Source organism: Euprymna scolopes, chromosome 4 (genome assembly GCF_053919585.1).
Source record: "Euprymna scolopes isolate OS-2025 chromosome 4, ASM5391958v1, whole genome shotgun sequence".
NCBI classification, from domain to species: domain Eukaryota; kingdom Metazoa; phylum Mollusca; class Cephalopoda; order Sepiida; family Sepiolidae; genus Euprymna; species Euprymna scolopes.
The window spans coordinates 156,281,725-156,425,903 of NC_136485.1; the positions used below are offsets into that span (position 1 = coordinate 156,281,725).

Sequence of the window (144,179 nt, forward strand, 5' to 3'; positions counted from 1 at the left end):
ATTGACTTTGTTGTTGTTCTTTCTTATGAAACATATTTTTAATTTTGAATTCTAATTTGAATTTTAAATTATCAATCACATTACTATATATATATATATATATATATATATATATATATATATATATATATATATATATATATATATCATGGCAGTATAGCTTAGTTTCCTAGAAGTACATCCACTGAAACAACATGTGTTTACCAAAAAAGTGCTTAATGAATTAACAGAGCAGATACATTTAGTTTATTTATGCAAACATTGATGGCTACATATGTGCACACATTTTTCTGCAATCACCTGTTATTGGGGAGATTACGTCTTCAGGCCAAGAATTTCCCTCGAAAACCCAAAATACAAAAAAATTTACTAAGACAAGATATAAGAAAATGTTTTTGTATCTTGAGTTTGAGTTTATGAGGGAAACTTTTGGCCTGACGACGTAATCTCCCCAGTAACGGGTGATTACAGAAACATGTATGCACATATGTAGCCTCAATGTCTGTCTAAATAAATAATATATACACACACACACATATATATATATATATATATATATATATATATATATATATATATATATATATATATATATATATATATATACAAAATCCGATCCCGCATTTTGCTAATTCTTACTCTCTGATGAGAAGGAAAGTATTTCTTCGAAACTCCACGGATTAAGGACTATCCACTTAACAAGTATTTCCTTTTCAGATTAAATATGTTTTTAACTCTTTTTCAAAGTGTTTTTTAACACGTTTTATTAACTGTTTGCTCATATATATATATATATATATATATATATATATATATATATATATATATATATATATATATATATATATATATATATACGAGAGTAGTTCGAAAAGTAGAGCCTCATTTTTTTAACTCAAAAAGTTAAAGACTACAGAAAAAGCACTATGTATGTGTGTGTATATATGTATATATAGGTTTAAAATTTTTTTTTAACTTTTTAATTTTCAATTTTTAATTTATTTATTTTCATTTTTTTTCTTTTTTTTTAAAATATAATAGACGCTCCATTTCATAAACTTAGCCATTTATTTGTTTCTCTGACTCGTGTTTCTTAATTTCATTCTGGGACTTTCACGTGCATATTTAAGTTGACCTAATTATTAACGCTAACTTTCGCGCTTTTTGTCTGGGTCAGTTTGACCTTGCTTTTCAAATTTAAACTTTCACCGTTTTTCCGTTTTTTTTTTTTTTTTTTTTTTTTAAACTTTAATTTACTTGATTCCTCCGGTCTTGGCAGACGTGTTTTAAATATTCTTTCCAGTGCTTTTTCTGTGCACATTTGAACTTTTCTTTTAATGATTTTGAACTCATTCCATTTGTGATTTTTTCCAAGGAATTCTGCCTTTTGGATTATTTTGGACCATTTGGAACTTACCTGTTGGATTGGAAATGTTTAATTCGACCATGTTTTGATTTTACCATTCTTGGATTTTTTACCCTTCACCGGACTATCCATTCATGTGAAATCTTTTTATCATTTTTCTTTTACCTCCTATTCCCCTTACATCACCCTTTTTTAAACCAAGTAAGATCTGTGACTTACTTGTAGTTTCATTAAATACTTTTACATGCAAAATCCGATCCCGCATTTTGCTAATTCCTGCCCTCTGATGAGAAGGAGAGTATTTCTTCGAAACTCCGCGGATTAAGGACTATCCACTTATCTCGTGCTTGCTTTTTAAAATTAAATATGTTTTTAACTCTTTTTCAAGATGTCTTTTAACATGTTTTATTAATCATTTGTTCATATTATAAGCTCTATTTCCTTTTCGGTTTTATTGAGCTTTTACATCTGGTTGAGATTACTTTACTTGTAAATATTAACTCTTTAATATTTATAATATATTTTAAGTTTACCATTTTGATTACCTTTGTAAACTTATTGTAATTTTTATTTCTTTATAAGCTCCCGTCTGGTTGAGCTTTTTATTCTCTCCAGATATGTTTGCAAAGGAACACATTCCCCTGTCTGCCAAGAATATCCCTATCCCTACCCAACAAGAATATATCCACAAATTTGTTCTAGCTTTGAACACTTTCCTAAAAAATATAAGGTGGAAAGCTTATCACCATGACTTAAACATTAATAATAAGCTTACGGCGCCTTTTTCGTCTAAAGACATTCTTCACACAGAAACCTTAACAAATGGACTCCTTATAAACTTTCAAAGAGAACAAAAGAAAATTGAAAGATTGGCTACCAAATTTTACGGACTAAAAACCACTGCCAACCCTAAATATAATCCTTACCTTGAGGAGTTCGAAAATTCCATGTTAAACTCAGTCAAAAAAATTAGATTTAAGAAACAAAAACACTGCTACAACCCGGTTACCCGAAAAATAAATAATTTTGCCAAGAAAGTAAAAAAGAATAAACATATATTTGTCCCTGCAGACAAGACTAAAAATTACTATAAACTTGACTATCCTACGTATAAAAGACTTATATATAAAGAGCTTAATAAATCTCATAAAATAGTCCCCCGCAACACTTTGGATTCTATTAATTCTGAAGCTAAATCTTTACTGACTTCTATGAACATTCATAACTCCACTGAAATACTTTCTCCGGGTACCCCTAGATTCACCCTCAAAGACCATAAACCTAATTTTTATGATAACCCTTCCATTAGATTGATCTACCCATCTAGCTCTGACTTGGGTGCGGTAAGCAAAAACATCTTAGATAGAATTATCCCCTCTATTAAAGAAAAAGTTAGCTTCCCCCTTTGGCAAAATTCGAATTCTGTAATTAATTGGTTTGTTTCCCTTAAAAATAAACACCTCCTTAACTTCATAACCTTTGACATCAACAATTATTATCAATCAATTTCACCGATCCTCTTAAATATGGCTCTAATCTTTGCTAAAAGAAATTCTGACTTAACTCATTTGGAAATTAAATTAATTCTCCTAGCCAGAAAATCCCTTATACAATTTAACAATAAGTTTTGGACTAGAAAAGATACCCCCAATAATTTTGACATCTTAATGGGTGCTTCTAACTCTGCTGAGGTTACAGATTTAGTGGAACTCTTCTTACTGAAAGAACTTAAATACCACTTTAAACATATCCAAGGGGGCCTTTATAGAGACGATGCTCTATTTACAACAACAGCCAGGCCAAGAGAGTACAATAATACAATTAAAAAATTACATAACTTTTAAATAATTTTGGCCTCTCTATAATTATTGAACCAAATAAAAAAACTTCAGATTTTCTAGACATTACACTTAATCTTAATACTGAAACTTACAGCCCCTATCATAAACCCAACCTTACGCTTTTATACATCCATAAATCTTCTAACCACCCCAATTCAATTATAAAATCTATAGTACGATCCGTCTCTAGAAGAATTTCTACGCTCTCAGCCGATAAAAAAAACCTTTAATCAAAATGCTACTTTCTTCAATAATGCCTTAAGAAATTCAGGATATAATGAAAAGATTCAATATAACCATTATGCTCCACCTGTATGCCATCTTAAATCTGTAATCACACACAATATGACTCGCAAGAAACCAGTTCAAATAACAAGATCTGCTGCTATCAATAGCAATGGTCCACTCCACAAATATAATCCGAACCAACATGCTAACCGTAATACTTCTAACCCACTCTGTTGCACTAGGAGAAAGAAAAATATTTGGTTTAATCCTCCATTTAGCATAAATGTTAAAACCAATATACCTAAAGAATTCTTCAATATTGTAGAAAACTCTTTCAAATACCCACACAGATATAGTTCAATTTTTAATAAAAACTCAATAAAAATTTCTTATTCTACTATGCCTAATTTAGCACAAAGAATCTTAGCATCTAATAACAAAAAAATTAAATCAGCCCCCAAAATCACTTTCCCAATCCAACCAAAAAGCAACTGCAATTGTATTAACAAACATCTTTGCCCACTCAATAATGATTGCATCCATAAAGATGTAATATATTCATGCACAATTACAGAGCTCCCACGCAATTCTCCCATAATAGACAATAACATTTTGCCACCAAATTATCCTTCCTCCGACCTTCCCTCTGCTATAATTATTAATCCAACAAACGAATCAACCAGACCCTCTATTTTCAATCATACAAACAGCTATAATAATAATAATAATAATAATAATAATAACAATAATAATAATAATAATAATAATAATAATAATAATAATAATATTTTTCATAGCAGCCATCCTAACACTGACAACACTAATCATCCCCTCCAAACCAATCCTGCTACAATCATTGTCTTACCCTCTGTTCATCAAAATGAACAAAATTTAAATTCTCTTCCCATTCAGCAAATTAATATTAATTCTCGACCCCGAGCTATTAATAAAACATATACTTATATTGGTGCTACTTCAACTTTAATAAAGAAAAGAATTTGAAACCACACTTCTTTCAATAACCAAAATTCAAATAATAACCAGGGAACTTCTCTAACTACACTGGTTAAAAAGCTTAATTCTACCAATACCCACTTTTCAATTAAATGGACCATCCTAAAAAAAGTTAAGTCTTATACTCCAGAATCTAAGTCTTGTCACCTCTGTACATCTGAAGCTATAACTATTATCACCTCCCCTCAAAGTAGTAATATAATAAACTCTAAAAATGAACTGATGTCCTATTACAAACATATGTCCAAATTTAAATATGGTAAATTTGAAATTACATAGCTATTAAGTTAACCTTTCAAATATATATCTTTTCCCATAATTTTTTTTTTATCTTACCTTCTAAGCTTTTTATATTTTCAATTTTATTTGTTTATTTGATCAAGTAAGATCTGTGACTTACTTGTAGTTTCATTAAATACTTTTACATGCAAAATCCGATCCCGCATTTTGCTAATTCCTGCCCTCTGATGAGAAGGAGAGTATTTCTTCGAAACTCCGCGGATTAAGGACTATCCACTTATCTTGTGCTTCCTTTTTAAAATTAAATATGTTTTTAACTCTTTTTCAAGATGTCTTTTAACATGTTTTATTAATCATTTGTTCATATATATATATATATATATATATATATATATATATATATATATATATATATATACATATATTTCTGGAGAAATATATTTTATTATTATATATCACTCCTTATATAAGAAGCTCAATGTGATTACAGAGCAATATCTAGAATAAATGACAAAAATTTATATTCCAAAATTCATGATGTTGACAATCTTATAGTTTACTCCTTTAAATCAGTTGATTTATACAATTCTTGACAGTATCTGTTTCGTATTTTGTGAAAACATTTTGTTTAACAATTTTTATGCCTTGGATGAAATGCTTTTCTAACTTGCATATATATATATATATATATATATATATATATATATATATATATATATATATATATATATATATATATATATATATATATATATATTATATATACATATATATCTGTATCTATCTATTTATCTATCTATCTATCTATCTATCTATCTTTATATATATATATATATATATATATATATATATATATATATATATATATATATATATAAAATAAAGTTTTACATTTGGATTTTACCGTCACTGGATTTTTTTATCTTCCACCAGACTATCCATTAATGTGTAATCACCTTTTTCTTTATCATATTTCCTCTGCTTAACTCATTTTGTTTTCAAGTAAGATCTTTGACTTATTTGTTGTTTCATCAAATACTTCTGCATGCAAAATCCGATTCTGCATTTTGCTAATTCCTACCCTCTGATGAGAAGGAGAGTATTTCTTCGAAACTCCGCGGATTAAGGACTATCCATTTATCTAGTGTTTCCTTTTCAGATTAAATATGTTTTTAACTCATTTCAAAGTGTTTTTTAACATATTTCATTAACTGTTTGCTCATATATATATATATATATATATATATATATATATATATATATATATATATATATATATATATATATATATATTTCACCCTTTATTCATACCAATCCTTTTATTTGTGAAGCTCAATGTATGTTAAATATAACTACAGAGCATATGCAAATGTTAAAATGTTCAATTCTTGATAGAAATTGTTTTGGCAAAATGAACAACATTTTGGAATTTGAAGTATAGACTTTTAGCCATTTATATATATATATATATATATATATATATATATATATATATATATATATATATATATATATATATATATATATAAACTGCATCAATCGCTTTATTGCAGATTAGTAAAACATCAATATTTCACTAAATATACGTCACAACAAAATTAAAATTATATCATCAAATGACTGCTCCAAGGTAAGTTATTTCCAAAAATTTTATTCAAATTCATCCGATATTTACGAAGTTATGACATTTTATTCGTTATCAAGGAATTTCCACTCTCCATAGCTTTATTGCAGGTCTCTTAAAATGTTGTATTAGGGCAAAAATCCAATGTCTTATCATGCAAACTTTATTTTTTATTATATTTTTCTGTCAAAGAATAATGAAAAAAAAAACACATCCTAGGTGCTAAACCTCAAATAAATTAATTATTTATCAACATATCCATCATTTTTTAAATAACTTTAAACAACCTTTTGTCCCCCAGGGAAGTCAATTGTTTGATCTCAAAATGGGGTTATGGCCCTAGCAATATCAACTATGTTCTTCACAAGGCATCTTTTGAAGTAAATTGCTCTCCTCCCTTATAAACTCCTCTTTTTAATATTGACCAGAGATATTCAATGAGGCTAAGGTCCGGAGAACACAGTGGTCAGGTCATGACAGTTTCTCCAAAAAAGCCCATAGATTCAAGGAAGGTTGCAGTCGCCCTAGCAGAATGGGATGGTGCATTGTCATGCATAAAAATCATCTGAAAGCGACATGACAATGGTAGGTCATTTAGCCATGGTGACAAATGTTTATCCAAAAAGGCTGTGTACGCATTGCTGGTAAGTTTTGCACCCTCTGGAACCCGGAATGGTCGAACCAACTTATCCCTAATGATTCCCGCCCAAAACATGATGACTCCACCTCCTTGTTGGTGATGAACTCTGTAAGGGGTTGGAGTTCCATTCGAGTTCCAAACTTTGGCCCATCCATCTGGACCATCAAGAGTAGCATGGGTCTCATCTGTAAATAGAACACGTTGGAAATCCATTTTCGTGTAATTCTGTGCCCAAGCCTTTCGTTTTTCCCTATGTCGTTTCCTCAATGGAGACCTCGGAAAAGTTTTGATATTCCTTGCCCTCTCATTCAACACATTACATTGGGCCGGTCTGGATCTTGGAGCGATTCTAGCTCTTGCAAAAATGGAAGCACTGGTTCTGTTTGGGTTTCAGATGACTTCCCTACGAATTTTTCCGAATATAACAATGTGAAAGGTTTCTTCTAGTGCCCTTATCCTTTCTGGAGTTGGTGTTGGTGTTGGTGTTGGTGTTGGGGTTATTCACGAATGAAGCCAAAGTTCTTGGATCCCTTTCCAGCTCCATAGCTCAATCATTGATGAACAATCCTTTTACTAGTCCAGCAACAATCCTTTCCTTTTCGTCCGATTCGCCCCTTTTTTGGCATTTTAAAAGACCTGCAATAAAGCGATGGACAGTATAAATTACTTGATAATAAATAAAATGATAACTTCGTGATTATCGCATGGATATGAATAAAATTTTTGGAAATAACTAACCTTAAAACAGTCATTCGATGATACAATTTTTATTTTTGTGTGACGTATATTTAGTGAAATATTGATATTTTACTAATCTGCAATAAAGAGATTGACACATTTATATATATATATATATATATATCATCATCATCGGCGGTCACTCGTGTCCGAGTAAGACTGTCCTCCGTTGTGGCTTCTGTGCGTCCTCAGGTGAGCATAGAGCCCAATCCTAGACCCAATTTGTCTTGTGCAATTTGGGCAGATAAAGGTAGTGGTGGTGGGGTGGGGTTGGGTGTGTCTGGTTGATAATCTGTCCTTTCTGTGCTTGCGTTTATCCTCAGCAGCTTGATTTAGGTCACTACTATAAAGCGCAGCACCTTCGTAGACAGCGCTCCTCCATGCCAACCTGCTCCCAGCCATGTCCTCCCATGTCTCAAGGTCCATGTGAAACTGCTTTAGATTTGCTTTGATGTTGTCCTTATACCTCATCTTTTGGCCACCCTGGGCACGCTTTCCCTCAACAAGCTGAGAGTAGAAAATCTGTTTTGGGAGGCCGAGATCCGGCATTCGGACAACATGACCAGTCCATCTGAGCTGGCGTTGAGCAACAGTAGCGGTGATAGTGGGAATGTCAGCCTCACTCAGGATGCTGGTGTTGGTGCGTCGGTCCTTCCAACTAATTCTGAGGATTTTTCGGAGGCATCTTTGGTGGTACGTCTCCAGGGTTTTTACGTGCCTCCTGTATGTGGTCCAGGTCTCCGATCCATAGAGAAGAGTGGGCAGCAAGACAGCTTTATATACCATGATTTTGGTCTTTGCCAGAAGGTCACGGTTCTCAAATACTCTCTTCCTTAGCCTTGAGAAAGCCCCACTGGCACAGCTGAGACGGTGTTGTATTTCATCATCTATGTTGGCTTTTGATGATAGGATGCTGCCTAGGTATGGGAAGTGGTCCACATTTTCCAGTCTAGCGTTGTCGATGGAGATGCTTGGGGGTGAGACTGGAGTAAAAAAAAAAAAAAAAAAAAATATATATATATATATATATATATATATATATATATATATATATATATATATGGGAAAAATATGCTTATTCAATTATATTTGACCTTTTAGTTATACAAATTCTTTAATTTATGAAGCTCGATGTGACTACACAGCATATGCAAATAAATGACACAAAGTCTATATTCCAAATTTCAAGGTCTTGTTCATATTACTGTTTATTTCTTTCATGTTAAAATGTTTCAGCAGAATTAAACATTTTTACATGCTGGAAGCAAGAAACGCTAAGATGGACAACATTAAGTTATGAAAATATATATGGCAATTAAGCTACACAGAATATTCCGCGTTTTATTCTTGTGAAATTCGTCAAGCTTATGCGAAAAGTTGTGGTTGTCACGTGTTGATATATGCTATTGAGTTTTTTGTTAGCTAATCAGCTTTCTAATTGTCACTGCGCCTATCCTAATCAGCCAAAGGGCAGGCACTTACAGGACAAAGGCACAGTTGACCTCCGGTTCAACCCTTCTGTTTGTGTGTCTATGGGAAGGATAGATATCCTTTCGTTTAATATCCACATTGTTGGAATATTTTGGGAGAGTAATGGGGTATGATCCCACACAGTCGGACGATTCTATTTATAAACGATGCTGCTAAGAACTGACGAATCAAATAAATTCACGTGCTGCTACCAACCAATCAGAAACCAGAATTGCTTCATAAATATTAAACCTTTTCTGGTGCAATTTCACATGTTCTTTCCCGGGTTTCGACACGGTAAGAATATTTTGTTCTGAGGAACTGTCTACTACAAACAAGTCACCTACCAGGACTTGTGTGTAACAGCGAACCATGAGAGGATTCAAAATGGCTTACACTTCTACACACATCGATATATGTTTCACCTTAACCAAAACACACTAGTGTGACTATATATAATTGTACTGCCAGTCACAGGATTCAAACACCAGATTAAACTCACCTATGACCTCTCATCTGCCGCCCTAACCTTCACAATTGTTGAGACAACCATGCGAAAGAGAACGGTAATAATGATATTCATTTAATGAACATAGTGAACTTCTTTCCTGTTGTTACATACATGCAGACATATTTATTAGCGTTGGGACGATTAATAGGAATCGGAATCAGGAATTGGGAAAATCAGAACTTCTTTGTGTATCGGAAAAATTTGCGCCTATTTTCCAATGTCAAAAACGATTCCTTTAACTATATATTTTGGTTGAAAACAAAGTCTTTCATTCTTGATGGTAATAATAAAATAATAAATATTTTTTTATTTGAATTTATACAAATTTATGCAAAATTAAAATCTGTAGATCATCCCTCACATATGTATTTTTACAATTGAAAAAATATATGTACATTTGATATGTGTTTTTTGGAAAAAAAAAACAAAAACAATTTCATAGTTAAATATTTAGAGATTTATAAAGCATTGTAATCAGAATCGATAATTGTATTGGAATCGAGAATTTAGTACAGAATCGGTAATTTTATTGGAATCGGGAATTTAGCACAGAATCGGTAATTGTATTGGAATCGGGAATTTAGCACAGAATCGGTAATTGTATTGGAATCGCGAATTTAGCACAGTATCGGTAATTGTTATTGGAATTGGGAATTTAGCACAGAATCGGTAATTGTATTGGAATCGCGAATTTAGCACAGAATCGGTAATTGTATTGGAATCGCGAATTTAGCACAGTATCGGTAATTGTATTGGAATCGAGAATTTAGTACAGAATCGGTAATTTTATTGGAATCGGGAATTTAGCACAGAATCGGTAATTGTATTGGAATCGGGAATTTAGCACAGAATCGGTAATTGTATTGGAATCGCGAATTTAGCACAGTATCGGTAATTATTTTGGAATCGGGAATTTAGCACAGAATCGGTAATTGTATTGGAATCGGGAATTTAGCACAGAATCGGTAATTGTATTGGAATCGGGAATTTAGCACAGAATCGGTAATTGTATTGGAATCGCGAATTTAGCACAGTATCGGTAATTGTTATTGGAATCGGGAATTTAGCACAGAATCGGTAATTGTATTGGAATCGGGAATTTAGCACAGAATCGGTAATTGTATTGGAATCGCGAATTTAGCACAGTATCGGTAATTGTTATTGGAATCGCGAATTTAGCACAGTATCGGTAATTGTTATTGGAATTGAAAAAAATTCTGGAATCGTCCCTTCACTAATATTTATATATGTCATCAAATAGGAAAGCAACATTTCAGAATCATTAAAAGTACTTTATTGGATCATATAACAGACATGTCGGTCAATGAAATTCTTTTCAGAGTTTAATGAAAGCATTTAATTCAATAAAAGTCATTGTATTTCTCTTCTTGCGTTCAGTCTTCTCCGTGCAAAAGCTTCGAACATATATTTCGCTGATTCATTAAAATATTTATCCTGCTGCCCGACTTTTTAACTTAGCATCCAACCGTTGCTCCATCTCACATATGTTGTAAGCAAGTATGTCTCTACAATATGAACCCTCGCACCTCCACTTGAAAATACCCAAAGTACAATAGCTACATGTAATTTCGCAAGGTGATATTTTTCTGAACATGGTACCACCCATGCTGCCATATCCCCGACGAATGTTAGTGTTTAGTTTATAGTATGGATATCGTTGTGATCGATCTTCTCTATATAAATTTGATTCAATATATCCGTCCGAGAGACTCCAACACTTGGTCCATGGAAGTGAGACAAGGCCGAGCAATGCAAACCAGATCACCCGTAGCATCCTGTCAAAATAAAAGAAAAATAACACATATAGACAATTGTATATAAACAATAAATATATTGTTTCGTTTACTAGATAAATTATATAGAATAAAGTGTGTTTCCCTAATTTCATCGATGACTATACCTAACGTTGCAGTTACAAACAAACAAAGGAAATAAAAATCCGAGTCAGTATTTTTTCTTTTTTAACACAAGCATTTATTACTGTTACTCTCTTTCGTTTTTCCTTCCTCCGACCGCATGCCGGCCACAGCTGGCCCATTCTTGTCCTCGACTTTGATGCGCACTTTACTTCTCCCTACCACATGATTCATTTTTTCTCCTTTTCAGCTACTAATGCTGCTAATCTTTTTGCAAGCCAGCTATCCTTTGCTGCTGCTGATATTTTCCCATGCGCTTATATGCACTATGTTACATCTAACTTTCTTTTGAATATGCTTTTGTAGCAATTTAGACGAATGTTCTTGAACCTCTGAGAGGCTCCAACACTTGGTTCATGGGAGTGAGACAAGGCCAAGCAATGCAAACCAGATCACCCATAGCGTCTTGTCAAAAAAAAAAAAAAAAGAAAGAAAAAAAGAAAAAAAGAAAAAAGAAAAAAACGTAAGATATATAGACTATAGTATAAAAAATGACGATAAATATTATATTTATTACATTAACTAAATATAAATTAAAGTGGTTTCCCCTTATTCTATTGTTGAGTATAGCGTTCTATTGAAAAGCTGCTGATGCGAATATGCTTTGACAGTGGTTTAGGTAAATCCTTTAACCATGTTTTCGGAATGTGCTCGTTTCGTTTGCTTTTAAGTATTTTTACATTCTATCTGGCTCCAGATCCTCTAAGATAATCATTCATGCACAAAGTCAAATGAAATTTCACTATCACACTCAGAGTTACGGCCACTACATTCATTGGGAAGTATACGCATATCTTCATAGCACTGTTATTATTTTATATTTTTTTTATCTTACTATTTTCTGTTAATTATTCTACACTAGCGGGACCTGTGGAAATTCCATAGTGGACTCCTTCATATGTAATATATTGATGTTGGCATTCTATGATTGTTTAGCATAAATGGAGATGCCCTGTATTATTGTAGCTGTTTTGTTAAAACTGCAAAGTATTTATCTAAGCTAGCAGGGACACCCGGCGTAGTCTGGTCGTAAATTACGCTTAAATATGACATTTTAATTTATGCAGATTTTGTATATATTATTATAGAGTAAATGTTCTATCGATTCTTATATATTATAAAGTTGTGATTTCAAACATAAAACCAAATATCCAAATGACTTGGGTGCATCAGCTTGAATCGAAATCGAAACCAAAACTTATGAAGAAAAAAAAAAAAAAAAAAAAAAAAAATATATATATATATATATATATATATATATATATGTTGAATTCCTTCGGCTATAATCGAAATCAAAACCTAAACTTGTGAATAATTCTTAGTAAAATTATTTATAAAAAAAAAATAGATGATTTGAGTGCCAACAGCTATAATCGAAACCGAAATCAAAACTTATGAAGAATTTATGGTGAAATTATTTATAACAAGACATGGAAAGTCATAACAATTAAACTACAGTCACTTGGAAGAAAAAAACATGTAAGCTTTACACACAAAATGACACACATACTATCATATTAATCTATAGATATTCCACCATAATATGGAGTGCCCCATTTTAACATACACTTCCACATTTTCGCAAGAATTTTTACATTCTATCTGGATCTTCTAAGACAGTCATTCATACATGAAGTCAAGTGAAATTTCACTTTTACTGCCACTACATTCACCGGGAAGTTTTCTTCATATATAGTATATGCATATCTTCGTAGCACTGCTATTACAAAGTGAAACAATAAAATTGTCGCCCTAGAAAAGACGACATGATTCCATTTCCGTTTGATAAAAACCGTTTTTTTCTTACAGACCATCTACTAGTTGACCAGTTGTGTCCAAATTCCAAGAGCGATAGGAGCCTTTTATCATGTCTGAAAGTTATACTATGTTCAACAAGTGAGATTGGAGATGCATTGCTGTACAACTCCTGCTCTCTACTGATCCACATGAGGAATAACATGGTTGGGCACATTTCTGACGTCACAAAGAAAGATAGATTTCAATATATTCAGTAAAGAGGGTTCGAGATCAGTTCGGTCAGATCAGAGAGATCAGTAGAGACAGATCAGTCAGCATCGAGTCGTGAAGGAGGAGAGTTAGCTAATCCCCTTTCGGAAGTGAAAGAAAGGGAAGGAAGACAATTAAATTTTTGATCATTATTTCATCTGAATGGAATAAAAATCATCATATTTATAAGCCTTCATCGTCATTTGTCATCTTTCAACTTGAAAGGTAATGTGATTTTGTCTGTCGTATTTGTGAAAGAACTTCCAAAGTGTAACTGAGTTCCCCTCCTCAAAAGTGTTAAAGAATTCTCATGCTCTCATCACAGTCATTGTCGTCCCCGTTATATGAAGGGCTTGTCCCCACTACGCAACACAAACAATTATCTTGCAGAATTTTAGCTTAATAAGACAATTCATGCGAGGGCTTATCACCACCATGGCATATAAGAGAAGAAAAAAAAGTAAAAAGAAAAACAAAAACAAAAACAAAAGAACAACTGTTCAATTTCCTGAAGATAAATATTTTATTCGAAAATTTGAAAAAAAAACAAAAAAACAAAAAACATTCAATTTTATTTTAAATAAAGAAGAAGAAGAAGAAGAAGAAGAAGAAGAAGAAGAAGAAGGAAAAACCCCAAAAGAACAACTGTCCAATTTCTTGGGGATGAATATTTTATTTTTCGAAAATTTAAAAAGAAAAAAAACTTGCAATTTAATTTTTAATGAATAACGATAATTATTAAAAACAATTTCACAGTCGTCTGGTTTTCCTAACCATTAAATCTATTTGTTAAGTATTCAAATTTCATTTTCATATTCATTTGAAACTATTGTTTCCATTTCGAAATGTACACCGACAACGTTTCTTTAGTTCAAGAACGGTTTATTGTAAAATCATTTCATTTTCAGATTTCTATTTCAATATCTATTTAAAATATCAATTTATAACAAAAATGTGATTTAATGGCGTCAGGCAAAATTTTGATCCAAATCCATTACATGATTTTGATCCCAGAAAACGTCTAAAATATAAGGCTTAAGATTAAGAGGTCTTCAGAAAAAAATTGAAATTCAGAGAATCTTACTTAATTGGTGCATAAAGACTATGGATCAAATTTAATTTAAATCTGAAATATCTGAATTTTCAAATGGGAATTTATACCCCTATTATACTCCATAAAATCATCGAAGATACTGCACGGAAACTAAAACTAAGAAATATTTATTAATTGACACCTCAAACAAATTGTTAAAGTTTCACAAATGATTTTTTTTACGAATTCCTACTACTCATTATTGTTTCTTAATATAAAACTAAATTAAGCTAAATATATTTCACATCTTTCATTTTTACGCCGAACAACGGCGTTTCAAAATTCATAATGATCGGTTAATTAGTTTAGGAGTGAATCCTGTACATACAACTGTAAAAGAATATACGCATGCCTAACTTTGTATAAATAAAAAAAAAACATGACTTGGTCGTTGCATAAATTGTAAGATAAATCCTGTCAAAAAGCCTACAATCACAGTAAAGTGTTTTTAGAAGAAAACATACGACAAAAGGAAAAAGTAACGGATGTACACCGCGTTCTAATCTTCTAAATATTAATGTACTTGTCCGTACGTCCAGAGTAACATAAAACATCATCATCGCAAACATTGATTAATGAGAAACGAATTACCTCCGTTTATATATATAGTTTATATATCATGAAAACCATTTCCTCTCCAAAAATTAAAAACAAACAAACAAACAAACAAAAAACAAACAAACAAAAATCAAACAAACAAAAAACACGGCTATTTGTTTACGGTTTCAAAGTGGCTATTTCATTTTACGATAAAAAAAGTCATGAGAGGAGACTAAGATTTTTTTTTATTATAGTTTCTGTTTAAAATTAAAAAAAAATGCGCAAATGAAGTGATATCTGTTCCTTTATAATTTATATAAAAATATTCAGAAAAACAAAACAAAACAAAACAAAACAAAATGTGTTGTGTGTTGCATTTTCACTGAAAAAAAAATCAAAAATTTCTAAATTAATTCTTTTTAGTTTTTTTTGGTTAAAAAAAAAATTGCTAAAAAATTGTTTTAAATTCGTCATTAATGTTTTATTTTATTTATAAGGTGTTCAAAATATTTTCAACTACCGTGGAATTTCCATGGGTTCTAATCATATTTTTATTATTATTTTAGTGATTTGCACACACAGAACAGTGTGTTATTCTAATAATGAACAATATTGTTTAGTCCGCCTTTCGGCAAATTAAGATATTATTACATTGGTTATTTTTTGTTCATTCGTTGTTGCCCGATTACAAGTATTTGTTCAAGTATTCTCCAGCAACAACAAGACGAGACATACTGCAATCTAAAATATGAATTCAACAAATATTTGTTCAAGAGTGGTCGATAGACTTACGTCAATTTCATTCTTATTTGGCTTAGGCTGTAGCCACGTTTTAATAAATGCTTCAAAATAATAATAAAAAAAAACGGGCACCGATAGTTGACGTTACCCGTTACATATGTCTTAATAATAATATGTAACGGACGTTACCCGTTACATATGTCTTAATAATAAATAGAAATTTAAAATTTCCAAAGCTGTGAACAAAATAACTTAACAATTTAACTATCAATAATTTAAATTATTCATGGATAGCTTCAATGTATTTGGTAACATTTTTGTTTGGAATTTGCATAAAGATGGGTGTTGCTTCGTGGGATTTACATAAACGTGAGTGTTACTACATGGAATTTAAATAAAAGTGGTGTTGCTTCGTGGAATTTATATAAAGATGGGCGTTGCTTCGTGGAATTTACATAAAGATGGGTGTTGCTTTGTGGAATTTACATAAACATTGGTGTTGCTTTGTGGAATTTATATAAAGATGAGTGTTGCTTTGTGGAATTTACATAAAGATGAGTGTTGCTTTGTGGAATTTACATAAAGATGGGTGTTGCTTCCTGGAATTTGCATTAAGATGGCAAAATCAGTATAATCATGGCTTCTTTAGGTTGGGATCAACAACTTTAAGTGGTTGTCCCTCTGACAATAATCGCCATTTTCAATCACAAAGAGGATAGAAACCGTTTTAATTTTTATCGTACATCTGCTGGTATGAGGAGCATTCTTTGAAGATATTTTATTGATTTAGTGATTATTGTAGTTTCAAGAATGAGTTGTTTCATTTTTTAGATATATAGAGATTCCAGATTTTTCCTGAATAAGTTTGAAGATCCCTTTTTCAGAATGAGATAGCAAAAGGACATATTCAGATTTTCGAGACAATTAAGTAATTAAGTATTTATGTTGGAAATTAAACGGTTCTTATTTAGAATTCAGCTCAATTAAAAAAACGGAAACAACAAGAAGAATATGGAAAGATCTTTATGATGTGTGTATTCATCATTGAACAAAGATGTCATATTCCAAAAATTACGTACATTGATCAAGTAGTTTGTTTTTAAACTAGGAAAATCAAAATTTACAATTTTTGCGATTCATAACTTTTAATAAATTACTACATAAACAAAATCTCGATAGTCGAACTGAGTTGTAACCATTGAATATTAACACATTCTAAAACACTGAAACACAGGTGGCATGATGTGATCCTCACTTGAAATCACACCAAAGATCATAACCATGGCCGGAAATTTTTTTCATCACTATGGGCACGTTTCTGTTATTTGTGGTAATCCAGCAATGGATTTTTAGAGTGCTGGCAATGGTCCTGTTGTCATAACTTGGACCTGTAAAGAGCATGAGTTGTACAGTGGCGAATCTCCGATCTTGTTCGTTGAACATTGTGTCACTTTCAGACATGAGAGAAGGCTCATATCATTCTTGGGATTTGTACACGACTGACCAAGTAGTAGATGGTCTGCAACCAAAAAAAAAAAAAAAAAAAAAAAAACGTTTTTCACTAAACGGAAATGGAATCATGTTTTTTCGAGCATTCCACCCTTATGTTCTTTTGTGGAACAAATCATAGCCGGACTTTTAAACCTTTTATTTTTTTTCGTTTTGTTTATTGTTCTCACAAATAGATGTATGGTCAACACTTTTTTCATCAAGGTCTGATGGCTGACATGGTTGTCCTGGTTGGAGTGCAACTGCCAGAGATAGAAATGTTTGCACCATTCTTTATCTCTTCCCATCTAGCATATAAGCGGATTGACGGATCCTTTTTTTTTTTAATCCTGGGTGCCGACTTGACGATATTTCTTTTTGTTTTTATCATTTTTTTAATTTTTTTTTTTTTATTCAATTTTCACCCCAAACAAGGCACAGTGCCACTTTGAAGCAGGGGGCTACTATTAGGGAATTAATTAGCGGGGTTATTATGAAGGGAGAAGAGTAGAAAGATGTTTGTTATATTTTATATAAGTTATTATATATATATGTGTGTGTGTGTATGTGTGTGTATTTTTTGTCTACCGTCTTATGTTTTTTTTAATTATTTTTTTTAATTAAAAGCTGCCCATTTTTAATAGAAGGCCGTCTGCAACCTAGAGGACGTGCTGGATGGCTAGGGGAGACAACGCACCATCTTGCAAATATCTGGTCAGGGTTTACTTCAAATGAGAAGGATCCTCATGCCAGAGTCTTTGACGGACTCCTATACAGAGAAACCAAAGACACCCGAGGATGGCATCTATTAGGTATTTAAGCTCACTCGTTATAAGCACGAATATTCTTATGTTGAGCCAATTTAGTCTGCACGATTCAAACATAAACATACGTTCGACAGACAAAGCCCCTTATGAAAATGCTTAGACGCATCTACAAATTGCAAAAGGAAGTAAAAGTTCCCTTTCAAACAAATTATTAATTAATAGTTTTTTCTATGAATTGTTTTATAAAACCGATTTAATTCAATGGGTTGTGCCCAATAAAATATTAAAATCCTTGTTGAAATTTAATTAACTCACTTTTGAATTAGTTGCTCAGATTGTGATTAAGATGAAACACTCCATTAGGTATTTTATTTGAAGTAGTCACATTAAAACTGTCAGATAATGCCCAAAGGAAGCGAAATTGAAAATGCTATCAAAGTGTCTGCTTTCGGCCATTGAATGTATTTTCATACAGTTAGTTTTGTAACTAATTTTAGGTAAATAATCGTCAAAGGATTTCACATGGGTTAGGCTAGTTGTAATTAGGATTACAGTACCTGTGATAGTGGAATCGCTGTTACTTTGAAAAAAAAAAAAAGAAAAAGAAAAGATGTAATAAAACATCTTGGGTAAAGAAAATTATTAGAAAAGTATGTAGCAATGTTAATACAATTACAGTCTCACCAACAGAGGGAGTTTCCAGACCAGTTATTCTTCCTTTGACATTGGGCGGCGTGACTTATAGCGACTAAAAAAAGAGCTTCACAGGCAAAATTCAATTTCACTTCCTTTTTTTCTGCTGGGCTTCGGCATACGCAACTTGTCGACCGTCCTGATCGGACGGCAACTTTGATGAACACACACACACACACACACACACACACACACACACACACACACACACACACACACACACACACACACACACACGCACGCACGCACGCACGCACGCACGCACGCACGCACGTTTCTACCCAGACTTTGTTGAGCATATTCTCATGAACTCAATTTTATAGCAAACACTATGCGTGTGCTAATGCATACATAAATTCAGTGAATAAAGTTTTTCTATATGAACGCACAAATACATACATATCATTCTATTCACATTTTTCACGAGCACAAGTTTATAGCAAACCCTGTTGGATCCACAAACAATAAAAGCTTTATTGAATTATATATTTTTTTGTTGTTACTTTGATTTTATTGGCATGCTTATATATTGGAGACATAAATATATACGAGAGTAGTGCCACTGCCAAGTGCCGCACTGGTACTGCTCACCCCCCCATTTCTTTAGAAAGTGACACTGTCCTACAAACCGGAAAACAGTGATCGGTCTATTACATAGAAAGAGTTGGAACCGTTTTATTTGTTTTTTTTTTGTTGTCACACTTCCCACTAGGAATCAATTTATAAAAATTATGAATAGAATTTATTTTTTCTAAAACATTTTGGGAATGTTTTAAAACAAAGCAGAATGACCCCTTAAGTAAATGTAGTATTGTTTTCATTGTGATGATTCTAGGGATTTACTTTTCTCTCCCACTGCAAGAACTGTGACACCGGGGTCGGAAAGTGGGATTGAAAAGTCAGCGCCCCAGAGGAGGGGCACTCTGACCTGCAAAAAGTTGGGATTCACCGGTGAGGGTGCCTTGTGATGTGACCGTCCCAGGGAGCGATTAGGCTCCCCACTGGTGGGAGGCTGAGACTCCCGAAACACTGGAAAATGCCAGGCAGATATGATTGTTTTATTCTTTAAGTATCGTTGTGTGCCCGGGCGACGGTAACCAACCCTGCTGAGAGAAAGATTGGATTTATAAATTTCATTGTTTTAGAAAGCGACAACTTAATGCCACTTTGAGAGACGTAACGAAAACATAATTTCATTTCTGATGCCAACGATTGATGGCTCAGGGTTGTTTGGCTTTTGAGTGCAGTTACTAGACCGGCGAGGTCACAAGCTTAACTTTTCGATCATGAGAACGGCGCTTGCAATCCACAGGTGCCATAGGGGAAGATAGGACCTCCCCTGAGGTGATGTAACTTGTTGCGATTGGCAGAATCGAGCTGAGTCTTAAAGAGATTCAAGCACAATCGAAAAGTCGCCACCCCTCTCTTCTCGCATCATTCCACCGCCATACCGAGAGAGAAATTAATCTATTGTTAATTTTTTGGCTCAGTGGAGTCAGTCAAAATCAACATTGAACTACGGACAATTGTATATAAGTATATATATATTGCATATGTTATTGTGAATTTAATTAGTAGAATAGCGAATTGAGTTTGTCTTTTTTTGTGTGTGCATGAGATTGATTCCCTTCCAGCACAACAGATCGGCGAAGCAGCAGCATATCAACCCGATCATGAAATTAAAACCAACCAAATTGATTGACAAATCCTGCCACACTGGGATACCTTGCGAGGGGTCCCATTTGGTGACCTGCGACGAGGATAGGGTCACACCTCAGGTGATTAACAATAAACTAACCCCTTTTCAAAGAGAAAAGGCAAAGCCTGGGAGGGTGGACCTCCTAGAACTGCACAGTCTTGACCAAAGATGACCAACCATCCTCATTTGTCCACACATTTGATGACCTTATGCCTAATTTATTACATTGCATATGTTTTATCTTATAGCAAATAATTCAACGTCTTGTATCTGTTCTGATAATACACATCATATGTTTTGTCTTCAGTTTGTGAAGAAATTTTTCTAGACGGGGGTAATTTTAATATTTTCCCAATCCAAAGTGTCTTTTCTTTGAGAGCTGGCTTTACCCTCATTCAAAACCTATCTAGTACCTAACTCTATCCTTGTAGTGCGGCAAGCAGATAGAGGCACAGAATAGATTTTATTAAATGTGTACATTTAATCTGTGCGTTTAATGATGAGTTAAATTTAAAACTTTAGCATGATAGACAAACATGTTGTTTCAGATTTGTCTTACGGAATGACTTTTATAAAAAGTGTCTTGGACGTATGTCAGATAAAATATTTCCATTCAATTTGTGCATCTGCAATCAATAGACTTTTTGTCTGTTAAAACGGGCAAAAGTTATAGCCCGTTGACTTCGAATGAGTGCTTTATGCCAAATTGATGGTTGAATATGATTAAATTTGTGCTAATTTTTGAATTAATAACTAATCCCCATAAATCTCTATTACTCTCTAACCGTGTACTAAATGGGTAACATAATACTTAATTCGATGCACTTTATTATAATAAAGGTCCATAAAAATTAGCCAGGTCGATCCATTTATTTCCAAGTAACAGTGGAATGGGCAAACAGACAGACATACAAACTAAGAGAAATATAATATATAGATAAATTTTTTTAAAACTTGAATGTAACAAACGAATTAATACGATACTAGCAGAACCTGTGGAAATTCCACGGTAGTTGAAAAATTTTAAAACATATTATAAATAAAATGAATAAAAAAATAAAATAAAATCAATTGATTTCATTACGTAAAAAAAAAAACAAAATGGCTGCATGAAGGCGCGCCGGCACTTTGCAAACAGTGTTTTTTAAAAAAATAATATTTCTATTAATTTTTAAACAACTTTAATAGTTTATTTTGGAAGTATATTCCATAAATAAAATAAACAACCCACCTTTAAATGAGAAATTACGAGTTATTTTTATATTTTATTCGCAGTTTTGTGTGAGGGGTGTCACAAATTCCCCCAAAATTCTGATACACCTAGCGCATCGATGTTCTGTGCGTACATCGAACGAAGCAGCAGCAGCAGCAACACCAATGTACGCCGATATTAAAATATCAGCGCCAGATGTGTAGTGCATCACTGCATAAATGATAACTGGATGTATATGTTTATTTTATATATATACATCTGTAGAAACTATAAGACGTTAAATTATCAGAAACAGTGCACCGTGACATTGATACATTTATAGAAGTATACATTGTTGTTTTGTGTCTTTTCGCCCCAAACAAGGCATGCGACATTTGGAACGTAAGCGGCCATGATTTGGGATCATGCCTAACAGAGAACTGAGGGGAGTTGAGCAGTGAAATGACTGTTCACATAACATTTAAACTTTTTCATGCAAGCAGAGACAGGAAAGCAGGAAGCGGTGAGGGAATTCCAAAGTTTACCATTTTGAGGGGAGTAAACTGTTAGAGTAGAGGGCTTTCTGGCATCTAGGGACCTCTTCAGTAAAGGAGTGGGATTTTTCTGCATGTCAGGTTAGCCGGGAATATGCACGCCGGGGGGGGGCACAAGTACTATGAGTTCATCAGAGCACATTCAATCAAAGTACTTGCAAAATAGTCACAGAGATGTGACACTGCTACGATGGGAAAAGGGTTGGAGCCGGGCCGATAGTGCGGAACCCATATATATATATATATATATAAATGTATATTGCATACGTTTATATATATATATATATATATATATATATATATATATATATATATATATATATATAAACGTATGTAATTCGCCCTTATATATATATATATGTATGTATATATATATATATGTATATAAACGTATGTAATTCGCCCTTATATATATATATATATATATATATATATTTATATATATATACATACATACATATATATATGTATGCATATATATATATATATATATATATATATATATATATATATATATATATATGTTTGTTATTTGCTAATGGAGATGGCTTCATGGCCGGATTCAAATCTCCTGACCTCGTGTGTGTGTGTGTGTGTGTGTGTGTGTGTGTGTGTGTGTGTGTGTGTGTGTGTGTGTGTGTGTGTGTGTGTGTAAGCTTTTAAGTTTATCGTTTGAATAATCAGTAGCAACGCCTGATCTTCGTTTTTTCTTTTTTTGCACTAACGTCGTCTCATTTTAAGCTTCGGCAAATAAATGCCTCCCTCATCTCCACACGTGTATTATATTTTTCCTTCGCTAGATTTTAAAATCCGAATCTTACTTCCACAAAGTATTCTACCACGAATCACCGTACAACATCTGGGCACAGTAAATACAACACGTTATAAGCTCAGTAATTTGTTATGTTATCGACCCGGCATTCACACAGGTTCTGCGACAAAGGACGTTCACATCACCTTTCATAAAATTAATCTTAAGACCGCATACATTCACGAACGTGATTTGTGGAAATAGTACAAATAAACGCTCCTTTTCTGCCACTGACGATCCAAAATTAAATAATACCCGTCGTTGGTTGTTGACGAGATAACGTTACGTGATAGTTGAACTGATGGAGATTTGTTGACTGTAGGAGATGGATATAACCAGCAAATGTAAAATATCCAAGATTAATTATCCCTTGAGTTAGCAACGCGCCCAGTTTCCTGGAGTGACAAGTATATTGTTTCCGTATTATGCTATTGCGTGGGCGAGACGACTAAACCGTTTTTTTTTTCACCTCCTTTTTCCCTTAGCGTTACAGGTTCGAACCTGGCTACTGCAGCTAATTTCTTTTTCGCTGCTATTTTTTTAGGGCTGGGTTCCTCAATACCCTTATGATAAAATTTCTCCACACCCGGACAACGCCGGATACCCCCGCTAGTTAAATATAATTATCAATGTTATTTTGCACCATCTACCTTCTAACATCGTTAGTTTCATGGAACGTTTATACACCCAAATACAAAAATGTTTATAGTGTTATTATTTTGTAAAATATAGCTATCCTACAGTTTTTGTTGAATAGTTTGAATCACTTGTAGATTGTTGATATAATATATAAAAATATACAATAAAATAAACTAAGAAAAAATTAAAGAATATTAGATTTAGATCACATTTATTTAAAAATATCCGTAAGATACACCAGTTTGTGTTAGTTTTTACTATATATGATCAACACAAAATGTTTCCATAAATTGAAATAGCAAGAAAAACGAATATGCGTTCATTACATAAATGTTACCTTTAAATCTGATTTACGAAGGAAAACTGAGATACAACTGCGCCATAGCACGTATGCTATACCTTCACTGAGTCAGGAGAGTACTGGAGCGGAGGAAAAGAAATAAGTTGCGAACTAGGAGCACTTAAACAAAATTGGGGTAACAAAACACCCCATGGGACTAACGCAGGGTTAAAAATATTCTGATATTTGACCAAGAATATCCATCCATCCAGCGTGGCTGCAGCCGAGATTGAACTCACTACACGAGTTTGTAGAGTAATTCAAATCTTGTCAGTAGCTGAATACTTGATGCTTCGCCAAGGGCTATCAAAGGTATTTTTTGTATCGTGACGCCATTACTAGATGGGGTGCATACCACGGCTTAAGAGAGTCCGATCTACCCTCAAGAGAAGGATAAACCGCGCCAGTTTCTCAACCTAGTATTTTACCTCGAGGTACATACAGCGTGGTATTAGCCAGGCTCAACTTCGGTGATCTGGCGAGAACCGGTGTGTCAACGTGATTGTGCCGTATAAAAACATACAGATTGGAAATGTTTATAAAAAGTAGGAGAAAATAAATATTTCCGATTTTAATGGGATCCATTAAAGGTTAGAAATTATTGTTAAGTCAGCAAAGAATTTCCGTTTTAAACGTACAATCGAACTTTGAGTCAAGATCAGAATTTTACATTTGGACCATTTCACACAGACACAGAAAATACTCGACGCTCGAGTCAATCCTCGACAAAGTCAGATATGTCTTAAGATATAGTACAGCTCTTGAATTTAAGGAAGTGCTGCTCAGTGTATTCTTCTTTTTTCCGCGACAGACAACAAAATCGACTTTGCAATCTAGCAAAAAATGATCTGTTTTATACTGCTACATATTGACAGAAGAGCCGTTGCCAGACTTTTTCTATTCGATCGTTTTTTTCTCCCTTGAAAGGTGTTTGACTACGATATCATCCCTGGTTCCATCTTGTATTCACAAGAACTCTTCGTATTATTTGGAATCATCGGGCTACTGCTCTTATATTGAGTGCCATTTTCACAACGTTTCGGTCGGTGTAACCCACGACATTCTTCTTGTTAAATTCGAACCATGTTACGCCCGTGAAGTAAATAAAGGGTTCCGTTCGAAATTCCGTCAAAATTCCCGAGTTTGATAGGATACACCTGAAGAAGGTCGGATGTTACATCGACCGAAACGTTGTGAAAATCACACTCAAGACGTGAACAGTAATCCGATGAATCCAAATAATACGAATAACCAATGCTCATATAAAAAATTCATTAATATAAGAACTCGTCTTCTACCACAACTGCAAGAACTTTTTTTCTTTTTTCCTATGCCTGAAATCAAACGAAATTTCCCAAAAGTTCCCATCTGTGAAACACATTACTACGGCACTGCTTTCCTGCACATAGTCCATTTCGAACATAGTCCAATCCAGTGTCAGCAAATAATTGTCATCATACAATAAACCACGCCATAAGTAATCACATTTACTTGAAAATAGTTGAGAGAATGGTGCAAACTTTATTTTATAAGTGGTCATCATTATAAGCTTGCGTTAAAAAAGATGTAAGTGATTATAGTTTAGTTCGTGTCACGATTAGCAGTGCTAATTAATTCATTTTTTTTATCTACCCTAACACACAGTCAAAAGGAACACAAGAACGAAGATATTCAACAACTGAATTTTATCGGGTCTTTTCCTTGTTTTTAGATGCACAATCTAATTGTGACATAGCGCAGACGGCTATATGCAAAAGCATGCGAAATGACGAAACGTTGTGAAAATAAAATTCAAAGTGAGAACACCAGTTCGGATAATCTAAATAATACTTGTTATATTGTCTTCAGCATTCTGTCTGGTGCTACCAGATCAGGCTGTCTGAAGATATTGGCTTCCTGAGACGAAATGCACCTAACATCGATACTTTTTCTTTTTTACTTCCTTTTGGTAAAATTTAATTACCCTCTGCAAAACCGAAAACAGCAACCCACCTTTTCCTTCTTCCCATTTCCCCTTTCCATTTCTATCTCCCTCACTTCCTGACTGGTTTCCTAACTAAAAATGTACCAAACATTAATACTGTAACCCCCCCCGTTGCAAAACTCATTCATGTTCTGCAAGGCAGGGAACAAAAACGATAAAATCCACTATAAAACAACTAAACCAAACACAACAAAGTAGCGATTGAAGATACAAAAAGATACTATTGAAGAATAAAAACCTTCTACAAAAAACAAAAAAACAAAAACGGGTTGAAACATAAATACTATTTCCAAAATAACTGGATTCGGCATTAAATAACATGAAAAGGGTTGATATGCCATAAAACAAAACAACTAAACCAACCATCAGCATTCTGTAGGCGTAAATTTGGGTTGTTTGATAAAAACTAACTCGTTCTTCATTTCATCCAGTGTTCCGTAGTAGTGTCAGCGGTAGGAACACCTAATTACGTTACACGAGCTGTTGCTTTTTATGTTACTTTAGAGATTAAATTTATATATACAGTGATGATCATATTTATTGGCACGGTAAAATAAAAGTTAAATTTTGTCTAATAAATTCTAAAAAAGGGATTAAATTAAAGAAAATAACAAAGTATATTATGTATTTTTAACTGGCCTTTCCGATGCAGCAATCCGATTTTAGAAAAAATAAATAACAAAGGAACAACAAACATAATTGCAAAAAAACCTTGTTCAAAATTATTGGCACGGCTTTGTTTTTCTTTTAGTATCAGTATAATATCAATCAATTTCCGGTTTACGTGCTTTCTGAACTTGTTTATAGCCATATTATGCTTGTTTAACGCTAATTCAGTGAATAATTTTTTTCAGATAATTTTTAGATAGCGATTTATTTAAACTATTATAAGTGACTAAATTATAATTTTCAATCGCCATGGTTAAAACTAAGGAACACAGCGAAGACGTCAGGAAGCTTGTTGTAGCATGCCATACCAATGGGGAGGGCTATGATAAGATTTCAAAGAAGCTAAACCTTCCCAAATCCACTGTTAGAGCCATAATAAACAAGTTCAAATCGCAAGGCCACGTTATGAGTTTAGAGGGTAGAGGGAGAAAAAGGATTCTTTCCCCAAGAGATGAACGGAAAATTGTTCGACAAGTAAAACAAAACCCAAGGATCTCTGTTGGGGAGATTGTTGATGAACAGAGCACCTCTGGAGTGAATGTATCTCGACATACAGTTGGTAGAGTTTTGAAGAGAGCTGGTTTAAAAGCATGTCGTCCGAGAAAGACTCCCTTATTGAAGCCTATGCACCTGAAAGCAAGGCTAGCCTTTGCAAAACGTCATATTGATAAAGATGTTGCATTCTGGAAACGTGTTCTATGGACTGACGAAACGAAAATAGAGTTATTTGGCCATAATAAAGTGTCTTATATTTACAGAAAATCTGGCGAAGCTTTCCTGCCTAAGAACACCATACCCACAGTGAAGCACGGTGGAGGCAGTTTGATGTTTTGGGGATCCTTTGCTGCCTTTGGACCAGGGCGACTTATTATAGTCACAGGTAGCATAAAAAAGGAAGATTATGTTAAAATATTGGATGAAAACCTGAAAGACTCTGCTAAAGAGCTCTCACTTGGTCGTCGTTGGTGGTTCATGCAAGATAATGACCCAAAGCATTCGGCTAAACTGACTAAGAAATGGCTTGAGGACAATCATATTAATGTTTTGGAGTGGCCATCACAAAGCCCAGACCTTAATCCAATTGAAAATTTATGGAGAACATTAAAATTGAGGGTAATGCAAAGGAAGCCTAAGAATCTTATTCAATTGGAGGATTATTGTCAGGAAGAGTGGGCTAAAATTACTACTGAAGAGTGCAACAACTTGGTTGTAAACTATGAAAAGCGACTGAGGAAGGTAATCAAGGCCAAAGGCTATACAATTGATTATTAAATAAATCGTGCCAATAATTTTGAACAAGGGTTTTTTGTCAATTATGTTTGTTGTTCCTTTGTTATTTATTTTTTTCTAAAATCGGATTGCTGCATCGGAAAGGCCAGTTAAAAATACATAATATACTTTGTTATTTTCTTTAATTTAATCCCTTTTTTAGAATTTATTAGACAAAATTTAACTTTTATTTTACCGTGCCAATAAATATGATCATCACTATATATATATATATATATATATATATATATATATATATATAGTTTTTGTTGTTGATTTTTTCAACGATATTAAGGTTAACGTTTCCACCTTGGAAATCCGGTGTTTTTTAGAAAGTCGCCCATTTTTTATTGGGACGTATTATTTATTTATTTATTATTTATTATTTTTTTAAAAGAGTAATCTATGTACACGCGTGCTTCGGGGCGTAGCTTGACTGTTGTTAGGATTCGAACCTTATGCATTGCAATCCAGCGTCTTAATCCATTACGCTATGATGCCATAGACAATTTACTGCTTAATTTTATCGTTTATGTACTTACGTAGTTTTTGTTGTTGATTTTTAAACGATATAAGGTTAACGTCTCCACCTTGGAGATTCGGTGTTTTTTTAAAAGAAAGTCGCCCATTTTTTATTTGGACGTATTTACTTATTTATTATTTTTTAAAAACAATAATCTACGTACACGCGTGTTTCGGAGCCTTACCCCTCTTCAGCGTAGCTTGACTGTATATATATATATATCTACAATATAAAGCTGAACGTCTGTGTGTGTGTCACGAATAGGCTCCTACATGGTTCGCTATTTTAAAAAAACTGATTACATATAATGATAGAAGATGTATCGAGGATCAGGAATGGGTATGTTTGATCTGGCAGAACGGTGGTTCATAAAAATTGTGGGGTCGTCGTTCGCGCCTGGCCCACAAAGTATGGAAATAAAAATTGAAAAAAAACAAAAAAACGTTTACAAGTGTTTTTGATATAGATGTACATAAGAATACTTTGATAAGTATGTTTCAACTTAAATAGGGATGGTATAATAAAATTGTGGGGTCTGCGTTCGCGCCTGTACCCCATGGAAATATGGCACAAACTTTAACAAAGACTTTTCATATTTATTTACGTAAGTATACTTTGATAATTATGATTCAGTTTGAAGAAATATGGTATAATAAAATTATTGGGCGTTCGTTCGCGCCTGACCTCCATAGAATTTAAATATGTCACAAAGTTTAACAAGGTTTTTTTAAAAGGGGCGAGGTTCCATAATAACACCTTAACTCACGTTAGCTTTTGTTTATTTTTTGAATCATATTGGGTCGAATAAATTCACCTAATAAATTCACGTTCTTATTAAAGTGAAAGCAAAAAAGTCGGAACTTTAGACAATTCTCGACACAAATTTTACATAACCCCTGATTTTTTCCTTCTCCACTTGCACGTGGCACTCTTTTGAAAATAGATAAATAATAAAAAAATAAGAACGTTACTTGTTATCGTGTCAAAAGAAGGAAAAAATCCTGCTCACGTGATAACGTGTTTTTTAAAAAAATTACATAACCTTTTTATTTTTATTTATATATCTGTTTAAGCTCTTTGTTTGTCAGTGTACTAGAAGGAATTCAGTTAATTACAACCCTTTCTGCGTGTTCTTTACATTACAATAGTACAACCCTGAATCCGACGGCGCAATACTATACCGTTCAATACTGTAAAACTGAAACGAAGCTGTTCTGCTTGAAAAGGGCGCCATTTTCTTCTTATTCATATTCATATCGATTCTTTGCGTTAAAAAACTAAAGTAATTACGTGTTTACTTTTTTAATATCCCATTTTACTGTTTCAGATTATTTTACTAAAGTAAGTAAAGCTTCATTATTTTTCAAAACTGTTTTTGTTTCTTTGTTTTTCGATATTTCGTCGATATTATTTAGTAAAAGTGTTTAGAAGAAAAGCCAACAAACGACTACCTGAAAAATAAATATACAAGAAATAAATATTACCGTAGTCAATAAAAGTTCAGTTCATGTTTTTTTTGTTTTGAAATAGTTTTTAATGATCTTTACTTGAAATAATTTCAGCAAACCGAAATTAAAACGAAATTTGAGGCGATAACTACTTAAATGGATTTTTATATAAACTACACATGCCATAATCGAATATTCCTCAAGCACAAAATAACGGAAAACATTAAAATATGTTTATAAATATTCCTTACGTTGACGGAATTCTCTTAAATTGTTAACACAGAATGCTCAGGTGCCCCTCCTTCAAATTGAAAACGGGGCTCTCCATTTCAAAGTCGCTGCGATTTTGATTTTTTTTAAAACCGGTTCGTGAATTAAAAAATTTTTTTTTTTATAAACTACTTAAAAATATAAACCAATGAACTTTTCTACCATAAAAGTAACTTTTATTGACTATGGTAGCATTTATTTCTTGTATATTTATATTATTATATATATAACATGTTCTCTTTGTGAGGAAACATCATTTTGTTGGTCACTCTTGGCTACGAATGGAAACAAAGTTGATATAAAAATATATTTTCGCGAAAATTATCTTTACTTTCATCATATTTTGCTTATGGAAAGTCAGGCAAGGAGGAACAATAGATTGGACCTCAGACGATCATTTGCCATGAAAATAACGATAAAGCAGAGACAGGTTCGTAACGTCTCTTCTGTGGGGAAAACGTTGCAGAAAATAGAAACGGGTATTCCCCCACTAGATTACGAAGTCTATTTTGAACTCTGTCAAGGCATGATAAGATGTTTCTAGCAGCTCCTACGTAGATGTGGCAGCAGTACTCCATCCTTGAACGTAATTAACTCTTATAGAATTAGAGAATTGCATCAATAGTAAGATATCTACTGGAGCGGTAGAATAATCCCACCATTTTTCCAGCAGCCTTGGCAACGGAATTACTAGGTCTAAGTAAAACAAATATTTGTATTTCATTCATTAAATATCATCGTCAGATTTCTAGTACAATCTTGGCCTAGAAAGGTTGTGTTTAATTTTGTTACATGATTTTATAAAGTGTCCTTGTTTAACGGGAATAATACTTTGAATTACTCCACACCAGTTAATAGCAGCATTCATCAGGTATTCAATTGAAGGTAAAGATATTATTAGAGTTAATTGTGATATTAGTGTTTGCATGCCCACGCAGTTTTGATCTCCCCTTGCGAAAGAGCATACCATGAACACTTAGCATACGCACACATACATACACACGCACACGTATATTATATGCTTCTGTGTGCAATTTTGAGATGACATGGCTACTCGAACGTTTATGTACATATTTCATTACGTATTTATCGAATACGTCTTCGATTACATATTAGTATACATATGTCCATTAGTATTAAGGTTTGTCTAAATTATTCTTCGTATAAGTGTGGCCAAGTTCTGATACATAATTACGAGATTATAGATGTGGATCGCAGTGCAATTGTTTGGATATATAATAATAATAATAATAATAATAATAATAATAATAATAATAATAATAATAATAATAATAATGTAGAAACAATTCTATTATTTATCTCTTTTTTTCCCTTGCTACGGTTTCATGATTTAACGCTTTCTCCTTGTCACGTGAAAACAAAATATTGCTGTTAGCCTTTCTCTTTGTTTCATGTTTCGAAATATTTTCAATGTTATAGAAAAATATAATTTCTAGAGATAGAATATTAACAGATGTCGGTTTTGTTTCAAAGCAATGAGTTAACAATTATGTTACAGAGTGGTCGAGCAATAGCAGTAAATTATCGGTTTATGTATGCATGTATATGTATGTATGTATGTATGAATCTATCTATCTATCTATCTATCTATCTATCTATCTGGTTATCTATCTAGCTAGTGATGAGTGGACAATGGAGATTGGAATTGTCATATTGTGACAGGTCGTCTATGACGTGATCGTCTAAAGGAGCTATATTGCTCCTCATTGGGGAGATTAAGATCCCCTAAAACCCTGAGTAAGGCCGGGAATATATGCTGAGGTTGTCTGTTAAACATTGATTGAATCCCGGACAGCGGCGAGTGACCTATCAAAAGGGATGGATTCATTGTGCTTTGTAAAAACAGACAAATATTTTATTGTTTAAAAATATGACCGGAAACGTCAGAATAATGTAGAATGAAATCATACATTCGTTAGCCTGATAAATAACGGCTCAGACTTTTTGGGTTTCTAAGTGACAATGTTGACCTTTTGGGGTGTGTGGGTGGAAATTGAGTTTTAATCCCAGATATGCAGGCTATCGCAGGCCTGGCAGGGGTGCAGACATGCAAAAGAGTTGGGAATTCCCCGTTTGACGTGTTGAATTCTGGTTGGTCTGGCAGATTACCCTGACCAACCCCTTTACCTTAGTATTTAAGCAAATGCCCAGGCCGATTTAGCAGATTGAAGCCAGATCTCGAGAAAAACACACGTTCCCAAGAATGCCACACCCCCTCCATTCATCCTAACCGTGGAGAACGAAAAATAAGATTTTGGAAAATCTTGATGGTTCTGATGTAATCGAACTTCATGATATACACATGTAAAAGCTTGTAATTTTCGTGAAATTAACTTTTTCGTAGTTAGAACTCTCCGAGTCTGTTTTCTTTATTTGGCGTGCATGCAAAACTATTTGATTTTCAGCTGAAATTGACACGAAGCCTGAGATGCTAAGAATTTATGTTGAGTCCTCTCGGAAGATAGACGATCAATGGCCAGACCAGTTCAGCAGGATCAAAAGTCATCTGCTGGCCTGGGCGGGAGGACCACATTCAAACATGTCAAACTTCATCAAACTCGGTTACCGGTCAAGTTTGCACCGGAAAGTATCTGAACAATTAATCATTCATTTAATGTTGATCTAACTCTTGGGAGTTTACGCTGAAATCTCCCTAACTCTTTAAGACTACATATAGTCTTCATGAATTTAACCAATTGTCTATTTATTTATGTACTAGCAGGAAGGCTCAACGTTGCCTGGGGTTGAATGAAGGTCAACGAAGGTTGCACACTCCCATATTTTTATTGTCATCGAAATCGATTAAATCGTCCATTTTTCAATCAAATTGATTGATTGCCAGCTCTGATTGTGAACCCATCACGGTTCACCGGGAGTAATCTTTACATGACTCCCTGCAGTAATTTACATTGTAGTTTACATTACACTGTAGAGAACCTACTCTGGATTTTATAAAATTATTTTTATGTATAATGAATTGAATTAGAGTTTCAAATACAAAAGTCAAGTATCATGGTTCAATTGTGCTCTAAACAGAAACGTTCATTTCTAAGGCGCCCCTGTCATATCAAAGAACCTACTGTTGATTTTATATGCCAGGCCTTTCTGCTTGTTTGGTAATAAAACTTCTCAAATGCATTTGTGATGATAGGCTGTATAAGATTAGTTCAAATCACATGTTCATTCTTTCATCGGATTTTATCGATTATCGATTATGGAAACTTATCGAAGAAATTCCGTCAAAACCTATCTAAGAACACTACCAGATACATAAAGTACACTTTTATGAAATTTTATAAAAATCGGCCCAACTATTTCGGAGTCCATAGGGAACGAACTCTACACACAAAGTTCCTTTTATATAATAGATATATTGTGTATTTGTTGATAGACAACACATTAATGGCGAATCTGACCTTTGCCACCAAACAAGTCTGTTATCTAAGGCCTTAGGGACTTCTCCGTGTTTAATGGTTACGGTCAGGGAAGAACGCAAGAAAAATATTCTGCATAGGCATACAAAGGGTTCTATGTTGTTGTTTTGTTACATATTACTAAATGTGGAATCATTTCCATTTACAATCTAATTAGCATTATGCATGTAAAATTGAGAAAAGCACGCTTGAAACGTATGCACATTGTGTGAATAAGCTAAATCAAAAGAAAATGTTCATCGAATTTGATATGATGGATTTATCTAAAAACAAAACTCAAATGCTCACTCGAAACGATTTTTCATTTATTAATATTTATTAATAATTTGAATAAATAATAGTTAGCCAAAACGACAACATAAAACGATTTTTAATGCCGGTATTGATTTTTTTTCGCGTTTTTCTTTAAAAAAAATATTATTTCGAAGTTTTCTTTCTCATCTCTATCTCTATCTTTACTATTTTATAAAAAAATCACTTTTTGTGTGCGTGCGAATTCCTTCTTCATAGGTTCCGAAACGGCTGAGCCCATCTTTTGCAAATTTCAAGCAAATCTAATTTATATGCCTGGCAGTGTTCTTAGATATATTTTGTACAGAAGTTCATCCGATAAGTATCGAAAATCGAAAAAACTCGATCCTAAAAATAGCTTTTCTCAAACAAACAAAGAATAATTTTTGCAGGGGGAATATTTTACGCTACACAGGCCAAGGGAAATAATAAAATCTCAGCAAATCATTTCTTCTTAAAAACAGATGGCAGAGCATTCGATTACAGATCAAATGATCCCCCTTTCAAGCCCGGATCTATCTCACCATCTTATTTTAATGTTTTCTTATTGATGAGTTCAATTAACGATAAATGAAGAGGTGGCCATTTAAAATTGGCGCAAATCATTTCTTCGTTTGCATATTTTAAAACTAAACATGAACCAGAAGTGACTTTTCAAGAGCATTCATCGCCAAGCCCAAATATCAGCTGACGTGATATTGTAAACAAACACAGACGGAATTTGATGAACGGCATTATTATTATTATTATTATTATTATTATTATTATTATTATTAATTTTAATTTTTTTTTGCGAATTAGTACACTGGGCAAATTATTCTTCGTAATGTATAATAATTAACAGAGGACTGATTATAAATGGATGCCAAATATACTATTAAAGTGTCTATGATTTCTGTTTCTGATAATATATACTGGTGTTTGCATCTGATCAGTGTCAAGTACTAGCTGCAATACCTGTCTACGATGTCCAATAGATTAATCATTTCACGTGAACCCTTACATTGCTTACACAACTTTACTAATCAAACAATGTAAGAAAGAAAAGGCATTAAAAGTAACACTATGCTTTAAGCAAATTTTACTTCGCTTTAATTATCTCTACTTATATATAAAAATCACTTTGTGTGTGTGTGTGTGTGTGTGTGTGTGTGTGTGAGTTCCTTTCCTATGAAATCCTAAACGGCAGAGCCGATTAAAGAAAGAAATTCACACAAATGTACTTCATGTGTCTGGGAGTGTTTTTAGATGCTTCTGATAAGTATGGAAAATTGATAATCGAAAAAAAAATCGATTAAAGAAGAAAAAGTCTGGTTTTGACCCAAATTAACACCCTTATACAGCCTAACATCACAAGTGCATTTGAGAAGTTTTATTACCGCGCAAACAGAAGAGCCCGGCGTATAAAATCGACAGTGAGTTCTTTGAAAAGACAGCGGTACGTTCGGAATGAATGAGCACAACTGAACCATGATACTTTACTTTTGCATTTTAAACTTTAATTCAAACCATTATATAAAAATAATTTTATAAAATCAAGAGTTGGTTCTCTACAGTGCAATGTAGACTACAATGTATTGTGGACTATGTTAATGCGGGGAGGCAAGTCAAGCTTCCTCCCAATACAACTAGAGCAGGCAATCAATCAATTTGATTGAAAAATGGACGATTTCACCGATTGCGATGACAATACAAGTATTGGAAGTGTTGGACATTTGTTGGTCCCCACTCAATCGCGGGCAACGTTGGGTCTCCCTGCTAATTTATTATACATCTTTTCATCTCAACGAATTAATGCGAAAGTTTTACTGTCATTTAAATCAATAATACAACGTAGCAGTTCGAAATATTCAATACATAATACAAACTATGCAAATACGCTTATTTGAATTCCTAATTTTTATACCTATTTTGAAACAGTTCAGATTTAATTAGTGTTTGATGTTATTCATTTGTAATTTTATTGTATGATTGTGTCTAAATATATACACTAGTTTCGTCGGCATTAACAATAATCATTTAAAGTTACTTAATAAGAAAAATGAATAACTTACTAAAAATGTTTTTGAAAAAGTAAAACTAACACCACCCACTAGAATTCTTACCGATGGGCATAAGTAAGCAAAGAAAATGAGGAAAAAAAATAGACTTGACCAAAACTATATTAAAATGATGACGTCACTAATTAATGTGTATAAGGATGACGTTCTACACAACGGTTTGGATATGCCTAGCGAGCAGAGAAAATAAGGGGAAAAATTAACTTGCTCATTTATCTACATGTTTTTCATCCTTTCTCTCATTTATAACGCCGTTCCGTGTATCAAAGTTCGTTTCTAGTCTTTAGAAAGACTGGGGTTTGTTTTACTATACACATAGATTCGAAAAAGCTGTCCAAAAACAAATATATAACAAATAAATATTATCAAAGGCAAGATAAGTTACTTTTCTACCTAACTGGATAAGCTTTTAGTGTTTGTATTTCATGTAAAATGTTTACTCGGTTCGAAAAACGAGTAATAGTTAAGGCTGACGGCGAACAAAAAATATGGCCACGATGGTTTTGAAGACTCAATATTCACTTCAAAATAAGAAATAAAACAAAATGGGTGTTAGAAATCCACCCAATAAATGTCACTGTAACAGTAGCATCTAAATTACAAATGAACTATTGCTTTTGTTTATAAAGAAAAGAATGAGAAAATAAGCTACTTACTAAAAGAATAAGAGTTATTGCCCTTTGATGGTTTTCCTTTAGGTGTTCATTTAAAAATATATTCAACTTAAAAAACTGCCTGACATGCGTAAGTATTTTACAAATTTATTTTTTTTATAAATTGTAGCGAAGTAAATTAGTTAATGACAAATAGAGGCAACAATACATTGCTTGCTTTCTTGCATATTGTCTTTGACAATCGGGCGATTCGATCTTTTAAAAGTCGGGATGACAGGCGAATATATATATATATATATATATATATATATATATATATATACTTCATTTACTCTCATAAAATTAATATACGAAAGTATAAATTTATGCGTAAACTTTAAGTATTTACTTCAAAAGTGCTCAATACGTAGGTAGAGCTAGTTAGTAAGTTATAAAATATATATGGCGATTAAGCTACACTGAATATTCTGCGTTTCAATCACTCTAGGCTTATGCGCATAAGCCTGAAGAGTCATAGAGTGGATGAAACGCAGAATATTCAGTGTAGCTTAATCGCCATATATATTTTATAACTTACTATATATATATATATATATATATATATATATATATATATATATATATATATATATTGCAAGGTTCTTTTGGGGGATGGCTGCTACACAGCGAGACATGATGGAGTATGTAAGTACCTCCACTGGACCATCTGTAAAAAATCAAATATCCAATGTAGCAGCACATCCTGGGAACATCAATCTGAAAGAACAGTTGGAAATAACTTATATATGATACATTACGACCATGTAATCCCTACAACCACCTACCTTGAAAATGCTGCTGTGAAATTTGACATAGTCATATGGAATAAGTCACAGAGAGAGTTGCAATCTTGGTTAAAGTGAATATCCCTAATAATGGAGGTTTGAACAGAGCTGAAAGGGAGAAGCAGACCAAATATCAAGGTCTCATGTATATGAAAAGAAACTAGAATCTTCGGGAGATATCAATCATACCAGTTATTATAGGTGCCACAGGGCTTATGAGGAAGAACCTGAAGTCCTACCTAACTAATATTCATGGTGAATCAAGTGCAAAAGAGATCCAGACAATTGAACCTAAGGGAACAATGAGGATACTAAAAAGAGCTCTCGGTTGGTTTCAATAAAAAGCAGGGCAATGTTGGCAGCTGGTTTGGCTGCCCCATACTCAGCGTTACAATCTTAAAAGGAAGAAAATTAAAAAAAAAAATTAAAAATATAAACACACACACACACACACACACACACACACACACACACACACACACACACACACACACACACACACACACACACACACACACACACAACGAAACTTAATACTTGATAATTGGTGACCCGTTCATAACATTAATCTTTTTTATTCGCCAAATTAGCTATATTTCTATTAATTGTTAGTGCTGTTCTTGGCACTTTTCAAAGACGTAACTGTGATCAAAATAATCCCGGAGCTGCGCCACAAACTGTCATGGATTTTTCTTTTTTCGAAAAATGTTATTCTCAAATATACGACTGACAGATCGTCTGTCCAATCAAAAAACAGACTCTAGTAGGGAAGCTTGGGCTCATTTAATCAAGATCCGCCTATTCAATCGACGAGTTCCACGATGAGAATAGGATTTTAGGCAAGAGAATTCATCGACTGATCAATCGACAGCACAGCTTCATTCAGAGATGCTTCGGCACATGTATCAAATAAAATCACCGGAAATGATAAACTGAATCGGAATGCTCAATAACGCGTTCGTTACATAAAAGAAAGACAAAGTAGTTTTGTTGCCGTAAATTCGAAGATCTGTGGAATTAGTTTTGTTTTAGTTTGTTTCCTTTTTTGTTCAGAACAGTATAACATTTTATAAATGCCTTTGTATTTTCGCGGACTAACGGATTCACTTTGTTGGCACAGGAGAACGAAAATAGCAGCGATATTTGCTACAAACGAATGACGTCGAGATTTATTTAATTTCGTTACTGTTGTTTAGTTCATTTGAATAAAGCTGTTTAGGTGCAAATAAATTTATCCCATAGATGTTATCTGAGTTATATCTTTTTCAGATCACTATTCTGATTTGGGTTGGGAGGGGTTTGCTGGAAGAAGTAGCCCCTTTGTAGCTCGGCTGCTGCACTCGTAATGGTGTACAAGTGTCATTGGTTCTCGACTATCTAATCTCTCATACGTGGCCCCACGTTGCCATAACCCGGTTGCTTACTCTAGCAGGCAAGCTAAACCATATGAGGGGGCGCCACTGCCGTGTGGTTAGCTGTTGGCTCAGCGAAGGCCAGGGGAAACGACTCCTATAGAAAATTCGGAGTGTAGCCCCGCAGGAAAGTCAGTGTGGCACTTCTCACCGTCTCTGGTAGCTATCGCAGTCAAGCTGGTTCCAGACGTACAGGTCCCACCATTCATATATACACCAGTGAGTTTAGAGAGGAGGATATGTATGCTTGGAGAAAAAAAAACAAAAAAATTTCTCCATACCAATGCCCTGGCTTGCGCCCTGGAGAGACAACTCCAGTTACACATCGTAGAACCAACCATACGAAAGATAGTTATCGGTTATATTTATAAAAAGATTCGATTTTATTAATAAAACAAATGTTTGTATTTTTTATATGCAATGTCGTAAATATTGGGCCTGAAGTAATAATAAAAATCGTTTCGTCTCTAAATTGATTTTCCTCCTAAATATTTAAATCACGCAAAAATACGTGTTAAAATATTCGTTCGTTTTGAATTAATTCACACTATTATTTCAATCGTTCTAAATTTGCAATTTCCTTACCAATCCAATCATCTCTTAATGAGTTTCTGTCTATTACTCTCACCCTCTAATATTCTATGCTGTTTGACCTTATGCTTAATTTAAAGTGTCCATCCACTCGCGCTTTAGTCACTTTCTATCTGTTTATCACGGATTAAATGATAATAAAGCTAACTTTAAAACTTTAGATTCCAACATTCTATTATAAACAGTAAGACATATTACCACAAGTATTAATACTATTTAACTCATGGCTGGAGAGAAAAGTAAATTATCAAAGTATAATTCCAGACAATAGATTCGTTTCATGTGTGTGTTTTACGTCACATTGTTCCTTCTGTTGGTTATTTTATGCCGTTTGAAAACATTCTTAAAATTCGCCGCAGACATTTCTTTTTGGTACGTGAAAGTCACTGTATATTTATATTTTACCATAATATTATAGAATACTATTCATATTTATGTATTATTACATACACACGCGCACAAAGAGACGCGCGCACACACACACACGTTTATATTAAACATGTTTACGAGTTGCAAAATAAACATCAAATAAATATCCTATAGAAAAATGAAGAATCCTCGAAAATATTTGAACGTGTGCCCAATATATATATATATATATATATATATATATATATATATATATAAAGCTGAATGTCTTTCTCTCTCTCTCTCTCTCTCTCTCTCTCTCTCTCTCTGTGTGTGTGTGTGTGTGTGTGGTCACGAATAGGCTCCTATATGGTTGACTATTTTTAAAAACTGATTACATATAATGATAGAAGATGTATCGAGACACAGGAATGGGTATGTTTGATCTAGCAAAACGGTGGTTCATTAAAATTGTGGATTCTACGTTCGCACCTGGTCCACAAAGTATGGAAATAAAAAATTAAAAAAAAAAAAAAAAACGTTTACAAGTGTTTTTGATATAGGTGTACATAATAATATTTTGATAAGTATGTTTTAACTTAAATAGGGATGGTATAATAAAATTGTGGGGTATGTGTTTGCGCCTGGCCTCCACAGAATGGAAATAGGCACACACTTTAATAAAGACTTTTCATATCTATCTGCGTAAATATACTTTGATAATTATGTTTCAGTTTGAAGAAATATGGTATAATAAAATTATGGGGTGTTCGTTCGCGCCTGACCTCCATAGAATGGAAATATGTCAACAAGGGTTTTTAATAATAGATCCACAGAATATTGTGATAAGTGTTTCAGTGTGAACAGGTATGGTATAATAAATTATGGGGTATATCTATTTTATTTTTACTTTCATCATATTTTGCTTTGGTTTTGATACCCCCACATTCAACCTTAATTTACAACCCTTCCTTTTCATAACCTATCATACTTTCATAAATCAGAGTCCATTTTCTGTAGGCTGTTTTTGAACCTAGTCAACGACGGGTACTTTTGCTAGTATATATATATATATATATATATATATATATATATATATATATATATATATATATATATATAATAACTAGACTTTTTTAACCACTTAAAAACGGGCAAACGTTATAGCCTGTTGACTTAGAATAAGCACTTTATGCCAAATTGATGGTTGATTTGGTTAAATTTGCACTCATTTTGCATTAAACACTAATCCATATTAATTAATCCCTAACTGTGCATCGAACGGATACCAGAATACTTAGTTCGATGCACCTTATCATATCAAAGGTCCATACAAAATTTCAGCGAGATCCGACCAGTGATTTCCGAAAAGAGTGGAACAGACAGACAGACAGACAGACAGACAGACAAAGCGAAATATGATATAGCTTAGGCTTTTTAACCCGTTATAAACGGGCAAAAGTTATAGCCCGTTGACTTTTCAATACTAACCTATATTCATCCGTATTAATCCCGAACCGTGTATTTAACGGATGCCGTAATACGTAGTTTGCTGCACCTTATAATAAAAGATCATACAAAATAAAAAATCAATTCAGGTAACTTGAGTATGTAGTAGAGCTGAAATATATACAATATAGCAGCCTTACTCCTCAATCACCGCCTCGATACGGGTCTGGAACTGGGAGCATGCGTTTTCCACAAGTGCCGCCGGGAGCTCGGCGAATACTCTGCGGATGGCGGCAGATCAGCCTATTGGTTTCCGAGAAAAAGTGTGACAGACAGATAGACATAAAGACAGACAAACAAACAGACTTAGATAAATATAATATAGATTATTTACTTATTTTGTCAACACAGTAACAATCTTAAGATTATTTTTTAGAACCCATAGGTGTTTGGTGTATACGACCCTTCATGTCTTTTTTCTAATAAAGCTACACACACATAACCATTTGCTGATAAGTGTACATAAATAAATAGAAAAAAAAAACTATGCAGCTAAAATAAACACGCTACTTGATCTATTGTTGGATACAATGATCACCAACCCCAAATCAAAAACTACAACAATATTCGAATGCACTTAAGTGACTTCCACGCTGTTGGCAACATTGTTTACTAAGAATAGGTAGGAAGTGAAGAGAAATTCATATGTCCATCATGTGGAAAAAATGGGTATTCCTTCGCTGCCGTAAACACGTAATTCCTTACAATGCAAATATCCGCGGCCATTTACAAACGCAACGACGTTTAATTCTATTTCTAATTTCGTACACAACTCAAGTATATAAAGTGAAACAATTCACAGAACATAAAATTCCTCCCCAACATGCCATGTAAAACAAACAGCAAAGATGATTCGTATCATTTGGATTATTCAGACTATAACTCTCACCTTGTGTTATTTTCACGTTCCGATCGAGGTAACCTCCGGCATTCTTTAGGTGGATCTTATCGAACTCAAAAATCTTTGTCAAATTCGAGAATCTACACGGAATTTTTATTTAATCTACACCCTCGTTTTGTTGCGAAAAGACCCGCGGCGTAGTGGATAAAATACGTGGTAAAATTCAGGTGTAAGTTACTCTTTTGGAAGTTGAAAGTTCGATCTCCAGTGCGGCCGACACTCAAAATAGAATTGTGAATTACTTAAGACTTCTACCTTGTCATGGCTGACGGAACGAGAGCATGATACTCTCCCTTAGATTAAACAAAGAATTCCGTTCAAAATTCCGTGCAGATTCCAAAGTTTCACAGAACGATTCCAGAAAAATGCACCTGAAGAAAGTTGAGGTTATATCGACCGAAACTTTGTGAAAATAATACTTAAGATGAGAACAGTAGTCCAAATAATCCAAATTATACGAATTATCAATCCTCATCTCAAAAGTTTAAAGATAAAAGTTTAGAAACATAACAGAGATAATCCCGAACAATATCCATATGAACAGTTAATTGATGAAAATAACCTTATTGCTTGTATGAACCCGTCTCTACCTTTAGACACTAGACTCAAATACACTCTAAAATAACATCCATCCTTCTCTAGTCATCTCACTTAAGGCCGAAATAGATGAGAATTGATGTCAGTTACAGGGTGGGACGATAAAATTATTGCAATAGAAAAGACAACATGATTCCATTTCCATTTGATGAAAACCCGTTTTCTTATTTTGTTGCAGACCATCTACTAGTTAGACAGTTGTGTACAAATCACAAGAGCAATAGGAGCCTTCTATCATCTCTGAAAGTGACACGATGTTCAACGAGCGAGATCGGATATGCACCACTGTTCAACTTTTTCTCTCTACCCATCCAAGTTATGACAACGGGACCATTGCCAGCACCCTTAAAATACAAATCTGGACAGCTCAACGCTTGAGGACACAGCGCAATGAAGTTTCTGGCCACTATTATTGTTTTTGGTGTTATTTCAAGTGAGGCCCACATCATGTCATCTCACATCTTCGAAGTCGGCTTGAAAGTTAACACCAAAGTGTACCTGAATGTGCTGAAGAGTGTGGTGATCCCCTAGTACAATCAGGTAGCCGCTGGCAGACCCAGGATGTAGCAGAAGAACTCAGCGCCAGCCCACAAGTCCAAAGAGACCCAGGCTTCGCTTCAGAAGAAATGCCACGACTTTGTACCTTTCTCTCACTGGCCCCTCTCCACCCCCGACCTGCATCTGATTGACTACTTCGTTTGGTCATACGTCGAGAACATCATCAATATCATCTCCCACAACACTAAAGCCAGCCTGATCGTCGCCATACGCAGAGTATTCTCCGAACTTCAGGCGGTACTTGTGCAAAAGGCATGATCCCAGTTCTAGACCCATATCCAGGCGGTTATTGAGGTTGAAGGCGGCTATATTGCATATATGTCAGCTCTACTACATAATCAATTTACCTGAATTGATTTTTTTAATAAAAAAAATTTCAAACAAAGCTGTAGTGTTTTTTTATTTAGGGCGACAAATGTATCGTTCAATCATGTACATATAATTGCAAGTAAGCTACAAAAGATCGCATTAACTTGCAAACCACGTGGCCTCATTTAATGCTGGATTAAATAATTTTGGTAAAAGTTTTATGCTTGAAGTTTTTAATATTTTAATCGAACATTTTAAAAGTCGTAAGTAAATCGCTTTTAAACTTGCATATAAAACTTTGATTCTGACTAGCTCATTTTGATTTTGTTAATGCAGTAACAGTGTTTTAGATTTTATCTTATTTATTAAGATAGGATTTTTCTAATAAAAGTTACCTTGACTATTGTATACATATTTTATAATTACTACGTATAAGCTAAAATGAGATTTCTCCCTATTTGCTTGACCGGTATAACATCATAAACAGAATCGATATATAGAATTCCCCTTCGCATATGCTTTAGTATGATTATTGGTACGTGCCTACCACTAATCGAACAAAGCCTTTCACTCGGTCCCAAAATAGTTTCGTTAGAATTTGCCGACTTTTTATATTTTATCCACTCAGCAGTTTTCTCTTTGCTTATTAATTTCAGCTTATGGATAAGAGTGACTCCCCCATACTGCTATAAGTCCTCATTCTTTGACTCAGCACACCGTAAAAATAATGAAGTTTAAATTTAATAAGGCTGACTTGTTCAATCCGCTTACATCATATTATTTAATACGTCTATCAATACTCATATCATATGGCTAATAAAAAGGACTTTTCCAAAGGTACGTTTTCCGGTTACAAATAATAAACAAACATCCACAATCTTCTTTTCTTTGATGGTCTGAAAAAAAAAACATTATTTTGTTTAGGCGCGTACTTAATACTTGGTTCACTCACAGAGAAAAGAGGAAGATTGTAGTAGCAATTATTCGTTTTACGTGCAAGCGTTACCCTCGTGCTTTTCCAAACTAACGAATTCTAGTCCTCATCAATCTGTTACCATGGATATTAACGTAGTCATCACTTTTCGCAAGAAAGTAACTGGGGCAATTAACGTAGAAATGTACGTCGACCAGAGGGTGCCAGTTCTAAGTTATAATATGATACGAACGTTTTAATGCTTACTTTTATTTATTGTTATGTCGTAACACAATAGTAAAAGAAGAAAATCAAGTCGAAGTTGGTTTAACAAACGAAGTGTATTAACATCACAGGTACAAAGGTAGGAATACGGGTATAACTGACTAGCGCTCGCCAGGCAGTGAAGTACAGTCGCTCCTTCTCATGGGTGTAGACATTACTGGCACTATATATATATATATATATATATATATATATATATATATATATATATATATATATATATATATATATATATATATATATATATATATAGTGAGAACCGGTGTAATTTCCCTTATGCATAGTAAGGCCGGTATAACATTAATGCATTTAATTTCTATATATTTTTGATTATAATTAAAATTTAATGTATTTCTTATTATTATTCAAACTCGGACTAGTTTATTTGCACAACATATGAGCTTACCTTTTTTTTATTAAACACTAATCATCTAATATAAATTAATAAACTAATATCGATAAAATTTACTTTATTTGTAAATATTTGTATTTCTATAAAATAGTACCTACCTTCCAGTGTTTATGCGTAGAAACTATTATCTACGAATATCCAATTTCTTTTAAAAACACAGTATTACTTAAGTACGTTGCTACAATAGTGTACTTTCTTTGGTAGGAAATAATAAGGACGTTTAAATGTTAATTATTATTTATAAATATAATGATTAAAGAAGACTAAAATTAATATTTATTGACAGTTAAAATAAATCGAGTAAAAATATTAATATAGCGTTCAAAGGTGAGAAAGGGAATAACTTAAGTCTTTTTTAATTTTTCCGGACAACGCCCATGTATGACTCTCGCTAGCAAAAGCATATTGCACGCCCACGGAATATCTCAACGATTTAATATGGTGCGAGCTGCTTCGATATTAGCTTTGTTGCGGAAGTACTCTCTTTCTCTCTTCATGAATATGTTTGATTCTTCTCCCTCTAACTTGGTAGTACATTCACTTACGAACGCCTGCTCTCACTTTATTTTTTTGTCATTTATCTAAATGTCACTTAGTCATCAAATTATCGTGATCGAATTGCAAAGCAAATGCATCATCCGAAGTCGAATTAATAGATAAAACGCACTGATATATTAAAGATACGTCCATCCAATCTGAGCGTTTAACAATTGCAGCCTTAAACAGTCCGACGCATCGATCGACGGGTAAATTCTTTAATAGAGTTTCGAAATCTGGTGAGAAATGTCCCTCTCTCTCCTCCCCACAACCTCTCTCACAGAAGAGGTTGCTAATCTTTATCTCTTCTATCGGTATTTTCATCAAAAGATACTCCAATATATAGCTCAAAATTCAGAATAAAAACTCGTCTCGCTACAACCGCTGAAAATAATTTTCCATATCTAAAAGTGGACGGAGCTTCTATGAGCAAATTTTCTTTCCAGGAAGTACCCGTTTGTGGAAAACAATACATCGAGGCAGCTTCAAGGGTGTTTTCAAATCTAGTGTTAACAAATTCTTGTTGAGCCATCCTCTTAAATAATCGAATTCTGTTATGTTGCCATCACATTTAATAAACCTCACTATGGTTTCTTCTTTTATTCACTCCCTTTCCATGAGGTTAGACACAAGGCAAAGTGTGAGTTTGAAAGTATTTCTGTGGATATAGCACATCATTATTTTGAAAACTAAAATTCCCAAGTTTGTTTCCAACATTCCACATGACCAAGTAAAATTCCTAATACATAATTTTGTTTGTCATTCCATTTTCCCAAACTCCAAAACCTATCAAAATATCTTGCTTCCATCAACACTATTTTTCTATTGCACCTTTACCATTCCAATATTTAGATTTCGAATAACAAAAACCATAATAATAATCTTTAGGTCATCCGGCAACGCCCGGTCGTTCATAATATAACATAAAAAACAAGATTCGAACTTGGCACACCCCGGTTTTCAGCCTATGTCGTTAAACACTCAGCAATCCTCTATCTATCTAACAAACTTCTTAATCCTTATCTTTGAATGGTATTTGGACCTTGATAAGTGGTGACTCGTTAGTACATACAAAATGTGCGATGGACCAACGAAAATGCAGTTTAAGGATCGATTATTCATATTATTTGGATTATTCAAACTAATGGTCACATCTTGAGTGTTATTTTCACAACGTTTCGGTCAATGTAATCGCCATTCTTCTGTTAGTGTATCTTGTCGAATTCAGGAATCTTTCTATCGAACTCAGGATTCTGCACGAAAACCTTTATTTAATCCACTTCTGTCAGCCATGATCAGGTAGAAATCCTAAATCGCAATTGTATTTTGAGTGTCGTCCACACTGAGGGTTGAACCTTCAACCCCCAGAAGAGCGAAAACTTACAACTATTTTTACCAAATACTTTATCCATTACGCCATGTGTCGTCGTGAAAAGAACACTCAAGCTGAGAACAGTAATTCGCATAATCCAAAATAATAGGAAATATCAATCCTTATTTAAAGTAATCAGAAATATAACAGTGTCGCTTTCAAATCCAATATTATTGTTGCATATATGACGGACAACACCGAAAAATATCGGAGCCGGGCAAAACCAGTTGTAAATCGGATTGCTGAACGATGACGTCAACCCTACATTTCGATCTAAAAATCGAAATCATGAAACAATGAGAGAAAATATTTTAACTGGATTGAAATTGCTAAAAGTATTTCAGATCGAAGATCAAAATAAGAGGACAAATTAAATTTCGATCAAGGAATGTGGTACGATTTAAATATAAAAACAAAGTCAAACCAAAGACAATAAGACAGAGAGAAGGAGCGAAGCAGCGACACACTTCTGCCGTTATACACCACTCGACTGACCAGAACTCTCTCGCCTATCGCATTAGCATTTTGTAAAATAAATAAAACTTTGTTGATTTAACAAGTTCTTGCTGATTACAAAAACCACGGTCGTCAGAGTGTATAGGTTTTGTAAAAGTGCGCTTATAAAATATATAGACCAAATATAACATTATCTTTTTCAGCCGGTCTCTTAAATAGTCGAATTCTACCAATTTCAACCATCATTAACAATCATCATAGATTTGTCTCAGCATCAACCTAACAATTCATCAACCTGATAAACTCTTTAAGCCTTGATGAGCAGTGACTCGTTAGTGCATAAAGAAGTGTGGTAGACCGACGAAAATGCCATTTCAAACTTATGTGTCACAGATTGACCGATGGACAAAGCCTTTATAAATATGGATGTATCTTAAATAAGAGGCGTCCATTCAGTTTGCCCGTTTAGCGATGGCAATATTATCCCAACTTAAAGTGCCACATGCCAACGGATTGACCGACAGGCATAGCCTCTTATAGAAATATGTGGAGACACATCTAAAAATTGTCCAGTTTAGAAACAACAAGAAAAACGTGTAAAAATAAAACGTAAGAGGGAAAGAAAACAATAAAATAAAAATAAAGAAAAAGAAGCAAATTAGAGAAGGAAAAAACAAATCGAGCAAGAAATAAAGCGTTTCTTGCCTGCTGAACTATAAACGTTGAAGACGTCCATTGAACAACAAAAAATAAATAAATAAATAAAAAAAAAAAACTTGATTGGACGGAAATGCCGTTGGGGCCGGTTTAATCAAGTAACAGTGATTGACACTTACAAATTGTTTATTGGTTCTAGCATACACAACCCAGGACAAGTAAAACAGATATAGCTGTACTTATGTACGAATTGCTCACATATAAGACTGATATTGATATAAGAACACTCATATGTATATAACACGATTAATCTATAATTTATTCATGAAGATAAAAATTTTATAACGTGAAAAAAAAAAAACGATGGATGATACTTACGTCTTGTGAGCTCAGCTCAGAGGGAGATTATGATCAACGTGAGTAAAGATGCGAAACAGAGGTAGAAGGATGGTAGGAGGTGATTACAGCGTATTTATTCAGTTCTCTTGTTGTTGTTCATAATTTTGTTATCAAAGAGACCACACTTTTGGTTCTTTTGTTATCGAATTGGATCTTTGTTGTTACCAGACCTGGTTGGGTGGGACTCTTGAAGAGTATCTTTTTTTTTTTTTATAATCATGACTATTTTTTTTACTCACCTTCAACCCGTCACATCGCCACTTGGACGTAGGAGGTTACTACGTGGGACCATGCCTCAGAAAGATTAATAAGTTTTGCTGTTTAGTGAAACTGGTTCTCCCAAAACCTCATTCTTTTAATCATTTCCTGAATAATAAGAAAAACCACCAAACCCTTTTTCCTATAATAGTTACATATGCTCCAAATAATCTACAGTTATGTTTCAAACTCTTTAAATAATGATTGATGATTTTTATTATTTTGGTAATTAAAACTACTATTCTCACCCTGGATGTTATTTTCACAAGCGTGTATTCTCTAATCTTTTTCAGTTGTTGAACTCTGGAACATTTCTCTCGAACTCTGGAATCAAGGCGAAATTTCGAACTAAACACTTTATTTATGACTTCTACCTCATCATGGTTGACGGAACGAGAACAATCTTCCTCTGCGGATTAAATTCGAAATTCCCCTTCTATTTCAAAATTCCATATATATCCCAGTTCGAAATTTCATATAAATTCTCGAATTTGACCAAATGCACCTGACGAACAACTGGCACGTTGTAACAATAATAGTACAAATAATCTAAACCAGGGTTATCCAAACTGACACCGCGGGCCGGGTCTGGCCCACCACCGGAGCTGTTATGGAAAATGTAAAAATACCCGGGAAATTTTTTTAAAAATGAAAATGTATGTAAAATAGTGTGGTGTTTTTTTTTTTTTTAATTCTTTTATATTTTTATTACATTTTCATCCCAAACAAGGCACATTGCCACTTTGCTGCAGGGGGCTGGGGCTACTATCAGGGACATAGGCATCAAAGATACTGTGTATGGAGTTGGGCAGCAAGATGTCGGTCCACGTTGCACTTGAACTTCTGCATGTCAGTACAGTTGGGGAAGCAGGGACCCGGAAGGGAATTCCAAAGTTTAGCTGTTCTGGGGAAGAAACTACTGGAGTAGAAGGCTCTCTTACATCTAGGGACCTCTACTGTGAAGGGGTGGGATTTAGCTGCTTGTCGGGTTTGTCGGGGGTATTTACGTCGAGGAGGTATAAGTGCTTGCAGTTTGTCAGAGCATTCAATGTTAAAGTACTTGTAGAACAGGCAGAGGGATGCAACATTTCGTCGATGGGACAGAGGCTGAACTTTAGATGACAGTTCAGGACCTATCAGATTGGCGACTCTCTTTTGAACGTTGTCTAGGAGCGAGAGATTACTGGAGTAGAAGGCTCTCTTACATTTAGGGACCTCTACTGTGAAGGGGTGGGATTTAGCTGCTTGTCGGGTTTGTCGGGGATATTTACGTCGAGGAGGTATAAGTGCTTGCAGTTTGTCAGAGCATTCAATGTTAAAGTACTTGTAGAACAGGCAGAGGGATGCAACATTTCGTCGATGGGACAGAGGCTGAACTTTAGATGACAGTTCAGGACCTATCAGATTGGCGACTCTCTTTTGAACGTTGTCTAGGAGTGAGAGACTAGTGGCAGATGCACCAGCCCAAATATGACAACAATACTCCATACATGGGTGAATGGTGGCCTTATAGAGGTATATGATACTTTCGAGCGTTAGTAGCTTTCTAGCACGGTAGAGAGAACCTACCTTCTTCACAGCAGTCCTGGCGATACTCTCAATGTAATTGTTCCAACCCATGTTTTCTGTGATCGTTAGGCCGAGGAGTTTAAAAGATGTACTTTCAGATAAAGAGTCATTGGCCATTGCAATTGGTGGTAGAAAGGTTGTAATTATTGAAGGAAACGAGTTTAGTCTTGGCAGCATTGAAGGTGACCATCCATTTATGTCCCCATTCCACTACAGATCGGTCACCCTCTAGTGTTTCTGCCATTTCTTTAGATATGTGTCTATTTGTTTTCCTGTCGTGTCTGTTATAGAGCGTGGTGTCATCACCATATATACCCATCTCACAGGCAATTTTGCCAGGGAGGTCATTTATGAATATTAGGAATAACAGAGGTCCTAGGATAGACCCCTGAGGCACTCCCGCATTTATATCGTATTGTTTGGATGTACGACCGTTGAGGACAACCTGGATTTTTCTCTTATCTAAGAAGGATTTAATTGTGTCATGTATTCTCCCAGTGATACCATATGATCTGATTTTCCTGAGAAGACCTTCATGCCATACCCTGTCAAAAGCCTTAGATATATCTAGAGCTACCGCTCTACCCTCCCCCGCTTTGTCCAGTGACTGGTATATATGTTCTGAGATTACAGTTAGGATGTCTGCTGTGGAACGGGCTTGCCTAAATCCATATTGTTGGTCAGTCAGAAGTTTAGCATCTGTAAGGTGATGAACTAAAGCTTGGTTAATTATGGTCTCAAATATTTTGGCGAAAAGTGGGAGGAGGCTAATGGGGCGATAATTTACTGGGTCAGTTCTTTCGCCAGAATTCTTGAAAACTGGTACTACAGAAGCAGTTTTTCAGCAGGCAGGAAAGCAAGATTCATTAAGGCATTTGTTGTGCAGTTTGGAGAGAACTGGAGCTACTTCGGCGGAGCACTTTTTTAATAGCACAGGTCCACATGCTTTTGCAGTGTCAAGATTTCTAATAATAGCATGCACCTGAGAAGGGGTGATTTTCAAATCGTCTAGTGTGGCGTCTGTCCGCAAAGGAAAGTCAGGAAAAGGGTGGTTGGAAGAGTCCAGTGTGGAGTTGGAGGCAAACTGACTGGCAAGTATGTTAGCCTTCTCAGTTGCAGAGCAACTACCTCATGATTGTTGGATAGTGGGGGAATGGTTGATTGCCCATTATTTACTACACTGTTGTAGAATTTCCAGAAGTCGCGGGTTTGTTTAGAAAACATAGCACAAAACTTTTGAGTAAGGTCGAATTTCATAAGATGTTGGGGTAATCTGTTGTCTGCCAAAGGAACTATTATAAGTATTAGTGGCAGGTCCAAAACAATATATATAAAAGAAGAATTCTGGAACGAATGGACGTAACATCCATGTACTAGTGTCGTAAAACACTTCTAAATACCAATTGGTATTAGGGACACGTATTTTCAGTAAATCCAAACACGTAGAAATATCTTTAAAGATTACGTCTGTTTCCTGCTATTCTACGAATTAACGTCAGTTAATCCAAATACGGGCACAACAAGAGAAGAATGGTACCACGAGGTCTGCTGGGATGTTACCTGTTCCTTTAATAAATAATGTAAATATCTAAGGTCTGATTGTAATAAATAATCTAAATGTCTGCTTTAATGTCTGGCTGTAATAAATAATCTAAATGTCTGATTTAAGGTCTGAGTTCGACTGGAATGCACCCACCAAGAGTTTGTGATTAATGATTATGCAGAAACACGTGTTAAAAATGGTGGACGTCGGAATATATCGCAGCGGACTTATGTCCAAAAGAGTTGTATCTAGTCTGACGAGAGTTTCGTTAAAAAGAAAGAAACTGATTTCGAATTATGGTTAATATTTCATCATTCTTATGTAAAGAGAAATGGCGTTGATTGCCGCAAAATGTTCTTTACCTGAAACAGCACGTGACAACTTCATGGACAATAAAGAGTTTTTTAAAACATTATTCATCACTATGTATAATGAAATGATAACACTTTTCCCTGACAATTTCAACATTATAGGATTATAAGTAAACACTTCTGCTGCACACCTTCTACTTTCACCATTTACAGTTACTACAAAAATGTGTTCCTAACCCGCATACACGCATTTTGCCTCTGATTTACAACTATTTATTTTTCCTGTTGGACGTACTTTCTCAAATATGTAATCCCAACTGAGAGAGTAGCAAATTACCATGCAAACCACTCTTCTTCCGTAACCCCAACTTATCGCTTCATTTTATTTTCGATTGCTTTTTCGTATGTAACCGGTTTAGTATTTACTTTTCTACATATTACTATTTTATACATAATACGTTACGTTTACAGTTTCGATTATTAATTGCTCTCTTATTCTTAATCGTTTATTGGAATTACAGTTTAACCAGAATATGCAATCCCACTATACATATTACGATTCACTTTCAAAAATAGCAGATCGTAAAAAAACGGACACCTGAACTTGCACCAACATGGTCGGCTTCGCATACAACTAGCATGGAAACAAACCGTTGCATTACTTATTTTGCCGTATTTATATTTGTTACGTTTTCCGCTTTATGTACACCTTATGTTCATAGAGATAATGGCCCATGTTACTTTTTTTTCCGTTTATAGGAGATTAACCGATGAGAACACAGTAGTGCGAGTAGGTATGTGAAAAAAAAAAAAAACGCTTGCAACTAATTGCTACTGTGATGAATGAACACCGCTCTCTTCCAGTAAGCATACAAAAAGCATAAACATTCATGCATTACAAACGAAAATGGAAAAATATCCATAACGTTTCAGTTTGAGTCGAAGACAAATAAGTGTAGGGGATCGTTTGTTATATATACTATAACTAGCCTGGGTGCCCGGCATTGCGCGGGTGTTTGGAGGTGCGTGTTGAGCAAAAAAAAAAAAAAAAAAAAAAAAAAATTGGGAGTAGGCAGGCAGGCTCGAACTCGTACGGCGAAGGAGGAAAATAACATAAAAAAACGTGACGTTTTTGCTGTTGCGCCCATCGCCAAACCAGAAGTAACGTAGGTTTAAATTTAGGCTAGATAATCGAAAAGAGGGGTTGACTTTCGAAAATATCGACGGAAAAAGCGACACCTCCCTGTAGAAAAGTGCCCAGTTGAGGGTGAAGGAATTAATGTTTTGGACCATTTTTTTTTTTTTTAGATATTTGTCGTCCGAATGGTCGAGCTTCAAAAGGATACCGATCTCGTGAAAATTCGTCGCCTCTGTCGAAAGTTTTAGGCAAACATACAAACATACATGCATACGTACATACATTTAAACAGACGGGTGAGATTTATATAGATAACGTCATTGGAAAGAAGATTGTGGATGTTTGTGTCATAAAACTAAAGTTTATAAAGTTCTTTATATAAGCCGTGTAATTGCTGATAGACATAGTGATTAATACAAAGTGATGGTGTAATAAAAAAACGGATAGAAAGATGAGTACTTATTATTGTGCGTGTGTGTCACTATCACTATATGGGAATTTTGAGAAGAGTCGTCGGGAAGATAGCGGTTGTGAATGGATGTTAAAAATATAACAGAACGCAATTTTAGCGAAACGAAATTAACAAGTTGACTGTATAGCCTAGTAACAACAAAAAAAAACCCTCGATTGCTGATAACACAATTTTGTGTTTTAATGTTTGACTACTCTCTACTTGTTATATGTTAATAACGAAATTATATATATATATATATATATATATATATATATATATATATATATATATATATATATATATATATATATAATCAATACGAAAACTATATAAATGTCTATATCTTTTCTGTATTTATGTTTTATTTGTTGACGTGTAGGAATACAAAAATAGTTCGGACAAAAATAAAAACGTTTTTTTTTCCAAAACACAAAATTTTCAACCGATCCTTCGGCCCTCTTTGGTGCAGGAGAAGAAGTGATATAGCCAATGAAGTTATATATATATATATATATATATATATATATATATATATATATATATATATATATATATATATATATATGTCTGATTTGCATGTTAAATGAAATAAAAAATTTTTTTTTTTCTTCTTCTAACTAAACTTTACTTTACACTCAAAATTTAAATAATTAATTCTACTGTATTATTTAAGTTTAATCCTCTGCTGAAAACTAACAATCTGCCCTACTCCCCAAGCTGCCACTAACACGCATACATTACACATGACTTGGATGGGGGTCCTCAGTTTTCAGACCTTAACCATCGCATGCTGACCGATTGGAAGTCATGATCACTAAACATCCATTCATTTCTACCCCTAAGGCATGCACTAGTTTGTTCTTAACCAGGTAGATACTTACTAATTACGGTCTGTACTTAGATTTACAGCTATCTATATTACATAGCAATAGCTGTCTCTTCCTTAGCCTTACAATGCTAAATGCAAAAACTGTACCGATACTCTGTAACACAAAATACAATTTCCTGATTTATAAACGTAAGCTGAAGATATCCTCATTAGAAATGGAAACCTACTTAATACCCATAACCCCCCACACATTCGCATCTACTGGAAATCTCACCATATATCTATTTACTGTATTATACATAATGTAGACGCCATAGCGTATAACTTACTTCGACATGTACTGTATTGTACTTATTAAAAATGACGCTAACCACCCTCGCGGGGTCGCAGAAATACGTGGATTAGGACCCAGGCGCGGGGCACACCCTCTCTGTACTGATGGACTTGTAGATCTTCCCAGGTCATCCGTCTAGGAGAAGAAAAACTCTGAAGCTAAACCTAGGGGGGGGGGAAGGCCTTCCTAGAGCCGGTGACTCAAACAAATTACCGGTCTGCAAACCTAAACTGCTTAAGGAGTAGATAGGCACTGTCTATCGCCCGGCTTCCATACTCCTTCTTTGTCTATTAGCCAGGCGTAGAAGTCGAACCACTGGATGTCGACAGAAACACTCTGTGGTCGATCTTGTTTCCTGACTAGGGCAATGAACGCCGTTTTTCCCCACTCCCGACACATCCCAACCCTTAAACTGGGCACTTGGGAGTGCTTGAATATTGTAATGCCAGTGCATGCAGATTGGGTTGACCATCATCTGATGGGTTGAGGGTACCGGATAGACAGTTCCTGGCTGCTGTTCCCGACTGGTAGTACAGGACCCCTAACTCTTTGGTAGCGTTTAAAGCGGCTGCTCCATCAACAGTTGTATAATATCGGGATGTTTGTAGTGCCATGTTGCGCATGGAAAGGGACCCTGCACTCATCCCCGGTGGGCTATCCTGAGGCCACAACCCTGGTAGATGGAGGGACAGCTGATGATCTGCCTGTGTTGCATGTCTTGTATTCTGCATAACCACTTGCTCAGCACCCCTTACCTAAACTGAAATTCTTAAAAATGAAAATGACAGCACATTAAAAAATTACGCTAAAACCAGACCAAAACTCAAACAAAAACTACCTGCCTTCTCCCTTGAGGCTTGCATTTACGAACATCCGTGGGCTTAGAACTAATTTAAATGATGTTGAAGCAGTTCTCCTAACAAACACCCCGGATATCTTAGCATATCTTAGACATATGCATGGGCTTGAAGTCTACAGTCGAAACACCCTCCCCTAGAGAAACTAAACTAGAATCGGACGATCAAGCCTTTATGTGCTTTAGACTTAACATGCAACATAACATTAGCTACTTTTATTTTCTCTACCGCTCTCCCTCAGGACTGTGCCCTAATAAACAAAGTCTCTGACAACATAGATACAGAACTTTCCCTCGACACTAGAGCACAAGTGAATGTGTTTGGTGACTTCAATATCCACCAGAGCAACTGGCTTGAATTTTCTACTTACACAGACGCAGCTGGTACCACAACACGTAATTTCTCTATATCTCATTACCTATCACAAATGGTTACGTTTCCAACCCGTTTCACAGACCAGCAAGAACAACATACATTACTTCTAGACCTGTTTCTGACCACAGTTCCCGATGACTGTGTAACGAATGCCCAGAGCCCTCTTGGGAACGCCGATCATGAAGTGGTAATGGTTGAAATCGCCCTAAACTCTAGAGCCAAAACTTAAGAGCCACTACTCAAAACAACAGGATATCATAAAAAGGCTGACTGGGAAGCCATCAGGGACCTCATCAGGGATGCTCCATGGCAAAATATCTTTTCACTTCCTGCTGAACATTGCGCTAATGAGACCACTGAATGGTTCAAAACAGCAATTGAAGCACATGTTCCTACGCGCAAATTCTATAGCAAACCCAACTCTCCCCAATGGTTTACTTCAACTTGTGCAGCTGCCATAGTGCAAAGACAGCATGCATACCACAGATTTAATCGACATAAGTCCAGTTCAAACAGACAGAAGTACATAGAAGCCAGAAATAACTGTAAGAAAGAAATAGCGACAGCTAAGAGGGAATTTACTAAAACCACCCAAAAACGCATCGAAGCACAGAAATTAGGATCCCGAGACTTCTGGAAAATCTACAACAGCGTAGTAAATAATGGGCAATCAACAATTCCCCCACTATCCAACAATCATGAGGTTGTTTGCTCAGTAACTGAGAAGGCTAACTTGCTTGCCAGACGGTTTGCCTCCAACTCCACACTGGACTCTGCTAACCATCCCCTCCCTGACTTTCTTTTTCAGACAGACGCCACACTAGATGATCTGAAAATCACTGCTGCTTAGGTGCATGCTATTATAAGAAAGCTTGACACTGCAAAAGCATGTGGACCTGATCTCATCCCGGCTTGCTATTAAAAAAGTGTGCCGCCGAAGTAGCTCCAGTTCTCTCCAAACTTTACAACAAATGCCTTAATGAATCTTGCTTTTCTGCCTGCTGGAAAACTGCTTCTGTTGTACCAGTTTTCAAGAATCCAGGCGAAAGAACTGACCCAGTAAATTATCGCCCCATTAGCCTCTTCCCCCTTTTCGCCAAAATATTTGAGACCATAACTAACCAAGCTTTAGTTCATCACCTTACAGATGCTAAACTTCTGACTGACCAACAATATGGATTTAGGCAAGCCTGTTCCACAGCAGACATCCTAACTGTAATCTCTGAAAATATAGACCAGTCACTGGACAAAGCGGGGGAGGGTAGAGCGGTAGCTCTAGATATATCTATGGCTTCTGACAGGGTATGGCATGAAGATCTTCTCAAGAAAATTAGATCATACGCCATCATTGGAAGAATACATAATATAATTAGATCCTTCTTGGAAAAGAGAAAAATCCTGGTTGTCTTTGACGGTCGTACATCTAAACAATATGATATAAATGCGGCAGTGCCTCAGGGGTCTATCCTAGGACCTCTGCTTATCTTAATATTCATAAATGACCTCCCTGACAAAATTGTCTTTGAGATGGGTATGTATGCTGACGGCACCACGCTCTATAACGGACACGACAGGAAAACAAATGGACACATATCTAAAGAAATGGCAGAAACACTAGAGGGTGACCTCCGATCCATAGTGGAATGGGGACAAAAATGGATGGTCACCTTCAATGCTGCCAAGACTAAACTCGTTTCCTTCAATAATTACAAGAAACCTTCCCTACCGCCAATAGCAATGGCCAATGCCTCTTTATCTGAAAGTACATCTTTTAAACTCCTTGGCCTAACGTTCACAGGAAACATGACTTGGAAAAATTACATTGAGAACATTGCCAGGGCCGCTGCGCAGAAGGTGGGTTCTCTCTACCGTGCTAGAAAGCTACTAATGCCTCAAAGTATCCTATATCTCTATAAGGCCACCATTCGCCCATATATGGAGTATTGTTGTCATATTTGGGCTGGTGCATCTGCCACAAGTCTCTCGCTCCTAGACAACGATCAAAAGTGAGTCGCCAATCTGATAGGTCCTGAACTGTCATCTAAACTTCAGCCTCTGTCCCATCGACGAAATGTTGCATCCCTCTGCCTGTTCTACAAGTACTTTAACATTGAATGCTCTGACGAACTGCAAGCACTTGTGACCCCACGACGTAAATACCTTCGACAAACCCGACAAGCAGCTAAATCTCACTCCTTCACAGTAGAAATCCTCAGATGTAAGAGAGCCTTCTACTCCAGTAGTTTCTTCCCCAGAACAGCTAGACTTTGGAATTCCCTTCCGGATTCCTGCTTTCCCGACTGCACTGATATGCAGAAGTTCAAGTGCAACGTGAACCAACATCTTGCTGCCCAGCTCCTTACACAGTATCCCTGATGCTTATGTCCCCGATAGTAGCCCCTTACACTAAAGTGGCAATGTGCCTTGTTTGGGGTGAAAATGTAATTAATATATATATATATATATATATATATATATATATATATATATATATATATATATATATATATATATATATATATATATATAGTAAAACTTATATAAAAAAACAACCACATAACAAAGAAGAGGGAAAGAAAGAAAAAAAGAAAAAAATGAATAATAGAAATGATGGTAATGATGAGGAGAAATGAGAATCACTCAAAGTTCTTGGTTATAGGACGAAATGTCGAGACACAAGGTTCTTATGACTGCGAAAAGAAATACGCATCACCACGTGGTGCACGCCAATTGTAAAATCATTCAAAGTTCAAATTATAATTTTAGAAGAAAAAAACAGCCCAACAAGTTTTTTTTTAACAACCGATAACCTTTTTCCCTGGTTGTACATCTAGATGGATAAATTCCTCAGATGTCCGATTCTGAAATACATAACAACATGATGTCTTCCTTAAATGTGTTGAATTCACGATGCTCGAATAATATGGCAATATGCCTTCCTTAAATATCTCGAGTTTACGATGATCGTATAATATATCGAATCCACTCTCCTCAATGGATAATCTTATGTTGCATTCTGTTCTCCTGGAGAGATAAGATAGGTTCCGAGTTCGAGTCGGCTTTTAAGCTCTTATGACGAAACGACTCATTTCACGTCGTATTGGGACAATTATTAATAGAAAAGTCGGTTGCTTTCCTTCTCCTTTATTTTAAGAGTGTTTCTATAGAAATAAATAATTCTCAGTTTTATTTTCGTTCGCCCTTTTTTTCGGCAGGTTGACCGGAATCGATACAATCCTTTCCTGGCGTAGGTTGACTCAAGACATTTTTAATTTTTTCTATCTTTCGCTCACACGTTACATCCGCCCTCAGGTGCACGCCTACGCACTCAAAATGAAAGGGTTATTTGATTGGACGTCGGGTTGTTGCCAGGCTGAGATTCTAAAAATACTTCGGACGCGCGTGCCGCGAGTCTATACACTAGTGGTGACACCTGATCATTATGTGATTCGGCGACGCTCGGGACAGGAATGTCACATTTATGCAATAAAATTTAACAGAATCGGTGTGCATTTGCGTAAGCATCAGTAATATGTGTATGTGAGGTAAACTATCATTATGAATTATTGGATACGTATTCTAGGCAACACTGTGAGTTACATAGGTACATCATATTTTTGTAAACTTTATCATTTGAAAGAAACTGCACTCTATCCGAGCCAAAAAAAAAAAATCTAATCTGATATATAACTGTCTGTCTGTCTCCATATTTTCCAACTCTATCTTCTCCGAAACTAAAAGTTGCAGGGGGCGCTAGGGGCCTCAAATAATTGGATTTTTTACAGAACATTCTTTTAATGGTCTTTAGCCGGTTAAAATAGTATATAAGGGGTAAAAAAATGGGTCAAAATTGAAAAAATCGCTAAGCATTTTATATATCCATCTTAGTTTATTTTTAATTTTTAATCAGTTCACATTCGTGTCACGTTTGTAGTGGTAACGCCATCAGCTTCGAATGCTACACTTTTGCTTTCGGTTTCGATTCTCACCGATGACATCCAAATAATTTTTTTTTTTACTTTTGAAATCACGACTCTATAATAATATATACGAAATCCGGACAAATTAAAACATCATATTTAAGCGTATTTATTATAAAAATAAACTAAGGTGAATGTACAAAATGTATAACAATTTTTTCAATTTTGACCCCCTTTAACCGACTAAAGACCCATAAAAGTACGGTCCATAAAAAATCCAATCATTTGAGGCTTCTTGCGCCGATCTACGACTTTTAGTTTCGGAGGAGATAGAATTTGAAAATATGGAGACGGTCAGACAGATAGACAGGCAAATAGACAGACATAGTGAGTTTTATAAAGATTTCCATCACAACTACTGCCCCAATGGCTACAATACACGCATTAACCCTTATCTTCGAGTGACCACCGGGCCTTGATATGTGGTAACCCTTTTGTACCCCCCCCCTCAAAAAAAAAAATAAGTGTTATTGATTCAGTAGGATTTTAACTCGATATGGCCGATTCTATAAACATTCACCTAGATACAACCGCTGTCAACAGTTTCCCCTATACTCTATTGAAACACAATACCATGGGCTGCTTACCAGCTGACTATAACATGGTTGTTTTCAAGTCTAACGTAAACACGTTCTTGTTGAACGGTCCTCGTTAATAGTCAATCGCTATCCAATTTCCACCATTACCGATTATCACGATCGTCAATTATTAACCCTTATCCTCGAGTGGCCTCTGGTCTTTGATAAGCAGTGATTCCCTTGATAAAAAAAAATGAAACTGAGAGAAAAGACTAAACGTAATGTCATGAGTTCACATGTTGCTGAAATACAATGTCGGAACGAAGAAAAGATAATGTATTTTCTTTTCGTCAGTTTTTTGTATTTCATAAAAATCACCACTCACCTCTGTTCTTTTTGTTTAATTAATAACTGCTTCAAAATCTTCACGTATCCTGTTGATGTATATGTTCCCGTGCTGTGGATATCGAAAATTGAAAACAGACATCATAAATCAAATTCCTGTTCTTTCTTTCTAGATTTTTTATATTGCATCAAAGTTATGTTCTTTAATGTTACTAGGGGGGGGGCTTTGTCCGGGCGTAAAATACGCTTAATTAGGATATTTTAATTTTTCTAGATTTCGTATATTATTATAGAGACGTGATTTCAAAAGTAAAAAAAAGTATTTAGATGCTATCAGTTAGAATCGAAACCGAAGCATCCAAAGCTGGCGACGTTACCACTGTACCAACATGACATTCATATACACCGATTAAAAATTCAAAATTCAAGATAAACTAAGATAAATGTACAAAATTTTTAACGAGTTTTTCAATGTTTATCCATTTTTAACCCATTAAAACCCATTTTAACCGGTTATAGACCATTAAAAAACAGCCCGTAAAAAAATCTAATCTGCGACTTTTAGTTTTGGATTAGATAGAGTTTACAAATATGGAGACAGATAAACTGACAGACATATAGCCGTTTACATACTAGATTTAGCTAACAAAATGCTTCTGCTATAATGTTGCATAAACATTTTTCACAACGTTTATGTAAAGTGCTCACAATATACATGCAACCGTATTTTCGTAATTTTACAATCACACTGCCTGGATCATTCCCTGTTTTATCCTGCCTAAAATTGATGGGAAACACACTCATATAGGCCCCACTCGGAACCTTCAATACTCCTGACACATAATTTAACCACATCCACATTTAGACTACTCTTACATTATTTTTTTTTCCTATCAGAAACTGTTTCTCTTTTCAGCAAGGGGACATTTTTCTTTTCATCAAAAACATTTTCATCTTTTCAGCAAAAGAAGTTACACTTTTACCTCTTAAATATAAAATAATTATTTCAGATCGAAATGAACATTTATCCTGATATTTTTTTATGTATCCGTTTAATTTGATCCTCATTTGCTGTTACAGACAAGAAATAATCTCTTGTTTTCATCGGCTAAAGTCTTAAACAATGACAGAGATATACTATTTGCAAGCAATCCCTTGCATAGTAACTAGTAGGTACGGGCAAAAAAAAAAAAAAAAAAAAAAAAAAGTGGCGAAAAAATATAGCGACATAGTTTTGAAAGTCAGTTTGTTATTTTTTTTTTTTTGTAGGTTTCTGACAACTTTTTTTTTTATTTTATTTGAAAGAGTAAAGCTTAAAGTTAGTTTCCAAAAGGAAAAAAAAAAATTGTACACGTGAAAAAAAAAAGAAAAAAAGAAAAGAAGATATATTCGCGGCGACATTCGGAAGCTGACAAATTCAGCTAAATTTTGAAGTTAAATAAATTCATTGTAAAAATCCTTTGAAGGGTAAATATTAGCTTTCTGGGTCTATTTCAAAGATAATTAGTAAAGTCCTAAGATATTGAATTAAATAAGGAAATACCTTGTTTCTACAAAAAATAGCTTACTTAGACCCCAAAAGCGAGAGATTCTGGTTTTGCTCAATCACAACAAGCAAAAAATCGTCAAAGTGTGGATTCTACGGAATCCCAAAATGTCAGAAAGTCCAAAGTTATAATATTTTTGCATTCTTCCAAAAAACTTTTTTTTTTTTTTTTTAAACTATTTATATACGTTTTTGTGCAAAACAAAAAACGCCAATTGTTAACTTTTGGGGAAAATTTAACATTTAAAATTTAATTAAAAATAGTAGAAAAAGTTTTACATTATTCTGCTTTCTATATGATAAAATTCAGGGTTTTATCTTTCTGGAAAAAAAAAGTTACTCAGAAATAATGGATTTTAATAAATGTAATTTCGTTTTAAAAAACAACAACTTGATTTTTCGGCCATTTTTGGCGGTGCCTACTTAAAACCATAACTTTGGTAAAGGTGATTTTTGTTTAAACAAAATAATAATTTCCGCTAAGATTAAAATAAAAATAATGGGCTCATTATATGCAGTAATTATTATTTGATAAATACTGAAAATTTAATTAAAATTGGTTAATTTTCTGATTTTTGGTGAATTTTTAAGTAAAGGGAGGGGTCAAAATGTTTATACATTTTGAGTCTCGGCTATTCATTTTGCATATACCTAGTAACTAGTTTGTGGCACCATTGGTGGTATTCATACATCTTTGAACCCGAATTTCCGAGAAGTTGGCACAGGCTCGACCGACAGTTGACAAGAACCGCCGGAAAAAGCCGAGTCTGATCAAATATTAAAACGATAGGGGGGGGGGAACAAAAGCAAAAAAAAACTAGTCGGTTTATTTTGTAAAATTAATTAATTTTTTTTAAGTATTTAAGTAATTTTTTAGAGTGATGAAGGAAAGAAGCTATTTTTATTTTCCGAATCATTTGGCTAAGCAATTGATAAGGCAACGAAAATTGCAAGTTTGAAATTGAAGCAGACGACTTTCTAAATAGACTTGAGAAATTGATCCAGACGCCTAAAGGAATATTAAGTTATTGTCAAGACAGGTATCTAATAACTCGGAATAATATCCTGTTCTTTTCCCCACGAAGAAAAAAAAAAAAAAAAAAAAAAGCAAACAAACAGACAAAAATGGAAATATATTTCAACTTATCTTAGAAAAAAAATCTATCAACTGTATTCAGAAAACAACAACAAAAAAGTTTTGCACAAAAAAAGGAAAAAAGCTTATTGTAACTTTACTTAAAGAAAAAATAACTACATGGAAATTAAAACTACAAAAAAATATTGAAACTTTTATTGCAAAAATGTATATGAAAATAACCTACAAAAACAAACAAACAATATTTTAATTTTTCTGGAAAAAATGTAAAAAAACAAAACAATATAAACTTCCACAAAAACCACGTGACGAAGGCCAGAGGAATAGTTGTTCGAAACGCCGAGAAACAACAGCTATAAAAGATGAGAATAACAGTCAACAAATAAATAAATAAATAAATAAATTCCATAAAAACATTCCCATGTTTTTACAAATGCTTCTTCTAAAGTTAAAAAAAAACTATTAAAAATATTTATTAAAATTAAGGTAGTGTTTTCTGGTTAATTTTTGCTAATTTTTGTCTTTTCTTTTAATAAATCTTCTAGGTATGTTTAGCCAATCAGATTACTTGCTTTGCTAGCACAAACTTTGACTAAGAGCAGACGACATTCGTTTAGAAACAAACGATGTTGTTGGATACTTTTTGTTAAAGGAAATATATTTTTCTCTACGAGAAATAATGATTGAAAAAGGTTACGGAGAAGGTAGGGAACATTTATTTTTGGACATGTAAAATATTTCAATTATGAAATAAATAGTTAAAGAAAGGAACGATGACGTTAATAGCTCTGAATAAAAAAGGGTACGTCCATAGTTTATTGCTATTGTTATTATTGATAAAAAGATAAAAGTTACTGGTTCTTTGATATGACAAGATCACTCGTGAAAAATTCACGTTTAATTTTGGTTTCATTTTAAAAGTGATTTAAATTCCAATATTTATCATATCGATCCCAAGTCACTTAAGTCTCCAGTTCTTATTGTTTATAAAAGGTGTCATTTTGCCAAGTACATTCAACTATTAAAAACGTGGTTTTTCTTTTTCTTTTTAGCAAATATTAAAAAAATAAATATTTATGAAGTTTACAGACCGTGTTATATAAGATTTTCAAGTAAAATTGAATTTCAACGGTATCTTTTGTTTATTAAATTGTTAGGTGAAAGTACAGAAAAGTTAACAAGTCTCTTCCCCATGTTAATAATGGCTTTTTAAATGAAGGCGTTATTATTTAAGCACGGTCCGTAAATTAAACAAGTACTAAATTATTGTGCGAAATTTGGTCATTGCTAAGTTTAAAAGACCATTTTTTACTTAAAGGTGACAAATTATCATATCACGAGGGAAAATTTATCTTAACTTATTTTAGAAGGCAATGCCGAAACCCATATCATTTGAAATAATGTGCGTGACTAAAATAATAAATTAACCAATAAATTTTCCAAATAAATATGGAAAACACACATTTCTTATGTAAAGAACATACACGAAATCTGAAGAAGCAGAATAACCATTATAATAAGATAAATATTGCTTATTAGTGTCGTAAAATCACACATAATCGGCTAAAAATCCATTCGGACTTAGGGTTAGTGATAAAAAATTGGTTATCATTGATACATATTTATCAGTTAAGATAAGCTTTCTTGATAAACAATTTGCCACTCTAAAGCAAAATGGGGGGGGGGGCCTTGCAACACAAATAAGCAATAACACTTGATTTTTCTCTTTGAAACTTTAATTCAAGTCAAAATTATTTTCAAATCGAGTTTAAAGATTGGTAAAATTGATTTTTAACACATAAGATGGTGGCAGAATATGACGTCAATGTGTCGTATGAACTTTGTCACCTGTCCCATAATTTAGTGTTTCCCAAAGTGGGCTCCCACGCTGAGGGGTTCCAGAAGTCCTTCCTTAAAGAGGGCCAAATACTTTATATGGAAAAATTAAACGGTTGCAGACATTTAATTATTAATCTTTTTTTTTTTTACTGGAAAGAGATATGAATATGTAAAGAATTTCAGGATGGTTCATGAAAAATAAAATAAAAAATAAATTAACAAAAAATGCAACAATTATTGATTAATCAAAGACAAAAAAAAAATCAAGGGACCCAAAAATCATTAATTAGCGTTAAAATTTGAAACTAATGTTTTTCATATTTACTTTGGAAATTATCATGTTAGTGCTCCGTGAAAAAACCTTTGCCCTACTCAGGGGCTCTATGGTATCCTAAAATTTTGGAAACCCTGCCATAGTTTACAGAAAACAAATTACTATTCCTCGGTCTATTCAGTAATTTCTTTAAAAAACGACTTTGTAGGAACAGACAAATAGTTCTTTATTTTATTAACTTACTGGATTAAGTTGACTTTTGATTCTGTGAATGATGAAGCTTTGACGGGTTTTTTGTTAAACTCCAGAACAAAAAATTAAGCTAAAAATTCGTCAAATTAAAACAATTCCACGCGGTTGTATTATGAATAAGTGATAAAAAGACATCATAAAAAGTTATTTTCAGCCTTTTTAAAACCAATTTTATTCCATAACTACGTTTTTGATATTTTTTTTACATGGAAGTCACCACTTATCAAGGCCCGGAAGCCACTCAGGGATAAGGGTTATGCGTGTACAGTAATCAATGGGATAGTATCGCAGTAATCGTTAGTATTGGAGATTTGATAAAGTGTCTTACTTAAGGGGGCGGTTCATCAGAAATCTGTTTATGTTGGACTTGAAGACATCCAAGTTGTAGTCAGGTGGGAAACAGGCAAATGGAAGAGAGTTCCACTGGCGTGCACTTCTAAGAAAGAAGCTTTGTTTGTGGAATCTACGTTTTGGTTTTGACACAGTTAAAGAGTGGGGGAACATTTTTGGCAGTGGTTTCAACTAGACGGGTGTTTATCGTGAAAGATTGGCGAGTGGGGACCAGGGATTGGAATTCAGACGAGCATTTGCCATGGAAGTAACGAAAAAGATAAAAAAAACTCGTCATGTGTCATTTGTTACGTAAGAATGAAATTAAGCAAAAATTCAAATTTTTTCACACAAAAAAGTAAATAATTACTCGATGTTATTCATTTTTTCTTAAACATTTCGATTCCTGGCATTTGTAATTTTGTCGGAAAGACGATATGCAGTAGCTCAAAAATTATATTTTTGAGACTATAACATGCTGAACATAGCGGCGTTAAAATCAATTTAGTATTAACCCTTTTTAAACTAGTAGATTAGTCGACACACTGGCATAGATGGAAACTAGTCGATATAAAACTTGGACGTAAGAGAGGTCAAACGAAAAGAAGTAAAATATTTTAGCAACTTACTAGCCGAAATACCCGGCGTTGCCAGGTTGTATATAATATATTTGAATATTTGGTTCTCGTACATTATAATTTATTTTTTTATTTATTACATTTTCACCCCAAACAAGGCATATTGCCACTTTGTTGTAGGGGGCTACTATCAGGCACATGGGCATCAGGAGTACTGTGTAGAGAGTTGAGCAGCAAGATGTCGGTTCACGTTGCACTTGAACTTCTGCATGTCAGTACAGTTGGGGAAGCAGGGACCCGGAAGGGAATTCTAAAATCTAGCTGTCCTGGGAAAGAAACTACTGGATGGAGTAGAAGGCTCTCTTAAATGTGAATTGGTGGGATTTAGCTGCTTGTCGAGTTTGTCGGGGGTATTTAGGTCGAGGAGGAACAAGTGCTTGCAGTTCGTTAGAGCATTCACCGTTAAAGTACTTGTAGAAAAGGCAGAGGGATGCAACATTTCGTCGATGGGACAGGGGCTGAAGTTTAGATGACAGTTCAGGACCTATAAGATTGGCGATTTTTTTTAACCTTGTCTAGGAGCGAGAGCATAGTGGTAGATGTGTTGCATAAGGGGGTTTCATTAAAAGAGTCTTATTAGAAGTGATGCTGTATCTTAGTGAGTGTTCTTGTCTTATTATAGAGAGGAATGTTGTAAGACTCAGAGAGAGAGAGAGAGAGAGAGAGAGAGAGAGAGAGAGAGAGAGAGAGAGAGAGAGAGAGAGAGAAGTTGTATAAGTTGTTGTACGAGACTTAGAGAGATAGTTCATATTATAATTCTTATATATTAAAATGTTCTTTCTTAGATCTTGCTGATGGAAGAAGGAGAAAGGTCTTAGAGTGAAGGGATATAGTGTTCAGACAGTTCGGACATTGTGTAGACACACACACATATATATATTCGTAAATGTAATGTAAATCTGAAAAAAAAAACAACGCACGCATTCCGAACGTTAGAATATTTGGTACTTGTGCAGTGTAGGAATTATACTGAAAGAATAACGTTATTGTTTAGAAAGCCATTCTTAACATGAGGAGGGAGGCTTTTTAACTGTTATGCACTTCCACCTAACAATTTAATAGAAAGAAAGATACCGTATACATTTAATTTAACTTTGTAATCTATTCTGAAATGTAACACGGTGCGTACACTGAAAAAACACCGAATTTTTATTTGAAATTAATAATTGTGAATCTAATCGGCCAAAGAATAATAATTAAAATGATATATAGGTATATCTTCGTATATTTGAATTAATGTATGGCATGCTTATTTTTATAAAAATGAAGAAACGCATTCGGAAGCGTTAGAATTTTTGATTTGAAAGTAATATTTGTTTGTCTAAACGATAAATCAATAATAAAACAAGGATATAAGGGGTTTCTTCGTGTTTACAAATTCAAAACCGCAAGTAAAATTCATATATTATTTTATTTTTTATTTATTAATACAAAGACATGAAAAAATGAGTTTGCGTCATCAGCCAGAAATAAAATCAAAACTTCTAGCGGTTCAGCCTGATGTTGTTTTCTAAACAACTTGAATGAATGAAGCGAATATGCGCATGCGCTTAAAAACAAAAATGTCCGCTAGTGGGAATGGACATTTTGTATGTAAATTTGTTTATATCTGTACACGATATACATGTGTGCAAATAAAGATATTACTCGCTATAAACCATCCTTGGTGCATGAATGTTATTTCCTGAGAATTTCAGTGTTATGTGACAAGTAGTTTAAAAGTTTACCTGTTAGATATTCACACACACACACACACACACACACACACACACACACACACACACACACACACACACACACACATATACTGTTTTATTTATATTGATATAAAAATATAGAGCATGAGATGTACAGCGGCGCATCTCTGATCTCGCTCATTGAACATTGTGTCACTTTCAGACATGATAGAAGGTTCCTATCGCTCTTGGGATTTGTACACAGCTGATCGAGTAGATGATCTGCAATAAGAAAGAACACCGATTTTTATTAAATGGAAATGGAATCATGTCGTATTTTCTAGTGCGACAGTTTTATCTTTCCATCCTGTAGTAATTACATGAAGCAACGCATAAGATTTAATCATTTCAATCGGTTGTCGACGAGAGCAAATTCATTAACAGTTTCAATAAAGTATTTACTGTTCATATTCGAGCAGAGTTGGGGTGGTGGATGTTTACCCCAAGTCAGCAAAAGGATTCTTGAAAAAAGTGAAGCAGTTACTAAATAAATAGATTTTTCAACAAATGCTGGACTCATCACATTACGCATCTTCAATTGGTCAACTAAAGGGGACTACTTGTTGACACACGGTAGCTATGTCGAATACTCCATGTTTCAAGAGGCCCTGTCGACTGCCCCCTGCAGAGGGTAAAAGTCCCTCAATGGGGGTCCTAGATATGACCTTAAACTATATCCAGTGGTGAGGCCCCAGCTTGTGGGCTTTGGGGAGTGTGGAGCCACCCTTTAATTACCATTGCTCCCAGGTCCACTCTGACCCGGAGTGGTAGTACCTGTTAGGGTCCCAACTATGGGTTAAATAGAAACCAACATGAAAACAACAAATATATTCTATTAAAAAAATTTTCTTCAAAATCTTTGGATTTGGCATTAAATAACCCGAAAAGGGTTGATATGCCGTAAAACAAGCAACCAACCAACCAACCAACCATGTTTCAAGAACCTCCAGCTCCACGAAAGTAAACTGACATCTTTCACAGTTAGTAAACAGGAGTAGAGGAGTGTAATCCATATTAACGACAAATGTAACGATGCAGTTACAAACAAGCAAAGGAAATAAATAAATCCGGTCTGCATTTTTTCTTTTTTAACAAAACGTTACTTTCCCGTCTCAACACCATTTACAAGTCTCTCACCATCGTCAATCTCGCTCGGTATACACTTTTCTTCTTCCTCCGACCGCACACCGGCCACAGCCGGTCCATTCTTATCCTCGACTTTACATGTCCATTTTTTTTTTGACATGCACTTTCTTTCACGAGCACATGTTTTATTTTTCTCTCCTTTTTCTTCTTCTCTCACACACTTCCTAATTTGTATATGCGCGTTTTTTGACTACTGCTGCTGTTGCTAATCTCCCCACAAACCAGCCATCCTGGGCTGCCGCTGATATCTTCCCACACACTCATATTCACTGTGTTACACAAATTTGTTAAAGAAAAATTGAAATGTCAGCGGGCAAAGTTTTCTCACTAATGGCCGTTAAGTCGTTTAGCTAGAAAGTAAACATTTCGGCATCGAATACATTTGAATACATTTGAATACATTTGAATACATTCCCACCTGTAGTGAAAATGATGGATGGTTACTACGCCACCAGAGTCATAATGAACAATGTTCAGAAATACTTAGAAGCATATTCTTCTGTTGGTAAGCATAATTCTCACAAAGATTTTGTAATGACCAAGATCTCTTTGATCTTGGGCACGTGGTGCAATGTGGAAAAAGGTGGCTGGTTAATTTTAATGCATCTAAAACCAAGCTTCTTTCTTTCCATCATCAACGCTCTGACCCCCATCTGGTCCCAATTTAAATGAATGCTCTTGTCTCAGGGAAACATCATGTTTAGACAAACTTCTAATGATGTATAGTTTATTGGTTGCACTTTTATCAAACGCGTACCAAATTATACACTGTTATTCTTTAGCCGTAGGTTTTGAAATCAAACAGACAACGTTTTAAGTCAGCAATACAAGTTTTATTTAAAATTCAACTGAGAGCAAATGACAAGAGAGAAATCAGTTGGTATGTAGATTTAGTGATGTGGTGTTGGTGCGGCTGGTCGAGGCGACGGTAAAAAAGTCATTCACTGCCCAAGTCACTGTTTTCTTATGTCTTATATTGAAATTCCATACATCGGAATTTGATTGTTTACTTATTTTGACATTCTTATTAATTAGAATGTTTTTATGCTTTGCCTTTTTAGCAATTCCAACCCAGGTTAAAATCTATGTCGTCCAATTGTTTTTGTTTTCAGGTCATTTTTCATGTCCCCAACTCTTTAATCAGAATGTAGGGTGACCTCATCGCTTAGCAATCGGATTTAATATTTGGCTTTGCCTGGATCCAGAATTTATGTGTGTGCAATACATCCGATATTTTCTGGCATCGTCCGTCATCTATGTAAGACTAAGGCTGACCGTCACCCCTGAGCTGAAATGGAACACATACATTAAATCCATTGCCAAGACTGATGGAAAGTTAGATCATTCTATCGCCCCAGTAGATATGTAATGTTGCTATTACTTTTTAAACTGTGCTGTTGCATTCCTGCACGCCGTCTTGCAAGTCACAAAGGAGCAAACAAATAAAAAAGGAAAGAAATAAAAATCCGACTTGGCATCTGAATGAAATGTATTGATTCGTGGTTATTCCAAAACAACACATTTCACTATTTTTCAAAAGTCTTTCCGCACACACATGTTTTTTAAAAGTCTTTCTCCTCACCACCTCATGCTGGCTGTAAGCCTGCCCTTTCTCGCCCTCGACTTTACACTGCCATCTTTCCCTGCATGCAACTTGCTTCTCTCCTTGATCGTGTGGTGTATTTTTTCTTTCCTTTTCTTGTGACACAAGCTTGTGCACATTTGCTAATTTGCATATGTACTTTAATGACCAGCTATCCTTTGGTTGCTGGTGATTTTCTCACACACGTCTATACGCGGTATGTTACTGATATCTCACGGCCGATGCAACCCTCTACCTGAATAAGAGCCAAGTACATCCTAAGATGGAATACTGTTGCCACATCTGGGCCGTAGCCACTCGGGCACCTATACCGCCTTGTCAAAATTCATAACCGGCTTCAAAACCTAGTAGGTGATCCTCTTTTCACTTCCTTGCAACCTCTTTCCTACAGAAGAAGAGATGTTGTGAGCCTGGCTCTGCTCTATCGCTATTTTCATGGCAAGTGCTCGTCTGAGCTCCAATCTATGGTCCCCACTTGCCAATTTTTCACACACAACATTCAACGTTTCTAACTGTGCCTAAATCTAAACTCTGTTCCGCTGGCCTGCTTTCCATATCATAGTGCCATGGTTTTGGTAGTTGCTTACACACCCTCTCATTTCTGTCTCTCCGTAAATGAGGGGGGGGGACCTTCCATCAACCCTAATTAGGGTAGGTTGGTTAGTTTTGAAGAGCCTATTGTCTAGTTTTAATTGTAAAAATTAATTATAATTTGTATATTGTATTGTAATATATATTTTTGTAAAATAAATAGTTAAGATTATATAATATATATTACAATTGTGTCGTGTGTCGTTTTTTTGTGTCTACCTTAAATGTCTTAAGTCGAATAAGGCAGCCTTGAAGACGAAGGAAGAAGATTCCAGCCAGAATTACACCAGTGATCTTGGGAGAATGAAGGAGCCACACACTTACTGCCTACATCTCAGGTATGTTTTTCCTCTTGATACTCAGGCCCTAATGACTGGCCCATCTTCACATCATCATGGGACCGTTTCTAAGACATTTAGTGTAACACGTGTGTCGGTCACACACCAGTGACCGGCTGATCGTGTTATACAACAAGGTCATTTTCAAATCTAATGTTAATAAGTTCTTGTTGAACCCTTAAATAATCAAATCATAACCCAATTTTCACCACTAACAATTGCTACACTACTGTATCGGTTACCATCACCCTCACTTTAACCCTTATCCTTGAGTGGCCTTTGGACCTTGATAAGTGGTGTAAAAAATTCTCCTGGAACTGGTACAGAAGCCGAATCCCAAACACAAATGAAACAATAAGTTCAGGTAATCTAGAGCTGAGTAAAAAACTCAAATCGTTCAAATGACACGTGAACCAAATACACAAATAAATGTTGATATCAACAGCTATACTCAACAAATTAGCAACACATCACGAGAACTTGAATGAATAACAGCAAACGATAGCAACTTCACATCTCATAGTACCGTATCGAACGAGGAGCACATATCTATATGTTTATAGGCTCATGACTATATTAACCATTTTGGAATATGGTGCATGTGCAACCTCTTAAAATACTTCTGGTGAGAATATAAGAACAGTGACATACAGACATATATAAACACATGTACGATCCGCATGAAGTGAAAAGGAAATTATGGATGGCGGAATTACACTTCTTATAAAGGAGGCAAACGTCTATTTGAAGTAATACATGCAGATTTTGAAGAAAAACCTATATCAAAAGGCAAACTTGATAAAATTTGGCTACACTGACTGAAATCTGTATTATTTGAATAATGAAATGAAACAATTCCTTTTTGCTTGTACAAAATGACAAAAGAGTGGGTCTAGGTCGGATCGTTTGACGCTCTAATCATCTAACTTATAATCAAACACTATATATACGGTAAAACGATAAAAGTGCCATCGCAAATAAAGCAACACTACAGTTATATTTTAAAACTTTTATTGAAAAAGATCACTTTCAGTAACTTGATTATGTAGTAGAGCGAACATCTATTCAATGTAACCGCCTTCAGCCTCAATCATTGCTTCAATATGCATTCAGGCTGGCTTTGGTGTTGTGGGAGGTCATGTTGATGATATTCTCGATCTATGACCAAACGAAGTAGCCCAGTGAGTTCAGGTCGTAGGAGGAGGGGGCTAATGAGATAAGAGTACAAAGTCGTAGCACTCCTTCTGAAGCCAAGCCTGGGTCTCTTTGGATTTGTGGACCAGCACCGAGTCCTGCTCACACCCAGGGTCTGCCAGTAGCCACCTGATTGCACCAGGGGATCGCCACATTCTTCAGTACATCCAGATATACTTTGGTGTTGATTTTCAAGCCAATTCGAAGATGTGAGGTGACATGATGTGGCCCTCACTTGAAACCTCACCAAAGATCATAACTGTAGTCAGAAACGTCATTGAGCTATGTCCTCAAGCATTGAACCATCCAGATTTGCATTTTGAGGGTGCAGGCAATGGTTCTGTTGTCATAACTTGGATCGGTAGAGAGCATGAGTTGTACAGTGGCGCATCTCCAATTTCACTCGTTAAACATTGTGTCACTTTCAAACATGATAGAAGGCTCCTATCACTCTTGGGATTTGTAGACAGCTGGCCAACTAGTAGATGGTCTGCAACAAAAAAAGAAAACCGATTTTCATCAAACGGAAATTGAATCATGTTGTTTTTTCTATGGAGACAATTTTATCGTCCTACCCTTTACATAGCAGATATCCACGTTGTCAGTAAAAAATCCAGCTAAAGAAGTAACCATGACCAATCAACAGCACATTCAATTAATCAGGTCAGATTTCTGAAAAGATGAGGATATTACCAACATATTCTACATGACGATAAATTTCATCTCGTTTTCAGAATTTCTTAATGCCATGTCACTATAAGAAACTATTCCAACCACTGATTGTCATAGACGATAGCACCCTTCCCAAGACTCCAACTTTTAAACTTCTTGGCCTGACATTTTTAGGAAACATGAAGTGGAATAAGTACATAAAAGATGCTGCCAAGTCAGCTGCAAAGAAGGTAGGCTCTCTTTACCAGGCTAGAAAACGTCTTACATGTGCTACTATCTAATATCACTATAAGCTAGTGTACCAACCACTAGCATCTCCTTCTTGAACACTATAAGAATTAGTGTATAAAAGAATTTCTCACCTAATAGGTCCTACACTATCTGCCAAGCTCACATTGCATCGCCATTGCCAGTGTTGCACCCACTCATGTAAATATTTTCAATCCATTCGGCTATCAGCAAAATTCCACCTCTTCACCATAGATCCCTAAATGACAGAAAATTTCATACTCTAATGGCTTCTTTTCTTATATCGCTTGTCTTTAGAAATCTCTTTTGTTTTCCACTTCCCCGACTGTACCAACATACAAAAATTTAAATGTATTTAAATCTTGCTGTCTATCTCTCCACCCAGGTTGCCCTTATATATCTGTCCAGAGTCAAGCCTTGTTTGAAGGAAACAAAAGTTAAAAAAAAAAAATAATTAAAAAAAACAAACTCAACTTCATAAACTCTGTCCCGTAAATTTTTCACAATGTTCACTTGAATTTCAAGAACTTTGTGTAAATATTATTTTGGATCTGATGTAAACGCCTAACAGAGGCTGAATTTCTCAGCCTTAGGTTTCCAACAAAGAAAAAGTGGAAATTGATCATTGTATTTTCAGTGTTCACTATTTTTTTTATTTTTTATTTTGTTAGCATGTAACTGCTTTATTCTTATATCATTAGATAAAAAACTGACAGAGAAGTTTGGTAGGCAAAATTTTTTAAACAAATATATATGTATACGCATACATAAATATACATAGAAAGAGGTTTGTGTTTACTATAAACGTTTTACACAAATATTACGCAAGTATAAATCATGCAGAATATCTGCATGGATATAATTACACGTAATAGTTAACTAAAGATGATCATCCCATAAGAAAACCGAAAAATCTAATAGGGAATTAATTAAAATGAATGTTTAAAAAAATATGCAAATTAACTAGATCTTTTGCTACTGAATGCAATTCCATAACCCATATATAACAAAGTTGTATTTTCTTTTTAAATAAATAAAAAAGGGTTTTTATATGAGTATCAATACACAAAAAACTTATATATATATATATTCCAGGTAAAAACATATCCAAAAACTAAGAATAATTGAATTTCAACAAGGTTTGTTGATAGTGCTCAATAAAAGAGAGCAAATTATATTCCTTTTTTTTTTTTTATTATTCTTTATATAAATACGGTCATATCTTGCTACAATGTGCAGACCGTTTAAATTATAATTGATCTCATTAGGCAAGAAGATTTAAAAATCCAAAATTTGAAAAGGGGTTCAAGACCATTTTCAATATAAGAGGAGAGAAAATATATTTCGTCATAATTGGCATGAAGCAAGGTTAATGATCTTAAAAATGATGAAAATAGTCTTGAACCCCTTTTCAATTTTTGGATTTTTAAATCTTCTTGCTTGATGAGCAAGTGCTCGACTGAGCTTCAATCTATGGTCCCCTCCTCACCAAACGTTCACAAGAAACACTCGTCTAGCTGAAAACTATCAATAATTTCCCCCCACTCTTTATCTGTATCTAAACCTAAACGTAGATTCCACGAACAAAGCTTCTTTCTTAGAACTGCACGCCTGTGGAATTGTCTTCCGTTTTCCTGCTTTCCAGCTGACTACAATATGGTCGTCTTCAAGTCGAATGTAAACAAGTTCTTGATGAGCTATCCATATAAGTTAACAAATTTACCGAATTTCCATTACTAACGATTACTTTATTGTTTAATTGACTACTGTACACACTTAAACCTTATCCTCGAGTGGTCTCTGGCCTTGATAAGTAGTTATGCCTATGTAAAAAAAACGGTCTGTACAGATATGATATTTACATAAAAAATAATACAAAGGAATATATATATATATATATATATATATATATATATATATATATATATATATATATATATATATAGCTTAAATTTAAAAGGAAAAGAGAAAGTTCAATTCCACAAAGGAGACTTATCCGGATAATGTCAAGCTCAACAATAATTATTGGAGCTTATGCAATAGGACAACAAGAGTATGAAATGAAGACACAAAACTATATATTGGTAGATATAGAATGGATCATTTATTTGATAATGGAATACAAGCAAAATTTGGGGGATAGAAGGGTCTCTTTATGCCAGGGTATTTCGAAGCCTAATGCTTCTCATCAGAAGAGTAGAGAAGGTTCTAGGTAGCATGGGGAAGATGCGGCGTCTAGCATAAGGTTCATTAGAGACGAAAGAGATTAAGAGGAATTATAGAATGTTGGGGGAAGCTTTATTGAATTCTAAATAAATAAGGAAAAGCTTATTATAGTAAAAGCTGTATTATAGTATGATATATAAGATTATATATGGCCTTTAACATAGTATTGAGATTCAAGGGTATATGTATTATGGCTAAATAGGGGTGTATTGTTGCTGCGTGGTAATTAATTTTAAAGGTTTGTGGGGTGTCTATTTTCTATGGAGTGGGTAATTTTGATTTTGATTGATGTCACCTAAACGGCAAATGGCGGCTATAAATTCGCTTCTAATTGGGCGGGGGGGAGTTTAAAACTGAAATGTAATATGTGGCAATATATTTATAAGTTTCTACTGTTATGATATAGGGAGTATGATCATAAGAGGACGGTTGGAGATTAGGGTGGCAATGACTATGAGTGCGTTTAACTTGATGCAAAAGGTTAATTATCTCTATTGATGTCAAAGTGGGGGAGTAAGAAAACCATTACTACTTATGAGAGTGATAAAATATACCAAATAATAGTAAGGCAATTATAATAGTACGAAAGATAATAGTAATGAAAATTATAATAATAGTAGTAATAATAAAGCTGAAAATAAAATAGAAGTAAAATTGAAGATAAAAATAATTATGAAGTAAAGACAAAATTAAAGGTAAGCATTAAAAATAAACATTAAAGATAATATTACCAGTAGTTGTGATAGAAGTAAATTCAAAATTAATGTTGTAGCGATTATGGTAGCAATGACAGGGATAATAACGGGGATAATAATAATAACAACAATTATAATGATGATTATAATAAAAATAATGATAAAAGTAATAATAATAAGAAGAATAGTAAAAGCGTTAAAAAACAAAGCAGTAATAATAATTATTAAAATAAAAGTAGTAGCAACAATACTTCTACTACTAACCCTAACCTCCAACATCACCACCATTACTACCAATAATAATGATAATGAAAATACTGTTAATACTAATTATTAGGGGTGCGTAAAAGAAATGGATACAGACAAGTGATGGGGGGGGGGTCAGAGTAGCAGGAAAACTATTTTTTATTTTTATTTTTCTTTATTTTGTACGGGACAACTTACTCCTCACTCCTCAACCCCTTTTCCTGCTACTCTGACACCCCTACTTGTCTGTATCCATTTCTGTGAAAATTTTACCATCTGAGAAAATCATAACACGCTTAAGATGTCGATAGCACTCGTAACATTGCTTTTGCATGGGAACAGTTAGCAAGGATCTTTACATACGCTTTCAGCTCTTTTCCGCTTCATTCTTTGCGTCCACAGTAATGTTTATTTTATTTGTGCAAGATCAATCATTCAAGTATACATGGACCATGCCGCCATTTTGTGCTGATGATACTCATCTACATAAGAGCAATTTTAGCTTACTGTCAAAAGAATTATTTGTAGAGTTGAAGTTTATCAAACGGATTTCAAAATGAAGTATAACAGGATTACCGTATATATATATATATATATATATATATATATATATATATATATATATATATATATATATATATATATATATGGCGATTAAGCTACACTGAATATTTGGCGTTTCATCCACTCTAGGATTCCTCAGTGTAGCTTAATCGCCATATATATTTGATAAATTACTAACTAGCTCTACCTATATATTTCATAAATTACTAACTAGCTCTACCTACGTATTGAGCATTTTTGAAGTAAATACTTAAAGTTTACGCATAAATCTATACTTTCGTATATTAATTTTATGTGAGTAAATGAAGTAGGTATATATATAAACATATATATATATATAGTAGTATATATATATGAAGTAGTTATATATATATATATATATATAGATAAATTTAATATACGAAAGTATAGATTTATGCGTAAACTTTAAGTATTTACTTCAAAAGTGCTCAATACGTAGGTAGAGCTAGTTAGTAATTTATAAAATATATATGCCGATTAAGCTACACTGAATATTCTGCGTTTCATCCGCTATAGGATTCGTCTGGCTTATGCGCGAATTCTGTGGTTGTTTCTTGTTTTTATATATATCGATCCAAGTTCTGACAACAGGACCATTGCCAGCATCCTCAAAATGCAAATTCAACACTTTAGGGCACAGCTCAATGAAGTTTCCGGCCACAGTTAAGGTCTTTGGTGTCGTTTCAAGCGAGTGCCACATGATGACACCTTACATCTTCAAAGTCGGCTGAAAAGTATACCTGGATGTGCTGAAGAATGTGGTGATCTTCTGGTGCTGAAAAGGCCATACATCAAGAACATCACCAACATGACCTCCTCCAATACCAATACCAAAGCCAGCCTGATTGCCGCCAACCGTCAAGTATTCGCTGAGTTCCCACTGGTGCTTTGGGGAAAAGGCTCCCAATTCCAGACCAGTATCAAGCCAGTAACTGAGGCTGAAGGTGGCTACGTTGGATATATGTCGGCTCTTCTACACAATCAAGTTACTTGAATTGATTTTTTCAATAAAAGTTCTTAAATAAATCTGTAGTGTTGTTTTCTTTAGGGCGACAAATTTATCGTATTTAATGTTTTTAGTAGATTATGCCCTTATAGTATACTTAGAGATTCTGATAATTTCCGACAGTCAATAGGAATAAATAATAAATAAACTTCCCTTTTGAAGTTTTACTTCATACCTTTTTCGTTTAAGGTCAATATTAAAAGTTGGTTGTCTTTGAATAATCTATTTTTTTTTCTGATTTATTTCTCAACTAGCTGTACCTTGGCACGCGTTGTTGTGGCTCTAGTTGGTGTACTGGAAGAATCCCCATCCCCGCTCTTTTAGCACCCCGAAATCTACCCAGCAAATATGCTGTTATATACAAACATGAGACGGATGTTTCCAACCCCCCCAAAAAGAAGGAAAAAAGGAAGAAGAATGAAAAAATGGGTTCCTAGTGCCGCCTCTAAGGGAACCCTTGAAAAAAAAAAAGAAATAAATTAAAAAAAGAAATAAACGATGAAAATCGGGAGAAAGACATTGAACAAAGCTAAATGTAATGGAAATGCTGTATGATATGTTTTTTAAAAAAAGAGAAAAACAAGAGTGCAAATAAACGGAAGAAGAAGGAATGAATCCATGTAATTTATTTATTTATTTTTTTAATGTTAAAAAAATCTGGCTGTATTACAAAGAAAGAAACGATGTTAAACTTGCCGAAGGAAGAGGAAAAACGGAAAGAGAGAAGAACTAAATGAACAAAATGTTGTTCGTAGAAACAGAAACAGGGGAAAGTTTATAAAAATAAAAATAAATAAATAAATAAATAAAAATGAAAAGAAACGATGGTGAACTTGCCGAAAAAAAGTGGGAACACGGAAAGAGAGAAGAAATAAATTTGAGAATGGGAAAGATCGGGGAAACGAAAACCAGAGGGAACATACATGAAACAGCTTTCCAAAAAAAGCAAAGAAAATGATATTGTAATTGCCGAAGAATGCGAAATAAAACGGGAATGAAGTATCATAAGTTTTAATGCACTGTAAGAAAATGTAAAGTTTTTTGATTTGTGTTTGTTTTTATTTTTAACCAACGTAAAAGTTAACGTGGTGCGTTTCACCTAAATTGCAGTCCAGTTTTTTATGAAAACCTAAACCGGCGTTTGTCCTTATTTGTCTCCTGTGAATGATCACGGACGGTGTAAATGAGTGACTGTGGAAGTATGAATTTTTTAGAGAGAGATGACTTTACTACTTCCATTGATCGTAACCGGTTTTGGCAGTGAACTCTCACCAGATAGAATATAGGAAGCTCCGATCTGCGAGTTAGTGGATAGCTAATATGCCTATAACACACATCAGATATCGTAATGCAGTTTGTGCATAGTACATCTGCATAAAATGTCTAGATTCTTAATCCTATTAGGGTCAAAGTCAGCCGGAAAAAATGAGTTAATTTTATTTATATAGAGATAATGCCTTTTTAGTAAAGTTTTCTATTTTATTACATTTAAATTAGACTTTTGCACATTGCTTAAAAATTTTGCTGCTTCAGCATTATATATTTTTTAGAACTCTTGGGCTTTATTAGGTTTTGATTTATCAAATACCAATAAAATCTTTAGTACGAATATAAGTTCAGCTAGTGACAATCTTGAGTTTCTACTCACGTTTTGAGCTATTCGATACTCTGAAAAATTGTAAGAATTCATCTTCAGTTCGCCATTATCTGATTTTTTTTAACGTATCTATGAGACGTTCTGCTTGGCTATTAGATCGTGGATGCCAGAGAGCGATTATCACATGAGTAATTGGAAATCATATGCAGAAATATCCAAATTCTTTTGCTATAAAAATTTCATTATAATACACAACTGTACCAGGGATACTAAATCTTGCAAATACTTTATGTAAAAAAATATTATGCTTTTGTATGTTAGTTTCCTATATTCCATAAATTTCATAACTGAACGAAACTATCGTAAAAAGTGTTGTAGACCCATGCTAGTGGTTACAAATGAAAGAAACCACAAGTAGTGTAAAGTGCATGAAATATAATTCATGTACGAGCGTGACACTTGTGACGTAAAAAAAGTAGTTTTTTTTTGACATATCATATCATAAAAAATACAGGAGCCATTAAAGTGGTATGAGAGGAACGTGTCCGTAGCATGCGGTTAAACATGGTATTTGTTTCTGAAACCAGTGTTGTTCATAGGATTGGTTGATTCCACTTAGTACTCAAATAGGGGTGATATGTCTCCACAACAATAAGGTAATAAATTACATCATTGGTCCTACATAGGAAATATAAAGCATTGGCTAGGATCTTTACGGTTTTTGGCACAAGGTTAATTTTTACTGGTGGTGCTTTCGCTGCTATTTCACAGCATCTACTGGGTGGAATGATAAAATACGACATGATTGTAGTTTTCTGTATATATATATATATATATATATATATATATATATATATATATATATATATATATATATATATATATATATATATATATATATATATGTCACCTCACTCCTTCACCAGTCGGTTGAGGACGATCGTCGACCTCCGAACCCTTCCACTGCCGGTGATAATTCTTGGCCGTCTAAAGTTACTGGTATGGGGAAGTGACCGAATTATCGGTTGACAGTCTAGATATATATCCTGGACCAATTCGTTGTGTACCCTCTTAACGACGAACGTCATCGAAAGAGAACCGTGGATTTTTAGTGTAGTAAAAGAAAACAAGATAAAACGATTCTGCACACAAATATATATTAAAAAAAAGTACAGTTCTTATAATTCTTTCAGAGTCCTGAAGGAAGCGATGTGTTATTATTCTAAGAATATGGTCGAAGGCGTCAGCTTTTTACCTTGTGGAGTGTCGGTCTCTGGGTATCTGAAGAAATGCGTTTTAAGTCAAAAGCCCGCTCTGCTCTGACTTTCTGTTTTCTCTATCTGTCCATCTGAGAGTCTGTCTTCTGCGCATTCCCCCGTATCTCTTTAACTTGTTGATATATATATATATATATATATATATATATATATATATATATATATATATATATATAAACATTCATGTTCGCCCTCTCAACATCACGCAGATATTATTTCTCTTTGTTTAGAAATTCCGCTCTCAGTCCATAATCTGAATCATCATTTCTAAAAATAAAACAATCGCTCGCTTCAAAGATCTGATCAAACTCAAATAAACAGTTAGTAAATACAGTTTCTCTTTTAACATTTAACACACAGAGTTCTCGTGATTCTTAAATAAACAACTTGACACCAAGTGGTTTTGTCTTTCTTTCTAACGGGGGCATCAACCTCCCCACACTCTTACTTCGTTACGCACACACACACACACACACACACACACACACACACACACACACACACACACACACACACACACACACACACACATATATATGTAGTAGAGATTTAGAAGGCTATCACAATGCGAGGAATGAGATATATTCGGTGTTGGTGAGAGAAGACAAGTGGCGATTTACAAATCAATAAGTACATACATATATGTCTATATATACCTATATTTATTCAGTTGTATTAAATACAAATGTCTTACTTGTTATGTCTGTGACAATATCTATAATATATTTCGGGAAAAATTTCCCCATTACAAATGGTGGACGTGATAGACCGATTCAAAACATGCTAAATAATGAAGCTGTAACGTAATCCCCCATTGAGGAGCGTTTGAACTACGCTGAAGTAGCTTATCATTCCCGGGTGACGCCAGATAAACCAAGGATTTAAGATAGAGAAGATAAATATATATATTTTATTTCATGTCAAAATAGATATTGTTTGAAACCAGATAAATATATTTTTGCAGCTAAAAGTTGATGACAGGAAATTTCATGTATAACATTGTCTGACCTTAGTGATCTCAAGGTTTTTGAACCGGCTAAAGTCGCATAAAAGAACGGCAAGTAAAAAATCCAGTCATTTGAGGCCCCTAATGCCGCTCTGCGACTTTTAGTTTCGGACGAGACAGAGTTTAAAAATATGGAGACAAACAGACATTTAGTTTTTATATATTAGACATGCAGTAATATAAAGTTGTATTATTTTGATTCATTAGATTACTGTTCTCATCCTGAGTGCGATCTTCACAACGTTTCGGTCGATGTAACCTCCGATCATCTTCAGCTGTATCTTGTTGAACTTGAGAATGTTTCTGTCGAACTCGGGAATTAAGACGGAATTTCGAGCGGAACCCTTTATTTACATCACGGGGGTAGCGTGCTCTTGTTCCATCAGCCATGACTGGATAGAGATCCTCAGTAATTCGAAAATGTACAATGTGTAAGGACCCGTGGCGCAGTGGTTAGATTACTGGGAAAAATCAATTGTAAAAGTGATATTTTCTTGAAGGTTCAATCCTCAGTGTGGGCGACCTAAAAAATACATTTGCGAATTACTTAGGACCTCTATCCATTCATAGCTGATGAAAGCTATAACTTCGAGTCTTATGTATATATTATTTCTTGTGTACGGGGCGTTTGCTCAGTTGGCAGAGTGCTTGCCTTGCAGATAAGAGGCTCAGGTTTCGAATCCTGAGTTCGGATGCGTCTAACTGACGAGCCCAAATGAGGGCAAAACTCGAGTCTTGGACTTTCTGTTAGTTGACTGTCATAGCTATTTTTCTCACTAAATATTTAGTCTTACCACCGCTAGCAGGTATCACCAGAAGGTATTCTACACGTTCCACAGATTCTGTTACTACAGCGGCCTTAACTGACCCACTATAATCTTGCTTATTTACGATTCATAAATAATAAAGACTCCTTCACCAAAATTCGTCTTTTCTGATTGACTGAGTTCCGACAATTCTCATACTTCGGAATACAATTCTCCGCTTCATAAATATTACAATTAGGCATCATATTAAGACGTCTTCGCCAAACGCATTTCATATCTATTTTTATATAGAGGATTTTAGCTCCTAAATATTTCCAGAAAAAAAAACAACAAATAAAAAACAAAACAAAAAAACAAATAAAAACCCAATTAAAAATTTACAGAAGTTTATTTGTTAATTTTTTTTTGTTTTTAAATCTTTTCCATGCGATTTGATGACATTTACAAGTAAGAAATACGGAAATTTATTGAACGAGATATACCGACTTTATTTTTTGCCAACTATTTTATTTCAACAACGTATTTCTTTTAATAACATTCCGTAATTTTTTTCCTCGAAGCAAATCGTATAAAAAATGCGATTATTTGAAAGCTAAACTCTTCAATCTGTAAATATATATGAAATGCGTCCGTTTAAAACATCACAAACTTACACAAGCACACAAAATATAACTATAATGACGTGTAATTAACTCTTTTCCTCGTGACGCAATGTTGACACGTTGAAGAGGTTCGCTCCCATATATTTGTGTTTTTTTATTATTATGACGAAAAAACAAAACAAAAAAACAAAACAAAACGAAGTTTATTGAACGGAAAAATCACAACTTTTTATGTTCCAGAATATTTGCGTCTTTTGCAATAAGATTTCTAAAAAAAACAAACAAACAAAAAAGACATACAAAACAAATTCCAAATATACAGAAGTTTATTTGGAAATGATTTTATCTTTTCAATGTGATTTGATGATATTTATAAGTAAAAAATACGGAAGTTTATTGAACGAAATAAAACGAAATTCTTTTAGGCCAACTAACTTTTTAAATTGTTATGCCGAAAATAAAAGTTTGGAAGTTCATTGGACGAAATTAAATGAACTTATTTTTTGCCAAAAAATTTACTTCCGCAACATATATCTTTTATTATATTTCCTGGGTTAAATTGAAGAGATTAGCCCCCAAATATTTGTGTTTTATTATTATTATGACTAACAAAAAATACGTAAGTTCATTGAACGAAATAAAACGAACTTATTTTTTAGCAACTATTGTTTTTCAGCACCTTCTTTCTTAATGTTTTTTCGAAACAAACCGTAATAAAAAAAAAACATGCTATTATTTGGAAGCGAAGATCTTCAAGATATAAATACATATGAAATGCATCGGTTAAAAACATCACCAATCTACACAAGAACACAAAACATAACTATAATGACATATAAAATATATAAATGTTTATATATTAACGCACACACTATTTGTTTTTCCACTTAGGCTTTTTTGTTTGTACAAATCTGACCATATTTATCGATTTGGCCTTTTTTGGCCTTTTTTCTGAAAGATTTAGCTTCATATATTTAATAGAGTATGGCAACCCAATTAGGGTTAGCTATTTGACACGTTTATCCTCATAAATACTATGGGAATCATTGTTCATGTTCGCAGCAGTGTTTTTGGTTGTTTCTTTTCCTCGTGACACAATGTTGACCCGTTAGGATAAAGCACAGAAAAATCACCGCATATAATCAAATACCCATGTAAAGCATGGGCTCATACACACTACTGTTGTTACTTCGGTACGGTACATTCATTTGGCCCACGGGCGTCAGTGCTCGCTATTTTACTGGGCCGGCACTGGCTCCAACTAACAACCGTAGTTTAATTGTTTTTTTTTTCAGGCGGTGTGCGAGGCATTCTTCCATCGGGTAACGCCGGTACACGGGTCTTGCTATTATATATATATATATATATATATATATATATATATATATATATATATATATATATATATATATATGTGTGTGTGTGTGTTATTCCCCCCACATATATATTATATATACATTATATGTATATATTATTCATTCATATATATATATATATTTATGATTATATATATATATTTATTTATATAAATATATATAAATATTTACATAAATATTTATATAAATATCTATATATTTATATGAATATTTATATATATTTATATAAATATCTGTATATATATATTTACATATATATATATATTTATATATATGTATATATATTGATATATATATGTATTTATATATATGTATATTTATATATATGTGTATATATAGGAATTTATATATACGTATATTTATATATATTTTTATATATGTAATTTTATATATATATGTATGTATTTATTTATATTTATTTATACATATTTATTCATATTTATTTATATTTGTATATATATATATAGAGATTTATATATATATTTATATATATATATATTTATATAGTTATATAATCGCTTAAATGTGATATTTTAATTAATTCAGATTTCGTAATTATTATATTATATTAGCCCCAACATATAGAAATGATTTAAAAAGTTTTAAAAATTACTTTTGTGCCACTACCGGAAACCGAAACGTTTGACGTTAATGCCTAAGCTATGAAGACATGCTTGCCATAAGATTAAAAATTAAAACATGAATCAATAGCTATTATGTCACGCATGCGTATCCGTAATACGTCGTTTGACCTTTTCCTAGCATATTCCATTTTTTAAAAGATTTTCACACTTTTACACAGATTTTACCATGCTAAAACCGAAATATAAAGTTTTGCAATGGTTCGGATACCTTATATATAAAGTTTCATGTCTGTAGACCAGAAACTGACAAAGGAGTTTGGTAGTCAACATTTTTAAAACAGATATCTATACGCATACATAAATATATATATAGAAAGAGGTGTATGTTTACTTACGCAAGTGTAAATAATGTAGAATATTTACATGAATATATATATATATATATATATATATAGTAATGTGATTGATAATTTAAAATTCAAATTAGAATTAAAAATTACAAATCTGTTTCATAAGAAGGAACAACAACATAAAAGTTTATATATACATATATATATATATATATATATATATAAAAGTTTATATATATATATTCATTTGTATATATATTTATATTTATACGTATATATTTTATATACATATTTATATTTATATATATATATTTATATACATATTCATATATATTTATATGTATTAATGTATATATATATATATGTATATATATATTTATATATATATATTTATATACATATTTAAAATATATTTTGCTATATTTATTTATATATATATCTAAACACAATTTTAGTGTTAACTAAAAGAGAACAGATATGTGTATGTATGTGTGTTTGTGTATATATAAATGTATGTATATATATATACATATGTACATACATACGTGTATAAATATGCATATATATGTATATTCGTGTATATACTTGTATATATGTATTACGAGGTATAATTTGCCCCGTGGACTAAGTCGCAAAATAAATAAATAAATAAATAAATAAATAATAATGATAATGTCGTTCATCAATTTTCGTCTCTGTTCGTTTACAATATCACACCAGCTGATATTTGGGCTTGACGATGAATGCTCTGGAAAAGCCACTACTGATTAATATTTATTTTTTTATTTTTATTTTTTTTTTACACAGGCATCACCACTTATCAAGGCCCAGGAGCCACTCGGGGATAAGGATGAAAGAGTGTACAGTAGTTGATTGGACAGTAATGGAAATTCAATAAATTCGTTAACTTAAGGGGAACGGCTTATCAAGAACTTGTTTACATTGAACTTGAAGACAAGCATATTGTAGTCAGCTGGAAAGCAGGAAAACGGAAGACAGTTCAATAGGCATGCAGTTTTAAGAAAGAAGCTTTATTGTATTTATTTGCTTCCCCACCAAAGCAAATTAGGCACAAGGCCGTTTTTAATGCATCTGCAGAACAGATAATACACTTTGATCCCAGGCCAAGCTTTATATATATATATATATATATATATATATATATATATATATATATATATATATATATATATATATATATATATGAGAATAACTTAAATAGTATTCCGATGAAATATAGAAATAAAAATGGGAACAAACAAAGTCATGTGTTCATCAACATTTCGTCTTTATGTCGAGACGTTTTCATTCATTCAGAGAAAGTCTTGAAATAAAGACGAAATGTTGATTAAGATATGACCTGGTTTGTTCCTTTTATCAGGTCTCTCTCTCTCTCTCTTTCTTTCTTTCTTTATATATATATATATATACGAAAAACATATTAATGTTAATATCATTTCTGTATTTATTTCCTATGTGTTGACGTGTAGGAATGCAAAAAAAACAAGAATGTTTCTTTCAGAAGCACATAATTTTCGACCGATATATATATATATATATATGTATATATATATATATATATATATATATATATACACACATACATACATATATATATATATATATATATATATATATATATATATATATACATATATATATATATAACGAAGAGAAAATTTTGCACAAATTTTACATTAAGGAAGATTATGTGTGATTTTATTTTGAAATGGAGAAAAGAGGACAATTGTCCCTACTTGAAAATAAATGCAAACGAAGAAATGATTTGCGGCGTTTTTAAATGGTCCCGTTTCTCTTATCGTAAATTGAACTCATTGATAAGAAAAAAAAAATAAAATGGTGAGGTACACCCGTCGGAATTTTATGAAAATAACATATATGGGAGTGTAAAAAGCTAATAAACATTTTGTGGGATCAAAACATTAGTAGACAGGTTTCTATGAAATTTTAAACAAAAAATTCCGTTTTATGAAATTATATCTATAAGAATATAAAATTTACATTCACGCGAAACAACTTTATTTTATTACACGCTCACTTTTAACTTGCAAATGGCCTGAATTTGAATTCTTAAATCACCTAAGGTTTTAGATAATTCTTGTATTCGTCTCTGACAACTTTAATTTGTTTATAATGTGAAAATTATAGAAAAAAAAAACGAGAATTAAAATGGTAATTTGGATGTAGGTTTCGGGGACATTACACATGTGTTTTCATTAATTCCTGGCAAATGCCGGTTTCCCGCGAGGGGTTAAATTTGAATTGTACTTCCGAGATCTTCCATCTGCTAATGCTATATATTCCAATAATTGAAAATTATAAAATAAATAAGATAAGATAAAAAAAAGCTGGTATAAAGAGAGCAACATAGAATTCATTATTCATTTTTGACCATTGTCAAGTATTCCTGCTAATTATCAGGATACATCTAATAATACGTGCTTTGCGATTATTTTTTCAATAACTTTAGATCGGTTAGGAAAAAAAAAAGGTTTTTCTTGTACATTTTATTCACTTCAGCAACAAGACAAAAATCCAAAATTCGCCGAGATTTACTAAGTAAATCAATCTATCTATACTCCTATAAATTCGTTTTTCTGTTGTATGCATTGATATTCATATTAAAAACCCTCTTTTCTATTTATTTAAAAAGAAAATATAATTTTCTAATATATGGGTTGTGGAAATGCATTCACTAACTAATTTGCATATTCTTTTAAACATTTATTTTAATTAATTCCCTATTAGTTTTTTCGGTTTTCTTATGGGATGATCATCTAGAGTTAACTATCACGTGTAATTATATTCATGCAGATATTCTACAGGATTTACCCTTGCGTAAAATCTTTACAGTAAAGAAAAAATTGTTTCCATATATATTTATGTATACGTATATATTTTTGTTTAATCTATCTTTCTATCTATCTATCTATCTATCTATCTATCTATCTATCTATCTATCTATCTATCTATAAAAGTGAACGTGTCTGTGTATCTGTGCATCTGCGTATCTGTGTGTCTGTGTACATTTCTCTACGCAATAACTCTGTCAATTTTTGTCTACAAACTCGAAATTTGATATACAGGGTACTGAAATTTGGGAAAATCGATGTGATCGATTTTTGGCCAGAAATTTTGCGATTAAGGGGTCAAAGTTCAACGATTTGACATTTGAGAACTCTACCTATCTCCTCCGACAATTTTGGGTCTACGCACTTGAAATTTTATATATAGGTTCCTTGGCCATGGATCTAACTTAATAATTTGATTTGAGCCCAAAACAATAAATTTTAAGGGGTCATAATAGGGGTCAAAGTTTTTATATAATCGACCGCTGCGGTCACTTCCAAATTACTCAGACAATTTCTGGTCTAAATATTTGAAATTTTACATAAATGGTATTCAGAGATAGGGCAAACTTTTTCATCAGTTTGGGTCGAAAATTTTAGTTACAAATATATAAATGTATGTATGTATGTCTGTTTGCATGTCTGCCTTAAACTTTCAATAGAGGGGACGGATTTTAGCAAGATCAGTATCGTTTTAAAGTTTGACCTTTCATACGACAAAATGGCTAAAAACATTAATATCTTTCCCTTCAACTAGGCAATTTTCTACAGGGGGGGGGGGCTTTTTCGCCGATATTTTTTAAAGTTATCCTCTCCTTTAGATTGTCTAGCCTTAATTTTAAAAAATGTTGCTTCCGGTTTGGCGGTGGTCGTAACAGCAAAAGCGTAAGGTTTTACCTCGTTCTTTTCCTCTTTTGCCGTACGGGTTCGAGTCTGCCTTCCTACTACCACTTTTTTTTTTTTTTTTTGCTCAACATACACACTCAAACACCCAAGCAACGCCTTGCTGAAATGCTAGTATATATATATAAAAGCGAACGTGACTCTGTGTGTGTGTATGTGTGTGTGTGTGTGTGTGTGTCTGTGTGTATTTCCATACGCAATAACTCTGTCCATTTTAAGTCTACAGATTCGAAATTTGATATACAGGGTACTGAGATTTGGGAAAATATTTGTGATCCATTTTCGGCCAGAAATTTGGCTGTTAATGGGTCAACGTTCAAAGGTTTGACCTTTGAGAACTCTACCAAACTCCTCCGACAATTTTGGGTCTACGCACTTGAAATTTTAGATAGAGGTACCTTGGACATGGATCTAACTTAATAACTTGATTTTAGCCACAAATAGTAAATATTAAGGGGTCATAATAGGGTCAAAGTTAAAAAAATTGACCTTTTTTTTTTTTTTTTGCTCAACATACACCCCCAAACACTCGGGCAACGCCGGGCACACATGCTAATCTATATATCTATAAAAGTGAACGTATCTGTCTGTGTGTCTGTGTGTCTGTGTGTCTGTCTGTCTGTGTACATTTCCCTACGCAATAACTATGTCAATTTTTAGTCTATAGACTCGAAATTTGAAATACCGGGTACTGAGATTTGGGAAAATCGATGTGACGGATGTCAGCCAGAAATTTGGCTGTTAAGGGGTCAAATTTCAACGATTTGACCTTTAAGAACTCTACCAAACTCCTCCGACAATTTTGGGTCTAGACACTTTAAATTTTAGATTTAGGTTCCTTGAACATGGATCTAACTTAATAAAGTGATTTGAGCCCGAAACAATAAATTTTAAGGGGTCATAATAGGGGTCAAAGTTTTAAAAAATTAACCATTTTTTTTTTTTTTTTTTTGCTTTTTTTGCACAGCATACACCTCCAAACACCCGAGCAACGCCGGGAACCCCTGCTAGTATATTTATAAAAGTGAGCGTATCTGTGTGTGTATCTGTGTGTCTGTGTACATTTCCCTACGCAATAACTCTGTCCATTTTAAGTCTACAGATTCGAAATTTGATATACAGGGTATTGAGATTTGGGAAACTCTTTGTAATCCATTTTTGGCCAGAAATTTAGCTGTTAAGGGATCAAAGTTCAACGATTTGACCTTTGAGAACTCTACCAAACCCCTCCGACAATTTTGGGTCTAAACACTTGAGATTTTAGATATAGGTTCCTTGGACATGGATCTAACTTATTAACTTAATTTGAGCCCTAAACAATAAATGTTAAGAGGTCATAATAGGGGTCAAATTAAAAAAAACTAACCGCTTTTTTTTTCTCAACATACACCTCCAAACACCCGGGCAACGCCGGGCTGAAATGCTAGTATAGAATAAATAAATATATTAATTAAAACGTGTCGCATGTTATGTTACCCTTAAAGCTTGAGCAACACCAGCTCTGTTAGTACACACGCGCGCGCACACACACACACACACACACACACCTCTCTCTCTCTCTCTCTCTATATATATATATATATATATATATATAATATAGATAGATAGATAGATATAAATAAATATATACACACACACACACGCGCGCGCGCACACACACACACACACACGCACGCACACGCGCGCGCACACACACACACACACACATATATATATATATAAAGTTATGGAAATATATATATGGCAAGCTTAATTGGCATATATTTCCATAACTTATTACTTAGTTCTACTCACGCATTGAACACTTTTGAAGTAAATACTGAAAGCTGATGCATAAAATATTACATATCTTTATAAATTTTTATATAGACACATGTAATAAGATACAAATAAGGGAACAACGAGGATACTAAAAAGAGCTCTCGGTTGGTTTCAATAAAAAAGCGGGGCAATGTTGGCAGCTGGTTTGGCTGCCCCATACCCAGCATTACAATCTTCAAAGGAAGAAAAATTGTAAAAAAAAAAAATGTATCATTTTCTTTATTATAATAGTAGTGCCGAAGTAAAATGGCTGATCACAGTTTCAAATTCCAGGTTTCCAATTTCAGCATGAAAACAATTGTCCCGTCTTATCACACTGAAGAGTTATCATACGGCGAAGCAGCTGTCTGCGGATGATTACATCTATCTATGTATTTTTCTAGATATGAAATTTTAAAAATGTTATAAAAATCATGAATATAATGCTATGGGTTATAGTTATTAATATTTTACTTCGACTAACTTACTGATACAACGTGTGCGAATACGTGTACGCGTATGCCAGAAATATACGATACTACAAACGTACTTCACATAGAGGAGGAAATTCTTTGAGAAAATAAAAATCAACGCGTATTATTTGGATTCTTCGGACTACTGTTTTCTTCTGTTCATTTTCATAACGTTTCAGTTGATGTAACCTCCAGCCTTCTTTAGGTGTATATTGTCGAACTCAGAAATGTTTCTGTTGTACCTGGGAATTTGGACGGAATTTCGAACGGAACCCTTTATTTACTTTACGGAGATACCATCCTTTCGTTCCGTCAGCCATAACTTAATAGAGGTTCAAAGTAATTTGCAATTGTATTTTTCGGTCGCCTACACTGAGAATTGAACCTTCAACCTTCAGGAGTATATCACTTTTACAATTGATTTTTCAAGTACTCTAACCATTGCTCCACGAATCCTTGCTTTAAAAAATAAATAAATAAATAAATAAAAAATAAATAATTGATACTCAAGATGAGAACAGTAGTTCGCAGAATCCAAATAATATGAATAACCGATGCTTATCTAAAAAATTCAGAAACGTAAACAAACAAGTCCCCTGATTCCGCAAATGTACTCCTAAATGTTTTATTTTCAGTAATAATATTTAGGAAAGCGTTAAAATATCTTTTCTTGAACGTGTTAGCAACTTTAATAGTCGGATGTTTTCTTAAATTACAAGACTATCTCTTAGAAATGAACAGTGATGTCATGAAGTATTCAGATTTCGGTCATACAACTCACGAAGTTTTGTTTTTTTTTCTTATAAAAGTTTTGAAAACATTTGCGCTCTTTTTACGAAAAAAAAAAAAAAAAAGGAAAAAAATGAAAATACTTTGTTTAAAACTTTCAATGTTAGGAAACCCCTGATAAAACTTTATAAGCATATGAGAAAATAAATTTTCTGCTTTTATAAACAAAATTCTGCTACTCACGTGAGGAGGCACAGGGTGGAATGTCAGGTGGAAGGGCTGGACCGATTATTGCAAAATCTAGATGCAGTGTTCCGTTTATATGCAGTTTGTTGTTGTTGTTGTTGTTGTTGTTGTTATTATTATTATTATTATTATTATTATTATTATTATTATTTGAATGAATTTGATTGGAGGAACGCAACGTCGCGTAAAATAAGAGACCGAATTCAAACTGACTGGGATCAAAAGTTTTCTATATTCGCTTATGTGGATTTGTGTATGTAAGAGAAATTAGCGTGGGTGTAACTTGGAACTGGATGAATGAATGTACTTCTGTGTGCGCGCGCGCGCGCACACACACACACACACACACACACACGCACACACACAAAACACACACACAGACATACACACATGCACAGGTATGCTTTCTCTTGTCTCTCTTATAGACACGCAGAAATACACCTCTTTGCAGTTTCCGTGTATTTTATTCAGAATTTATTCCATTGGTGGTCCCTGTGCCCCAACCCCCGCGTATACTTTCGCCTTCTTTGTATCAATTAGTCAGTATCGATTTCTCAACATGAATCGAAAGCTGATTGGTTCCTCAGATTAACCACGCATTGGAATTTCTTTTACCCAAACTTATAGCGGCCCACGCGGACGGGGTTCGTGTGTTAACTGGTTGTCGTTGATTTAGCTGTAGTAGTCCTTTAACACCGCGTCGACAAGTGGGTGTGGCACTCGTGTATGTGTAAATGCTCGCGAAATGCGTACAAACTTATGTTTGCGTACAGCAAAATAAGAAACTATAGAGAACCAGAAGATGTACTCGGCGTTGCCCGGTATTAGACGTATCGTTAAATTCCTTAAAAAAAAATGAAGTAAAAAAAGAAAGAAAATAAATTATGATTATGTTTTTTTTTTCTAAACAGTTCATTTCTTGTAAGTAAAAAAAAAAAAAAATACTCGAGCTGAGATCGAAACCAAAACCTAAAGACAGTAAGCCGCGTATGATAACCATGAAGCCAGCTTGCCAAGATCCTTCAAAAGCATTTTCTAACCTTGTGAAACAGTTAATAAACAGATAAAAATCCGACAACCCCCCCACCAAGTAACAAATTTTCAATTTTGACCTATTAGCAGCCCTTTTTCCGAATGAAAACCGATTTAAAAGTTTTCCACATATCTGAATATCCTATATACCAAATTTCAAGTATGTAGATCAAATATTCGTTGAGTATATAGGTTGAGAAGTATCCTCACACACACATTCTCACTTTTAGAGATATAATAGATATGGCAGGAAAATATTGTGCGTGCAGTTTTATTCGCATGTTGGGCAGATCCGCTTGGTATCTATTTTTCGACCCAATCTCTGGCAACTTAGCGTCGCATCTTCCGACGGATCACTTAAGCAGCCGGAAAATCCCAAAATGAAGACCGTCAGACGATTAATTCATAACGCGGCGCCCCCCTTCCTCATATTAGGATTATCTTTCTATTTAGAAAGCCATTCCTAACACGAGGAAGAATTTCACGTTGCATAGTGTGGTGAAAATAATTTTCGGTATTCATTTTTTTTTTCTGGATTTAATGGATTTCACGTTTTCATTGAAACTAACAGCTGATTCAAAAATCGTGTCGGCACCTCCTAGGTGCTTACGTAAATTGCCGAAAGATGTCGACGCGAAGTTGCCAGAAAAAAGTCGTAAAAAGATAATTACTGTTTTGAGCATGCATTATGTAGTCATGCCGAGTTAAAGATCAAACCATTATGTTCACTTTCGGGCTAATACTCAAGGTATAGATCATGAACATCCTCCAATCTATCGTTTGAATAGCGTTATTAAACTTGTTTTACTAACTCCATAAGACACAAACGCCTGCATAGAGGAGATAGGATGAGAAAAAATGCGATCGATTTTCAAATAAATGAAAGTAAAATACTATTTGGTTGGTTGGTTGTTTTTGTTTTACGGCATATCAACCCTTTTAATGCCGAATCCAGTTATTTTGAAGAAATTTTTTTAATAGAATATATTTTTTCCAAGTCGGTTTCTATTTAACCCATACTTGGGTCCCTAACAGGTACTACCACTCCGGGTCAGAGTGGACCTGAGAGCAATGGCAATTAAAGGGTGGCTCCACACTCCCCAAGGTCCGCAAGCTGGGGCCTCACCATCGGATATAGTTTAAGGTCATATCCAGGACTGTACTATTTGGAAACAAATCTATAGTTTACGTATTTTGATCACAAAATTTCCAAAAATTATAAATTTTCACAGAATTTTTAGTATTCATACAACTTTTTAAATTAAATATCGTTTAGATTTTTAATTTGTTTATTTTGTCTGAATACATTTGAATGGAAAGCACTCTACCTTAATGTTAATTGTAAATATGATTCTAAAGAATGAGTGGTATATATATATATATATATATATTATATATGATGATTGCAACGTCTTGTCAGACGACTGTCACTCCCTCAGACATTTAAAATCCATGAGCCCAAATGCCTGAGGGAGTATCTATACAAAGATGATGTTACAGAGTCTTAGCTTTGTACGACAGCTAAGTCTCTAACTTGGTTCAAAATGTTGAGATCCAGCAACAAGCAAGAGCAAGATAGCCAGCAACAAATTAAACTGCAGACCAGCTTAATGCGGGTACTGGTTTCCCGCTTTATGGTTTTTTAAATCAGAGATTTGCTTCTCCTAGAAAGGTTGCCTTCACCATGGCTTACGGGAGCCCTCTCCACCCCACAATATATATATATATATATATATATATATATATATATATATATATATATATATATATATATATATACCTACAAACATTAGTGCTTCATCCTTTCAGGATTCTTCAGTGCAGGGTGTCACGATTAACACCAACCGAACGATTCGAACCCCGCAACACGAGGCATATATATATATATATATATAAAATCATAGGTTTTCAAGAGAGATAACTCATGGCTTTAACGAGGTTATAAGGAGTGCTCAATGAAAAAAGAGCAAGATATATTTTTATTAATATAACCAAATTTAGTCGCCTGAAGAGGACTTTTGGTTTTAACCTACCATTTGTCCGAAACATTACATATCCAGTGTCGCTACATTGTAAATTTATATATATATATATATATATATATATATATATATATATATATATATATATATATATATATATATATATATAATGATAATCCATCAACTAGTGTCTTGTCATTATACAACTCATCAGCGTGGCTGAATCTAGCGAGATTCAAAACCACAACCCCAAAGTCTGTATCAAGCTCTCTCTTTCTCTCTCTCTCTCTCTCACTATATATATATATATATATATATATATATATATATATATATGTATATATATATATATATATATATATATATATATACCGGAAATAACCATTCTCCTTTAGGTGCATGTAATACTTGGGGTATGTCCTCCTACGACCGAAACTGAACACAAACTAATTTAGACAAAATAGTCAGATTTCTTGCAAGTCAGACGCTAGAATCGAAATATGACAAGTATTCCTCGGCTGATCTGAAAAATCAACGCGTATTATTTGGATTCTTCGGACTACTGTTTTCTTCTGTTCATTTTCATAACGTTTCAGTTGTCGTAAAAAGATAATTACTGTTTTGAGCATGCATTATGTAGTCATGCCGAGTTAAAGATCAAACCATTATGTTCACTTTCGGGCTAATACTCAAGGTATAGATCATGAACATCCTCCAATCTATCGTTTGAATAGCGTTATTAAACTTGTTTTACTAACTCCATAAGACACAAACGCCTGCATAGAGGCGATAGGATGAGAAAAAATGCGATCGATTTTCAAATAAATGAAAGTAAAATACTATTTGGTTGGTTGGTTGTTTTTGTTTTACGGCATATCAACCCTTTTAATGCCGAATCCAGTTATTTTGAAGAAATTTTTTTAATAGAATATATTTTTTCCAAGTCGGTTTCTATTTAACCCATACTTGGGTCCCTAACAGGTACTACCACTCCGGGTCAGAGTGGACCTGAGAGCAATGGCAATTAAAGGGTGGCTCCACACTCCCCAAAGTCCGCAAGCTGGGGCCTCACCATCGGATATAGTTTAAGGTCATATCCAGGACTGTACTATTTGGAAACAAATCTATAGTTTACGTATTTTGATCACAAAATTTCCAAAAATTATAAATTTTCACAGAATTTTTAGTATTCATACAACTTTTTAAATTAAATATCGTTTAGATTTTTAATTTGTTTATTTTGTCTGAATACATTTGAATGGAAAGCACTCTACCTTAATGTTAATTGTAAATATGATTCTAAAGAATGAGTGGTATATATATATATATATATATATATATATATATATATATATATATATATATTATATATGATGATTGCAACGTCTTGTCAGACGACTGTCACTCCCTCAGACATTTAAAATCCATGAGCCCAAATGCCTGAGGGAGTATCTATACAAAGATGATGTTACAGAGTCTTAGCTTTGTACGACAGCTAAGTCTCTTTCTCGGTTCAAAATTTTGAGATCCAGCAACAAGCAAGAGCAAGATAGCCAGCAACAAATTAAACTGCAGACCAGCTTAATGCGGGTACTGGTTTCCCGCTTTATGGTTTTTTAAATCAGAGATTTGCTTCTCCTAGAAAGGTTGCCTTCACCATGGCTTACGGGAGCCCTCTCCACCCCACAATATATATATATATATATATATATATATATATATATATATATATATATATATATATATATATATATATATATATATATATATATATATATATACCTACAAACATTAGTGCTTCATCCTTTCAGGATTCTTCAGTGCAGGGTGTCACGATTAACACCAACCGAACGATTCTAACCCCGCAACACGAGGCATATATATATATATATATAAAATCATAGGTTTTCAAGAGAGATAACTCATGGCTTTAACGAGGTTATAAGGAGTGCTCAATGAAAAAAGAGCAAGATATATTTTTATTAATATAACCAAATTTAGTCGCCTGAAGAGGAATTTTGGTTTTAACCTACCATTTGTCCGAAACATTACATATCCAGTGTCGCTACATTGTAAATTTATATATATATATATATATATATATATATATATATATATATATATATATATATATATATATATATATAATGATAATCCATCAACTAGTGTCTTGTCATTATACAACTCATCAGCGTGGCTGAATCTAGCGAGATTCAAAACCACAACCCCAAAGTCTGTATCAAGCTCTCTCTTTCTCTCTCTCTCTCTCACTATATATATATATATATATATATATATATATATATATATATATATATATATATATATACCGGAAATAACCACTCTCCTTTAGGTGCATGTAATACTTGGGGTATGTCCTCCTACGACCGAAACTGAACACAAACTAATTTAGACAAAATAGTCAGATTTCTTGCAAGTCAGACGCTAGAATCGAAATATGACAAGTATTCCTCGGCTGATCTGAAAAACAGAGCCGAAAAGTAAAGACTTTTACTCATGATCATCCCAATAGGATGGTTTGACATAAGGTCAGTTCAAAGTGGCAGAAATCCAGTTTCAATAGCAACACTAATCTACACACACACACACACACACACACACACACACACACACACACACACGCAAACAAAGATATGTATATATCTAATATATAAACGGTTATAAGTCTATCTGTCTGTCTCCATATTTTTAAACTCTATCTCTCCGAAACTAAAAGTCGCAGAGCGGCGCTAGGGGCCTCAAATGATGGGATTTTTTACGGACCGTTCTCTTATATGTCTTTAGCGCGTTAAAATGAGTAAAAATTGAAAAAGTCGTTATACATTCTGTTACATCACCAGTTTTTAATGCTACAGTTTCGGTTTCGATACTAGCTGTATGCACGTAAATACTTATTCTTTTACTTTTGAAATCACGACTCTATAATAATATATACGAAATCTTGACAAATCAAAATATTATATTCAAGTGTATTTTGCGCTCGGAAAAGCCGCCTCCCTCCGCTAGTATATATATATATATATATATATATATATATATATATATATATATATATATATATATATATATATAATGGTTGTATATTTTACTTTCCTAAATGCAAATCTACTGAAAATCCTGTGCTTATAAAAGAGTGCACGATGAAGAAACAGAGCATGTTTATAGTATGTTTATTTATCTAAACATTATTGGCTACATATTTGCATACATGTTTCAGCAGTGCACTCACCATATGATGTAAATATGTGGACTTATGTTTCCGAAATATGCACCCTATTACAAAAGTATGAGGGAATTATTAAGCAACTAAACGCCCTTTTCACCACTAGTTTGCTTCTAAATCATAAAGCCTATTTTCAGCGTAGTTTCAAAGTACTTTTTTTTTTAAACTCATTTGAAACTTTGACATTCCGACACTTTATCAAAGTATTAATTATTATTTTTTTTAAATCGTGTCATAAAGTATTCAAATTTTAACCACATTTTTTTTCCAGCAAATAGTTTTATACATATGAACGGATTTTAAACCATTTCCTATTTTATTTTGAAAACCTAATTTATAAACGGTTATATGTCTGTCAGCCTGTCGATGTCTCTGTCTGTCTGTCTGTCTGTCTGTCTGTCTCCATATTTTCAAACTCTATCTCCCCCGAAATTAAAAGTCACAGAGTGGCGCTAAGTGTCTCAAATGATTGGATTTTTTATGAATCGTTCTTTTATGGGTCTTTAACAGTTAAAATTACTTTTAAGAGGTCAAAAACAAGTAAAAATTGAAAAAAAAAAAAATCGTTATACATTTTGTATATTCATCTTAGTTTATTTTAAATTTTAATTTTTAGTCAGTTTATATGCATGTTACGTTGATACAGTAACGTCCCCAGCTGTGAATGCTACAGTTTCGGTTTCGATTCTAACTGATGACACCTAAGTAGTTTTTTTATGTTTGAAATCACGACTCTATAATAATATATACGAAATCTGGAAAAATTAAAATATCATATTTAAGCGTATTTTACGTCCGGGAACCCCCCCCCCCCGCCACACTCACACTTTCCCGCTAGTAAAACTTAAATGAACATAAAAGAAAGAAAAAAAAATACTTTCAATGTTGAGAAGCACAGAAGCACAGAAGCACCCGATAAAACTTGATAATAACGTGAGAAAATAAGTTTTTTTTTTTCTTATAAATGGGATTCTGGTACTCACGCGTGACAGAAGACGAAGATCAGGTGGAAAGACCGGCCAAATTATTGTAAAATAAAATCAAAGTTATGCTCGTTAGGTTGTTAGGATGGTTGTGATTGGTGGAACGCAACGACACATAAAAATCAAAGCCCGAATACAAACTGATGAGGATGGAAAGTTATGCATATCGCCTTCCGTCGGTTTATGTGTGTTCATGTACGCAAATAGAAATTGGTGTTTATATAAGTTGTAGCTGTACGAGTGCACCTATGTTTGCATGTGTAAACACGCGTGTGTGCGCACAGATATATACGTGTGTATGAGCTCCTTCTTCGCTCACACACAAACACACACACACACACACACACACACACACACACACACACACACACACACACACACACACACACACACACACACACACACGTTCGTGCGCGCACGAACGCACACACAGACACACACAAACATATATATGTATAGGAGTGTGACTTCTCAAGTGTTACTATTCACGTATGTTAGGTATATTCTTCTCCGTCGTCAGCTCCTTCAGTGCACACTGCACACATTAACCTGTAGTGTTCTTTTTCTTTAATTAATTAACCAAAAGAATATATATGTTCAAATTTAACACCTTTTATTACCCCCACCCCCCACACACATACACACTTGATTTTTTTATTATTACATTTTCACTCCAAACAAGGCACGTTGCCGCTTGGATGAAGGGGGCTACTATCAGGGACCCAAGTTGTAAGGGTACTATGTAGGGAGTTTAGCAGCAAGATGTTTGTTCACATTACACTTGAACTTCTGCATGTCAGTACAGCTGAGGAAGCAAGAAACCGGAAGAGAATTTTAAAGTCCTGCAGTTCTGGGGAAGAAGCTATTAGAGTAAAAGGCTTTCTTACATCTAGGGATCTCAACTGTATAAGGGTGGGGCTTCGCTGCTTGTCGAGTTTGTCGCGGGTACAAGGGATTGTAGTTCGTCAGAGCATCTACAATTAAAGTAGCCTAAATGTGACAGCAGTACTCAATACACGGGCGAATGGTGTCTTTGTAGAAGTATAAGATACATTCAGACGTAAGTAACTTTCTAGCACGATAGAGAGAGCCAACTTTCTTTGCAGCAGCCTTAGCAATAATCTCGATGCATCTATTCCAACTCATGTTTCCTGTGAACGTTAAGCCAAGGAGCTTCAACGAAGTGCTCTCAGGTAAAGTATCTCAAGCCATAACTATTGATGGGTGGTAAGGTTTTATGTAATTACATATATATATACATTTATACATATATTTATATATATATATTTATACATACATTTATATATATATATATATATATATATATTTACATGCATATATATCTACATTCATATATATATATGTGTATATGTATATTATATACATTTATATATATATATATTTAAATATATATTTAAATATATATTTATATATAAATGTATATATATATTTATATATATATATACATGTCTACATATATGTTTAAATATATATATATTTGTATATATATATTATGTATATATATATATTTATGTACATATATATTTATATATATATTTATATATATATATTTATATATACTTATGTACATACATTTATATATTTATATTTATATATATGTGTATATATATGTATATATATATTTATACATATATTAGTATATATATATTTATATATCTTTATATATATATTAATATATATATTTATATATATCTATATATATTAATATATTTAGATGTCTATATATGAGTATATATATGTGTATCTATATGTGTATATATATGCGTATATGTGTGTGTGTGTATATATATATATATATATATATATATATATATATATATATATATATATATATATATATATATAGTGGTGCCAAAAAGAAAGTTCGGACTTGTCATTTTTTTAAAAACCGCAAATTTAAGCTAAATTAAATGTAACTGTTTATGCAAAACACACACACACACACACACACACACACACACACATATATATATATATATATATATATATATATATATATATATATATATATATATATATATATATATATATATATATATCCCCGAAACAGTGTTTCATGGTAAACAACTGATGATCCCTTGAAAAATAAATTATTGGTGTTATAGTAAATTTGAGAGCGAGTTGATGCAGTGATTGCAGATGATTAAATGACTTACTGACTAGATGTTTTTTTAACGAATGATAAAAAATATTTTTTTGTATAGTTTTAAAGGTTAAAAACTTCAAAGACTATATATATATATATATATTACAACCGAGTTAGGCTGGGCGGCCTGCTAGTATATATATATATATATATATATATATATATATATATATATATATATATATATATATATATATATAAATTCATATTCCTGTTTGCTTGTTTGCTTGTTTGTTCACAATTTGATTAATATATACAAAATCTTTCTAGGGTTAATCTTTAATTTATTTCTATCTATAGTATCATTCTTGCAAAATATACAATTAAGGGATGACCTCATTTTCATATTATATTAAGAAAAATCGATTTTACTAATTAGCGGTATCTTAGTTAATGTTTGCAGCGGGAGAATTGTTTTAAGTGTTCTATTTAACATTCTTATTTAATAAACTTTATACAACAATTATATTGATAATATATTTAATTTAATTTATTTGGAATCATTATTTCCAACATCGACTTTTAAAAACCTTTTTTTAGAGTTATTTGCCCCTAGACCATACAGAATCTTTGACTTCTTCGAATTCAAACTTTTAAAAACAAAAAGGCTCCCCAGCCCCTCAAAAAAAAAAAAAAAAATGCAAATCAAAAAAGCTCCGTTTATAAACGTTATTTTTTTTTAGGTTCACAAAATCGTGAGTTTTCGCGCTCCAGGTTCGGCTAATTTCTTTTTCTTTTTTTTTTTTGCAATCGCATGGGCATTCGCTGCTATTTTTGTTTTTACTAGTGCTCAATATCCGGAGAATAGTTTCTTCCCTTTGTATCCCTTCTGCCGAAATATCTGTACTTCTTTTTGGAGGTGATTACATTTACATGTTTTTATCCGTTCTTTTATTTTTGAAATTTTTGTAGGGGTATCCACGTTGCCCATGATAAAAATGATTAGTATAGCAGGTGTGTTCCAAACGGATATCATGTCAACCCAGACAACGCCAGGTACCCGTGCTAATGTATATATATATATATATATATATATATATATATATATATATATATATATATATATATATATATATATATATCAGCATTTTCTACACATAAATATGTTGATATTGTAATTAAAAAAAGTATTACCGGTATTGAGTGAAAGAAAAGTCCTTAAAGACCGAGGCATTTTTTTTTGTTTTAATCTAGTGTGACACTTTTGAAAGAACTGGTTTTTGCCAATATTTTAAACATCCAACCAAATAAGTAAGTAACTATTCTTTTCTTTTCAATTAATTGAAGTTTGGGAAAAATCTGAAAATATATTTACCAAAAATAAACGCTTCATTTCTTTGAAGCCTGAAACACGATATTTTTTTAAATACAATAACAGGTTAGCATGAAATAAAATTAGAATCATATTTACAGTAGTTTTCTGAGATTCTTATGTCAAAAAACAAGAAGCATCCTATTTTAATTTTAGGCAGGTTAATGCACCAACTGACACAAAAATTGCAAGATTTTCTTTTTTTTATGGTTTTATGCCAGGATGGGTCTAATCTATATAACACTATATAACTTCGAAATCTGAAACTTTCCCATACTCAACTTTTGTCCAACTTTTAGTAGGATGTAGAGTAGACCCAACCTGACAAAAAACTACAAAAAAAATATATATATTATTCCTTATTGGAATTTTTTTATTTTTGAGATGAGCATTGTGTGTTAATTTTTATTTTATTTCGGACTATTAGTCTCATCTTATCTTTTTATTGGTGCACAACGTTTCGGCCAACTTCCTCTGGCCTTCGTCAGGTGGTAACCGCGACGGATAGGAACTTCGAATCTCCTAACTGCATTCTCAGCCATCACTGCCATCCGTAGTTGTTGTCGTCTCACCACATTTTTGACCAATTACCTCTGGCACGCTTTGGGTGGGATTGAAACCGCTATCTTCAGACAATGTTCATCTGGAACCGTAGAGATTCAACGTCTCTATCAACTGCGCCACCTGACGAAGGCCAGAGGAAGTTGGCCGAAACGTTGTGCACCAATAAAAAGATAAGATGAGACTAATAGTCCGAAATAAAATAAACATCAACTACAAAAAAGTTGCAATTTTTTTGTGGTTGTGGTACTTTGACGTTATATTGACTAACATGTTTAAACGGACTGATATTATGAGTTCTTTTCGTTAAATTTTTTTTTTTGTAAAAATATGTTAATATTTTGTTTTTCTAATTAATGTAGTTTTCGCATAAAAAAAAACTGAGGAAATAGTTTAAACTAATTTTACACATCACCCCGTCCTTCGATAAAAAAAAAAAAATCAATTATCAAAAGTATTATAATATAAAAATGCAACATTTGCTCAATAGTGATGCTGGAGTGAACGTGATGGGTTAATGCTATGACCACTAAAAAAAGAAGTTGACATAATATTCTCCAAAGTGGGAAATGCCGACGTGCAATAAATAAATAAATAAATAAATAGGATTAGATGGGAACAAGTGCCTGTGAGACGAGAGAATTAACTATCTCAATACTTAGTCAACCCCAAGCCCTCTCAGAATTTATCTCAATATAAGCGGCGGATCTTGGGGGGGGGGGGAAACAAACTTGTTACTATAATTCCTGTCACCCAACTAGTCCATGAGACGTTTGGTTATGCCTTGCTCGTCATACTAAGAACGTAAATCCTGAGTGGAGAATTTATTAAAATTTCGAGAAAAAAATGTTCAGAACCTGACAAAAGTCTAATCGACTTTTCAGCTCATTTACAGAGTGCTCCGAGAAAGGACTTTTGTTTCATAGTAATTGTATCGGCGTTCGAGGAATAAAATTGATCAGCTATAAAACTGTGATGTTACGCGTCTGTTACATTTTACTTTAGTAATTCATAAAAATAAAACTTAAAATAAATAAAATCCGGGTCGGCATTTTTTTCTTTTTTTCTTTTTTTTTTTTTTTTAAATAAAAGCGTTTTTATTATCTTTACTTTCGGCACCACTTAAACCCCCCCCCCCCGTCTTCCACATGTCCATTTTATCTGGCTCGCGTTTTTATTTCTTTCGATCGCACACTGGTATTAGACAACAATTTCTCGCCTTCGCCTTTACACGTCCATTTTCTTCGACACGCACTTCGCTTCTCAATATCGTAGTAATCGTTAGTAGTGAAAATTTACTCGTTTGGCCGAAACCACTATCAATAATTTCCCACACTCCTTCTCTGTGCCTAAACCTAAACGTAGATTCCACGAAAAAAACTTCTTTCTTAGAACTGCACACCTGTGGAACTCTTTTCCGTTTGCCTGCTTTCCAGCTGACTACAGTCTTCAAGTCTAACGTAAACAAGTTCTTGATGAACCGTCACCCTAAGTAATCTAATTTACAAAATTTCCAATACCTATGTTTACTACGCTATTCATCACATTGACTAATGTATACCCAGTAACACTTATCCTCGTATGGTCCCCGGGCCTTGATAAGTGGTGATTCCTGTGTAAAAAAAAATCACAAATTTATTAATATATCACGATTAATTTACCTGTTGAAAACATATGAGATCACAGAAAAAAAAAGCATAAATATCATTATTAATATCACGACTTCGTGCACGTCAGAGAATTAAAATAATAAATTCCTATCAAAAATGATAATTCTACATCGAAATCGTTCATCTAATCATTTGGAAAGAAAATTCTTACGATTTTCAATTAAAATACCCCCGCCCCCCACCTTTTCGTGAAGTCCAGTTCAAGTACATATTCTGTTAACTATAAGTAATAAGTTATTGAATTTGAAACTCCTATCCCCGCTATTGGAGAAAAAACAAACAAACACCAAATGAACACCAAAACAACACAAAACCAAAAAAAACAAAAAACAAAATAAAATAAAATAAAAACCAAATCAAAACGCAATGCAGACTGTTTTGTATTTTGATTTTGACCAAATGAAGTCAGTTTTCTATTGTATTAAATAAACTGTGGTACACGCGTGCATGTACATCATTGTTCCTGTATATATGAAAATAACAATTCGATTTCTGGGTATAAAATAAATTACGCATATCATTCCAAAATAATACAAGCAAGTAATGCAAGGTTCCTTCAATAAGTTTCTAGACTTTTTCGTATGAGCATTTTTATTGCTAGTACACACATGAAAATCTAGTCATTTTCGGAGTAATCACCGATGTACCGTTACAATAACTTCTGGTAAGCCCCATGGAAGTCTTTTTGTGTGAGCGTGTCAATGACTTTTGTTACAGCCGCTTTCATTTCCTCAGTTGTCTCATTGACAGCTTCTAAGGTTTTCCTTGAGCTTAGGGAATAACCAAATATCACAGGGAGCAAGGTCTGGGTTATAGAAAGGGCAAGGAACTGTATTGATGCCAATTTTGGTATGGACAGCTTCTTTCTTTCTACTCATCACAAAAATGGTCCATGAAGAGCTCGCTTATGTTTTGCTCGTCAAACTGAGAACGCAAATTCTGAGAGAAGAACTTCGAGAAAAAAATATTCAGAACCGAAAACCTGACAAATTTCCAGCTCATTTACAGAGTGCTCCGAAAAAGGACTTTTGTTTCATAGCAATTGTATCAGCGTTCTAGAAATAGAATTGCTCAACTATAAAATTACAACAGCAGTGCTTAATGTTCAGAGGTGAAGTGTTGGATTTCGAACGACATTTATAAAAGCGCTATAAATGTGTTCAATCAGTGTATCTTCCTTTTCCTTGTTTAATGTTCTTAAATCAGTTTAGTAGCGTTCAAGCGACCCACCATCCATCTGTTCTAGACTGGAAAGAAGATGTCGGGTGAAAGCCTTGTTTTTAAGGCGGACGTAAATTGCGTTTAACAACTTTACAAATTCCATTTTGTTTTTACAAAGGAGTTACCACTTACCAAGGCTCGTAAAAACTCACTCAATATATGTAACCATGACATAGACAGACATATATTCGATGGGATTCTAACAGTATTTTGTATAATTATTTAGTTTAAACTCATTTTCCCAAACTTTTCGTATTCAACAGCAAGCACGCTGCCATTTTTCTTTTTCAAATATATCGATAAACACCGTATGATTTTCGAAAGCTTCCACATTTTAAATTGAGTAAAACCACTAAAAACTTTTGCAGATAGGTAGAGGAGTATCTTATCTTGTCTTTGATGATATTTATTTGTTATATATTTGATCTCTGACTACTTTTTCGAATTTATGTGTATAGTAACACAAACACCGAAATAACCAATGCTTTGTAGAATTAATAAAATTAATATTCGAAATACTAGATTCCGTACATAATCATCAATTTGTCCATATAGTTCGGCTACTCTTATTAATGACGCCACAGACTCGGTTCACACGTGGGATACAAATAAAGTTACTAAATAGATCATAGAAACTAGAATATTGATCACAGTACTCTTCACTTATTTTTCTAGTCAATATTTCGCATTATATTTAATGACTTTTTGCATTTATTATTTAAATGAAAAAAAAAAAAAACTGATAACACTCAGTTAAGAAGGATTTTTTGTTCAATACTAAATTGAGTTTCACAAAATAATGAAATATATATTGTTGCCTATCAGATAGTTAGTGTTGTAACACTGGCTGGCACTTGTTTTCATTAGTTTTTGTTGGAATAATAAAAGTAATACAAATGTTAACCTTTAAAAGGAAATAACTTTATTTGCCTTTTTACATTTTGGAATGAGTACACCTCTTTTTTTTTTTTTTACACAGTGATCACCACTTATCAAGGTCCGGAAGCCACTCAGGGATAAGGGTTATTGCAAGTACATTACGTTAGTGTGGAGATTTGATGAAGTGTTTACTTAAGGGAGCGGTTCATTAGGAATTTGTTAACATTGGACTTGAAGACATCCAAGTTGTAGTCCGGTGGGAAACAGGCAGACGGAACAGAGTTGTTAATAATCTTGTTAATAAGGTTCATCGGCGACATACACCTCGTTGGTTTCGGGGCTAAGAGTGTACTTCCTACTCGCCTGTCATGCTGGCTATGGATTGGTTAAGGAGAAAGAAAGAGAGAGAGAGAGAGTGAGGGAGATGATGAGGGACTGGATAGCAGTTCCTGGTTTGTGTTCGGTTTATGAGAAAGAGAGGTGCCAAGAAACTATTATCTCTTGGGGAATGGTATTATTTTCGTCCTAATTCTTGGCTTTTAGGAGTGACTCAGGTCAGTCCTACAGTATATTACTGATTTAACTTTTTTAACAATATGGGAAAAACCAAGCGGTTAAATAATTCTTATACCTGCATGCAAGAGATCATCTCGGAAATCTAGGTCATCTGCAGAACTCTCCTTCGACAAAAGAAGAAGTGTAATATCACAACATACAAATCTTTTTATTAGCTTTATTTTCTATGTATAAAAAAACAACTTTGCTATTTGCTTATCTCTCCAAAAGGCAAAAAAAAAAAACCTGTAGGTTATAAAACCATTTCTAAATAAAATCATGTATTTTATTAATATTAGTGATTATTATCAGGCCTCTGATCTTTGTTTGTCAGTGGTCAACAAAGGAGAAATCCTTTTAGACCGAGGCGATTTTAGCAAAATGACATAATAATAACAAAATACATAATTTTATTTGGAACTGTTTTAATAACGTTTATTCTTTTATTTAAAAAACAACAACTTTGCTATTTGCTTGCCTCCCCACAAGGGTAAAGTTAAATATAACGTAAGTTAATGCAAGGAGCAAAACATTTTTGCAGAGAGAAGCAACCGGTTATTAAAACGCACAGAGGCAAAAAGAAAACAGCGTTTCGGTAGCAGAAGTGCTGTATTTACAACAAGCGCGCTTCACTAGGTGTGTCAGAATTTTGGGGGAATTTTTGACACCCCTCACACAAAACTGCGAATAAAATATAAAAAAACTCGTAATTTCTCTTTTTAAAGTGGGTTGTTTATTTTCATTATTGAATATACTTCCAAAATAAACTATTAAAGTTGTTTAAAAATAATGGAAATATTATTTTTTATTTTTTTAAAAGACGGTGTTTACAAAGTGCCTGCGCGCGTTCATGCAGCCATTTTTTCTATGCAATGAAAGCAATTGAATTTTATGAGTTAAATTTTGTTCAATTTTTTCACATTAAAAATCATTTTGAAATGTCTATTAAAATAAAAATAATTAATTTTCTCACCTCAGATTTATATATCACAAATTGAAGATAAAAGATCGATAAATAAAATAAGATAATTCAAAACAAACAAAAAAAGAACAGTTGTTTGCAAATTTACCTGTACAATCAAAAGTTTAAAACCTTTTTTTTTTAAACCACGTTGATTTTTTTAAGTGAAACCTTATAATCTTATATTGTTCAGAAAATTTCGTACAATTACGACAATTTTTTCTATTTCATTCGATTTTTTTTAGATATTAAACAATAAATTAATCCATAAAGAAGAAATAAAATATATTAAACCAAAAGGTTGTGCATTTCTTTGATAGAAGAAAAAAATCGAAAATTGGTCGAGTGGTTTGCGTTTAATCGGCGAAAACTAATAAGTGAAATATGATATTTTTTTACGTACGGTAACCTATATCGACCAACTTTATTGACTTCAAATATTTAATTAATTACAAAAGGGAGATAAGGGGAGATAAATTAAAAGTTTGTTTCTTCATATAGTTACTATCGAGATTACTTTTGAAATGTATTTGGTCTAATGTGTTGTTTTCACGTTTTGGAAATAATTATTTATGTCCCTTTGAGGCATCCATATTTGACAACTTGAAAAATCGCAGAAACACCACATTGGCTAATGGCGGATAACGAGTTGTGAAAACGCGGTTTTCTGGGACCCTAAAACGTACATGGAATATAAAATATAAATATGGATAAATTCTTATAAGTAAGAATGGAAGCACCCATTGCTTCGTATTTTTATAGGTAAGTGATTTTTTGGCATTTATATATATATTTATTAGATTTGGATTAATTAAAATTCGTTGAATTTCTTCAAATCTTTTTTAAAGAAAAGCGATTATAAAAATATTGCATATTTTGCTATTAAACCTTTTAGCATTTTAAAATGTGGTCTTTGCTCCTTTTATTGAAAAAAAAAGGGTTTAAATTACATTTTTCAAGTAGTTATAAGCTTCGAAATATAGTGAGTCTAATAATTCACATTTTTAACACTCATATTTTATGGCGACATCTGACACTGCTACCACTTCTACCAGTAGATAAAAAAACAGAATTAACCTCTCATTGAATTGATCACAACAAAAAGGATTTCCAACGTAACTTTATTGTGTTTATACTCGATTTAGCTCAGAATTAAAGTATCTTTCTTGTTGCTTGATGAAGAAAGGGTTGGATTTAGGTTTCTTTCTCTTTAGTTCGAAATAAGAAAAGTGGATGTTGCTATTTTTAGCACAGATAAGTAATTCCGCTTGTGTCGCCGCTAGGTGGTGTTTGTGAGATTGTTTACCTCTAAAAAATGGCCATCATAGTAAAAACATAAAAATGAAAAATATGAAACACGGCATAAGCGCACCGCGACAACATATTTAAATAGATATCACACACCCGAACATTGATTTAATAAACAGTTTACGGCGATTCCACTCGCCCTTTAAATTCTAAATTCTTACGTCGGTTTTTCTTAATAGGTTACAGCCAAAGCGGAAAGAGTGAGTAAGTATTTTTTGACGAAATCTCTCTTTAAAAATCTATCAAAAATCAAGTGATCATCTAATCAATACGAAATTTTCATCGATTATTAAGTGAAGAATGAGCTTTATAATGGTGTACTTATATTTTTTCATAATCGATATTTGTATACATTTATTTGTCTCCAAAACACCCCCCTTTATTTGTAGTTACAAATATGCTTAAAATAATCAGCCGAAATTGAACAAAATATATTGTATTGTGGAAGGGTGAGGATTGTAGATAAAAAAAAAACAACTGAGCACATATTAGTTTTTTAGGTGGAAAATCCGAATTTTGAATGTGTTTTATTTTTTATCTTTTGTGTTTTTAAGTGAGAAATTCGTTGAACGTGTTAATAATCATTATGATTATCTTTCAGATTAGCAACAAAAATATATATATTTTCATTATTTTTACGAAAAACGCCACTTTTAAATCTTAAATTTGAGAAATAAATTAATAATTTTCACTGAACCCAATATTGCTAATATACCATTAAATAGGAACTGCTTTGAAGAATGGCTACCAAAAAAGAAAAAAAATCGATAAATAACAGCGCATTTTTACGATAATTTATTGTGGCAATTTGTTGTTAAGTGATATTGCCTCACCTATGGAAGCTCATAAGACCTACACACAGTTGTTCGTATTTACAAACAGTTGTTATCTCCCCTTTTCCCTTTTTGCTGTGACTTGCGCTGTACTTTGTTTAAAGTGTGGGGGACTTGCATCTACCACACTCTCTCATCCAGAAACACTTGGTCCTGATGGCAAGACAGGGTCAAGACAACCAAGCATGATATTAGATGCAGGAGTTGTCTCCAATAGATACGGCGTCAAGCATTCTCAAAGTGGTCACCCACATTGTACTGGTCAGCCTCATTATTACTTAAGTTCGGAGATTATGTAGGCAACATATATATATATATATATATATATATATATATATATATATATATATATATATATATATATATCTTTAGCTTCATGCGTAAGAGAAAAAGAGAGAGTTCAATTCCACAAGAGGAGACTTATCTGGATAATGCCAAGAGCTCAACAATTATTATTGGAGCTTATACAATAGGACAACAAGAGTATGAAATGAAGTTACAAAACTATATATTGGTAGATATAGAATGGATAATTTATTGAATAATGGAATACAAGCAAAATTTGGGGGATAGAAGGGGCTCTTTATGCCAGGGCATTTCGAAGCCTAATGCTTCTCATCAGAAGCGTATAGAAGGTGCTAGGTAGCATGGGGAAGATGCGGCATCTAGTGTAGGGTTCATTAGGGACGAAAAAGATTAAGAGGAATTATAGAATGTTGGGGGAAGCTTTATTGAATTCTAAATAAATAAGGGAGAAGCTTGTTATATATATACATATATATATATATATATATATATATATATATATATATATATATATATATATATATATATATATCGTTTATGATGGACATTTACAGGACTAAATGAACTTATTTTGTCTTATAAAGGCTACCATAGTTTCTTCCAAACTATCATTAATTATTTTCTATTTCGCCACGCGAAATCTATATAGTGAGACAAAAGATGGAATTATTTTAAATTCAGGAACTTATGTTATAATATTTTTGCATGCTCTCGTAGCAAATCATCCTAAATCTTATTTATTCAAAAAAGAAAAATTGACTGGTTCAAAAATCTTTAAAACATATTCAAATGTTTTATCCATCGAGACAAAAATGGCAGTGAATGGTGTGTGCGTGTGTGTGTGTGTGTGTGTGTGTGTTTTTTGGAAAATTTAAAATTCTATTAAAAATAGTTGAAAAAGTTTTATATTATTCTGCTTTTAATCTTTCTAGGAAAAAAATGCTAAAGAATAATGGATTTGAATAGGTTTTTATCCGTTAAAAAAACAACTTGGTTGTTTATTAATTTTATTTTTATTGCGGACTATTATCCTCATCTTTTCTTAGTTGTTTCACGACGTTTCGGTCAACTATTCCCCTGGTCTTCGTCAGGTGGTAACTGCGACGGGTTAGGAACTCTGAATCTCCTGACTGCATTCACTGCAATTACTGCCTTTCGTAGTTGTTGTTGTCTCACCACGTTTTGGCAAAGTAAGCCACTGGCTGGCTTTGGGTAGGATTGAAACCGCTATCTTCAGACAAGTCTCACCTTTGGCGCAGTTGATAGAGACGTTGAATCGCTACGGTTCCAGGTGAGAATTGTCTGAAGATAGCGGTTTCAATCCTACCTAAAGCCGGCTAGAGGCTTACTTGGCCAAAAACGTGGTGAGACGACACCTACTGAAGGCAGTAATTTGGTTAAAAAATTTTCTTGTCATGATAGCCAATGTGTGCGAACTATGAAGGTGAAGGTCAGCTTCTTTATAAATATATTTTGCCGCACCAATTATTTCATTGCATTTTCACCTCAAACAAGGAATAGTGCCACTTTGATGTAGGCAGCTACTTTCTGGGACATAATTTGCAGAGATAATATGTAGGGAGTTGAGCAGTAAGATGTCTGTTTACATTACACTTGAATTTCTGCCTGTTAGTACAGTCAAGGAAGCAGGAACTCGAAAGGGAGTTCCAAAGTCTAGCAGTTCTGGGGAAGGAACTATTAGAGTAGAAGGCTTTCTAACATCTGGGAATCTCTGGTGTGTAGGGTGGGATTTTTCTACTTGTCAGGTCTTTCGGGTATGTAAGTCGAGGGGATACAAGGGCTAGTAGTTCGTCGGAGCACCTACTATTAAAATAGTAGAACAGGCAGGGGGTGCAATATTTCGCCGATAGGATAGCGGTTGAAGCCTAGCTGACAGTTCGGGATCTATTAGGTTGGGAACCCTCTTCTGAACCCTGTCCAGGAGTGAGAGTAGTAGCAGATGCACACGCCAAATGTGGCAACAATACTCCATACATGGGCGAATGGTCGTCTTGTAGAGGTACGGGGTACTCCCAGGCGTAAGTAACTTTCTAGCATGGTACCCACGTTCCTCGATGTATCTGTTCCAACAATGCCCTTGATATATATATAACCCTAACCCTAACACTAACCCTAACCCACCTTCCTCGATGTATCTGTTCCAACAATGCTCTCGATGTTTATGTTCCAGCTCATGTTCCTTGTGAACATTAAGTCAAGGAGTTTGGTCGAAGTACTTTCAGGTAATGTATCGTTAACCATAGCTATAAGTGGTTGAGAAGGTTTCTTGTAATTATTAAAGGAAATTGAGACCAAAATTAGGCTTGAATCTATAACAGTAAATGGAGTAGACGAAACTAACATTTCTTTTTTGTCACGCATGAACTGTACCAAAAAGTTTGTAATTTGTTGCTGACTTAGCACACGGTAGAAAATGAACGTTCAACAGAATGAAGATGATTTGGTACCACATCTTTTGCTGGGTTTCACCGCGGCATGGTTTACATTAACAAGTACTGCTTATATCGGCCACCGACTAATGAATGCAAAAAGGCTCAACTGGCTGACCCGGTTTGTAAAGAGACGACACTATCAAAGAAACAGTTCGTGGCAGATGACGCTAACATGGACGCATGATCAAAGAAAACTAAATGGATCTGGTCATACCACGAAGCACAACTGGACAATCATATGAAGAACAAAAGAATACAACAATAAAATAAATATACGAAAATGTGTGTACGTTTCCTGAGTGAATGGTTCACCAAATGAGGTTATTAACAGGCTGGTCCTCATGTGTGCAAATACATCATTCAAATTTCGTTTTTTTTTTTGTTTGTTTTTTAAATATAAATCAATTAAATTTTTCTGGAAATTAAAAAAGTCAAAGTCTGATAAAATATAAAATTACTTTTTATAAATTAGAATAGCATATTATATAGCTTATTGCGTTCCAGTCGAAAAAAGAAACCGATCAGTGAATATTTTTAATAAGTACGTTAGTTTCATAATTGTGAATATTTTTAATAAGTACGATAATTTCAATAATTTAATAAGTACGTTAATTTCATTGCGCTAAATATCCAAAGTATGTGCGTGTGCGAACGCTCGTTCTCGCGTGTGGTTAACCTAGTGGATAACGTTAGGAACAATGTCGCGTTCAAATCCTATTTTTCCTTATGTTCAATTGTGCACGAACACTATTTAGTCTAAACTCTCTCTCTCTCTCTCTCTCTCTCTCTCTCTCTCTCTCTCTCTCTCTCTACATATATATATATATATGTGTGTGTGTGTGTGTGTGTGCGTGTGTGTGTGTGTGAATTCCTTTCTCATAGGTCCCGAAACGCTTAGCCTATCTTTTACAAATTTCACACAAAGCTAATTTATATTTCTGGCAGTGAAAAATTTTTACAGGGGAATATTTTGTGTTACACCGACCAAGGGAAATAATAAAATCTCAGCAAATAATTTTCGAAAATCGAAAAAATCCCATCTTAAAATAGTCTTATATATATATAAAAGAAGAATATGCTACGTTATACCGTTCAAGGGAAATAATAAAATTTCAGCAAATAATTTCTGCTTAAAAAACAGATTTAATGTCATCTGGAGATATAGCTTGGTGGTACAGCATTCGGCTATAGATAGCATGCCCCCCCCCCGTTCAACCCTGGTTGTACCTCACCATTTTATTTTATTTTTTTTTTCTTATTAATGCGTTCAGCTTACGATAAAAGAAAAGATACCATTTAAAATCGCCGTAAATCATTTCTTCGTTTGCATATTTTAAAACTAAGCATTAACCTGAAGTGACTTTTCCACGGCATTAATCGTTAAGCCCAAATATCAGCTGACGTGATATTGTAAACAAATACAGACGGAATTTGACGAACGACATTATCATTATTATTTATTAAATTATTTTTTCTTCTACGAATTAGTCCACCGGACAAATTATTCCACGTAATATATAATAATCAATAGAGAATTGATTCTATAATAATACATACGCAATCTGCATAAATTAAAATTTATGTTTAAGCGTATTGTACGACCGGGTAACGCCGGGCGGCCAGCTAGTATTTTAATATTGGCAATTTACCTCATGTATTGGGTGTCCGGTTTATTATAAATAATTTTAAATAAAACAGTATATGTATGTAGGTGTGTGAGTCTATTTGAAAATATTTAATCGATAAACTCTTAAACTACTGGTCAGATAACACTTGAATTAACAGGAAATAGTAATAATATACCAAGAATGGTTTATAACGAGTAAAATGTTTGGATGGATGAATAACGCGTCCAAAAATATGCCGGCAAGTTGAAATGCAAAATGTTAATTTCAACTTGCCGACATATTTCTATTACTTTTGCACATGCGCAAATTCATTCATAGTTTTAACTGGTTTAATTTAAAATCCTTCTTATTTATCTCTTCATAGCTCAAACGGTAGTGAACGCGCTTGAAGCGGTAAATTTTTTTTGGTTTCGATTCTAGCGGATGGTACCCAAGTAATTTTTTTAAGCTTTTGATATCGCTACTATATATAAGGTACAATATATTATTCAAAATAGAATTGGCTCTCTAATAATAAATAACACGAAATCTGTATGAACTAAAATATATTTAAGCGTATTTTACGACCGGGCAAGAAACACAATACATCCTATTAATATCGTCGATAAAATAAATTCAGAAGGGATTTAATGATTCCTAAGATAAATGATGAATCTTCTATCTATCTTCTTTTATACTCCTATAAATTTGGGTTCTTTTGTGTATTGATATTCATATTAAAAACCCTTTTTTCTAATTATTTAAAAAAGAAAATACAACTTTGTTATATATGGATAGTAGAAATGCATTCATCCGCAAAAGATCTTGCTAATTTGCATATTCTTTTAAACACTCATTTTAATTAATTCCCTATTAGTTTTTTCGGTTTTCTTATGGGATGATCATCTTTCGATAACTATTACGCGTAATTATTTTCATGCAGATATTCTACATGATTTATACTTGCGTAATATTTGCGTACAAAGGTTATAGTAAACACAAACCTCTTTCTCTATATATTTGTTAAACTAAAATTGTGCCTACCAAACTCCTCTGTCAGTTTTTGGCCTATCGACATGAAACTTAATATATAGGGTATTCGGACCCATGCGAAACTTAAAATTTGGGGTGTATCCTGGGAAATAGGTGCAAAAGTGTGAAAATTAAAAAAATTGAATTTGCCAGGTGAAGATCGAACGACAGCATTACGAATATGCATGCATAACGTAATAGCTAATTAATTTATTATGCAAAAAAATAAATAAAATGTTGATGAACAACGCTCGGTTGAATCCGGTGATTGCCGATCGAACCCTAACCATAATTGGAATCCGGGGGGGGGGGAGTCAAATTCTGCATGAGTGCCATTCTTTTTAATTTCGTCTTTTGTTCGATTTTTTGAGTGGGCTATCAGCGATTGCAAACTAACAAATTTAACCAAAATGCAAAAAGTTCAACAATTAAATAATTTTAAAAAGTGCTCAGCTTCTAATACAAATCCTAGTAAATCAATCCCCCTTATTGGAAACACTCAAGGGAAGGACGAAACCAAATTATTGCCAGTATATTTGGGAGAGGTTCTATTTTTTCCTTTTTTTTTTTCAATATTTTAAGAAGATTTGACACTCAGCAACCAGATTTTTATGGGTCGCTTGGTTTTTAATATAACGTAAGTACATCTAGATGTTTATAACTTACGATAAAACTTGCTGAGTATGCGCTGTCTTACGGTTGTTGTAAAAATGGAACGGAAACTTAAATTTCGCCCCGTTTAATCTGTTTATAATTGTGCCCCCCAAACGATATAATAAAAAAATAACATTCAACAATTTTACTTTATATATATAAAACACAAAATATTTAAAAAAAAAAAAAAAAAAGAAAGAAGTTATTAAAGAAAGGGAAATAATTCCACTTGTAAACGAAAAAAGTCAGTTTTGTATATCTTTTTGTTATTTTTTTACATAAGTCCAACTTACCGTTCACATTGGAAATGTCGACATTTATAGGTTGTCGGGTACGTTTACAACGAATAAACACTCCAATCTACCCATGTTAAGAACGGCTCTCGGAATAGACACCCCTAACCTTGTCAGCATACCCGAAAACCTATAAAAGTTGACATGTCGAATGTGAACGATCAGTTGGACGTAATGTAAAAATGTACCGAATTTAAAAGGGAACGAAATTTAAATTTCCAGTCCATTTTTACAACAACCGTAAAGCAGAGCATTCTATGCAATTTTTCCCTAACTTAGTGTATTAATATTATTTTTTTTTAAGTAAAAATAATATTTAGGTTTGGCTATAAATTCCTAAACTCATTTCACACTAAATAATTTAGGTGACTAAAATAGGAATCTAATTGAATCTTTATTTTTCTGAATAGTAAAAAGATGATCCAAAATAGTCGATTTGCTGCTAATATCCATTTTTTAGGTACAGGCAAAAATAAATGAAGAATAGAGGGACCTAGTTTTGAAAGCCGATTTATCATAATTTTTTGTAGGTTTCCGACAACTTTTTGATTGTATTTGAAAGATTAAGGACTAAACTTAATTTCCTTGTAACAATCCTTTAAGAGATAAATATTAGTTTTCTGAGTCTATTTCAAAGATAATTAGTAAAGTCCTAAGATATTGAATTAAATAAAAAGAAACACCTTTTTTGTGCTAAAAAATAGCTGAATTAGCCCCACAATTGAGTGTTTTTACCGTTACATAACCACAACAAACCGTACTTCTGGAAATACGGAATAAACAGAGGCCCAAAATTTGAGACAGTCAAAAAGCTGTCGGAGAATGATGTCGTAAAAGGAAGGAGGGGTGCTGGGGTTCTTTTTTTTTTTTTTTTTTTAACCAGACGGGCAACCCCATCCGTACAATTCTATTGTAAATGTTTGTATGAATTTTACCATTTTTAATTTAATTATTTTTCTATGTACCTGTTTTTAAATTATTATTTTTTTAATTACTGACTAATATTATATAAAAATTATGTTACGCCGAAAGTTTCACATTCTTGCGAGCAAGGAAATTATTAAACTCTTGCATAGAAAATTTCTGCGAAATCTGTAATTTTAAAAAAGTAGAAATATTTTGCTATCATGATTTTTTTTTGTAAAAATATTAAATAAACAATGCTTAATTCAACGATAATATCGGTAGTTCGAGAAATTCATTTTTCTTCGAGTTATATCGAATTCATTAATACGGAGTATAGGGACGGAGTATAATGTTCCTGCAAATTTTATTATTATTTTTTTATTGTTACAAATTACGATGCTTTATTTATATATAAAAAAGCAAAAATAAATTCTTGCATTTTTATTTACTACTGAAAACCATAACTTTAGTAAAGGTATTTTTTGTTTAAACAAAATAATACATTTTTACTAAAATTTTGATAAATACTGAAATTTTCATTAAAATTGGTTAATTTCCTGAATGAATTTTTAAGTAAAGAGAGGGGTCAAAATGTTTATACATTTTGAGCATCGGCATTCATTTTGCCCGTAATAAAGCGAACATGTGGTTAATTGAAATTAAATTTCAATCACATGGTTACATTATAAATTATCACGTGATTAAATCCATTTAAAATTTACCTAATTTCTAATGAATCTGATATTTTTACAAATTATTTCATGCAACTTGATAAGAATTTGTTCAACAGAAATATTCCCGAGTTCGACAAGATACATCTGAAGAAGACCTGAGATTACATTTTGGTCGAAATGTAGTGAAAATAACATACAAGATGAGAACCGTAGTCTAAACAATCGAAATAATACGCCTCTAAAGTACTATTTAAAATGTGAGCGTAATAGACCTATAAAATACTATTTAAAACTTAAGTGTAAAAAACGGACGGACAGAGCATCTTATAGAGTTGCTTGGGTGCATCTAAGACACTTTCATCTAATCTCTGCATTTAGCGATGACTAGCATTTCAACCAGGCGTTGCCTGAGTATTTGGATGTGTATGTTAAGCAAAAAAAAAAAAAAAAAAAAAGACGTAGTAGGAAGGCAGGCCCCACCGTGAAGGAGGAAAAGAACGGGAAAAATACCTGACGTCTTTGCTATTACGACCACCAACAAATCGGAAGTTACTTATGTTTAAATTAAGGCTAGACAATCGAAAGGAGAGGATGACTTTAAAAAATATCAGCGAAAAAAGCGACCACCCCTGTAGAAAAGTGCCCAGTTGAAGGTTAAGATATGAATGTTTTTAGCTAAATTTTCGATATTTGTCGTCTGAAAGGTCGAACTTCAAAACGATACTGATCTTGAGAGAATCCGTCGCCTCTGTCGAAAGTTTTAGGCAGACATGCGAACATACATACATACATTTATATATTGGTAACTAAAATTTTTAGACCCAAACCGAATAAAAAGCTTGCCCTATCTCTGAATACCCTTTATGTAAAATTTCAAATGTTTAGACCAGAAATTGCTTGAGTAATTTGATAGAGACCGCAGAGGTCAATTTTTTTTAAACTTTGACCCATATTATGACCCCTTAAAATTTATTGTTTTGGGCTCAAATCAAGTCATTAAGTTAGGTCCATGTATAAGGAACCTATATCTAAAATTTCAAGTGTTCAGACTCAAAATTGTCGGAGGAGTTTGATAGAGTTCTCAAGGGTCAAATCGTTGAACGTTGACCCCATAACAGCTAAATTTCTGGCCGAAAACCGATCACAAAATTTTTTCCAAATCTCAGTACCCTGTATATCAAATTCCGAGTCTGTAGACTAAAAATTGACAGAGTTATTGCGCAGGGAAATGTACACAGACAGACACACAGACACGTTCACTTTTATAGATATATAGACTAGCATGGGTTCCCGGCGTTGCCCGGGTGTTTGGAGGTGTATGCTGAGCAAAAAAAAAAAAAAAAGAACGGTCAATTTTTTAAATTTTTACCCCTATTATGACCCCTTAACATTTATTATTTTGGGCTCAAATGAAGTTATTAAGTTAAATTCATGTCCAAGGAACCTATATCTAAAATTTCAAGTGTTTAGACCCAAAATTGTCGGAGGAGTTTAGTAGAGTTCTCAAAGGTCAAATCGTTGAACTTTGACCCCTTAACAGCTAAATTTCTGGCCGAAAACCAATCACATGGATTTTCCCAAATTTCAGTACCCTGTATATCAAATTTCGAGTCTGTAGACTAAAAATTGACAGAGTTATTGAGTAGGAAAATATACACGGACAGACACACAGACAGACACACAGACATGTTCACTTTTATAGATATATAGATAGATAATTTATATTAAACTGGACGATGGCATACCGACAGATAGACCGACGGTGAAAATATATAATATAATATAATATAATGTAATATGATATATGGATACATCTAAATAAAATAATGCCTGTTAAGTCATTTATTTTCTATTTTGCAGTCATTAGACACTAATGATAACCACTCGAGTTGACATGGCTATCCCTTCAATTTGAATAACTTTTCCCGTTTATTTTTTTTTAGAGTGAAGGAAAAAGTAGCAAACGCCAAATGGGGGTAGGTAGTGCCAGGTCACGTTATTCCCTGACACAATTGTGATTCTAAAATACCCCTGCTGGACATTTTTTTTTTTTTGTTTGCTACTGTGATAAATGTCCACATGCTCTCTTCTATGATTGATTTCAGTTCATGACGAAACAGAAAATCAACAGTCACACGAATATTAGATTCTAATTGAGGTGGGGGTCAGCCAGTAGTCAAACGTTTTATGAACTGTGAAGAAATTCTTAGGCTTTGCCTAATATGAGATTTCTCAACGCTGTCATTGAGTGCAGTTGATGAAAAAGTAATGTGTCGTTATGCAGAAATAGCGCTCTGACGTTTTTGTTGCATGGACTAATCATGTATGAGTATGCCAATTGAATTTCTGCGTTTAGTGATAAAAATGCTATTTGAAAACTGAGCGTAAAAAATTAAAGAAAAATAAACAAAACAACATAAAACAAAATCTATTTGAAGCTAAACTTCTACTTCTATTACTAATCTAATCATCTTGTCTATTTCTAATGGAGAGCCATTTTTATCCTTAGCCTCCAAAATCAACAAAGATTGGACCATTCCCGTAATGATCCGGTCCCTATTGATTTTGCGGTGGGAGTTTAGTTCTGTGCAGTTCTATGAGGTCCACCCTCCCAGGCCTTGCCTTCTCTCTTTGAAAAGGAGTTAGTTTATTGCTAATCGGCCAAGGCACGCTTACCAGGGAATGCCGACGGGGCTGCGCAGATACGTCTTGCAGGTAAGAGGGGTGCTGACTACTCTATCCTACTTTCCGACCCTGGTGTCTAAGCATACTTAAAACCCTAATAGAGTTTTTTTTTTATCTGTCTGAAGTTAAAACTATACTTCTAATTCTGTTGTACTTTTATAAGTGAGCTTTGGTAATTGCCTGTCTGTAACTGAAACCATACTACTACCCGTTTGATTGTACTTTTATTACTAATGGAAATTTCATATCTCTTTGTCTGAAGCGAAACTATACTATTAATTCTATTAATTGTACTACCTTTTAATGCTCAATTGAGTTTACTTTACTATTTCAGACTATGTACTATGTTTCAATGCCTAATGTACCGGGTGGAACAATAAAAGTGTCACCCTAAAGAAAACAACACTACAGCTTTATTTTAAAACTTTTATTGAAAAAAAAATCAATTCAGGTAACTTGATTATGTAGGAGAGCTGACATCTATTCAATGTAGCCGTGTTCAGCTTCTATTACTGCCTTAATACGAGTAAGATGCAGAATAGATCAAGCAGGCCCTCATAACCACATATGCTTTTTTTTTGCTGAGATGTTTGAGGAACTGTTGAGTGTTAATTAACATGTACATTCGTCTCTGGACTACCACAACATGTTAAAGATCTACTATGTGCTTCATTCACGGTGGAAACAATGAGTGTGGACCATTATTGATGCGGATGCGAGCTGTCATGAATGACAACGAAGGCCCTGCAGAATTTGCCGTTGCCTCTGCAAGGCAGACACCTTCAGAATCAAAGACATGTAATGATAGTGAAAAATTTGCGTGCTATAAATGCGGTGATCCAAACTACATAGTGAAAGGCTGCTTACAGAATCATCAAGAGTAGCTGGGTAGTCAAGTGCACGTTATTTTATTGTGAGATACGTTATTTCATTGTGAGATACGTTATTTCATTGTGAGATACGTTATTTCAGTTGTGGTCACTATGGACATATAGCATCACAGTGCCAGGAAAATGCCGAAAGGGAGGAGGCATTAGCATTAGTCTCCTCCTCGAACAACTGAAAACTAAGAAACTCCCTTCCATGAAAGTACAGATAGATGGACAAGAGTGCATGGCGTTGATCGATTCTGGGTGCTCCTAGATGCTGGTGAGTAAAGTTGACTTCCACTTTTGGAAGTGGAAGTCAACAAGAGTCCTAACGGCTGATAGAAAGATGTTGAACTGCGAAAGATATGGCAGAATAAAGGTGGAGGTTAGCCAAAATCTGGCTATGGATATTAAGGCTTTAATTGTAAATAAACAATTGTTGGGCTTCGACCTACTTTTGGGGATTCATGCAATCAAGGAACGTATATGACGTATGTGACGTATATCTGATAGAATCAAGTGAAACACGTTTCGGGGGCCTGAACAGATACATTGCCATATCGATCGACAAACCAGATTTTAGTGTGACGTATGATCACAGTAACAAAAAATCGACTGCATCATGCAAACTGACTAATAGGGTGCAAAAATATGCTGTACTTCCTCATGCCAGAGATGCCTATGAGAACCTACCTCCTACAGTGACAATAGAATGGATGGCTGTTGCCATATCCAGAAGAAGAACTTAGCCCACCCAAGAGTCTAATTACCTTAATCGTGGTCATGCAGGAGCAATAGAAGGTGCATCCGGTGCTTGACTACTGCATTTTGTGGATGTCTTCACTGCCAATACAAAAGTGTGCGCACAGAAGCCGAGAGAATGGCGGTGAAAATGTGTCACTTCTGGATCTGTGAAATGCATGTATTCAAATCCATGTCGACAAGGCACTATGGCTATTTTTAACAGTGATTTTTAGTGGCCGGCGTTTCTATCTTACACAGTTGGGATTTGTGCAAAATGTAGCGTCACTTATTATGAAGTCCGTTATAGATGCTATCATACTTTAAGACCATGCAATCAAAAGTGTCATATCAGAAGAGGTTAATAACATTTTTGTTAATAAAAGTATAGTTTCTAAATCGTGCATGCAGCAACATTTTTTGGTATGGTTTGGTTTCCAAGGATAAATCCCAGATGTGTAAACTAAGAACTTTGGCTCTCTCTCTCAGTTGAATAATATAGCACTCTCCAATGGAAACGCAAAAGTCAAATTCCGGAAATCCCTGATGAATTGACCCATCACTACATATTTTCTCTTGAAGGCAAAATTGTTAGTCACTTCCTAGTGTGTGGATAACTCAGGGTGGCAGTTGCATTTAGCAACTGCAGTAACGAATGACTAGGATAATAGGATTAAAAACCCTTCACCCAGTCACATATTAACAGAGACTCTGGATAGCATACAAGAAGTAGATCCCATAGGAGGAAACTGGTGTATAGATAGTAAAGAAATTACAGTCTGGGTGGATGTAAGCTGTATAGCTATGGAAGTGGCATTGGAAGCGAATCGGACTGTCATTGAGGATGCGTGTCAGTTATGTCCAACTAATGATGCTCAACGTATCAATCTGCCTGAACTGGACGTGGAACTCCAAGGAGATAATTTTGCTCTTCAATGGGAGGCGACAGTGTTATACTTGGTCACTGAATTGGCGTATGTGCACAGGTGAATTTTCGACACTTTAACTGGAAAGGCATGTGTGAACATGAGTGCAGTTGGAAAAATGATAGTCAGGCGACTGTTAGGAACTTTGTGATTGCTGGTGGAAGAATATGGATTGAACATAGACGTGAAACTCATGAATTCCTATCAGAACTGTGCAGATGGTCTCACCAGAGTGCCACGTAGGTGGATGGATTTGCTCAAAGAAGGAAAAAAAACCTGAGGCTTATGTATGATAGGAAGATGACTGGATGAGGACCAGATAGCTGATATCGACATCCGGGTGTAAAGCTTACCTTATACTTCGTCAGTGTCCAAAGAACTTGCTAAATCATTTGTGAAAGCCTGTGAAACCTATCAATCAAGAAATTCGACACCTGTCCGCTGGGAAAAGTAAGTGTGAAGAGCAACTAACGCAGGTTGGCGATGGACATAACTCACCACAATGGTGAGAATTTCCTATCATTGGCTGTGGTCCCTCTAGATTTACGATATGGCTGCCACTGTATTGACAGGATGCGACCTCTGTTATCAGTTGGAGAATGTTTTCCTTGAATGAAGCCCACCAATTGAAATACTGACCGACAACAACATTGTATCCACTAGTAAAGACTTTGGTGAATTTGTGAAAAATTGGGATGTGCATCTGAGGTTTTGCTGTGCCTACTCGCTAGGCAGAAATGGGATTGTAGAACAATGTCATAGGACCGTTAAGACTATCATGCCCCCAAATAATTGTACAATATTGAAGGCAATCATTTGGGTTAAAAACCCACGGGTTAGGTGCAGAACAAAATATAGGACTGGTCGTGTTACTGAAGAGATCAGTCCAACTCACGACACATTGGTTTTTTTTTTCTGAATAATTTTTTAATATAAATTATAAAGAAACGGATGTCAATTCACTTGCACAGTTTTAAAAATTTACAATGAAAAATAATTACAGTACTCTCTCAACATGACTTAGCCAATTTAAAACCATAAACAGACAGCCATGTGTTTTTGTAAAATTTTTGTTGAGAAAATGCTTTTAATGATCTTTAACTGATAAAGAGCGACTGCAGAGGGAGGTAATTCGTTTCTCATTAATTAATGTTTGCGATGATGATGTTTTTGTGACACTGGACATACGAATAAGTAAATTAATATCTAAATTATAATCGCCTGTAATAAGGATTGAAACTTCTATCTGAGAAACTGTCATTCAGAATTGTGCGCCATGAGTCCAACTGACAACTCCAACATAAAACTTGACATGGTGAGATTTAAGACATACAGACATGAAGAAAAAGCAACAATCAAACGCGAGAACGAGATTACAAACTTATTTCTTGCAACGACAGGTGGTGAAGCAAAGAAAACTGATATTGATAATGACCTACTAAAAAAAAAGGCTCTTGAGAAATTGTATATATATATCCTTTTTGTAAAAACGCTGGGGTTTTCATTAGTTAGCTTTAGATTCCACAGAGTGAATGAAGTATTGTGGTAATAGTTGCCAGTCAAGAGTAAAGTCGCTACAGACTCCATTTTTACTTTAGTTACAAAGACCCTGCAACACTCCCCTCCCCAGATCTTATAGGGCCTTGTGCCTAAATTTGTTTTGTCTTTTGGAGATTTTACTTTTTTAAATGTTTTAATTTTATATTGGAATTTTTTTAATTGTAATTTTTTCTTTAAACGAAATAAATTAAATATAAAGATCAAAGTGTAGTATCTGTTCCGGCAGATGCTGCAAGCAAAGACCAGATGTGGGGACAACCCCACATACCTGACCTTTAACCAGCTCCCATTTCCCACCTCTCGGGAGCTGGCCCCCTTTTTCCCTTCCCCCTCCATTCACTCCTCACATTAAAAATTGGCCTTGTGCCTAATTTGCTCGGTGGGGGAGCAAATAAATACCCATCTGTTCCGGCAGATACTGCAAGCAAAGACCCTATGTGGGGGAAACCCCACATATAAGACCTTGGTCAATGTAGGGGCAACCCTTCATACCAATTGTCACTATCCAGCTCCCCTACTCCCTGGGGAGTTGGTCCTCATTTTCCCTTCACTCCTCACATTAAAGATCGGCCTTGTGCCTAATTTGCTCAGTGGGGGAGCATATAAATACCTCAAAGTGTAGTATCTGTTCCGGCAGATACTGCAAGCAAAGACCATATGTGGGGGAAACCCCACATATAAGACCTTGGTCAATGTAGGGGCAACCCTTCATACCAATTGTCACTATCCAGCTCCCCTACTCCCCGGGGAGTTGGTCCCCATTTCCCCTTCACTCCTCACTTTAAAAATCGGCCTTGTGCCTAATTTGCTCAGTGGGGGAGCATATAAATACATCAAAGCGTAGTATCTGTTCTTCAGATGCTGCACTTCAATTTCTTGTTCTCTGTCAGTGGAGGAGAAATCCTTCACGACTGAGACAATTTTTCTTTTTCTTCCCTTTCTCCACGTTAAAAAACGACTCTGGTGTCTAACTCTGAACAATTTTTTTTTGGTATTTTAGCTAGGAAGAATGTATTAGGTTGGTACAAAAATAATGCCGTTTTTATGACTTTCAACTTCAACTCAAAAAATATTATTTTTGTACTAACCTAATAGTATATGTTCTGATACAACACGGTCAGTTAAGGAAAAATACTTCCAAGGTTAAGCCGTTTATATTTTTGTCCGAATCAAGAGTGCCCCTTTTGAGGAAGCTGAATTTTGTCCACGTTAAAAACCAACCTTGTGTCTAAACCTTGCCCTCATAGGTAGACAAGTAAATAGGGAGAGGATTCAAACGAGTGTCACATAATACCATAAATGTACAGATTGCGAATTTCAGAAAAAAGAAAACTAGTGTAAAAAGACATACGTAGGATCAATTTAACCTCCTTAGATGAATAAGATGCTTACAAGACATATCACACAAACTTAAACTATTTAGAAAATTACAGATAAATAAAATAAATTCAGTAGCAAGCATAGAATTTGAATCTAGCTAGTAATCATGGGACGATTAAAATATTTTCCGATTCAGATAAAATTACCGATTCCGACTTTTTAAAGTTTCTAACTATAGAGTTATTTCGGGGGGGGGGGGGTTATCGTAAAAACCATGGAATATGTACATATATTTTCGTAAATATAGAAATACACTTATGAAGATGATCTGTAGTTTTTAGTTTTACTGGTGGTTTAAAATCAATAAATATTTATCAGTTAACCATTAATACGAGCCATGAAAAATTAAGTTTTAACCAAAAGCAAACAAATCAGAACAATGAAAAAGAATCGTTTTTGGCATCAGAAAATAGGCACAAATTTTTTCGATTCCCGATACCCTTGAGAATTCCGATTTTTAAAAAAAATTCTCAATTCTAATTAACCATCTCCACACTACTAGATAGCACTGACCGAAATGTTTTTTCAGAAAAAAAGACTGGGAAGAGTCGTACAACAACACAACTAGTTCACAATCAAATGAAAACATTGTGGCACAGAACATGATTAAAATACGAGTAAATCTCATTCTTTTAAAACTATGCAAAAGGAAATATTTTCGTAATAACAAAAAGCTATCCCCAACAGAAAACCCCAACGTACTTTCAATAAGTATACGCACCAAGATCAGAGAGAGAAAAAAAGTTGAATAGCAGATATTTTTCCATGTAAGTTGATACAGGAAGTGATATTACTTTCCATGTCGAGAAAAACGCTGAAAGAAAATGAGCGGACCGAAATTGAGAGATAAAAAAAGAAAGAAGAAGCAATCTCAAGTTGAAACAATTTAGTGGAAGTGTAATTAAATTAATGGATACAATCGAAGTGACATTCGAAGCAAAAGAAACAGAACACCTGTAACGTATGATAAGGATTTTAGTACAATTAAGAATTGACGTGTTGTAGATGAATTTTATAAAGATCATAAATTCTATGAACGCAGAAAAAAAAAATAAAAAAAATAAAAAAATAAGAGAACTGTTAAGATTGTAAGGTGGGCGTTTTTGGTTTATATCCTACATATAACATTGGCCAAATATGAATGAAATTGATAGAGTAAGGAATAATAGAAAAAAGTTCCCGAACTTACAGGGTGAAACGATAGTTGTTGCCCTAAAGAAAACAACACTACAGCTTTATTTTAAATTTTCTATTGAAAATATCAATTCAAGTAACTTGATTATGTAGTAATGCTGACACCTATTCAATGTAACTGCTTCAGCCTCAATCACTACCACGATACGGGTCCGGAACTGTGAGCATGCCTTTTTCCCAAGAGCTGGCGGGAGCTTGGCAAATATTCAGCGGATGGTGGCGATCAGGCTGGCTTTGGTGTTGTGAGAGGTCATATTAATGATGGTCTCGACGTCTCTCTGAACGAAGTAGTCTAGTGGGTTCAGGTCGGTGAAGGAGAGGGCCCAGTGAGAGAAGAGTATAAAATCATAGCACTCCTTCTGAAGCCAAGCTTGGGTCTCTTTGGATTTGTGGACCGGTACCGAGTTCTACTGTCACACCCAGAGTCTGCTAGCAGCCACCTGATTGCACCAGGGGATCACCACACTCTTCAGCACATCCAGGTACACTTTGGTGTTGACTTTCAAGCCATTTAAAGGTGTGAGTTGCATGATGTGGCCCTCACTTGAAACCACGCCAAAGACCATAATCGTGGTCAGAAACTTTGTTTTAATCATCTTGCGCACGTCATTCTTATAAGTGTCAATCTAGTGATTCATTTTGAGGGTGCTGACAATGGTCCTGTTGTCATAACTTGGATCGGTAGAGAGCATGAGTTGTACAGCTGCACATCTTTGATCTCACAAACGGAAATGGAATTATGTCGTCTTTTTTAGGGCGACAATTTTATTGTTCTATCCTGTATAAAAATTTTCCCCATTGATTGTACACATAAGAACGATGGGATATAAAAATATAAGAATTAAAAGATGGAACCACAAAAATTGCTCAAACTCGTTTCAGTTGCCAAATGTCAAAACCGCGAACCATTAATTGACAAGAATAAAGCACTTTGCAAAAAATAGATTTTTATAAAATCAAACTCGACTATAAATTCAAGGAAATAACTACTGTAAATATCCTAATAGGCTTACTAATATAGACTCGGTTACTTTTTTTCGTCCAAAAAGATTTTGAAAAAATATTGTGAAAGATAAAAATATGCAAGTCTAATGTAAACAAGTTCTTGTTGGACAGTCCTCTTAAATACCGTATATACTTACACAATTATTTAAGAGGACTGTCCAACAAGAACTTGTTTACAAGTCGATATTTTTTCACTTTTTAGTTCTGTTTTTCCTTTTGTATTTTTTTTCTTTTTCTTTTCTGTTTTACTCACCCCGAATCTTCTCAATCGTCAATAAAAAGTAAAAAAAAAAAAGAAAACAGAAAAAAGAACAAAAAAGAACAAAAACAAAAGGAAAACAGAAAAAAGCGAAAAGAAAAGATCCACTTATGCACAAGTATCTACGATAATCAAGTTGTACTCAACTTACACCGTTGACAGTTACTACACTACCACCATTCGTTAATCCTTAATACCGAGCAGCTTTGATTATTGCCCACCTGTGGAACTCTCTTCCGTTTGCCTGCTTTCCAGCTGACTATAGTATGGTCATCTTCAAGTCCAATGTAAACAAGTTCTTGATAGGCCGTTCCCCTTAAGTAATCCAATTTACCAATTTTCCACTACTAACAATTACTACGTCATTGTCCCATTGACCACTGTACACTTATTAACTCTTATCCTCGAGTGGTCTCTGGGCCTTGATAATGTGGTAACTCCTTTGTAAAAAAAAAAATAAGTGATAGCTAGGGCTATGACAACTGCATATTCTTAGCATTGTTTTGACTCTCGAGTATATATCCGACATAGTTAGACACAGTTAATCAACTGAGAACCACATTACTCTATATAAAAGCATATAAGATATTAAAGGATACACACTCGAGAGTCAAAACAATGAAAAGAATATGCTGTTGTCCTAGTCCTAGTGATAACTCTCTTGTAAAAAAATATCATAATATATCAGGAAGATATATATGTGTTGGAGTGTTCAATAAAAAAAAATTGATATCCAAATTGAAGCAAAATTTGAATGAGATAAATGAAACGGGCATGGAGATAAACGAGAACAAATGTGAATGATACTGTGATATCAAATTTCACATATCAAATATCCAAAGACAATCTTTCTTTGAAACATGAACAACATCAAGGTGTTTATCATATCCTTCATGGCATGATAAATAAGATAAAACACTGCTACCGGTGAAAAAAATAATAATCTTCCTGAATATAACAAAGAATTATAACAGAATCACCAGAGTGATCTTGTGTTCTTGTAATCTTCTCTTTAACAGCACCAAATTAATGTCTGGAAGAGAAGATGTGCAGGAATTAGTTTTATAGTATACTCGTCTAAACAAGAAAATAATTGAACATATATAAGCTGACTTCAATAAGTTTCCAGACTTTTCTCATATGAGCACTTTTATTGATAGTACACACATGAAACTCTAGTCCCCATTCGAAGTAATCTCCTTCAGCTGCAATGCACATTGTACCGTTCCAACAACTTCTGGATGGTTCCATGGAAGTCCTCTTGTGTGAGCGTGTCAATAACCCTCGTCATACCATCTTTCATCCCCTCAATTATCACATAACGACATCACCCAAGGATTTATTTAAACTTAGAGAATAACCAAAAGTCACAGGGTCCACGATCTTAACTATAGGGAGGACAAGGAACTGTCTTGATGTCTTCCTTTGTTAAATAGTCTGTGATCTCTGAGCACCCTTGGGACAAACCTTGTGCAAATCTTCTGCATCTTCAATTCCGTGTGCATAATTATGTTACAGTTCCCACAATGACATCAAACTGTGACTTATTGTCTTTATAGACACACGATGGTCCTTATCCATAAAATTCTTTATTTGGCTAATCAACTCTGGTGTTCTGACTTCCTTACTCCTGCCACACCTCTCATCATTCTTCACAGACTCCCTACCTTCCTTGCATCTCTTATGCCACTCAAAAACGGATGCTTGATTCATGGCCCCAAAACAGTCTAAAGCATTCCATAATTTTCTGTGGCATTTTTCCAAGTTTAAAACAGAATTTTATTGCATATCGCTATTTTAAAATGTCCTCACGCCTAGATTGCATTTTTTTAAATTCATTAGCTGTGACAATCAGAATTTAATAGGGTGCATTCCAATTCCTGCTGTAGTTGTTCATTTGAACCTGAAATCATAAAAATTTGTCAGTCATCCCATAAGAGGTGTAGCAATAACATATTGAATTTTCAAGAGTCTACAACAATTTTAAATGCCTGAACAAAAAAAAGTCTTCAAACTTATTGAAGGAACCTCGTACCATATTTCAAATGATTGTATTTGATCAAATTCATCTTTAATACAGAAAATATCAAATATATCTTTATAGCCTTTACTTTGAGTATTTACTAAAATAAACAAGAAAATAATTGAGCATACTTCACATATAAATAGCATTAGGAGTCAACGATGAAACCCAATCAATTACAAAACATATATAAGGCAAATATAAGGCAAATATAAGGCATATATAAGGCAAATATAAGGCAAATATAAGGCATATATAAGGCATATATAAGGCAAATATAAGGCATATATGGCATATATAAGGCAAATATAAGGCATATATAAGGCATATATAAGGCAAATATAAGGCAAATATAAGGCATATATAAGGCATATATAAGGCAAATATAAGGCATATATTATAATATTATTATATTATATATAATTAATAAAGAAATAGAACAAGTGAAGCATGAATGGTTCCCCATGAGTGCACAGTGAACGAGACATAAAAAAATGACTAAGTTCAGCATTCCACCCCCCAATTAGCAACAAAAGTCATCAAGAGGCATCAAATCCTGGTGAAAATGAACAAACGGTGCAGTTTTCGTCCTAAACATATGCAAATTTGAGTTCTGCACCATGCAAAAAAACAAATGACCAAGTCCATCATTCGACCTCCCCCCCCCATTTACCCCCAAAGTTCCCAAGGCCTTAACATATTTAAATTTGAGTTCAGCACCATGTAAAACTGCTAAATAGACATACACAGAAAATTTTGGACAAATATGGTAAAAATATGGAGTATTTTTATTAGCTCTAAAACAGCCTCTGGGGTACACCCAAAAGTTATCGTGAAGTATAGACAAACAAAATTATATAGAAATCAGTTAATTACAGCTTTCAGAAAGTTTTATAAAAATACAAGGCATCCATTTGTTTTTTAATAAGTACAAAAATGTCAATTTTAGCCATTTTAACCCAAAAGGCACCCTTAGTGAGGAAATCGGAGCTTTCCGGGAAAATCCGTTCTGTCACTTTTTTACTCATATCATGTTTAATGTTTGTGCAAAATTTCAAAAAAATTCCAAGGTGTAGTTATTGAGAAAAGTGCGGACAAACGAACGGACGAAGGGACGATCAGACAAGGGTGAATTTACAGGTCAACCATCCTTTTGAACAATAATGTTTTTAAAATATTTAATGATCCAGAAAAACGCTGTACATTTTATTCGTTTTGGGTTGCTACTAATTAGGTCTTGTCTTTAGCATATGCATATAAAATATTATCTGGTGGGAATGATATTTTGTAAAATACATGTCAATAAATTTATGGATCAATATTTATGTAAAATTTCGATGTCAATGCAACTTCCATGCATGTGAAGATATAAATTATGTGGAAGCGTTTTCTTTTTGGCAAAACATCTGTTACAATGTATTAAGTTTGTCACAACTAAAAAAAAAAATCCGGATAACTAAGTAGAAACGAACTCAAATAACAAATTTTTAAGAAAAATGTACAAATAATATTTTAAACAAAACGATTGACAGCCATAGGCTTTTAAAAAGTTTAGGAAAACCTCAGTTAGAAGACTCTGCAAAGGAATCAGGAAAGTATTGAGGGAGAGAATTGTACTTCTTACCTTGTTCCGATTTAATAAACAGCATATCAGCAACTGATCCATTCTGCACTTATCTATTCCATACACTTGAAATTACTTGATATAAATAACAACAAATGTTGCATGATAAGGGCTGTCCCCTTTTCATGTAAGTATAAAAATAGAGAGATTTAGTTAAAATGAAAATGAAATAGCAATAGACGAAATTCGAACCTCGTAATTTAGGTTTAGAAATAGATTACGTGTGAGAATTAGAAAAAGGAATGTAAAGCAAACGATTGTTTAGAATAGAGATAAAATATTTCAAGAAAAGAATGTGCACTGTCAAGTTTGTTATGAAAATTTAATTGAAAGAATGCAGCTATAAGATAATGTTTTTAACATATTGGAAAATAGTTTACTGAGTATAGGTTAAAATTCCTTTTGTAAAAAAAAAGAAAAAGTTTTAGACACGCATGTCCAGAACACGTGAAAGAAGGCACATGTTTTAACATGTGTATGACGTCATGGAAAATAGAAAGTTCTAGAAATAGACAGAAAAACTTTAGAATTGGACAGAGAGAAGCAGAGTGAGAAACTAAGAGAGCGTCTGAGGATTCGAACGTCTAGAAGCGAGACGATCACTTTGAAACTTAGAATGAAGCTTTGAATTTTTGATGATGAAAACCACGGCCGGTCGTGAGAAGAAATAAACCATCATGTGTATTTATAAAACGTCGTCTTGTGTTGTGATTCTACAAAAAGGTAAATTGAATTGTTATTATATGTCTATATGTCTGTGTTATAAAATGTCATGACATACACATCTCATATCTACAATGTGAACTCTACATCTCATATCTACACTAAGACTGTCTGAACACTGTCTCCTCACTTTAAGAGCTTCTCATATCCTTCTTCAACACATCTAAGAATGAACAGTTTTAATATATATGAATCGCTTCATAACAGAAACAACAACATTCTTCATAACACGAACACGGAATGAACAATCTTTCTCACAACATCTCTCTCTAGAACTCTTACGACACATCTCTCTTCTATGACTGCGCTTATAATAAGACTCTCTCAATAATAAAATATAACACAAACATATTCATTTCTAAAACCCAAGTGAAGTCCCCCGTCTAATAAATCAAAACTAACGAAACAAAATATTGCAAACAGCAGCCAATAATATGAACGAGACCTGATGGAGTATGTAAGTACATCCATTGGACCATCTGTAAAAAATTAAACATCCAATGTAGCAGCAAATCCTGGGAACATCAGCCTGAAAGAATAGCTGGAAATGACTTATATATGATACGACCATGTAATCCCTACAGCCACCTACCTTGAAAATGCTGCTGTGAAACCTGACATAATTATATGAAATAAGTCAGAGAGAGTTGTAACTTTGGTTGAAGTGAGTGTGCCTAATGATTTAGGTCTGAACAGAGCTGGAAGAGAGAAACAGACCAAATACTAAGGTCTCATGTATCATATGAAAAGAAACCGGAATCTTAGAGAGATATCAATCATACCAGTTATTTTAGGTGCTACAGGGCTTATGAAGAAGAACCTGAAGTCCTACCTAACTAATATTCCTGGTGAACCAAGTGCAAAAGAGATCCAGACAATTGCACTTTAGGGAACAACGAGGATACTAAAAAGAGCTCTCGGTTGGTTTCAATAAAAAGCAGGGCAATGTTGGCAGCTGGTTTGGCTGCCCCATACCCAACGTTACAATTTTCAAAGGAAGAAACTTTTCAAAAAAGTAATAAAATCATAATAAAGAATCCGAAGCATTGCCATAAAAAATATATGCGACAAGGTAATAGTTAGAATATCATTTAAGAAATAAAAAGAAAAGCAAATTGTCTATTATTTTTAAGTTTCTCTTTTTGATGTAAAGCATTCCAAACACATCTCATCAATTCAAATAGTCTAAGGTTCAAACAACAGCTGTTGTAATAAAACATTTGTTTCTTTGTAAGAAATTGATGATTTGAGAAAAATAAGTATAAGAATGAACTTTCGGTACATTGTTCTCCATAAAACTACGTTTTCAGCGACACCAAATATAGGTTGGTACACATTTCTTTCTGGTTAATACTATACTGATAGACTAATTAAGACACGATTTCGTATTAAGCAAAATAGTAGAGGGAATAGCAATATGTATATGGAGCATTACTTATTGGTAGAGAGACCCTCCAAAGAAACAAGACAAACAAATCAGACACAAGGGCATAATATACAATATTATAATAGTGACTCCATTGAAGCATAGCACTAGCACAAAGATTGGTCATCTCGGTCGAATTTGTGTAGGAAAGATCCGTAGTCGTTTTCGTCAATGTTTTTTTTTATTTTTGCAAGTACTTTCAACTGATTTTCTTCAGTCGTCTTCAGAAAGTTTTTGATTACTGTTACGTTTCAAATCTGAATGCTTTTATATGCTTCAGTTCAAATTACATTTAAATTACTTGAAATAGTGAAGCGTCTCGTGTGTAAAAAATACGTTTTAACGTGTTAAGAATGTGGCTAAAATAAACGTGCAATGGTTTTAAAAGTGTGATTAACAAAATGGTATGGAATTTACAGTTTTTTTAAATTTACAAATTTAAATTAAAACATATATATAAATATACATATATGCACACACATACACACACGCATACACACACAAACATATATTGTTAATTTCTAGCTGTTTAACTCTTATATACAGTGCTTTGGGCCGAGATCACAGTGTAGTATCTGTTCTTCAGATGCTGCACTCCAATTTCTTGTTCTCTGTCAGTGGAGGAGAAGTCATTCACGACTGAGACAATTTTTAATTTTTGTTCCTTTTCTCCACGTTAAAAAACGACCCTGGGGTCTAACTCTGTTCCATGGGGAGGCATTGTAAATAGGAACTCTTATATACAGCACTTCCAGTATTTTTAGTCTTTTTACGTTTGGATCCATATAAATGATTTTCGTATTTTCAAGTAGGATTTTTCTAAATTGGGAATATGAGCTGCCATGTTTTTTTTTACACATGAATCACCACTTATCAAGACCCGGAGACCACTCGAGGATAAGGAATAATTGGTATACATTAGTCAATGTGATTATAAGGTAGTAAACATAAGTAGTGGGAATTTTGTAAATTGGATTACTTAGGAGGACAGTTCATCATGAACTTGTTTACATTGGACTTGAAGACAATCAGATTGTAGTCAGCTGGAAAGCAGGCAATCGGAAGGGAGTTCCACAGGCATGCAGTTCTAAGAAAAAAGCTTTGTTCATGGAATCTGCATTTAGGTTTAGGCACAGATAAAGAGTGGGGGGGGAATTATTGATAGTGGTTTTGGCTAGACAAGTGTTTTTCGTGAAAGTTTGGCGAGGGGGGACCATAGATTGAAGCTCAACTGAGCATTTGCCATGAAAATAACGATAAAGCAGAGACAGGCTCGCAACGTCTTTTCTGTGGGAAAGAGGTTGCAGGGAAGAGATAAGGGCATCCCCAACTAAGTGTTGTTTTAGGTGCTGGCAAATTGAGCTTTATCTGAAAGGTTAATCGTCGGGTTAATGTGTTGGTCGTCTGTCCAATGTAGCTATGGGTGTTTCTATTGTTGGAGATGCATTTTCCCAAGGGCATTTGAATTGGTAGACTACATTGTTTTTGTTTTTTTATTACATTTTCACCCCAAACAAGGCAAATTGCCACTTTGGTGTAGGGGACTACTATCAGGGGCAACAACTACTGGGGTACTATGTAGGGATTTGGGCAGCAAGATGTCGGTTCACGTTACACTTGAACTTCTGCACGTCAGTACTGTTTGGGAAGCAGGGGCCTGGAATGGAATTCCAAAGTCTAGTGGTTCTGAGGAAGAAACTACTGGATTAGAAAGATCTTTTACATCTAGGGATCTCTAAAGTGTGGGGGTGGGATTTAGCTGCTTGTCGGGTTTGTCGAGGGTGCTCACGTCGTGGGGGCACAAGTGATTGCAGTTCGTCAGAGCATTCACCATTAAAATACTTGTAGAATAGGCAGAGGGATGCAACATTTCGTCGATGGGACAGAGGCTGAAGCTAAGATGCCAGTTCAGGGCCTATCAGGTTTGTGACTCTCTTTTGAACCTTGTCAAGGAGCGGTAGACTAGTAACAGATGCACCAGCCCAGATGTGACAGCAATACTCCATACATGGGCGAATGGTGGCCTTATAGAGGTACAGGATACTTTCGGGTGTTAGTAGTTGTCTAGCACGGTAGAGAGAGCCCACCTTTTTTGCAGCGGCCCTGGCAATGCCTTCAATGTAATTGTTCCAACTCATGTTTCCTGTGAACGTTAGGCCAAGGAGTTTGAAAGATGCACTCTCAGATAAAGAGTCGTTGGCCATTGCTATAGGTGGTAGAGAGGGTTTCTTGTAATTATTGAATGAAACTAGTTTAGTCTTGGCGGCATTGAATGTGACCAACCATTTTTGTCCCCATTCCACTACAGTTACCTCGACTGATTTTGCTGTTCGAGAAGTGTTGTGTTTAATTATAAGGTTAGCCGTTATTAATTTCTTGTAGTATATTATACATCTGATCTTATTATTATTGATTGGGGATATATATCGATGTATTATATTCCCTAGTACCTTTTCAGCTGATTTAAAGTTGTGCTGAAGCAGATTGCGATAGAATATATTGATGGGAAGGGGATTGTTAACTTGAAATGTTTGGTCTAACTGTTAGTTTAATTTGTTTATTGACTAAAAGATTGGGGAATTGGTTATTAATTAATACCTGTTTGATATTTTTTAATTCGCCGTAAAATATTTTTTTATTTGCGATCAATTTGGCTCGATTAATTAGTTTCTTAATAATTGCGGTTTTGTATGGACATTCACTTTTAAAGTTTAAGAAACAAGAATTCGTTGCAATAGTCTTTTTATATGGAGAAGTGATGAATTCATCTTTGCTGGAGTCTCATAAAGTAAAAAAATGGAATACTATTGTTTATATTTAATTCATAAGTAAAAACAAGTACGGAGTTTGTTTGAAAATGATCCTTTAGTCTTTCTATTTCGTTATTATTAGCAGCAAGAATAAAAATATCGTCGACGTACCTAACGTAAATGAACGGTTTTTTAATAGCATTAAATATTTTATTCTCCAGGTTGGACATATTAAAGTTGCTAAAAGTAAGTCATGGTACAGAACCTATAGATACTTCATCGATTTGTGTGTATATGTTGCCTTTATGATCACAAAAGGGGACCTCATTTGTACATATTAGTAATATTATTTTTTAGGATAATAGGGTTAATTTTTAGGGGAGGGAGAAATGGATTATTGTGTATTTTGTCTATGATAATATCAATGGTTTCGTGAAATGGGACGTTGGTGAAGAGGCTTTCTATGTCTAGTGAGGCGGTGATTTTGTTATTAACTTTTGTTGTTTGGGGAATTTGTATAAGTTCTTCGGTAGATTTTATGCTGTATTTGCTTTGTAGGTAATCATTGATTGTTTTGATTCATTTATATATATATATATATATATATATATATATATATATATATATATAAATATATATATATATATATATATATATAGTAACATTTGAAATCAGAAATTTAAAGAAAATTTCATAACACCTATTCATTTAATCAAAGAACTATTTGATAAAAAAAATGCAAACTTGAATTTATTGATCCTGGAGACTGTTTATATATAAGATGTCATATTGTAATTGATGAAACAGTGTTAACATGGCGAGAATGTTTATAATGAAGTAACTAATTTATAAAATATAACATTGAATGTGCCATGGCTAAACTAGTCTGATTTTAATATAGACTGTTTTAGGTGAAGTCAAAAGTTTTTCTCTATGACATTATAATCATTAACCTCACTTGGTTTTCGTTTTATTTGGATTCTTCATACTACTGTTCTCATCTTAAGTGTCATTTTCACAACGTTTCGGTCGATGTAATCTCCGACCTATTTCCAGTACATCTGGAATGTTTCTGTCAAACTCAGGAATTTGAACGGAATTTCGAACACGGAACCTTTTATTTACTTCACGGGTGTATCATGCCATCGTTCCGTCAGCCATGACTGGGTACAGTTGCGAATTACTTACGACCTCTATCGAGTCACGGCTGACGGAACGAGAGCATGCTACCTCCGTAAAGTAAATAAAGGGTTCCGTTCGAAATTTCCGTCAAAATTCCAGAGTTCGACAGAAGCATTCCAGAATTCAACAAGATACACCTAAAGAAGATTATATCGAGGGAAACGTTGTGAAAATGACACTCCAAATAAGAACAGTAGTCTAATGAATCCAAATAATACGAACAACCAATCCTCATCTCAAATAAAATTCAGAAACGTTACTTGATTTTGTTCGACTAATCACAGTTTCGTATGACAGAACACTATTGATGAAGGTTCGACAAAAATCTGGGTAGATATGTTTTACTATCTCGCAATTGTTTGATTAAGCGTCTTAAGCAAAACAACATCTTGATGCGTCATTTTGCAGAGTATTTTATAATCTTGCCGAGTTCGATTTTTACAACTTTCCCCAAAATAGATATTTTCTCTGTTATATGAAACGCAGTTTAGTATAAAAACAATAACGTCTGATCGGCTATTAAAAATAACACAAAGAAATATATTTGTTTCCTTTCATTATTGACGGAAAAGGCTTAAAATAGCTTTTCTGCGCGTGAAAATTATTTGGAGATTGATTTCTGATAAGCAATCTCAATTGATATGACGATCACTTTACAAGTGTCGGTGCGATTTAAAGAGAAATGAACTGAGAAATGAAAACAAGCCAGCGAGACATTTTGAAGGAAATAACTTGCTAGTGTTTCTGAACGTGCATTCCACATAGTTTTATATTTTTCTTTTCAAATCAATAAACTTATCTTCTTTTTTTTTAATTTCTTCTTATTTTACTTCCTCTTATTATATTACTATAATTTTAAAAGGCTTCCATTCATAAGTTTATGTTTTATTCACAAGAAAAAACACACAGAGGTTCAACTTGTATAGGATATACATTACAAAAACGAAGAGAACTAATCGTTTTCTCTTACGTCAAAAAAATGGGAAAGACTTCATGTTACTTCGAAGCAATTAATAGAACACACATTGAGTGGTTGTTTCCACAACTAAAAGTGTGTTTATTTTATTTACGACTAGCAGGGAGACAGGCATTGCCCGGAATTGAATGAGGATCAACGAACGCTCCACAATTCCAAAACTTTTATTGTCATCTAAGTCGACGAAATCGACCATTTTTATTCAAATCGATTGATTGTTTGTTCCAGTAGAAGCCCCACCTCGATGTAGCGATGTGAAACTTAACATGCCTCGCCGCAGTGATTTACTCTGCGATACATTGTAGTCTACATTGCACTGTAAAGAACCTACTGTTGATTAAGAAATATATATAACGGCTTAAATTAAAGTTGAAAATAGAAAAGTCAAGTTCAATTGTACTCTAAACAGAAACATTCATTTCGAACGCGCCCCTATCTTATCAAATAATCTACTGTTGATTTTCTGCGCCGGACCCTTTTGCTTGTGCGGTGATAAAACCTTTGAATGCACGTGTGATATTAGACTGTATAAGGGTGTTAACTTTGGCTAAAATCGGACTGTTTTTTTTTAACCGATTTTTTTTTTTCGATTATCAATCCTTCTAATTTTCTCTCCTCCGACCTGGAGCATGTTGTTCGATGGAGTAAATGGAGGTATTCCGATACAAAACCTATCTAAAATACTCCCAGGCACATAAAGTACATTTGTGTGAACATAATGGACTAAGAATACTCTGAGCGGCATCCATATATATGTCTGAGATGTTTCCAGACTGGTCAAGAACATTGATTCCAGCTAAGCAACTGACCCTGACAACATTCCATTGTGCCCCAAAAGCTATAACCGGAACTAACTCATATACTAATAAAGTTATTTAATCGTTATTTTAAGGAAAGATGCTGCCAAACACCTTGGAATACCTTGTCCGTCGGTCCAATATTTAAAAATACGGAGAATCGGTATTTTGAATCTCAGTGCATATTAATCAGTCTCCTGTGCGTCGTGAGTAAGTTGCCTGAGTCCGTGACAAATAGAAAAGTTGTCAACCACCTCAACAAAGCACACATATTCAGCGGCATGCAATATGGTTTCCATTCTGACTGATCAACAGCTGATGTGCTGACAGTAATTTCACGCAGGATCAGTGAATCTATTGATGACGGCTTCGTTTTAAGAGCAATAGCTCTTGGCGTATCTAAAGCATTTTTTAAGGTTTGTCATAAACATATACTTCATAAGATTTTCAGCTACGGAATAGCTGGAAACATCCTCTCAATCACAAACTCCTTTTTCTCTAAAAGGTTTATTAAAGTAGTCGTTGATGGGTAAAAATCCGCCCTGAGTATTAACGCTGATGTGCCTCAGATATCAATTCTGGGCCTAACTCTCTTCCTGATCTTCATCACCGATCTCCCAAAATCACATTCTTTGTTCTTTCGTTGAAATCTATGCAAAATATACTACAATCAAAGACCAGGATCTTTCTTATTTCTCTCCTGCGACCTGGAGCATGTTATGCAATGCAGTAAAAAATGTCTAGTTATCTTTAATACATTTAAAATCAAACTTCTATCTTTTCACCAGCAATGCTCATATCCCCATTTTGCCTCAGTATAGAAAAAAAAGTTTTAATTCCATTTTTACCCCAAACAAGGCACAGTGCTTCCTGGCTGATTATAACATGGTCATCTTCAAATGTAATGTGAATAAATTCCTGTTGAGTACTCCTCTTAAATAACCCAGTCTTAATTTCCACCATAACTGACCATGTTGTCTCACCATCTACCTATCACAACCATTGTCCTAGAGTGACTCCGAGGGCTTAATAAGTTGTGACCTTGCAAACAAATTTATTTAAAAATTATTATTGACTTATGTTTAACTGCAGTATTGAATCATCTCATAGATATCTATCTTCTAACTAAAAGTATACATGGATTAATCCCCCCCCAAAAAAAAATTCAAGAATTGTTTTGCTTAATTAACTGGAACATTTTCTTATATATATATATATATATATATATATATATATA

The 144,179-nt window shown here is 33.9% G+C and overlaps 1 long non-coding RNA gene across 3 annotated transcripts; it reads right to left on the minus strand.

Moving 5' to 3' along the window:
- Positions 1-10,949: 10,949 nt before the first annotated feature.
- LOC145273010 (uncharacterized) lies at positions 10,950-101,676 on the minus strand. Of its 3 annotated transcripts, none has more exons than XR_013866149.1 (3): positions 101,431-101,676; positions 61,388-61,459; positions 10,950-11,468 (listed from the first exon to the last, which is right to left on the minus strand). It is a non-coding gene; the product is annotated as an uncharacterized LOC145273010 (long non-coding RNA). The 3 variants fall into 3 exon arrangements; XR_013866148.1 differs by lacking the exon at positions 101,431-101,676 and adding an exon at positions 94,187-94,600; XR_013866147.1 differs by lacking the exons at positions 61,388-61,459; positions 101,431-101,676 and adding an exon at positions 94,187-94,676.
- Positions 101,677-144,179: the final 42,503 nt, after the last annotated feature.